Genomic DNA, 110,000 nt, shown 5'->3' on the forward strand with positions numbered 1-110,000 from the left:
GTGAGGGTCCATGGGGGTCCTGACCACTGAAGAACAGGGTAACAGAGTATCAGAGAAACAGATGGACTACAGTCTCTAACTGTAGAACTACAGAGAGCAGCTATACGGTCAGTGGAGCTGATAAAGTGGACAGTGAGGGTAGAAACAAGGAGGTGGTCATGATGTTCTGCCTGACCGGTGTGTCTGTCAACATTATACCTTGTGTGTGTAGTTTTCTCCATGTTTTTGGATCAACACAGTTACCTGTGGCAGTATTAGTCTCAGTGGTGCTCCTTCACTGCAGAACCAGCTCCGCCTCCGGCAGCGCGGCAGCAGGACTGATCACATTAGTGTAAAAGCTGAAGAAAGGAAGCCAGCAGTAAAGCAGAGGACGCGGACGCAACCGCCGAGTTCGTCCCTACAACAAGCTCGTCACAACGCCGAGCTGTAGATTTATATCCTATGATTTCATCCCATTTGCTTCAACCCAAGGACCAGATCTCTCTCGCTCGCTCTCTCTCTCTCTCTCGCTCTCTCTCTCTCGCTCGCTCTCTCTCTCTCTCGCGCTCTCTCTCGCGCGCTCTCTCTCTCGCGCTCGCTCGCTCTCTCTCTCGCTCGCTCTCGCTCGCTCTCTCGCTCTCTCTCTCGCTCTCTCAGCCCGGCCAAAAGTACAAAGACTAAGTGTTACTGAACTTCAAAGCAGCAGCTCTCCCTGGCTGCACAAGCTGGTACTGCAGCTCTGCACCCACAGCCTGATCTTCAGAAACAGCAGACAGTGGTGATGGGGTCAGCGTTGGGTGAAAAGCAAGCTGATGAGGAGAGAAAGAGAGTAAAGGAGGGAGAGTGAGACAGGTGGAATAGAGAGAGATTTCTGCTTTAGCTCTCAGGTCGGGTGCGTTTTCTCTCACACGCATGATTGTTAAACTTCAGCCACTGAGGCGACTGCTGAGAGCCGGTCTCAAGATTGTCTCAGAGAAATAAAGCTGAAGGATCACTGATTTCTGAGCCGTTCCTCCTGAACCGAGGCTGGGCTGAGACGAGTCAGACACAACAGGTAATCCACATGTTCGATAACGTTTTGATCAAAGTGAGAAATTCTCAGTTTAATTCTCAGAAGACAAATTTCAGAAACAGGAGAAAACGGCTTCAGTCTCACTCTGATTCAAAGTGGACTTGAGGAGAAGTCTAGCAGTATCTAGGAGGAGAACCCGAGATCAAGAGGAGATCTCATTTATAATATTTCTCTTCTGGGTGAGCAATAAAACTGCATTAACCAGACACTCCAGGTACTGAGCATGTTAATACAAGTGCGCCCAGAGGAAAGACATATCCTACATGAGATCTCCTCTTGATCTCAGGTTCTCCTCATAGACACGCTTAAGTCCTGCTTGAATCCTGAGAATTAAACTCAGTTTGATCAAAATGTTGTCGAACATGTGGATTAACTCGTGTCTGACTCGTCTCAGCCCAGCCTTGGCTGAGGAATATCTCCATAAGAAAAGTGTGAGATCTCAGCGCTCTCATACGGCTCTGTTCTAGATCACAGAACCCTCTCAGTAGTCCGTCAGGGCAGAAGGAGAACTCGTGCTTTTCTCCTTCATATTAAAATTGTAAGGAGTGTTTTAGCTCTGAGTGCTTTTTGAGGATTTGGGGTTTTACGTGTGGCTTACTGGGAAGGTCAGCGAGGGTGAGACAACCAACAGGGTGGGCAAGACCAAAAGTAGAGCGCAGTGCATTTACACGACACCAAAACAGGAAAACAAAAACTGTAAAAAACTGTTTTCTCTCATCTCAGGCAGGAAACTTTTCCTCGAAGTATAAACGGTTTCTTATAAAACGTCTCGACTTTTCCCGAAGCTGAAGTCAGCGTCTCATTTGCCAGCTTTTTCAAATTTTCCCGTTCCACCTTAACTGGTGCCTTAGACACCAGAACGTAGCTAACTATGTAGCCAACTGTTGCACCATTTAAGGTGGAACGTGAAAACTAACTGGCGAATGGGAAGCGGCTTTCATTGACTTCTTAGTGTTTGTCAGTTTCACGTTGCAGATTAATTCTATCAGGAAACCAGCTGGACTGATTATAAACACTAATCAGTCCATTCGTCTCCAAATTATCAACGTCCGTCTTAAATCTCTCTCTTTGCCGTTTCGTAGCTACTAGCTGGGCGAGACTGTCGTCTGTGTTGCTATGGTGACCAGCCGTCTAGGCTGATCTTCAGGGTTAAAGGGTGAATCAGCAGTTCTACATTAACTCCAGCGTTTAAGACCATTTACTGTTAAACTGTGTTGAAGGATCAGCAGAGCTTTATTTTACTGTAGAGGAGGATTATTTTATTATTACCTACTGATCTGATTCAGCTGTGGAGCCACGACAGGGCAGGAAAAGAGCCGCATGCAGCCCTGGAGTGGCGTGTTGCCGACCCCTGGGTTAGAGGGCCAGTAATAACAGTGTTAAACCGATAGTCAGATGCTTCCTCCTTGATTTATATTGATCATGTTCTGTTATTATGATAGGAATGAACCTCAAGGCTCAGATTATCCTGCACCATTTCTATTCTACACCACTCCTGTAATTATCGTTCATCAAAGCCACATCTGATCATACTGAAGCCACTGCGGTCTCTTGACCTCAGGACTAGCGAAGACTAATCTTTAAGCAGGGGAGAGGCTGCAGAGAGCCAGTGAGGAGGCTTTGGGTTAAGCCTGAAGCTGGAGGCTGTTGCGAGTCGAGTCTGGTGAAGTGGTTCAGAGAATACATGTATAGATCACGGAGGTCAGAATCGATGGGAGTCTTCTGCAGTGCAGAGGGAGAAATGCGGTTCTGTGTGAGTATAAAGGGCTCAAAGAAGTCTGTGGTGCAGCATCTTTTAAAGCATATTAAAGACTAGATCTGCCAAATACTGCTCAGATGACCACATTATACCTAATACTGCTCAACAGCACACAGCTGTGGCTGTTTGGGCAACACTCCTTATAAGTGTCTGTGCATGAAAGCAAAGCACAATTAAGAGTAAGGCTGGGCAATAAAATTACAACAATAATTATCACAATATAACTTTCGTTTTCCTTCTACATTATAGCAACAGCCCTGGTAACTGCCAGAAAAGCCACACTACTCCGCTGTCGCTATGAGAGGGCGCACTTCAGAGTTTTTGATTAGACAGGGATTTTTATACTTTATACTTCAGCAATGTCCAAAACGGCGGCTGTGCTTTTCCAGCTGATGAAAACAGCCAACCAGAAGCTTTCTCTGGGTCCGTGACAGATCTGTGAGATGTTCCGCTGGTTGGGGAGTGTTTGTCGTGCTCTGACTATAACGGATAGTTTAAAACTGTGATTAACCACCAAGGAGCAAATATCAGCCTTCAAACTTAAAATAATGACTCATCACGATATGTAGTGACATCCATGAAATACGAAATTTATCGTGATAACATTTTTGACCATATCGCCCAGCCCTAATTAAGAGAGAGAAAAATAGCACAGCAGTTAATGAAAAGACGGCTGAGAGGAAAATTCAGCAATATGAACTAATGGAAGTGCTGAATATGTGATAAATGAGTATTTACTATAAAACAGACAGCAATAAGTCAGGAAAGGGTTCTAGATGTACAGAAAAACTATAAGAAGGCAGTGGAGCTCTGAGGTTTATATTAATGCGGTGGTGGTTGGTTAGTGTAGTGGGTCACACCTCTGCCTTCTACACTGTAGACTGGGGTTCAATCCCCCACCTGGGTAAACACCCTACACTATACCAATAAGAGTCCCTGGGCAAGACTCCTAACACCACCTTGGCCTCCCTGTGTAAAATGATCAAATTGTAAGTCGCTCTGGATCAGAGCGTCAGCCAGATGCCGTAAATGTAATGCGAGTCATTTTGTGCTCAGCGATGTACCGAGTGAGGACACGGCGTTTTGTCTATAGGAAGAAACGTTTAATAAAAACTTGCCCCCAACGTGTGGCAAATAAAAATGTTCCAAAGTTGAAATCTTTAGTCCTCTGTGCTTTCCGCCAAAGGTACTCTAGTACTGCTACACGTGAGACAACACTCCTCCAACACTCGGCTATAAATACTCTACTGTATTAACACTATTATATAACACCAGCTAGTCAAACTGTAGGGGCTGAGCTGTCGGAGCCACTTCACTACCACACTTAAAGCTCCTGGGTTTGGAAAGAGTATTTCATTATTAATCTTACATCAATTAACCCTGGGATCTGCCGCAGCGCACCCTGTAAACCCTGAAATAAGACTCATATTTCATATTAACATCACACGCAGTGTCAAAAGAAGGTTGTTTATGTTTTAAACACAACATTCTGATGAAAATACGATGATAATACACTCACATCCTCAGAAGCCACGTCCCTCACCGAGCTTTGTCTGAACACCTAATGAGCTCACAATCATCAGATTCATTTACATTTACAGCGTTTAGCAGACGCTCTCATCCAGAGCCACTTACACTAGTGCTCTGTTCACTGTAACGAGTGTCTCGTCAGATCTACTTAAAAAACGACGAGTTTTATTCAACTTAATAAACTTCACTGATGAAAGAATCGATCATTCAAAGGACTTATTCAGGTTGAATGAAACTAGTTAACTTACTCGTTAAGACCTGAAGTCATTTTTTAAGCAGATCTGACGAGGCACTTTTTACAGTGTTGTCTGTCTAGAGAAAGTCTCTCTGCTAGTTATCAGTAGGTTAGAGAGAGAGAAGCTCAGATACGGCTAGAAACAAAAGCCACTGTAGATACAGAGAGAGAAAGGAACAGAGTGGAACACAGAACAGTGCAATACACACACACACACACACACACACACACACTTTCTCAGTGCACTACACTACAATATAATACAATACAATACATTACAACACACTACAAAACAATTGTTACAGGTCGAGTTTTGACCATCGCCGTCAGAGAGGGTCTGGCCTGTTTTTGGCTCTGTAGCCATCAGGGTTTTAAATCTGATGCCTGCAGCTACAGGAACCCAGTGGAGGCAGCGCAGCAGTGGGGTGACGTGACGTGATGAGCCGAGCTGCTGAATTCTGGATCATTCTGGATGAGCTGCAGAGGCTTGATGGCCTGCATAGGAAGACCAGCCATGAGCGAGTCACAGTAGTCAAGCCTTGAGATGACCAGAGACTGAAGGAGCACCTGGGCACGACCGAGTCCGGTTCGCGATATGAGCTGAGAACGATAACTGACCACCCAGAGCCGCACCAAGACGTCTCGCACCTTCAGACAGAACGATCAGCTGAATGAGATGGCAAGATTCAAACACCTGGGGGTGTCCAATTAAGCACGTCCACCAGATCCCCAAATCGCATGAACCGTCACTGCCACACTATATAATATATAATAAATGACCGTGAGATTCTAAAGAAACATCTCGCATATCACACCTCAGAGTGAGATATGGGCCATCATTCATTTTTCTCCATAGACAAAAATGGCTTGGACCAAGTCCTGTCCAGATGATGAACTACAGGCAAAAGTAACTGCATCCTTATCCTAATCTGTCTGGCCTTAAAGTCAACTCAAAAAATGAAAATCAACCCTTGTTACTTCATCGTCCCGGTCATATTTTAATTAAGACTTTTTAAAATTAATTTAGTTACCTTTTTGATCTTATCCTCCTTTTCTTTTCATTTTATTAAATTTTACATCTACGTTTTAATCATTGCTTTATATTTTCTACTGTATTTTCATTATTAAGGTTTCATTTTTTTATGCTTACCCAAGATTTTTTAATTAAATTTACTTTTATTATTTGATATGTTGTACGCATCATAAATCCCTTGTTCTGGCTCGTAAACATTGTGAATGAGGGTCACACTCAATGTTCTCCAATGTTAAATAAACTGGTTGATATTAAGTTTGATTCATCACATTATTTAAATAAACGACTACATTCCTGTACTCCTGTAATTTTACATCAAAATATATTGTCCTCTAAATGTTTTCTGAGTTTATCACATCAGCAGGTGGGGAAAAACAATATTACCCCATACTTTCCCCGCTGGACTCAGACGCCCTCCCGACACTGCACTTCGCTCTGAAACGTGTCACAATGTGAAAGAACAATGCGACATGATTTCCAAATGAAGCTGACTTCAAGAGAACCACAGAAAGAGCAGCAGTCTGGTTGCTATGGCGATGCACTTCTTCCATCACTACAATTTACGACCAAAAACGGACATGAAGGTCTCTAAACTTGACCTTCTGAATTTATAACGAGGCTTTTTTATTGGAAGCCTATTAGTGTTTGACTGGTACCTGCAAAGACAGTGTGATGTAATCAAGCTGAAAGAGGAGGCCTCAAAAAAACGTATCTAAAACTGAAATAAACGTAGTTTAGTCAGCAAATTCTGACACGTGCATCCCCCCAAATGATGCGCTGTTCAGGTCCTCTCCCGTGCGCCATAACAACGCACGGTCAGCTTTCCTGTTTGCCCAATAACATCATGCACAACTCATGAGAAGGCGTCCAAAAACCCACCATCCAGCAAACCTTCATCAGATTTAAAATGAATCGCACCTTCGGCGTCTTCCCTAAGGTAAACGTGTGTCCAGGTGACTGAGAGGGGCGCGGAAGGCAGGAGGTAGAAAGTGAAGGTGACATTAAGGAGGTGCAGTAGGCCAATTGTCTCTTAATTGCTTCTTTCCCCCAGGCTCCATCACGGCCATCGGGGAGCAGAGTTTAACCCCTGGAACGGAAGACCTGCTCCCAGCTACACCACAATGCCCTTCATGCACTGCGACACCAGGGGCATCGAGGCAGGGGAAACTCTCTGAGGACACTCCGAGAAGCTGCCGCTGGAATACAACAACAACCCTAACAACGGCAGACACGGTCAAAACATCATCGCTGCCGTGACAAAACCACCAAAATAATAACTGGAACAAGAATCTGGAGAATCTCCGACTTCAGCTTCATATCACTGAAGAATTAGGGGGGTGGTAATAATTAACTGCCCCCCTCTTTGAAGGCATCTGATCCCTAAATGTAACTAAAGCCCAGCAGTGAGGAGCTGAACTTTCCCCTCCTCTGCTGTCCCTGCAGACGGGCAGGGTCGCCTACAGAGCGGCGCTAGTAGCTGTTAATGAAGTGATGCTCTTTTATTAGAGGGGCTCATTTCAGAGGAAGATCTCAACCCCTGCCCTGTAGCTCAGTAACAAGGGGTGAGGGTAAAAAGAAGAAATGGGACTGGGCCTGAATGTTGATAATGGTGTAAAATCATTTTAATCATTTTAAAAACATTTTATTTTGATATTTTATTTATATTACTTTTCTGAGATGTGTTGCTGCCATCAAGCTCTACGTGAGTTATGCTTTTCATGATATGGTAAAATGTCTCACTTTCAACATGTGATGTGTTCTGTGTTCTACTGTGAATAAAAAAATGGTTCTTACGAGATCAAATCATTGCATCCGGGTTTTATTTCCATTTTATTCACATTTTACACAGCGTCACAACTTTTTGGGAATTGGGATTGTACATCAGAAGACTAAAACCATTCTAAACCATGTGTGGGAGGTTTTCGGACCATGTCATACGCCTCTTCATATTAAGGTCATGTTACTGACCAGTACTAAATTAAAGTGTCCAGATGTGCGATAAGGTGTGCGGAAGTGCAACATGAAATTTGGGACTTTGATTTATATATTTTTTTATAAATGAGGCGCCAGACACGACAGGACTATGTAGATCACATTCAGCTATAAGAGCTGGAAAAGGCTGTAGACTGAGGTTAAAATGCTCTGAATTCTGCCTCAGACGTCTGCAAAACGCAAAAGGAAACGGTGACCTACTGGTGACCTTCAGTTCAGGCCACGCCTCATTATATTACATCAGGTCCGTATTTTCCTCCTCACAAGGCATTCTGTCTGTCCAGCGGACGTCCTGCTGGGCTGAACGATTTAGACAGTGTCGCCTCTCTGCTTCTTTGTTCTCTTGACGGCAGTGGACCGTGGCTTCGGTGGAGTGGTAGCTGGGGTACAGGCAGGTTGCGGCTGCAGAGATGATTAGGCAGGCCAGAGAGAATGACCACAAAGGCCAGTCACCTTAGCTCAACTGTGTTTCCATGCATGCGTGTGCACAAAAACAGCCTCACAAGTTTACAGCAAAACTAATTTGCTGAGTCAAACAAAACTGTGGAGCTACTGTGGTATGTACTCATTAACGAAGTAGGCTGGAGAGACGAAGAACAAAAGCCTACTGTACAGCCTGCTCAGTGATGGGGCACAGAAGGAAGAACAGAACAATTCCCCACTAACGAGTTTAACGAACCTGCTGTAGAGATCCAACGTTAGTCAAGTACAACGGCCCAATGCACAGTAACCGATAATCAAGAGCACCGTCCCTTTTTCAGTGGCCCTAATTAGCCAGTGGCTGAGTGTCCCAGTAACCTGCACATCGTTCTGGGACACACCTTCATCCAAATAATGACTGACTGGTAGAGAATCTCAAACAAGCTGTCATACTGATGGTGAAAATCCAACCTGTGAGTCGACATGAAAGAGAATAGGACACTGAGTCCTAGAGCAGGGGGTCACCAACATGCGGCTCCTTTCCTGCCCTGTCGTGGCTCCACAGCTGAATCAGATCAGCAGGTAATAATAAAATAATCCTCCTCTACAGTAAAATAAAGCTCTGCTGATCCTTCAACACAGTTTAACAGTAAATGGTCTGAAACGCTGGAGTTAATGTAGAACTGCTGATTCACCCTTTAACCCTGAAGATCAGCGCAGACGGCTGGTCACCATAGCAACACAGACGACAGTCTTGCACAGGTAGCATAATCTGGAGATGAACTGACTTCTCTGCATTTATAATCACTCCAGCAGTTTCCTGGTACGTTTAATCTGCACCGAGAAACTCACAAAAACTACAAAAGTTGTGAGGCTGAAGTCAGATTCTCATTTGAATCTTTCCGTTCCACCTTAAATGGTGCACCACTTACATTTAAGGTGGAACAGGAAAATTCGAGCAAGAATCTGAATGAGAAGCGACTTCAGCCTTGTGGAGAATCAAACATTCTGCAAGAAAAGCAGCTACAGCTGAGCTAAAGCTCAAAGCTGAGCGAAGCAAGTCTGCATTTTCATAATATTATAATTTTAGCATATTCTGAGACATATTCACAGCCAAGATGGCAAAACGTTGGGGCTCCCAAGGTGGTTTGATTTTTATTAAAGGGACAAATTGGCCCTTAACTTTTGGGTGGCGGCCCCTGAGCTAGAGCGAGGAGAAAGAGGAGGATGACAGACAAAAAAAACAAAAACAAAGGAAGAACAAGGAAGAGCGGCAGCGCTACAATGAATCAGCGCTGATTTTCCTTAATATTTGATTTTCCACAATATTTCCAAAAGTTTTCACTCACCCATCCAAATCACTGAATTCAGGTGTTCCAGTCACTTCCATGTCCACAGGTGTATAAAGCCGAGCCCCTAGGCCTGCAGACTGCTTCTACAGACATTAGTGAAAGAATGGGTCGCTCTCAGGAGCTCAGTGAATTCCAGCGTGGTGCCGTGATCGGACGCCACCTGTGCAGCAAGTCCAGTCGTGAAATTTCCTCACTACTAAATATTCCACAGTCCACTGTCAGTGGGATTATAACACAGTGGAAGCGATTGGGAACGACAGCAGCTCAGCCACGAAGTGGTCGGCCACATAAAACGACAGAGCGGTCATTGTGCTGAGTGTAAAGTTTGGTGGAGGGGGGATCATGGTGTGGGGTTGTTTTTCAGGAGTTGGGCTCGGCCCCTTAGTTCCAGTGAAAGGAACTCTTAAAGCTTCAGCACCAAGAGACTTTGGACAATTTCCTCCTCCCAACTTTGTGGGAACAGTTTGGGGACGGCCCCTTCCTGCTCCAACATGATTGACCACCAGTGCACAAAGCAGGTCCATAAAGACACGGATGAGCCAGTTTGGTGTGGAAGAACTCGACTGGCCTGCACAGAGTCCTGACCTCAACCCCATAGAACACCTTTGGGATGAATTAGAGCGGAGACTGTGAGCCAGGCCTTCTCGTCCAACATCAGCGTCTGACCTCACAAATGTGCTTCTGGAAGAACGGTCAGAAATTCCCATAAACACTCCTAACCCTTGTGGAAAGCCTTCCCAGAAGAGTTGAAGCTGTTATAGCTGCAAAGGGTGAGCCGACATCATATTAAAACCTATGGATTAAGAATGAGATGTCGCTCAAGTTCATATGTGTGTGAAGCCAGACGACCGAATACTTTTGGAAGCATAGTGTGCATTTCAATACTTACTTTTTAATATCAGCATCAGAAATCATAACCATTTACCTTCAGATTCCAGGTGATGCAGTGCCAGGGAGGGTCACTGAGCCAGCCGAGTATTTTTGGGTAAGGTTGGTGGTAGATTGTGGATCAGAGGTCACTAATACACAGACTGCCGTCTGAGTCCAGACCCAGACCTGTAACTGATAAACTATAGAGAGTTATTTAAATTTGATGGGGTGGTCCTGTTTTAATCAGCGTAGCCTTTACGGTTCTGCTTTAGCAGCCAGAGACTCACAGACCAATCACATGCATTGTAAATATCACACGTGACGCTACTCAACCAATCAGATCTGTTTACGATGAGCTCTGAGACTCGAGTGAGTGACGCCACACAGCTGAGGGACGAGGAGAGAAACAGCAGTCAGAGAAGAAAGTGAGTCAGAGGGAAGTTATTCCACATGACGTGATCTAAAAAGAGGAAACTGAATGTATAAGATGTTGAAGTTCTGGACTTTCGCTTGAGGAAGTTTCCTCTAACTGGACCTTAATGAACAGTTTTTTTAGGCTTGAAAACTAAATGTTGTCAGGTAATAATTATTTTGAGGGAAAACAGTGAGAGCAGGTTGACAAAAGCAGGTTAAAGAGTATTAAAACAACAGCTCTCTGTCCACCGTGGGACGTGTTAGTGAGGTTGCTATGTAAGGAAAGAAATGAAGGATTTAATAGCAACTGCATTCTCAACCACTCATGATGGAGAGCACACGCCGCTGAACCAGCTGAGTATTCCTGTAAAACTCCCACAGCGTGAGCGTTAACTTTACTTCCCAAAGAGGTGCAGTAACGACCGTAAAGTGAACAGCCTGGCCTGATACCGACGGCCAGATACCCAGCTGAGATCACCAGCTGCCCCTCTGTCCCTGGATTATGCATCTCCCTCTCGCTCCTTAATGACCATGGCCAAATCCCCCTGGACCTCAGCACAGTCAGTGCAGAGACAGTGAGTGTGACAGAGGGGGATGGTTGATAGAGGGGAGGGGTGGTGCACAGCTTGCGTTGTTATAAAGGCTTATTTTCACATCTTGGGTTAAAACTACAGCCCGTTTTCCTTCACGGCTGCTGCCTGAGCCGCTTTGTGCCGTCTGCTGCAAAAACAAACTTGAATTAAATCTACTCATTTCCTCCTCCTCATCCTCTCAGTGAGAGCTCGGAAATATACGTCTATAGCTTCACATCTGTACGCTCTCATTTTTAATGATTAGCCTCCTCAACCTTCCTACAACCACCCCAGCCCCCCACACCTCACCCCCACCCCGCCTGACCTCTGTCCTGGGGTGCGTCGCGGGTTTTATACATACTGAACCAAAAGAGCAGCAGTCATTACACGTGCATATGCTCACGTAGGTCAAATGCCAAAGACAGCTGGGCCAACACACACACACACACACGCTCAGGGGCCCCCAGGGCTGTCCTGCAGTCTGCCTGCCATCAGGCACACAGCTTCAGCAGGAGGACCAACAGAGGAGGAGAAGAAGCTTCATAACCAACAGCAGCGCAAGTGTGTACAGGAGCACAGTGTGACCACTGATGTCTGACGGCTACTCTGTTATCACACTATACTAAGGAGCCCCGCTGGTCACATCCTGCACAAATACAAACATCGCATGGCCACAACTTAGTAAGGTGTGGGAACAAAACAATTAAAGTTGTGTCCTTTAACATGTGGGAACGAGATCCTAATGTGTGGCCACAACTTAGTAAGGCACGGGAAAAGAGATCCTAATACATAGCCATGACTTAGTAAGGCACAATCTCATTCCCACAGATTAGGGTCTCATTACCGTGCCTTACTAAGTTGTGGCCACACATTAGGATGTCATTCCCACGCCTTACCAAGTGGTGGCCACTATGTTTATTTATGTGGGTGTCCCCAGCTGGGCTCCATACTCCACTCCTTATTAAAAGGCAATGCTGCCAATTTTTCAACATTTCTGCATAATTCAGTGGTTCAAACATAAACATTCGGATTTTATTCATATAAAATGGTTCACTGTCCCGTTAAATCACCATACTGCTTCCTCTGTGCGATGAAGGTTCTAGATCCACCGTTTACTGTAACTCTCAGGTACCAATACCACCTGAATCCAGTGGTTTGCAGTCTAGCCTGCAGAGCTTTCTGGGTACTGTAGTTCTTACAATGATACAGCTGGACTGCTCTTCAACAAGCAGGGAACTCCCATCAGCACCACTGTGAACAGTTCGGACTCGGCAAGTTCCTCTAGATGGATCGTTTCACTCCAAACCGCTCTGAATCGCTCTGTTAACTAGAATTAGGCTGAATTATGCTCGTTATAAAAGTCCACAGAGAACGGAGTCAGTTATGGAACAACTCGGCGAAACCCGGCACTCGATCTGTGAGGCTTATAGTAACCAATCAGCATCATACAAATCAGCTGATGACCAGTTGATTAAACACGTAGATTCAGGTCCAGCTCGTTTGGAATGTAAACCTGCAGCCACACCTGCCCTTTGCAGGTAAGAGCGGACCCCCCTGGTCTAAATCATCCCACACTTGGCCTAATCTACACCACGTTATTGTGAAAATCTCAAAAAGCCTTGGATTCCAACACGGCATCACACACTTCATCTGTAAAACTGCCTGGCAACGTCCAGCACAGCTGAGCAGCAGTGGCCACTCTGAAAACTGAGCTTTGTCAGTACAGTCTGCGTTCGTCACGGCAACAAGCGCGCTTTGGTTGATTGACTATATTCTGGTGTAAAACTGAGCAAACTCCATTTTCTGCCCCCCATTGATCCAAACTCTTTTTACTGAGTCAAAACACAAATAAAAAACATCTAAAACACAAAACAAGCCATTAATAATTCACAACTCCCAAACGGAACGATCTCAGCCTGGCTCACTGTGTGTGTCCGTGTCCACACGCTCCAGGCCTGAAGGCTGCATGAATGATTCCTGCATTCCTGGCAAAGCTCAGTGCTGCCTCTTCACGGCCTCTGACTCCGTTACCACGTCTCCTCCTCAGAGCTACAGCAAAACAAACATCAATACCAACTGGAAACCAGAAAGGGGAATACGGAATAAACCAGAGGGAGAGGAGTATGTGGAAAAACACACACACACAGAGAGAGAGAGAGACAGAGAGAGAGAGACACAGACGAGAGAGAGACACAGACGAGAGAGAGACACAGACGAGAGAGAGACACAGACGAGAGAGAGAGAGACAGACGAGAGAGAGAGACAGACGAGAGAGAGAGACAGACGAGAGAGAGACACAGACGAGAGAGAGACACAGACGAGAGAGAGAGAGACAGACGAGAGAGAGAGACAGACGAGAGAGACAGACGAGAGAGACAGACGAGAGAGACAGACGAGAGAGAGAGAGAGAGAGAGAGAGAGACACAGACAGACAGACAGACAGACAGACAGACAGACAGAGAGAGAGAGAGAGAGAGAGAGAGAGAGAGAGAGAGAGAGAGAGAGAGAAATAACAAGCAGAGAAACATGACAAAGAAAACGGAGGTAAAGAGAGAAAGTTTAATGCAACTGAAGGTAGAGAGAACTCCACACCCTGACAAATACAGAGCAGGTGCTGTTTGGGTGGTGGGTCATTCTCAGCACTCGGGTAACGCTGACGTGGTGGTGGTGTGTTAGTGTGTGTTGTGTGAAAACATCTTAAAGAGCGAGAGAGAATGACCGAACACCTCAGGCTGTTCAGCTTGTACCAACAGCCCTCTGGGTACACATGCCAGGCAAAGGTACTGAGAACATGCAGCCCCAGCTCCCTCCAGTCCAGCCTGCCCATCCACCTGCTCGGCTTCAGAGCAGGAACCGCAAGCACCTCTCCCTTTCCACCTGCCTCGCTGATTAACGAGGACCGGAGATGATTGCTCTACGTCTCCTGCTCGACGGGGACAGGCATGCGGAGCGGAAAGATAACGGTCCTTATGTCCGTCTCCCTCACACACAGACGGCCACAGCCCGGGACTCAGCTGCAGACCACAAACCGAGCATCTCGGCATGAATCATTCAGACACCGGCCACGTGGCAGATGGTCAATTCATGTTAGAAGGGCTTGATGGAAAAGACTGAACTCCAAAAACAAACAATGAACTCCAGGGTTAATTAAATGCACATATAGGCTGTATAAGAAGGGTTTTGGCAGAGGGAGGAAGAAAAGCCTCTGAACAGCAAGACTTCACCATTCCAGGTTCTTCCTACTTAAAGCCAGCTCCCCACTGTGTTATGTGCAGCACGCGGTTCAACGTCAGCGCAGCAGCGTAAAACTTTGGGAGAGTCTGTTCAACATAAATGATGAACTAACCTAACTTTGTGTAAATAGAGCTCAATATAGAAATATGTCCACATATGCAGTCGAGACTGACGCGGCTTTTTTCTGAATTTCTACAAACACCATTTCATTTTATAGTAAATGAGTTTGGGCTGGTTTATGTTTATGAACAGACGCCTACAGATCAACATAGTAAAGGAGCTCATCTGTGATCCTGAGTTTAAAGCCAGTTTTTATTCAACTTAAACTTGGAACTAAGTTGTAAATAAATCTGAAACTGAAACTTTGCTTGTGTGTAAAAAGTGATTTCAGAGCCACTCGGTTCTCCCTGATGGAAACTGTTTACCTTCAGTGTTTTGTGCTTCTGATCATTTTAATAGACGTCAGCGTCACTAATTAATGACCTTCTATTAAAAGACTGGTTTACCAAGAGAGACGCTGGAGGACTTTCACCTGAAATGAGTTCATGAAGCCAGTCTGGTTATAAAAATGATAACAGGACATCAGAGCCAGAATTACTCTTTTAGTACTTTTACTTTATACTTAAGTACATTTGAAGGGAAATACTTTAGTACTTTTACTCCAGTGGAGGTCTAAAGGGAGGAACTTCTACTGTTACTGGAGGAAGATTGTACCCTGGTACGTGGTTTGTGCTTGAACTATTCTCCTAAACTTGAACACTGACCTCCACCAGCTGGGCTCCTCCAGTCCGGGCTGTCTCCTGCAGCTTCTCCCTCTTTCTGTGTGTAGAAACAAACAGACCTTCATTAAACTCTAATTTAGAAGAACTCTGGGAGAAGATGAGACACCAATCAATTCAGAGAGCAGTACAGATTTCATCTGACTGGCCTGTTAACCACCATGTCCAGGTGGAGGAACTGAGGGGTGTACATTGCGTTTGTATCACTTCCACGACCTTTTCACGACCCCGGCTCCCTGGTGTCCCTGACTCCGAGCACTGTGACGTCATGTCTGTCGCTGGGGCTTCTTCTGCATCAAACAATGGAGTGAATCCCGACAGCTGGACTGACCACAGCTCGCCACTGGTCCCCTGCGCAGGCGGGAATCTTCGCTCTGCAGGTTCCTCGTTTTGGACCGGGTCTGATGTTTACGGTCAGAATTATAATCAGACCCGGGACTAAAGCTTTTAGCCGAAATCCCGTCTTCAGCTTCAGCGGCGCTCGATTTGAGAAAGTTTTCTCACCCGGACCCTCCCCCAGGTCTCATATGATTGGCTTACAGCTTATAAGGTCTGATATGATTGGCTAACAACTTATAAGATCTGATACGATTGGCCAACAACTTATAAGGTCTGATACGATTGGCCAACAACTTATAAGGTCTGATATGATTGGCCAACAACTTATAAGGTCTGATACGATTGGCCAACAACTTATAAGGTCTGATACGATTGGCTAACAACTTATAAGATCTGATACGATTGGCCAACAACTTATAAGGTCTGATACGATTGGCCAACAACTTATAAGGTCTGATATGATTGGCTAACAACTTATAAGGTCTGATACGATTGGCCAACAACTTATAAGGTCTGATACGATTGGCCAACAACTTATAAGGTCTGATATGATTGGCTAACAACTTATAAGGTCTGATACGATTGGCTAACAACTTATAAGATCTGATACGATTGGCCAACAACTTATAAGGTCTGATACGATTGGCCAACAACTTATAAGATCTGATACGATTGGCCAACAACTTATAAGGTCTGATATGATTGGCTAACAACTTATAAGGTCTGATACGATTGGCCAACAACTTATAAGGTCTGATACGATTGGCCAACAACTTATAAGGTCTGATATGATTGGCTAACAACTTATAAGGTCTGATACGATTGGCTAACAACTTATAAGATCTGATACGATTGGCCAACAACTTATAAGGTCTGATACGATTGGCCAACAACTTATAAGGTCTGATATGATTGGCTAACAACTTATAAGGTCTGATACGATTGGCTAACAACTTATAAGATCTGATACGATTGGCCAACAACTTATAAGGTCTGATACGATTGGCCAACAACTTATAAGGTCTGATACGATTGGCCAACAACTTATAAGGTCTGATATGATTGGCTAACAACTTATAAGGTCTGATACGATTGGCCAACAACTTACAAGGTCTGATACGATTGGCCAACAACTTATAAGATCTGATACGATTGGCCAACAACTTATAAGGTCTGATATGTTTGGCCAACAACTTACAAGGTCTGATATGATTGGCTAATAACTTATAAGGTCTGATACGATTGGCCAACAACTTATAAGGTCTGATACGTTTGGCCAACAACTTATAAGATCTGATATGATTGGCCAACAACTTATAAGATCTGATATGATTGGCCAACAACTTATAAGGTCTGATACGATTGGCCAACAACTTATAAGATCTGATACGATTGGCTAACAACTTATAAGATCTGATACGATTGGCCAACAACTTATAAGGTCTGATATGTTTGGCCAACAACTTACAAGGTCTGATATGATTGGCTAATAACTTATAAGGTCTGATACGATTGGCCAACAACTTATAAGATCTGATACGATTGGCCAACAACTTACAAGGTCTGATACGATTGGCCAACAACTTACAAGGTCTGATACGATTGGCCAACAACTTACAAGGTCTGATACGATTGGCCAACAACTTACAAGGTCTGATACGATTGGCCAACAACTTATAAGGTCTGATACGATTGGCCAACAACTTATAAGATCTGATATGATTGGCTAACAACTTATAAGGTCTGATACGATTGGCCAACAACTTATAAGGTCTGATATGATTGGCCGAGTGAATTAGGTCCTTCTGTGAAGCTAGATATAGGATAATCTATGTTTTGGTGCTTGGTGCTGGTCAGTGCTGCTGAATAGTAGAATCAATACATCACTTTTAGGAGATATTCATGGTTTATTTAACAAATCACAGTGAAAGTTTAGCGTGTCCATCTTTGTTTATTGACACGCCTCTTTTTTATTGACCAATCAGGACGTCGTCTGGGTAAGCAGAATGCAGAGGCCCTCATGAATCTCTGGAAGCACAGCAGAGGCAGCGCCTCCCCCAGGTCGTCCCCTGCTATCACAGAAGACGCGATGGTGCAGTTGAATGGGAATAAATTACAGATGATTTGACCCGGAGCCATGTAGAGAGTCAGAGAGTTGCCTCACCTCCATTCACTCCCATGGCGGGTCATGGAGCCCAAAGATTTACATACAGGCACGTGGACAGCACCGCCATCTGGGGGAGGTCAACATCACTGCTGCACTGCATTCAGTACCAAAACAGAGCGGCAGGTTATTGTCCAACAGTCCGCTGTTTCAACATATATACACTGCTCAAAAAATAAAGGGAACACTCCAATAACTCATCCTAGATCTGAATGAATGAAATTTTCTCATTGAAGACTTTGTTCTGTACAAAGTTAAATGTGCTGACAGCAAAATCACACAAAAAATCATCAATGGAAATCAAACTTATTAACCAGTGGAGGCCTGGATTTGGAGTCACACACACAATTAAAGTGGAAAAACACACGACAGGCTGATCCAACTTTGATGTGACGTCCTTAAAACAAGTCAGAATGAGGCTCAGTATTGTGTGTGGCCTCCACGTACCTGTATGACCTCCCTACAACGCCTGGGCAGCTCCTGATGAGGTGACGGCTGGTCTCCTGAGGGATCTCCTCCCAGACCTGGACTAAAGCATCCGCCAACTCCTGGACAGTCTGTGGTGCGATGTGCCATTGGTGGATGGAGCGAGACATGATGTCCCAGATGTGCTGAATCGGATTCAGGTCTGGGGAACGGGCGGGCCGGTCCATAGCTTCAATGCCTTCATCTTGCAGGAACTGCTGACACACTCCAGCCACATGAGGTCTAGCATTGTCCTGCATTAGGAGGAACCCAGGGCCAACCGCACCAGCATATGGTCTCACAAGGGGTCTGAGGATCTCATCTCGGTACCTAATGGCAGTCAGGCTACCTCTGGCGAGCACATGGAGGGCTGTGCGGCCCTCCAAAGAAATGCCCCCCCACACCGTTACTGACCCACTGCCAAACCGGTCATGCTGAAGGATGTTGCAGGCAGCAGATCGCTCTCCACGGCGTCTCCAGACTCTGTCACGTCTGTCACATGTGCTCAGTGTCAACCTGCTTTCATCTGTGAAGATCACAGGGCGCCAGTGGAGAATTTGCCAATCCTGGTGTTCTCTGGCAAATGCCAAGTGTCCTGCACGGTGTTGGGCTGTGAGCACAACCCCCATCTGTGGACGTCGGGCCCTCATACCGTCCTCATGGAGTCGGTTTCTAACCGTTTGTGCAGACACATGCACATTTGTGGCCTGCTGGAGGTCATTCTGCAGGGCTCTGGCAGCTCCTCCTGTTCCTCCTTGCACAAAGGCAGAGGTAGTGGTCCTGCTGCTGGGTTGTTGCCCTCCTACAGCCTCCTCCACGTCTCCTGGTGTACTGGCCTGTCTCCTGGTAGCGCCTCCAGCCTCTGGACACGACGCTGACAGACACAGCAAACCTTCTTGCCACAGCTCGCATTGATGTGCCATCCTGGATGAGCTGCACTACCTGAGCCACTTGTGTGGGTTGTAGAGTCCGTCTCCTGCTACCACGAGTGTGAAAGACCACCAACATTCAAAAGTGACCAAAACATCAGCCAGAAAGCAGAAAGGTGCTGAGAAGTGGTCTGTGGTCCCACCTGCAGGACCACTCCTTTATTGAGTGTGTCTTGCTAATCGCCAGTAATTTCCACCTGTTGTCTGTTCCATTTACACAACAGCTGTGAAACTGATGGTCAGTGTTGCTTCCTAAGTGGACAGTTTGATTTCACAGAAGTTTGATTTCCCTTTATTTTTTTGAGCAGTGTGCGTATATTTTATATATATATATATATATATATATATATATATATATATATATATATAGAGTATTTAATATATCACCAAACAGGACATCAAGAACTTTCAGTGCTAGTATCATTTAACCATTAACCCCTTCATGTGGAAAGAGAAATATTACCGTTCAGCTTTAGGTGTTTGTGTTGTGTAACAGCTCCCTCTGCTGGAGTGGCTGGTGTCTCACCGCACTCGTTTTGTAGTTTAACTACATAAATATTTCTAAACTGCGTCTTCTAAATGAAATTGTTTAAATATAGATTTGTGTTGAAGCAACAAGGACCACAGGAAACAGAAATAGCTGACTGAACTAAAAGTATAAATTTGATTTCAATGGTTTGTTTGAGAGTTCAAACAAAGCCAGAGAGAAGCTGAAGGAGATCGCCGGGGCTGACCGGACAGGTTGCTCCTTTAAATAAACGGGTATAGAGGACATACACACACCGGCTGCCCAGTGAAAGATGGGAAAGACAAAAGAAAACCACCTTCAGAACAGAATCAGGTTGGTTTATTTCAGCCACACGTGAGAAATTAATTCATCATTCAATAACCTGTCAAAATAAGCTGATTACAATAAATGATCAGAAACTGAAAAGGGCGTTAAAGAATAAACAAAAAAAAAACCCTGAAAATTATATTTCAGAGAGATCCCAATCCTCATGGCAGGGAAACGTGCAGACAACTCAAACAATAAGAGAAACGGCAACAAAAATGCCGGAAGACAAAACAAGCGATGGAATAATTATGACACAAGAAAATAAAAGATTCCTGAAACCAATAAGGAGAAACGAATCTTACACGGGGTGTCCAAGCAAATCTGAACTCGCATCTTATTGCCTGAACTTTTCCTGAAGTGCATCTGAACAAACCACAGTCATTTATAAAACTCAGAAATTCCTGAATAACTGTGTCCATAAACATCACAGTACCTTCCTTCAGATGTAACAGGGCAATTCTACGACGACCAGGTGGTCTGAAGAGGAATGGGACTCTATTGCTTGAAGCACGTGAATTTTCCAATGATCCAGTAGCTACACTGAGAAGTGAAAGTGGTGGAGCATAACACAGCGTAACGTCAAGACACAGTAAAAATGGTCTTCATGCAATCGGAAGGACTCACGCCCAGTCCAGCTGTCCTGCCCACTTCAAGCTGTGGTTCTTGAGACATGGTACAATCACAATGACGCAGCATCTGCAGTCCGAGACGTGGACCCAGTCCCATTCCTCCTTTCTACCCCACCCCTTGTTTTGGAGTGTCGCCCTTGTTGCTGAGCTACAGGGCAGTGGTTGAGATCTTCCTCTGAAATGAGACCCTCTTCTGTGTCTCTTTGGCTGCTCGTGCAGTTATCTTGCCGTTTGAAGTGTCTCTGAAAAACCTCAGTTTGGAGGGTCATGTAGCCCCAACACGTCACCCCACCCCTCTATCTCAGCAAGAACCGGGACGCCCTGCACCTAAACGAGAGGTCGCAAAACAGAGGGCTAAGGGCTCAGAGGTAGGGCGAGGGGTGAAATGGGACTGGGCCTTACGCCGGTCTTGAAATTAGACAGTTGGTGGGTTATAATGTTAACATATCACTATCGGGTACAAAAAGGAGCAAATATATTCTCTATAAGGAGTGAACACTGTCTGCAACCCATCCCTGGGTTAAAGTTGGCACATGAATTTAAGTTCAGTCATATAAAAACTTTATCTACAATCAACTAGTTAAAAAAAGAAAAAACACTCAAGCTCTGCATTATCCAGAAAGTACAGTCAAGGACGCCCCCCCAAACGGTAATGCATACGGAGGTGTATCAGCACAGTAGTCTTCTGCAAAGTAGAGAGCGAAATCGACAACGATCAGCCGACACGTCCTAATTACAGAAGCCCTGAAGGGAAAAATCCGTTCCAATTTATTTATTTATTTGCTGCCTGTAAGAAAAACCAAAAGCTGCCAAAGTATTTCTAGCACCACTTGTACAAATTAGCCATAAAAAACCCAAATTTTTTTCCCCTCATGTTTTTTCCAATACTGTATGCAAAAAAACATTGGCTGCTTTAACTCTTCATGGACCAGCTAAAAAAATGACTGGGAGCTCACCAGCTAACGGCTAGTATGCTGTACCAGCATCAACCACAATTCAGTTCAATAGACAATCAATTTATTATTTTAAGAAACGCTGCTTATCAGGGCTGTGAGAAATGGGCAGCTCATTCACTGAGAGTAGGAGATCATGTATGATAGTTACATGCTATCCCAGCCATGGCCATTACTCTAACTGCCCCCTGCTGGTCAAAGCTGGCGTAACATGCCAAGTGTTGGCCAAGGTGCGTCATGCTAGAAATACTTTTGGGCTGGTTTTGGTATAACGTACATCTGTCTGCTCTGGACTGGACTGGACTGGACTGGACACCTGTCCACGGTGTTTCTTGCCTTCCACCCAAAGACAACCGAGATAGGCTCCAGCCACCCCCCCAGGACCCAGAAGAATAAGCGGTTTAGAACGTGTGTGTCTGTGTGTGTTTGGTATGTTATAAAAGCAGAACATATAAATGATAAAGTGGAACTTTACCCTTCAGGTCTTCCTAATGTATAACATGATGCAACTCAAATTTGATGTAAAACAAAAAAAAAAAACAAACAAGAAAAAAAAGACGCACAGAGCGACACTAACAAAAATAAACTTTTTGTTAAAACCAAAATATTAAATATACAAGTGGGTCCAGTAAAAACTAATTTCCCTCCAAACCTTTTCAGTTTCCAGAGATTCTGAACAATTTTGAAAATGCAGTGATTTATACATTTTTTCAGCGCCCCCCCCCAAAGCTTCGCTCTGCACTCTACTTCCATGAGCCTTCTTGAGGTGCAGTTCCTACTAGGCCAGAGTGAGGCGGTTTAATCAGCTCCCCCTTGTGGTCACAGAGCAGTACAACAGCGGTTCTCAAACAGCTGCTCGATGACCGTACTGTCCGCCAGTGTGGACACGTCTCCCAAGTCCTGCTGGTTAGAGGCTATTTTGCGTAGCAAACGCCGCATGATTTTACCTGCGGAGAACATTTTGACAGAAAGTCATTTCCTCAGAAATACACACGAGGCTGAGAACAGCATATAAACATAAACACATGTCAAAGGTGTTATGCTGGTACCTGATCTAGTTTTGGGAAGCCCAGGTGCATTCTGTATATAGTCCGGAGTGGCTATGGCACCAATCTTCTCCCTGACTGCTCAACACAATAAAACACAACAGCAGTGGTCAGAGATCCTGAGTCTGCACTTTGCCATATTTTGAGGGAGATCCTTTTTAAAATGTAGCCGAGCAATACAAACATCAGGGACTGAGAAGTTGGGTAGTACAAAGAAATCAAAATGTTTTAGTAAGATAATAATCATAACAGTAAAATTTAACAATAAACCGTTAAATCAATAAACCATTAAAATTACAATACAGTAGCTTAACAAGTAACAGATCAGATAAGGATAAAATAAATAAAAACACGAATGAATGAAATAAAAAGAACAAGGTGCAAGACGATAAACTGACAATAATATAAAAAGTAAAAGAATAGCTAAAACATACCAAAATCATATTAAAAGTCAAGTAAAAACAAATAAACTGGGTTTCTCTCTCTTTTGAAAAGGATCCATTTCCTTCATTCTTCTTTTTTGCCACGTATGGTGTTTGTGTAGCTTTAAGTACCAGAGGCGTCACTTTTATACAAACATTTTCCAACCTCTTTTTATCCTTTACAGTTGAACAGGCTGATTTGTTATTGTTTCTTTAAGTGTGTTATATGCAAATTGTCTCGGCTGTGATTGGCTAACCCTGTGTTGTGCAGTATTCAGTAAGCAGGCTGTCTGGCTGCGTTCACACAGCAGGTAAAAGTGGCCCAAATCTGATTTTGTGGTTTGGATGTTCAGATGATCGTTTAAATGTGGTCTGTATGCGACAGTCTGACCAGATCAGCTCCTAAACTGACCCACATGAAAAGACCTGAGCGTCACGCTGCGTCACGCGGCTCATCCAGAGGTAAACAATCACAAACGCCAACGAACGCCGGTCGCTCCCGGAGGATCAGCTTCATCTTCACCAGCATCACAGGAGCATCATGAGGCTTCACTGACTGACAGCTGGGCTCATCACCCACAACGTGTTCGAGCTGTAAAAAGGGCGCGGCCACTTCTTCGGTTCACGTCCTCGGATTCTTTAAACTTTTAAACTTTTAAACGCTTTAAGAGTTTTAGAGTTCTTTAGAAATCTCTTTAAACACGGAGGGTTCTCTTCTCCTTTTTTGATACAGCAAGATCAGCCAAAATGTTTGAGTCTTGACAGCACAGAACGTCGAGACGAATGTCGAGTTGGATTGATGGAAAAAAAGGCACAGGAATTCTGATCTGGTTCCTGCAGCACTGCTGTGTCTGATCCACTCACACCAGCGCAACACACACTAACATACCACCACCACGTCAGTGTTACTGCAGTGCTGAGAATGATCCACCACCCAAATAGTACCTGCTCTGTGAGGGTCCATGGGGGTCCTGACCACTGAAGAACAGGGTAACAGAGTATCAGAGAAACAGATGGACTACAGTCTGTAACTGTAGAACTACAGAGTGCAGCTATACAGTAAGTGGAGCTGATAAAGTGGACAGTGAGGGTACAAATGAGGAGGTGGTCATGATGTTACGCCTGATTGGTGTATTTTCCAGCTCTAGGCTTAAGCTGCATTTGTGCTGTCCGACAGGTGGCGCCATTTACAAATATCAGGTGAACGCTGGTCTCAACCAGAGGAGTCACATGATATAAAACAGAAACGGCTCATTTTTAGACAAATTTCCTTTTCACTTGAATTCTGATACCAAAAATCTCTCAAGCTGCCAAAAAGCACAGCCTTGACATAAACAAGCACTGTAAAAATCAAAACACTGTCGGTGAATAAGATTAACTGAGAATCTCCATGTGCCACGTTAGAGAGCAAGCCCAGCGTCACTGAAATGGAACCTGATCGTATTTGTGAATACAGAGATGCACAAAAGCCACAAACCTTGCTTTCTGAGCTCAGCTTCCAGGGTGGTAGTGTAGTCGATGCCATCTGTGAGAGTGACAAAGCAGTAGAGGCTCTCTCCTTTCACAGGGTGTGGGGTCCCCACCACTGCAGCCTCCGCTACAGCCTCATGCTCCACCAGAGCGGACTCTACCTCGGCCGTGCTCAGCAAGTGACCTAAGAGAGATTCACAAACTATCACTACAATTTCCAAGAGAAAGCACAGCAAGAGCAGCAGGACAGACGTCAGTTCTCACCAGAAACATTCAGCATGTCATCAATCCTGCCAGTGATCCAGTAGTATCCATCCTTATCTCTACGGCAACCTGAACACATAGTTAAGCATGAGTATACAAATAAACACATTTCTTAAAAATATATCAAATAAAAATGTCCTGTATTTCCACTTATGATATTACTGTGGATGACTATTTTCTGACCTCTCTATATTCCCTGGAATCAAGCGGGAGGTTTTTGGTACTTTAGCTTTAAGACGAATGTTTGTGAATACAGCAGAGATGACGAATGTCCTGTATTTTGCTTCAAAAAAGCAGTTTGGACTGAAACACCCCTTTTAGCTTTAGTACAAATGGGCAGCACTAAACTGCTGTAGGCTGAAACGATGAATTCACAATGGGCTGAAATGGTTTTCAGCTTAGTTTCCATATATGGACTGTGTGGGACTGAACAGCATGGATTTGAAACTTTATGACTGTTTATACACATCAAAGTCTTTTATTTTAAAAATGTGAGGGAATTAAGGTTTTTCCCATTATATTGGCCCTCTAAGAGTACAGCGTGCACAGCCCAATCAACCAACTGCAAACAGACATTACCATCACCAGTCACGTAGAATCCAGGGAATTTCTTGAAGTAGGTGGTCTCAAATCTCTGATGGTTCCCAAACACAGTCCTCATCACCCCGGGCCAGGGCTGCTTAAATACCTGAAGAAGAAGATGCATCACATTTCACATGCTGTGCTAAGGTATGGCCATGTTAATCTATTTTGTTCAATTTCTGCATGAAGATAAATAAGGAAAAAGATGTGGATTTTAAAAAAGCCACGGCACAAGTAAGAAGTTTAATGTTTAAAAAACTGCTGCACAAAGACAAACTGGTTATAAATTTGCAACTAGGGCAATTTCTCATTCTGACCCAAATATAAAAAAATACTACACTACACAGAACTAGAACTTATGACCATGATTCACAAGCAAAATCTGCCAAGCACTTCTATGAACTGTTATGTAAACCCTTGGCCATGCGGGCCCAAAGAGCAGAACTGGGCAAAATACTTTGAAAATGTACTGATGACTGAATACACCATCCTAAACATATTCAGTAACACATTCTGTTAGAATACATAAAAACTAAGAAATATTCTGAAAGTATTGTTTTAAAAATGAAAATGCAGTTGTACTCTGAACACCGTCTCCACAAGGCAAAAGGCAGATTGTGGACAGTGCACAGTGTGTAGTCAGCATCATTAATAGAGAAGACCCAGACCAAGGCTCAGTCCTATTTCTTATTTCTACCCCAACCCTTGTTTTGGAGCGCTGCCCCTTGTTCCTGAGCTACAGGGCAGTGGTTGAGATCTTCCTCTGAAATGAGCCCCTCTAATAAAAGAGCATCACTTCATTAACAGCTACTAGCGCCGCCCTGTAGGCGACCCTGCCCGTCTGCAGGGACAGCAGAGGAGGGGAAAGTTCAGCTCCTCACTGCTGGGCTTTAGTTACATTTAGGGATCAGACGCCTTCAAAGAGGGGGGCAGTTATTTATTTAAAATTTATTTTAAAGCCTCTTACCAGGTAGCCCTCGTTTGGTCCCTCCAGCTCCTCACCCGACTCGTTCAGAATGGCAGGCACCACCCCAAAAAACGGAAATGTCTACAGACACAAACACAAGCTCGTGTCATGAGCTTCAAAGTCATCTAAACACAACACTAACACACACAAGAGCCACTCTGAGACGGTAAACTGGTCATAGCAAAAACATTGTTTACCTTAAGTTTCCCAGAACCGCCCGTTTTATATGACTGCGCTAAACTGCTTGACTATCACAAACAAACAAACCTGCGAGAGACACTTAAAGCACTTACTGCAGATCCTGGTTTGAGAGGCGTGGCAGCTGGTAGAGGTGTTAGAACATGTCCTCCCTGAATAATACAAAGGAGAAGTCTGTTTAAACATCATCGCCACACACAAATCTAACAATAAAAGATTAACTAAATTCATATTAAACAGTTTAAAGAAGCAGAAATAGCTTCCTACTGTCTCTGTTTGCCAGAAGGTGTCGACCACAGGGCATCTACCATCTCCAACTACATTATAGTACCACTGCCAGGCCTCGGGGTTAATAGGCTCACCTACTGTACCCAAGATCTTCAGAGAACTTCGCTTATACCTGGGAGCACAAACACAGATTCTAACAAAACTTTCTTCCAGTTTCAACATTTCAAATATTTTTAATCTTTGTACTATTTTCAATTAAATATAGGCTTTACATGATTTGCATATCATCCTATCTATACTATTCTATTACATTTCTATATTCTATTTTCATTTTGCACAGCGTACCAACTTTTTTTTTTTTTGGAAACAGGGTTGTACAAGTTTGAGAATTTTTCATCCATAGACATCCCAGTCAACTACACCCTGTGGCCGAACACAGCACTGAAGCTGTATCGACATTATAACATTCATAGGGTTATGAGACCGATCAGAGGTGTGAAATCCAGGATAAAGGCTTCTGTAATGAAGAACTTACTTGTGGACTGGCTCACTGCCGTATTTCATGAGGAGTCTGATGGCTGTGGGGGCAGTGTAGAACTTGGAGACGTGGTATTTATCCACTATCTCCCACATTCTGCTAACATCAGGGTAGGTGGGCAGACCTTCAAACTAGGAGCGGGGATTGACAAAGTGAAATGAACATCGTTAATGGCACTCAGACCACTTGACCAGAATTAAGGTCAATCTGGTTCAGCATGCCAAACCAAGAGGTTATCTTTCTGGTAAGTAACCCTGATTTTGACTGCAACCATGTTTGACCTTGCTGAACAAAACAACCAAATACTGGGAACCAACTGCACAGAGCCAACAGTCCGGATCCCGTTCCACGCTTGAAAGCTCTGCATGCTTGGCCCCTTCCTCTTACAGCATGCATGCCAACTAACAGACAGCATGGCGTGCACTCACCAGGACACTGGTGGCCCCGTTGGCCAGGGGCCCATAAGTGATGTACGAGTGACCGGTGATCCAGCCAATGTCTGCTGTGCACCAGTACACGTCATCAGGGTGGTAGTCGAACACCAGTTTAAATGTTGTGGCAGTGTACAGCATGTAACCACTGACTGTGTGCAACACACCCTGAAGAAGGAAAAAAAAGGAAGTGAGACTCAACGGATCAGAGGTGTAGCCATAATGAGACAAATGGAGTTACTGAGCTGCATTGTTGTCTGTGGGTGCTGTCATTGTATTATGGCCAAGCGAATCATTACACTCTCCGTTTTAATCTTCCCAGCTCTTCAAATCACTGATAAGCTGCTGTTGCTATCCACCATTGCTTCAAGCCTTCAGTTTATTATCTACATGTCAGTGTTTCCACCTCCAGCTGTGGTTAAAATGTTTCTACAGGCCTGTGAAAGTGAGATTTTGTAAGTTTGCTGTGTTGTTTTCCCTTATTTTTTGGATATCTCAGCTGTCTGACTAAAGCCTTGGGTCAACAGACTGGGCGTGACACTATCAGACTGGTTTATGATATTCTTGGGTGACTGAAATACTGGAGATCCACACTAAACAATTAGGGATCGCACACACTACTCAGCTTTTCAGCTGCTGAACCAAACAGACTCACTGAACTCAAAGAACTCATTCTCCTATTACTAGAGACCCAAATAAACAAACGTGGAGCAGCTGCTGCCGTTTTCTCTGTTTGCGCTGATACAGTAAAGAAGCAGCACTTAAACATGTTTAAGTGGTCATGGATTTAAAAGTGTGATCCGTTTTTTTAACGTACATAATATCGATTGTGCCTTAAACTCGGCTCATTAAAAAGCTTTGCTACACACGTGACAGACTTTGCCATTTTTCTTTGTTTACTTGCTGTATTTTCTTCTTTCGTGCCCTCTGTTTTCACTGGCTCCATAAAGATGGAGCTGCTGACCAGTTTACACTAGACTACGCTCAGAGTCAGGTTGAACAAAATCAAACGTTTAATAAACTCCGACTGGTCTGAAACTCGATCAGAAGGCCACAAATCTCCAACCGCCCCACACGACTGCATTCTCTCTCCAACTGCCGACTCTGACGGAGCCAAAAATCTGCAGACTAGTGCCGACCAGAGCAAAATCAGGATAAAAGTCATGTAGTGGATCCCCAGCTTAACATAGTTATATCATCTTCACTGGGCAAAAGTGCCTACTGCCAGAGTATGCATGCTTTACCCTCATGCTTACATAACTGTGCTGCTGTGTTGGTTGTGTTTATGTGAATCCAGTACTGTAGAAGCACTGGAATAAGTGGGGTGATGACTGCACTGCTGTCAGGAATAGGCAACAGCCGGAAGTTGAGACATTGTGGAACGTAATTTCACTCCACTGTGTACTGGTACAGCGGCGGAATGACCTTGATCTTGACCTTGTGGGAGGCAGTGCATTTAGAAAACTTTATGTACCAAGTAGGCCTACTCCACAGTACGGTAAGAGGTTACCACACAATAAATACCTTAGGTTTCCCAGTGGAGCCACTGGTGTAGAGAATAAAGAGAGGATCTTCAGATTCACACCAGACCGGCTCACACTCATCAGAGGCGCCTTCCATCAGAGAGTGCCAACACACATCCACCTCTGGGTTCCAGGGTACCTGCATTAACCACAGCCCACAAAGCAGAAGGTCAGACGGTCTTCTCTGAGCCATACTGAGCAAGGACTGTTAGGAAAATATCCTTTTAATCCTCAAAATCTCTACACGTTCCAAAGGTGAACAGCCCCAATATACACCATATGGCCAAAAGTATATGGACACCTGCTCATCCAAACCTTTCCTCCAAAATCAGAGTATTACAATGGAGTTTGTCCTCGTTTGCAGTAACGGTCTCTACTCTTCTGGGAAAGCTTTACACTAGATGGAACATTGTTGTGGGGATCTGACTGCATTCAGTCACAAGAACTTTAGTGAAGCCAGGTACTGTTGTTGGATGATCAAGTTCTGGGTCACTCCAGCTCATCACAAAAATATTGGAGGAGCTCTATCATTGCAGAGAACACAGTTACAATGCTGGGGGTGGGTATAACCCCTCAAGCCCACACTTGGCATTTTACATTGTGACCTTAGGGTCACATGCATTGACTCCAGAGCATCTTGTTTAATTGCCAATGCTTTTCTAAGGAGATTATACAAGCAGTGTGTGCATTTAACCCCCGTGTTGGCACTGGGTGCACCTTGAAGCAGCTGAATTAATTAAGACGAAGGGGTGTCCACAAACTTTTGGACGTATAGTGTATTTAGATGCTTTTCACACAGACACCCACACACTTCAACTACAAGTGGTCTGGAGGTGCTGATATGGAAAAAAAAATTAAACTCATTTGATTCTGCATGGCTTTCAATCTAACCAAGGAAACTGGTTAGACCACAGTGCAAAATCACATTTTATACAACAGAAAACAAACAATAAGAAAGAGAAAAGATCAAGTAAAGTTAGTGACACACAGAGCCATCACAGAGCTACAGAACTTAGGAGTTAATAGGATACATACAGAGGAACATGACTAAAAGAGTGTATTTGATTGGATCAGTTCTAGCATGCACGTCATGGGGCTGAGAGAAGGGAACACAGGAAAAGAGAGCCAAGTGACAGGAGCGTGTAAATGGAACTAATGAGTGAGTCTGCATTTGACCGTACTCAAAGAACAGTCAAATCCATGAGACATTGGGAGAAGAGGAGAGCAGACAGATTTTGGCACTGTTTAAGGGTATAAGAGATTTTAGAGAAACTGAGGTTACATAACTGTGTTTCCAAAGCCACGTCCCCAAGCACTAATAGGTCTGATCCAAGTGTTGGTTCTAACTATATGGCCAGAAAGACACTCCATGCAAGTGCACAAATGCAAATGACTACACCTTGCCAACACAACGCAAGCACATGTTCTAGATGTACACAGGGCGACCTAAGCGTGAGTGAGACCCTTTTTGATAAATGCACCGGGATCATATCCCCAATGATAAAACTGATGATTTCCTTCTGATGATCAAGACTCTAAACAGACTGATCAGCTGTGTGTCATAATTCCCAGCGGAGGTCACAAAATTGTCTACAATTAGATCACAGATAAACTGAAGTACTGATCATTGGCACTAAAACTCAGAGACAAGCAGTTTATGAGAAACTTGGTTCTTTAGCTTCATATATCTATATAACCTCAAGTAGGAAACCTGGGTGCGATCTTAGACTCTGAGCTCTGTTTGATCTGCATGTAAACAGTCACTAAAGCAGCTTTTATCATCTGAGAGAATCACTACAGTTCAGCCTTTTCTCTCTCAGAGCGACGCAGAGAAACCTGTTCATGCGTTTGTTCCAGCAGAGTTGATCACTGTAATGGTCTTCATACTGAACCTCCTAAGAAATCAGTACATCCTTTACAGCTCGGACAAGACGCAGCAGCATCCTACCAAACAGATCCGTCTGGTTTAAAAGAGCTGCACTGGCTGTCTGTATCACTCAGGATAGAGTTTAAAGCTCTGCTACTAGTCTTTAAGCCTCTAAGGATACATTTACACAGCAGGTAAAAGTGGCCCAAACTGATTTTCTCACCAAATCAGATTTTTTTGTTCAGTTGTTCACATATTTTAAATGTGACCTGTATGCAACATCAGTCTGAACAGATTAGCTCTCAAACCGACTCGCATGAGCAAAAGAAGATGCTTCACGTGGCTCGTTCAGAGGTAAACAATCATGGCGACTAGTGAACACTAGTCGCTCTCGGTTTCGTCTTCGCCAGCATCACAGGAGCGATTATGAAGTTCCAGTGACAGCTGGGCTCATCATGCACAGTGTGGTCGAGTTGGCCGTTAAAAGGGCCCGGTATTCGGCCATGGCCATTTCTCTAGTTCATGTTCTTGAATTCTTTAAAGCGTTCTCTGACGCCGCAGTCTAGGGCTCCTCCGGCCGCGCTCAGCTCGGAGAAAACACGGAGCGGCTGCGATGAGTCTCCTCAATTTTTTGTACAGAAACGTCAGCCTTAATGTTTGAGTCTCATCAGCGCGAAACGGTGACGAATATCGAGTTGGACTGACGTAATAGTCAGATGAATTCCGATCTGGCTGCTCAGACGGAGTCGCATCGCCGTAGATCGGATACGGATGGGATTTCAGTAGCACATATGAAAATGTCTCAAATCGGAATTGAAAATGCCACTCGGTGTGTTTATCTGTTCACACTGACACACACCTGTGTCACATTTGAGGAAAAAGAGGCCTCTTTTACCTGCTGTGTAAACGGAGCCTAAACGACCTTAAAACTCCGCTTACATCAGCTACAATTACATCTGTTCATGTTCCGGCACGTAATCCAAGATCTGCAGATACTGACCTTCTACAAACACCCTCAGTAAAACACAGAAAACGTGGAGAGGCTCTTTCAGTTACTCTGCTTCTACACGGTGGAGCTCAGTTCACCTTTTATCAGGCAGTCGAGCTCAGAGCTCACTTTTAATAAACTTCTGAAAGCGCAGCTCTTGAAGTTAAACTCTACGTCTCACGGTGTTCATCTTCTGATTTGATCCGTTTCATTTTCTTCTGATTCTGAATAAATGCTTATGATTTCTTACACAACTATGTTTTATCACTTGTCTGTAAACCACTTGAAGCTGTCACTGGCAAGAAAAGTGCTATATAAATAAATATTATTATTATTATTATTATGAAAAAATGATGAATCGCCCTTTTGATGATTATTCACAATAGTTACACTTTGTGTTCTCCTGTCATGTAAAGAGAAAGGCAATGTTAGGCTTATTTGTCTCACTTGTTTCTACTGCAGTTATAAACCTCAGAATAGAAGAAATCAGAGTGCGTGTGCACCAGATATGCTCTTATTTCAATGGTCACAACAATTATAATTACTTGGTTGCCGGATTTCTGACGGTGAAAAGACCTATGAATAGGTTATGTAAGCCAAGTGGCCCTTGCTGCAACGCTCAAAATGCAGTTTGCGCTTATGTTTTAAATGTAAAAACTCACAAAACTGATTTTATGTAGTGTGAAGCAGCTGCATCTGCTTTCTAGCATGTGGCACATTTCTGGCCAAATAGTTTAGACCAATGGTTTTCAAACTAATCCTCAGGGCTCCCCAGATAATCACATTTTTGCTGTATCCCAACACGCAACACAGGAATAGAGCAAAAACTGGGGACCACCTAAAGGGGGGGCACAAAGACCGGTTTGAGAATCACTGGTTAGACCAAGAGAAACTTTCTAAAACACTACACATAACCTGAGTCAGCCTGGGTGCCATGATCTGCCACTCTGCTGTGCCTGGCCAAATGGGCTTTGCAGATGAATGTTAACCAATACCCTGTTTACACCTGGTCATTTCATGCACCAAGAGCAGCGGCCTGTAATTAAAATTCAATAAGGTTAGAGAAAATTTCTTCAAGCGAAGGTCCAGAACATCAGAATGTCTGACCTGCATCACAGCTCAGTGCCATGTACTGTTTACTGAAGTAGCAGAGTAGGAATATCAGCATCTTATACAGTCAACAGCTGAACATCAGGTCAGATAAAGTCCAGTTCGGTCAGATTTCACCAACATTTACTGAACATCAGATCAAATAAAGTCCAGTTCGGTCAGATTTCACCAACATTTACTGAACATCAGATCAAATAAAGTCCAGTTCGGTCAGATTTCACCAACATTTACTGAACATCAGATCAAATAAAGTCCAGTTCGGTCAGATTTCACCAACATTTACTGAACATCAGATCAAATAAAGTCCAGTTCGGTCAGATTTCAACAACATTTACTGAACATCAGATCAAATAAAGTCCAGTTCGGTCAGATTTCACCAACATTTATTGAACATCAGATCAAATAAAGTCCAGTTCGGTCAGATTTCAACAGCATTTACTGAACATCAGATCAAATAAAGTCCAGTTCGGTCGGATTTCACCAACATTTACTGAACATCAGATCAAATAAAGTCCAGTTCGGTCAGATTTCACCAACATTTACTGAACATCAGATCAAATAAAGTCCAGTTCGGTCAGATTTCACCAACATTTACTGAACATCAGATCAAATAAAGTCCAGTTCGGTCAGATTTCAACAGCATTTACTGAACATCAGATCAAATAAAGTCCAGTTCGGTCAGATTTCACCAACATTTACTGAACATCAGATCAAATAAAGTCCAGTTCGGTCAGATTTCACCAACATTTACTGAACATCAGATCAAATAAAGTCCAGTTCGGTCAGATTTCACCAACATTTACTGAACATCAGATCAAATAAAGTCCAGTTCGGTCAGATTTCACCAACATTTACTGAACATCAGATCAAATAAAGTCCAGTTCGGTCAGATTTCAACAGCATTTACTGAACATCAGATCAAATAAAGTCCAGTTCGGTCGGATTTCACCAACATTTACTGAACATCAGATCAAATAAAGTCCAGTTCGGTCAGATTTCACCAACATTTACTGAACATCAGATCAAATAAAGTCCAGTTCGGTCAGATTTCAGCAACATTTACTGAACATCAGATCAAATAAAGTCCAGTTCGGTCAGATTTCACCAACATTTACTGAACATCAGATCAAATAAAGTCCAGTTCGGTCAGATTTCAACAGCATTTACTGAACATCAGATCAAATAAAGTCCAGTTCGGTCGGATTTCACCAACATTTACTGAACATCAGATCAAATAAAGTCCAGTTCGGTCAGATTTCACCAACATTTACTGAACATCAGATCAAATAAAGTCCAGTTCGGTCAGATTTCAGCAACATTTACTGAACATCAGATCAAATAAAGTCCAGTTTGGTCAGATTTCAACAACATTTACTGTCAGTTTCCTCTTTTTAGATCACGTCATGTGGAATAACTTCCCTCTGACTCACTTTCTTCTCTGACTGCTGTTTCTCTCCTCGTCCCTCCCCTGTGTGGCGTCACTCACTCGAGTCTCAGAGCTCATCGTAAACAGATCTGATTGGCTGAGTAGCGTCACGTGTGATATTCACAACGCATGTGATTGGTCTGTGAGCCTCTGGCCGCTAAAGTGGTACTGTAAAAGCTAGAAAAGCAGCGCCGATTAAAACAGGACCACCCTGTCAAAATTAAATAATTCTCCAGTTTACTGGTTATAGGTCCAGGTCCGCATGGGACAGCGTCTGGGTCCGGACTCGGACCACGGTCTGCCTATTAGTGACCTTTGACCTAGAGTATCAAGAATTGGGTGAGTGCTACGGCAAAAATATCACACTACAAAACTTTGATACTCATCATGCAATGCACCACACTTAAAAACTGGCATCAAAATCATTTGGCGAAATGATTTTCTTTCAACATTTTACATACTTTCCAGTGTTCTTTAGTACTAACGATACCCATAATGCGCTAAGCGAAGAAAAAGAAAATGCCCATCTCTTAGGATTATAGATTATGGAGATAATCTACATCAAAACAGGTGCAAATGCACCCAAGTCGCATTTAAATAGGTGTAAAGCCCAACACTATGACAGGGCCCTTCCTAGCCTCTTCTGCATATGAGGAAAAACAGCCCACTGCATTGCCAGCAGTAAAGAGATGAATTTCTTCTCCTTAAGTTCAGCTCTTGATGCAAGTTTCTCCTCTGAATTTAATTCAGCAGCGTTTGGGCCTGAGCTAGATAAAGTCACTAGATTTAGATTAGACTTAGTTCTAGTCACTAGAACTAGATTAGTTCATTTTCAACTGTTATTCACTGTCGGCTACAATACTACTTAACAAACGTGATACATGACGGCAGTGAATAATACAAGAGGAGGCTAATCAGCAAAATCAAGCAATAGCTTCATTTTATAATTTGACAAACTAATTATACAATAAAAAAAATTACATTTAAAATGCATCACTTTAACCTGAACTAAAAGTGCAGAGAGCATGTACGGTCACAGACGCTCAGGCGGTCAGGCGCTCAGTCTCAGCATTTTGTAAGACTATATGACGTCTTTATAAGCATTTGTATATTTAATGCAGCTGTTCTTTTAGCTACTGAGGCGATATGGAGAAGAGACTCTGCAGGACCGCCACCATTTGACACGCTGCCCAATAACGAATACGGTACGGTCATGTCGTCAGATATAAACGTATAGCAGCTGTATTACAGCTCCAGACTTAATAATTAAAGCTGTGCACTCCTGTGTTCATACTGCTCTTATAATAAAACTGAAAGCCATTCATTACACAGTACATTAAACTAAACTCACTGAGAGACTCTGCGTTGGCCTTTAGGTCCTGTTGTGTTGTTTGTTGTGAAGGAAAAGTCTGGATAAACCGTTATTTACACACAGACCTAATCTGAAGTGTCCATATGTATGCGAGATGCACGTGCACATAAAGGGGAGTTAGGATTCTGCACAACACAGACATCCGAGCTTCTGAGACCACGCGTGCTCTCTGCATGTCCATTTCCAGCAATTAATTTTATTTATTTTTGGATAAACAAAATAAGACCCTTTATTCAACTGTTGTTTGTCTGTTATTTGACTTTATGATTAGTTTGTGAAACTGTAAAACAAAAGCTATTTCTTGATTTCTGCACTGAAGATAACAACCAAAAACGAGAACAGACCCATTTTCCTGTTTTTCAATCCTGGTTTTGAAATAAAAATTGAATGAGCAAAATATCCACAGACCCACGTGACACAGAGCTATCAGATTTCAATCTGACTACTAAGCGTTAGTGCATGGTAGTCAGATGCGTCTTAGTGCACATTACAAGTTACCCAAAACGACCAGGTGCAAATGAGGTCCGTATCTTAAGTGTGACTGAGAGTGTTAGGTAGAAAAAAATCCCTAATCTCTTTATATTGACCATCAACTGGTGAAGCCAGATGAACCAGAACACACAGAGTGGCTACAGCTAACCAGCATTGGTCCCAGACTACTGTTGGGTGATTTGTGACTGTCAGTATTTCTGTTATGATCTGAGATTTGCCCTTTCAGAATTGGCATCAAACACAAAGCAGTCATTAATCCAGCAGCTAAAAGGAAAGGACTGACATCGGGTTTTTATTTTGTTTCCTTTCCACGTTTAAACAGCAGAAAACTGCCAAGTCTGAAAAGGCTGCAGATGTACGGTGAGATGCACTTGCACACACACTGTGTTAGAGTGTGAAAACTGATACAGGCCTCGAACCTTCCCAAAGAAAGACAGGAGCCGAGGAGTGGACAAAAGTGTTAAAGAAAGACCAGATAGGAAAAAGAGGCAAGAGTTAAGCAGAGGGAGGGCTTGAAATACCTTAGGGATGGGACGGACCCTCCTTACATTTTCTTTCCGTTTCTCCTGCTAAAGGGGGGTTAATGGAGAGATTATGCACATATAAAAGATAATGAGGAAAGGATAAATATGGCAACACCTCACTGTAAATCAGAAGACCTTTATCTCGATTACAGAACGTTTAATGACCCCTGACGTTCAGAGCACAGCAGAGACAATGAAGACTCCGCACTAATCACCCTCAGCTCTCACAGTTTTTATATGATTCAAAGGTCTTCAGCACAATATCTTGTGGGTGTTGCCAGATTTCAATGGCTTTAGAATGGTCATAAAAACCATACTGACCCAAAAACAGCAACTTAAATAACACAGATAGGACAACACGTGACTGAGCTTGGGTAAAAGTAAACAAACACAGGATAGGGCTTAACATTACAAGAATACAGCAGGCAGTATTATCCATTAGTAGACAGTTGGTTAATGAATGAGACTGACAAATTACTGATGAAGATGAGAGGTCAAGGTTTACCTGGAGGTCAGGGCAGGAACGTTTTGCAGGGGGTGACAGGGAGCCAGGTGATGAGGCTTCCTGTTCCTCCTTGGATAAGTGTTTCAGCATAATACACCGCTCCACAGGGAAAGATCTGTGGGAAATGCACGGTACCCAATAAACAAGCTTGGCTTACAACCCAACCCCTAAATCTGTACTATGTAACAGTGCTGGGCGATTTGGCTTCAAATCAGTATCACGATATACTGACCATTACCTTGATTATGATTAAGGAACGATTATTTTGTTTTTAGTTTTTTGTTTGTTTCTTTTTTGCCCTCATAGTTCACTGACAAGGTCGGTACTGTAAATATGTTCTGCATATCTTAATGCAATTTTTAAAAAAAATTTTTAATGCAAATTTGGGGTGATATTTCTGTATAAAAATTACTAGAGACTCATCCGAAGCCCTCCGTGTTTAAAGAGATTTCTAAAGAACGCGGCCGCAGCGGAACGAGGCTGCAGCGGAACGAGGCCGCAGGGGAACGAGGCCGCAGGGGAACGCGGCCGCAGGGGAACGCGGCCGCAGGGGAAAGCGGCCGCTGGGGAACGCGGCCGCTGGGGAACGACGCCGCAGGGGAATGACGCCGCAGCATCAAAGAACAGTTAAAACTCTGAAAGCGAAGTTTAAAGAATCCGAGGACGTGAACCGAAGAAGTGGCCGCGCCCTTTTTACAGCTCGAACACGTTGTGGGTGATGAGCCCAGCTGGCAGTCAGTGAAGTCTCATGATGCTCCTGTGATGCTGGTGAAGATGAAGCTGATCCTCCGGGAGCGACCGGCGTTCGTTGGCGGTTGTGGTTGTTTACCTCTGGATGAGCCGCGTGACGCAGCATGACGCTCAGGTCTTTTCATGTGGGTCAGTTTAGGAGCTGATCTGGTCAGACTGTCGCATACAGACCACATTTAAACGATCATCTGAACATCCAAACCACAAAATCAGATTTGGGCCACTTTTACCTGCTGTGTGAACGCAGCCTCAGCTTCCACGTCACAGACGCAAGATTACGCTGGTTAGAGGTTCCAAATGTCCATTTCGATTAATCGCCCAGTTCTAGCGTGTAATAAATTAAAATGCTAAATATAGTTTGTGCCACATCGATTTTTTTTATTTCTTTTAAAGTGCAGCTGAAAGATTGAGATTTATCATGAACTTAACGTTTAACTACAAAACTTCAAAAAATGCCATTCCACGTCTTAATGTCACTCTGCAAACACAAGGTCCATAGGCAGAGCTTTATTTTAGTAAACGTGTCCCGAAGTCTGAAAATCAGTGTGTAACCTTGAGAAGTGTTACTAGTGAAATGCATATTTTCTGCACCTAAAAAACCTTTTTGTATTTTAGTGAAAAATACTACTTTTAAAAATACTTTTATGTTTAAAACTGTTGCTACCAAAACATCTGGTAAAGCTTTTTAATAAAGGAACGTTCAATCATTTATTTTAATAAAAATCATAATTGAGGTATGGGGTCATTCAAATCAAAAGGGTTTTAGTCTAAACTCCAAAGTGGTTTCAACATTGAGCCAATTCAGTAAAATGATCCCTATAAAAATAAAGTGGCATTCAATTCCACACATACTTCCAGCCTCATTTTACACCCTGGAATTAAAAAGGCAGTTTTTTGTTACTGTGCCTTTAAAACGAAAAATAAATAGTTTTTCATGATTTGAGTCCTTCAGGAATTTAGTCAACAATTAGAATGAATGAGATGAATCAGCAAGTCCTGCACATGTGTCTTTAATCAAGACTTGTGCATTAGGCTGCCAGAAAGTGGGTGTGTACGTGTGTCTTACTTGTCCCTGCATTTCTCCAGCGCCTCGTCAGCGATCACTTTAAGATTGATCAGCTTATCTCCCCTGTAAAAGCCATCTGGGAGGGGAACATGGACAGAGAGAAAAGAGAAGCGTTGTCTAAATCGAATTAATGAGCTAAATGTAAACATGTGATAAGGGCTTGAAAGGGCATACAGTACTGCCCTAGTCAAAGCTGGGATGTGGGCGTACAGTGCGTAGTCACACCAGGAGTAAGCTGATAAACCTGGCATTAGCCTCAATACACATACACAAGGGGATTTTCATTCACAGACTATGAAGGGTCCAGAAATTAAACTGCCCGTTTGTCTCCATCTTTATATGGACAGTTATATAGATTCCCCAAAACCCAAACAGAACTTTTACGGGGTTATTCGATTATCTGACAGCACTGTGTGCACTAAAAAACAGACTTGTCAGTCTATAATAACCAATGCAGCACAGAAGTCAATGTAGACATTCACAAGATCACTAAATTCAGGCTCTCTGGTTCAGAACGTGGGTGTGACATCCAAGGTATGGTAGCAAAGAGCTTTTGAAAGCAATGCAATGAGCTCCATTTCTAATGCTGCAAATCAAAACAATGATCAAAGGCAGCTCTCCCTAACAGCAAGAAAGCTTACAGCCAACACTGATTATCATGGGTTAAAGATGATCCAGATTAATATTCCCAAAAACACAAAGCAAAAATAATAAACTTTTCTTACCAGCCGTAACGAGCAGAGAACACTGAGAATCTATGATTCTTTCACAGAGGGACTCGGCAGAGAAGCCTGCAAACTGAAATACGACACAAACACAGCCATGTTCATGAACCCTTCGGGATATTTCACTGTAAACTTTGAGAATAGCTTGTCTTCTAATAAAACCCCATTTCCAAAAAAGTTGGGATGTGTTTAAGGGAAACTACAAAGACAACATATAAAATTTTGAAACTGGGGAATTTTATTGTTTTCTGGAAAAAATATGCCTGTTTTGAATTTAACAAAATGACACAGTCCAAAAAAGTCAGGACGGGTCTGTTTACCCCCCAGTTTCATCTCCTCTTCTTTACCAGCTCTCTGAGTGTTTGGGAACTGAGGAGATGCTGCTGTAGCCCTGAAAGTGAAATGTTTTCTGTTCTTGTCTGATTCAGGATTTCAGCTGCTCATCAGTTTCAGGAGCTCCTTTGTCATATTATTCATTACATAATGTGCCAAATGTTATCAGTGGTGACCGGTCTGGACTGCAGGCAGGTCAGTTTAGTACAGTGCTGCTGTAATACACGCAGAATGTGGTTTTACATCGTCTTGTTGAAATAATCAAGGCCCTCCTATGAGCACTAATGCCCCCCTAAACCATCATGAATACTGGCTTTAGAACTGAGCACTGATAAGCTGAGTGGCCTTCAGCCCGGAGGACACAGTGTCCATGATTTCCTAAAGAATTTCAGATGTTGATTCGTCGGACCGCTGGACACTTTTCCACCTCCCCTCAGTCCATTTTAAATGAGCTCAGGCCCAGAGAAGGTGGCAGCGTTTCTGGCTCCTGTTTATATTTGGGTTCTTCTTTGTGTTTTAGAGTTAGGCTTACTACAAGTGAAAAACGACAGAAGAGTGACCAGGAGAACACACCACAATTGAATGCACAGCTCCAATTCGGGCACAAGCCAGCATAGCCACCACCAGTTCAACTACCATGGGCATGTAAATGGACACACGATCCCCCTTTTTCACACCTGTAAGGACAGAGACAATAAGAGAGACAGTACAACTTCAAAATGCTGTAATCTGATTTGCTTAACCTGCGCTATATTCCAACAAAAGGGTATGTAAAATTTAAAAACTGATATACCTTGTAACTTGAGGACGTTGGCAAACTTGCACACTTCCTGTAATAGTTCTCTGTAGGTCACAGTCTTCTCATCTCCTGGCTCGTTCCCCTCCCTGCGAGATGCCAAAGAGCCATGAAGGAAAAGCACATTTATCAGACAAGATCAGAGCATTAACATTTATTTAAATATGTATGAAGTGATCAATGCTCAAACGGGTCGGGTTTTTCAGTGGGATCTGCATTAGGTCAAACCCGTCCAACAGGTCTGTCAGAAAAGCAGCGTCTGGCAATTTATAAACAATGTACTGTTGGCCCTTCAAACGGTTTTCTCTCCTACCCCAACAGCAGTCTAGTGTGTCACCAAACACACCATCCTGACTGAAATGCAGTTAAACGCTTGACGTCAGCTCAGCTGCTCAGAAACTGAGCCCAAGAATTAATGAGCTTGCAGCACAGAAAACATGCCAGGTGTCTAGCTCAAGGAAATAAGTAGATTTAAAAGACCTGTGGACACATCAACATTTTAAATATTCCAAGTATTAATTTAATATTTCAAGGTCTGAGGTTTTTGCGTATTTTAAATAAACAATGGCCAGTTCGGTTCATGGCAGTTCAGCACATGCATGTGCACTACTGAGTGCTCCAGAAATGGAAAACAAGCCCAAGCAACCACTTAAAACATTAACTTCCTTATCTTTCCAATGCCCTTCTCGGATAACACACAGGCACGTTCACTGAAGCCACAGCATGTGAAAAGAACCATTTCCTGTAACTACCATTATAATGCCTACATGACACACAGTTTCTCATACGGCGTAACAGATAACTGCCCTTCCTTCACTCCGCCGTCTCCCCTTGCCTGCCTCATAAGAGCTGGCACTGGGCACATCCAACGGGCCTCGAGTGTTTTCTAAGTAGAAAAGTTTGAATCATTTTCATGGCTGTACAGGCTGGGCTGCACAAGCCTTTACATAGCTGGTTCTTGCACAATCGCATACTAGTGAAGGGAGTCCTACAAGCACGGACGGAAGGAAACATATATTATGTCAGAGATTCACAAATGCCAAGTGTAGCATTTCAGGCTAAAATCCCGTGTTGTAATCTGCGCTCCTCCAGAATTGCAAAATCAAAGATGCACAAGTAGCTCGGCGTGAACATCTCCCGAGGCTTTAATGCATAACAGGTATAAATCTAAGTGCCTTGTTTAGTGTTTAGTGTGAAGGCCTTCAACTGGCTAAAGAAATCCATAGCATCTGTGAAGACGGAGTGCTGCTGACCACCTGAAAGAGGGGGGACAAATGAATTGGAGCGATAAGGCCAGTGATAACACTGAGCAAAGAAGAAGGCATCTGAGGCCTCGTTAGTGCAGTAGGTAGCAAGTCAGTCTTATAATCTGAAGGTTATAAGTTCAATCCTCACACGGGGCAGGGAAGATTTTGGGGGCAGTCATGGGCTGGATGTTGGGGAACCAGCCGGTTCGATCCCCTGAGCCGACAGTACGTGACTGAAGTGCCCTTGAGCAAGACACCTGACACCCAACTGCTCCCCGGGCGCTGTGGATAAGGCTGCCCACCACTCTGGGCAAGTGCGCTCACTGCCCCCTAGTGTGTGTGTGGTCACTAGTGTGCACTGCACGAATGGGTTAAATGCGGAGGTGAATTTCCTGTGTGGGACTAATGAGGGTCTCTTAATCTTAAATTCAGCAGAAGGCGCTCTCAGAACTAACCCTACTACCAAACCGGTACTGCTATATTTGAAACTCTAACCGGACCTGAACCTGCTCACTCTTTTATGGTCCTGATGCATCAGAGCTCCGTGTGTCTCTCTGTCGTAATGACCAGGTCATAACGTTTCCACGATGAACAAATCTCGGACTCGTAATTGGAAAAAAAAGGCATTTCCAAAACTTCAACCAAAAGTCAATGTGACTAACAAGCATGCAAGACTGGGTAGACCAAAAACTGCTACCATCAGATAAACAGTACTCAACACCGCTCATCTCTGGGTGAAGAAGATCAAACACCATCCAATCTTGCTTCTGCTCTGAAAAAAATCCTTCTGCCATTCTGCCACCTCAATGCAATGGAACTGAAAGGATGCGTAACTGTCAACGTGCTGTTACTGAGAAAATTAATAAACCAATAAAAACACAAACAAGAAAATTTGCAAAGCAGACAAAGAAGCAGCCGGCGTGTTCAGGAGAACGGCCAGGCAGCCCAGAGTCCAGACCTCAACATCACTGAGCTTTAATCATGAGAAATGCAACCAACCTCTAGAACTGAACTCTGGAGTTGTGGAAAAACATTTGGAAAATCTGAAAGAAAGTCTCCTGAAAGTGGAAGCTGTAATAAAGGCCTCATCAAGTAAACATGCTTTCAAATATCAATTAAAACTGTATTTGCTGAGACTTGAGTTTATTACATATGTTTAATATATTTTCTCTGCTGCTGAAAAATGAAAAACTTGTACTTAATTACTTAATGGCTGTTATGCACTGCATTATTTATATATATATATATATATATATATATATATATATATATGTGTGTGTGTGTGTGTGTTTATATATACACATACACACACACTAATTTCACCAGTCTCCTCCAGGCCTGGGTAGCATGGGTAGTCAGACCTCTGGCTGAAGCTTGTCTGTCAGCGTTTTATCTACAATTAACCGCGATTACATTGCGTACTATTGTGCTATCCGGGCGGCTGTCCTGCACAAATCCCATTCTAAGGAGCATCATGCGGCTTTAGTGAGACAACAGTCTTTTCATTTGAACTCACAACGTGTCCGTTTAACTCCTCTTTTCAGCATCGCTTTCATCTGCACACCAATATTTTCCTCCTAGTCACCAATTCTGATGCCAGCTTTAAACTCTCCTACCACCAGATGTAGGACGTCACTGCACAGGTACTTTGAGAGTTTAATACTCTTTTGGCTTCGGCCCAGTTTGGTGTCAATTCTGCTGAATATGAGAGAAGCATCACTTCCTCCTGCGCTGAATTCACCTCATTACGCTGTACACGAAGAAACATTTTCAGGGTGGATCCGTCAGTCGTATCCATCTGCCTCTGCCTCAGAAGTGTTTTAAGAAAACAACTATAAAACTTATGAACAGCCAAAGCTCTGAAGATGATTATATGATTATGGGAAAGAAGGGAATGAATGGATCCACGCCTGCACGAGCTAAATGTCATCGCAGCTCTAACCGAAGTCTAAAACCCTTTTTCAATACACAACAATAAAAAGCTCACCTTTCTAATCAAGTCTTCATTAAATTTTACATACTGCTGTTGTCGGAAGAAAACCTCATATCTTCAAAACGGTAACTTTACAGGAGAAGGAAAAAACCTACTGTATTTTTAATGTAAGTCAATGGAACCAGACGTTTTGGGTCGTTTATTTTAGTCCATTTTCTATGAAAGCGTAAAAAGAGCAACAGGCATTTTTAATTATGCCAAAAAGTGAAACATGGAGATACGAGGATTTGCTCTGACAGCAGCGATATCCTGATCTTCATGTTTTACATGGCGAGGAGTTTGTGAGTCACAAATGCTCATCTAAACTTCCCCGTCTGTGTGTCTGTCCTGGCTGTCGAATTCAGTGACCTCACACTACTACACTACTCTCTCCTTCGTGGCCCTGACCATTCTTATACAAACGCCACTGATACTGACCAGTAGAAGGCCACTTTATCCCCCAGCTTCTTCTCATGGACGTTGCGGTCCAGAACATTGTAGCAGATGTTCGTGGTGGCTCCTTCCATGCACTTGACAAAGATTTCGCCCTTGGTGACGTCAAAGTTGTAGTCCAGGAACTGTCCGGTATGCTTCGTCTTCCAGAAGAACTCCTTGGCAATGTCTACCCAAAACTCTGAAAGAATGAGATGAAGTCTTAACAGGTCATGCAAGTGCAACTTGGACATGTTCTGCAGAGAATATATAAAAATAATCAAACTGCGTTCAAACAAGGGGACGCGTTTGTTTTTAACGGAGTGGTGTAATATGGTGTATTTATGGACATCTTACTGTACATATTGTACTTCTGGACACTTCACACCTAGTCACTTTATTTCAGCACCAATATGCGCACATATTTATTCAGTAAAGTCATTACCTGCGTCTCCTTGTACATTCATTATTGCACTGCATCGCATTTTTATCTCAGGATAGATCTACTGCATATTTTTGGTTGTGTGTGTATATATATATATATATATATATATATATATATATATATATATATATACACACACACACACACACAACTATACTGTGTAGAGGTCACTAACAGGCGTCCAGACCCAGACCTATAACCGATAAACTGTAGAGAATTATTTAATTTTGGTGTAGCTTTTCTAGTCTTTACGGTTCTGCTTTAGCGGCCCGGGAGACTCGCAGACCAAATCACTTGCGCTGTTCAGCCAATCAGATCTGTTTACGATGAGCTCTGAGACTGGAGTCAGTGACGCCACACAGGGGAGGGACGAGGAGAGAAACAGCAGTCAGAGAAGAAAGTGAGTCAGAGGGAAGTTATTCCACATGACGTGATCTAAAAAGAGGAAACTGACAGTAAATGTTGAAATCTGACCGAACTGGACTTTATTTGATCTGATGTTCAGTAAATGTTGGTGAAATCTGACCAAACTGGACTTTATTTGATCTGATGTTCAGTAAATGTTGGTGAAATCTGACCGAACTGGACTTTATTTGATCTGATGTTCAGTAAATGTTGGTGAAATCTGACCGAACTGGACTTTATTTGATCTGATGTTCAGCTGTCGACTGTGTAAGATGCTGATATTCCTACTCGGCTACTTCAGTAAACAGTACCGGTACATGGCTCTGAGTCGTGATGCAGGTCAGACGCTATGATGTTCTGGACCTTCGCTTGAGGAACTTCTCTAACTGGACCTTACTGAATTTTAATTCAGCCTGGTCTGTAGGTACTTTATTTCTATATATAAATATTATGCGCACACACGTCGCTGCTGTTGGAACAAAACCTCGTATCTCCAAAAGGGCAACTTTACAGGAGAAGGTAAAAACACACTTCACTTTTAATTTAAGTCAATGGAACCAGACGTCTTTACAGTTAATTCTAAGCCATGTCTTTTGGTCCATTCACCATGAAATTCACACACAATGTAAAGAACAACGGTCAAATTGTCTAAAAGGGAAAAATGACAAAAATGGAGATACAAGGTTTTGTTACGACAACAGCGATATACATTTTATTTATATATTTATTTACATACACACATTCTTTATTGTATCACCCTAATATTATATATATTACTATAACTGTACTGTGTTGTGTGACTTTCCTTCGGGATCCATAAGATATCTATCTATATGCTATTGGGGTGTTATTTACATTTCTAAAATATATTTATTTACACACACACACACACACACACACACACACACACACACACACCTCAAAATAATATCTGCTAATATTCCGAGCTGTATTGCTAAAGTGCTTATTTTGCATAAAACTACTGCAACAACCCAAAACAGCGCAGCTAAACTGCTGTGTACTTCCCGGCGGACAGAACCGCCGACAGAACCGAGCTGAAAACTTCCATTACAGTATTAATCACTAACACCGCAGCCCGGCTGAATAACGCTGGGTCAGAAATCTGAACCGTTTCGACCGGGGAAAGCAGTCGGTCAGGGATCTGCTCTCATCGCTGAGCGTCTTCTGGCGCCTCTGCGCTGCTTCAGCCTGGAAAGCAGTCCGGCGTGTGAGAAAACAGGCAGTGGAGTTAAAGATCTCACCCTCCGGAGACTCCACCGACTTCTCATACAGCTCCTTAAAGCGCTCGAAGCTGGGAACGTGCGACTCCTTCTTCAGGTGCTCGGCGGCGGTCAGCACGTCCTCCTTCGGAGCCTTTTCGGGGATCATTGTGGGCCGGGGGTCAGTTCGCTGTCCGGGCAGAGCTCCTCGGCTGCAGAGCCGGGCCGCTGGGAAAGCTACGCGGCTTTTGCGGAGGCTGGTTCGCTCCCCTTCCCCGGGTCACCCGCGACTCCGGCGTCCACAGCTAAAGCAAGCGAGGAGGAGACAGCGGGATGAATGAACTTCCTTGACCGCCCTAAATTGATTAGTTTAGTCGACTGGCGGTCCAACCACGGCCGCAAACCCCGCAGATATGCGGATAATGTGGAGAATTTGTGAGGCGAGCTAACGCGGCTAACGCAGCTCGCGCGGCTCTGAGGAACCAGTTAGGCTAGGCTAGGCTAGGCTAGGCTAAGCTAAGCTACCGTAGCACAGCCCGAGGCGCGCTGAGCCCACTGGCTGCGGTTCCGCGTCTGTCTGAAGGCTGAATCCGCGCCGGTCAGCCAGCCACGGCATCTGTCTGATAACCGCCTCCCCTGAAAACCGTGGCTGTGCTTTAAGGCGCTTCCCGGAGAGACTTCCACTGGGCGCTGGAGGCCGATTGGTGCGGTAGCCGCTCCGGCGGTGTGGCCGCTCCTCTCCGCCCAGCAACGCTCGGCTCGGTAAACACAGCCCGCCGCCCTCCCCGCTCACAGAGGCTGTTAGCAGGACTAATGCGAGGCAGCATGTATCCGAACCGCGTCCAGGTTGTCCCGTTTAAAGGTCGCGAAACCGCCCGGAGCCGCAGGAGGACAAGGCGAGACACACAGCGCGCAGGGCGGATACGCTGAACACGCAGCGCGGTCTCTGAGAGGAGGAGAATCAGCCAATCAGCGTCCGCGACGTCGATGACGCGTCCCTGTTCCTGTTGTGTAAATGCAGTCTCCGCTTGATGGGCGTGGGGCCCGTCAGCGCCCATCTAACCAGGTGAGCAGTGAAAAGCTCTTAATAACCAGCCGGGGGGCCTGAACACGTTGGCCCCAAGCTGAGAGCAGCGAATAAAAAAATAAGTTATATCCGTCTGGACGTTTAGTAAGAGTCATTTACAGTATGCAGCTAGCCACTGTCCCTCATCAGCTGTGGTAGCTACTCCTGATATCAAGACAATATGAAGATGAGTCGAAAAGGTACTAAAACTTCAATTTTGCTTCCAACCATTAGAGCAAAAATTAGAGATAAAACGTTTGAGACACACCAGCTGGAGGATTTCAACACCATTCAGCCTGGAAAGGACAAGAACCGCTCCTTTGGTGCAGTGAGGCTCAAGAGAAAAACATGGCTAACTGTGAGTGTAGATAAAAACACTCTCCTGCTTTCCTTCCTGCCCTCGCTAGGCTATCGCTGGAATTCATACATGAACTCTGAAAGAAAAGTTTTTGACGAATTTGCCCAGATGAAATATCATCGTGCATCTTTTAAAACAGTAAACCTGACTGAGTCATTCTGCTTTATTCTAAGGCGTGTTGTTCCTAAAGCCCGGAAAGCCCGTTTCTCTGCTCTGATGTGGTGTTTGGACGTGTGTTTGCAGACCACAGTGATCCTTTACTTTTAGATAACTTTGTATTTGTAATGGGATGCTGTATAACCAGGTCTTGTGAGCTCTAACATCACTCATATTCCCAGCTCCACCTCCTCTCCTACACCATGTTACATTTGTGAATGTGTGATTTCGTTGATGGAGTGCGATGGTTTGATCAGGTTTGTGTGGAGTTTGCAGGTCGGTCTACATCCCGACCCTCACCTGTGGTCATGAGCTGTGGGTAATGACTGAAAGAATGAGATCGCGAATACAAGCGGCGGAAATGAGCCTCTTCGTCGGGTGGCGGGCTACACTCTATTTGATAGGGTGAGGAGCTCAGCCATCCGGGAGGAGCTCGGAGTACAGCGGCTAGTCCTCCGCACTGAGAGGAGCCAGCTGAGGTGGTTCAGGCATCTGATCCAGATGCCCCCTGGACACCTCCTGATGGAGGTGTACCAGGCACGGCCTACTGGGATAAAACCCTGGGGTCGTGCTAGGACCCGCTGGACAGATTACATCTCCAAGTTGGCCTGGGAGCGGCTTGGGGTCCCTGGGAATGAGCTGGAGGAAGTTGTGGGGAACAGGGTCATCTGGGATTCTCTGCTCTCCCAACTGCTACTGCGACCCTATCTGGACTAGCGGTTAACGATGATGATGATGATGATGATGACCAACAAGGACACACAATAAGGCTAAACGCTGTTCTAATGAAGCTCAGAAGCTGCTGGCCTGCTAATGGCGCCTCCTTGTGGAGAATTTTTAGCCTGCTTAACATGAATGAGTTACAAGCCAGTTCTTAGAATTCACATCTAATAAAAAGTGCCTATGAACTAAAGCAGGACTCAAGGGGTCACAGATAAACAACTGCAAATGTTTGTGGAGTTGTATGTTGTGGTCATCAATTGGCCAGACCTATGACCATACACTGATGAGGCATAACATCATGACCACCTCCTTGTTCCTACGCTCATTGTCCACTTTATCAGCTGCACTTACTGTATAGCTACAGACTGTAGTCCATCTGTTTCTCTGATACTCTGTTACCCTGTTCTTCAGTGGTCAGGACCCCCATGGACCCTCACAGAGCAGGTACTGTTTGGGTGGTGGGTCATTCTCAGTACTGCAGTAACACTGACGCGGTGGAGGTGTGTTGGTGTGTGTTGCGCTGGTCTGAGTGGATCAGACACAGCAGTGCTGCTGGAGTTTTTAAAGACGTCAGTGTCACTGCTGGACTGAGAATAGTCCACCAACCAAAAATATCCAGTCAGCAGTGTCCTGTGGGCAGCGTCCTGTGACCACTGATGAAGGACTAGAGGATGACCAGCACACAATGTTATGCCTGATCAGTGTATAATGCATCCCCACAAAGCTGCACATACCGAAAAGCCAAGCACCTGAGCACAAGATGCTCTGGTTCTATATGTAGTAATTGAACTATGTTTATTCCATAGATCAGTGGTGGTCAATGCTTGTCCTGGACGTCTATCTTCCTGCAGAGTCCAGTTCGAACCACAATCTGCTACACCTGCTCCAGCTAATTAACTTCCCCAGAAGTCCTGGATCAGCTGGATCAGATGTAATAGTGTTATGTAAGGAGGAGGCAGCATTTTCATGCAGGTTGTAACTAAACTGCAGGATGGTAGAGCTCAAGGAGGATTAGTGACCACTGCCATACATGTTGAGATGCTCTTATTAAGGGGACAATGACTCCAGTGACCTAGCATAATTTCTACAATGGGACCTAAACATGACCGAATTTTATCTAATGAAATTCATTTGTTAATCATTCTTTACTTTATGTTAATCTGGAGCAGGCGAGCCCAGTCCTGGTCCTGCAGATCTAACCCCCTTCAAAGTTTAGCTCCAACCCTGAACTGAAACACCTGATCCAAGTAATGAAGGCTTTCAGGGGGCATCTGAACATCAGAGACCGGTCTGTTAGAACTGAATTTTCCAGGGTTGTAGATCCACAGGACCAGGATTGAGCTCCTGATCTAGAGCAATTTAGAACTGCAGGTGAACAAAACATTACGAGTGTTACTCCAAGTAATGAAATAAATGTAATTGGTTTCTGTACTTTAGTATTTTTGGTGTATCTGTACTGAAGTTTCTCCGTTCTGGGCGTCTTTCTCCTTTCACTCCACTACATTTCAGAGTCTAATATCCAACTTTTTCCTCCTACATTTTGAGAAATCTGTCGTTCCTTTTGGTTTCTGTGTGTATAAAAACGTAACATGTCAAAACGAAAGAAGCGCAAAGCCAGAGCACCAATCAGGGCCCAGCGGTCACTTTGTTTAGAGCTGGTTTTGACCTGTTGGTCATACCGACCCAGTGCAGCACGCGGTTCAACGTCAGCGCAGCAGCGTAAAACTTTGGGAGAGTCTGTTCAACATAAATGATGAACTAACCTAACTTTGTGTAAATAGAGCTCAATATAGAAATATGTCCACATATGCAGTCGAGACTGACGCGGCTTTTTTCTGAATTTCTACAAACACCATTTCATTTTATAGTAAATGAGTTTGGGCTGGTTTATGTTTATGAACAGACGCCTACAGATCAACATAGTAAAGGAGCTCATCTGTGATCCTGAGTTTAAAGCCAGTTTTTATTCAACTTAAACTTGGAACTAAGTTGTAAATAAATCTGAAACTGAAACTTTGCTTGTGTGTAAAAAGTGATTTCAGAGCCACTCGGTTCTCCCTGATGGAAACTGTTTACCTTCAGTGTTTTGTGCTTCTGATCATTTTAATAGACGTCAGCGTCACTAATTAATGACGTTCTATTAAAAGACTGGTTTACCAAGAGAGACGCTGGAGGACTTTCACCTGAAATGAGTTCATGAAGCCAGTCTGGTTATAAAAATGATAACAGGACATCAGAGCCAGAATTACTCTTTTAGTACTTTTACTTTATACTTAAGTACATTTGAAGGGAAATACTTTAGTACTTTTACTCCAGTGGAGGTCTAAAGGGAGGAACTTCTACTTTTACTGGAGGAATATTTTAACTCGAGTAAAGGGTTTGTGTACTTTGTCCACCACTGGGTGTTCTTGACTCCTCTCCGGATGGAGGGATAAGTTCCAGGGTGTAAAACGAGTGAATCTCAACTGTTCATATCAATGACGCCACTCATTTAAGCCTCACTCTCACCAGAAAGGAGCAAACGACTTTAGTGCCATCTGGTGGACTAAGGTAGTTATAACAAATGCTAGTGTAATTAGTGTAACTACTGAAGGCCCTGAGTTCAGAACACCCCAACCAATCAAATGCACACCAGCAAACCCAGAAACAGGACGGCATCATCCCAAAAGGACAGGAGAGGGTCGGGAATCTCATCAGAGCAACTGTAGTAAGGAGCAGTGCCACTCAGGAATGTCTCCTGGGTAGTCAGACAGTTCTAGAGGGACCATAACGTAGATGTAGAATAGACTACAATGTTCCTCATGTGGGTTTGTTCTTAGGTAAGAACAGAATCTAGACGCACTCAAGAGCACAAAGGTGAGAGCAGTTCTGTGCTTTAAGAACTCGTCATGAAGCTGACCGAGACTTCACTTAGGAAGAAATTGGAGAATGAAGCCCACTGTCTGGTTTCTTTAAATCTAATGACATCACTCTTACACAGGGGCAAGGTGAGCGAAAACCTTAGGTGCACAGTCCCCATGGACCCTCACAGAGCAGGTACAACACTGGAACGAGTGGATCAGACACAGCAGCGTCCTGTGACCACTGAAGGACTAGAGGATGACCAGCACAAACTGTGCAGCAGTAGATGAGCTGTCGTCTCTGACTTTACATCTACAAGGGTTTAAAACCTCCAGCAGCACTGCTGTCTGATCCACTCACACCACCACATCAGTGTTACTGCAGGGCTGAGAATGACCCACCACCCAAACAGTACCTGCTCTGTGAGGGTCCATGGGGGTCCTGACCTCTGAAGAACAGGGTAACAGAGTATCAGAGAAACGGATGGACTACAGTCTGTAACTGTAGAACTACAGAGAGCAGCTATACAGTAAGTGGAGCTGATAACGAGGGTAGAAATTAGGTGGTCAGATTGTTATGCCTGACCGGTGGGTGTAGGGATGCGGACAGGTTCAGGCTTTCTACGGGACGCCTTGTGAATCTGGTGGCACCACCAGGCCCCATTATAAAGGGCACACACAGCCTCATTGAGGAAGACATAAGAACACATTTATTAAGTCAGCACTTTGGCTCCACCGCAGCCTTCTCTCTCTCTCTTTAAAGAGATGATCCTGTAAGACACTTGCCGTTTCAAATCCAACCCAATTAAAGTACTGAGGTGCCCCTATAGAGCTTCATAAAATCTAAAAAAAGCCTGTTGGTTAATCTTCACATTTCATCAAAGACTGAGTGGATTCACAGGTAGGTGGTATATATTCACGTCCACTTGCCACTGTAACCGTCTCAGGTTCTTTAAGTGCATCCCCTTTACTTCATCCATCCATCCATCCAGCCATCCATCATCTTCCGCTTCTCCGGGGTTTGGGTGGTGGGGGCAGCATCCTAAGCAATGAGGCCCAGACCTCCCTTTCCCCAGCTACTTCCACTAGCTCTCCGGGGGGATTCCGAGGCGCTCCCAGGCCAGCTGGGCGATATAGTCACGCCAGCGTGTCCTGGGTCTTCCCCGGGGTCTCCTCCCGGGTGGACTTGCCTGTGACACCTCCCGAGGGAGGCGTCCAGGAGGCATCCTAACCAGATGCCTGAACCACCTCAGCCGCCTCCTCTCGACGTGGAGAAGCAGCGGCTCTACCTTGAGTCCCTCCTGGATGCCCGAACTTCTCACCCTATCTCTAAGGGAGAGTCCAGACACCCTGCGGAGGAAACTCATTTCGGCCGCTTGTATTCGCGATCTCGTTCTTTCGGTCATTACCCAAAGCTCATGACCATAGGTGAGGGTGGGAACGTAGATCGACCGGTAAATCGAGAGCCTTGCCTTATGTCTCAGCTTTCTTTACCACAACAGACCGGTAAAGAGCCCGCATCACTGCTGACCCAGCACCAATCCGCCTGTCAATCTCCCGCTCCCTTGTACCATCACTCCTGAACAAGACCCCGAGATACTTAAACTCCTCCACTTGAGGCAAGAGCCTATCCCCGACCCAGAGAGGGCTCTCCACCCTTTTCCGCCTGAGAACCATGGCCTCGGATTTGGAGGTACTGATCCTCATCCCAGCCGCTTCACACTAATCCGTTTGCAACAGAGACACGGGTCCATCAAAATAAAACTGATCAACTAATTCCATGTATTCACTGCTGTAACTACCTCTATAGTCCGCACTCAAGAAAAACACACAACTGACGTTCGTTTTTTAAATTTTATTGTACACAGAAACTCCAGACGTCCATCTCTGAGCTTAGATGTTCCTGTCAGAAGAAGAGAAAGTAATTAGAGACTATAAGCGACACTCAAGTGGCTGTAAGACTGGATTCAACGCGCTGTCAAACTACGAGCCCGAGTGACCTCCCCAAATATCACAGGCTTTCAGTTTATTAGGGCTGCAACAAATATTCAAATGACGAGACGGGATCATTAAATCATTCATGTAGAAAACAGTCTTTCCAGCGACAAAACCTTGAGCATGGTCACTCATCGGTCAGTAAAACAAACTGTTTCCATTTGGTAAAGATGTCGTTTCCTGTCCAGGAATGAACCGATTATGAAAACAGCCGTTCTCTCATCATCTTTTACTTTTTCATTTCATACGAAAACAAATGACCAGCAAAATAAATGACATTTATTCAACGGAATGACAAACATTTAATCCCGTCAGTGTTTCACAGCCAGGTGATAAAGCAGTTCTACAAGAAATAATAAGTATTGATTTAGAATCATAAGAAAATGACACGATAAACACCACGAGAGTGAAAGAGCTGCGTTTTCAGGTGTTTATTAAAAGTGAGCTCTGAGCTCGACTGGCTAATAAAAGCTGAGCTGAGCTCCAGTTTAGAAGCAGAGTAACTGAACGAGTTTCTGTTTTCTGTGTTTTACTGAAGGTGTTTGTAGGTCAGAATCTGCAGATCTAAGATCATAGACAGACACTCTGATGTAAACAGAGCTTTAAGGCCATTTAGAGCTTTAAAAACTAGTAGCAGAGCTTTAAACTCTATCCTGAGTGATAGACAGCCAGTGCAGCTCTTTTAAACCAGACGGATCTATTTGGTAGGATGCTGCTGCGTTTTGTCCGAGCTGTAAAGGATGTACTGATTTCTTAGGAGGTTCAGTATGAAGACCATTACAGTGATCAACTCTGCTGGAACAAACGCATGAACAGGTTTCTCTGCGTCGCTCTGAGAGAGAAAAGGCTGAACTGTAGTGATTCTCTCAGATGATAAAAGCTGCTTTAGTGACTGTTTACATGCAGATCAAACAGAGCTCAGAGCTTTGATCTGTCAAATAGTACCTGACTGAATGTTTTAAAATAAACACAGAACGGCTGCAGCCCTAGAAAGCTGTTTTGGAAGGTGAGAATGGCTCGGTGGGCTCCCGTCATACTAACACAAGCCCATCACACACAGCGGTTATAATAAAGAAGACACTTACTTTGACACAATGGCATCGTTCTTCGCCAGCCTCAGGAGAGAGTCATCAGCCTCGCCCTGCAGACGGCAAAAATGAATGTTTACTGCTGGACTGCTATTCCCGGCTGTATTACACGCAAAATGTTATCAGAATAAAGTTTTAAAGATTTTAAATCCAGTGATTGATTTTCATAATCAGTACTAACAGCAAACGACACGAACAAAAGCTACCTGAATTTATTGGAAATTAGACTTTTGTTTTATTATTACTATTAATTCATGATTCCAGCTGTTTTGCTTAATTAGAGGTCATCTTACAATCCAGACCATCAAAAGATTCAAAGGGGGGTGCAGTAAGTCTCCATGTGTAGAACTAAAGCTAATTATTTCCCTGTCTAATCATATTCAGGACCTTATTAAGGACTGCAGCTACACGAATGCCTGCACACCTTTTGGGAGGAGAGTTTTTCTACCCTAATATCTTCATCTACTACCTCTTACAGCAACAGTGACCCTGTGCTGTGGGATCTGTTCACCACTGAGGCGTCAACTCAGCAAATTTAAAACATTTTCTGATTTGTTGCCATTTTTAAAAAAATACTACAACTGACTACTTCATATTACACTCTTCCACCAAGCTAAACGAGCGTTTCCATAATCTGCATCCTTACTGTTTATACACTCACCGGCCACTTTATTAGGTTCAACTGCTTGTTAACACAAATAGCTGATCAGCCAATCACACGGCCGCAGCTCACTGCATTTAGGCCTGTAGAGGTGGTCAAGACGACCTGCTGAAGTGCAGACCGAGCATCAGAACGGGGAAGAAAGGGGATTTAAGGGACTTTGAACGTGGCGTGGTTGTTGGTGCCAGACGGGCTGGTCTGAGTATTTCAGAAACTGCTGATCTGCTGGGATTTTCACGCTCAACCATCTCTAGGGTTCACAGAGAACGGTCCGAAAAAGAGGAAATATCCAGTGAGCGGTCAGTTGTGTGGACGAAAATGCCTTGTTGATGTGAGAGGTCAGAGGAGAATGGGCAGACTGGTTCCAGATGATAGAAAGGCAGCAGGAACTCAAATAACCAACCAGAATCTCTGAGGAACGTTTCCAACACCTTGTTGAAAGTGTGGCATGAAGAATTAAAGCAGTTCTGAAGGAAAAAGGGGGTCCAGCCTTTTACTAGCGTACCTAATAAAGTGGCCGGTGTGTGAGTATCAGTGCATTGTCATCAGCCCAGAACCCACAGTGTCAGAGCTCCCTACTGAGCGACTTCGGAGAACCACAGCGTCTCGACCGAATGCTCAATTACTGCTACAGATCTTTAAAAACACAAAACTTACCATTTTGCGAATGGCGCCACAGATGGCGTAGGTCTTGAACTGTCCGTTGAACCTGCCAGTGACCTTGTCAACCTGAGAACATTAAAGCAAACATTCAGAACTGGTCACTTTCTGACATGCAAGCGAACTGGAACAGCTACCAACTGAGTAGAACACCAAAGTAGCAGAACCCACTCGTTTACTGAGCAGGATGAAGTAGAGGCGCGCATGTACTGAACACGTCCGCTTTACTAAGGCAGCTCTTTAGAGCAGGAGCGACAAACTCAACGACTAAAGTTGAGTTGAAAAGTTGAAAATCCCAAATTTGTTTCCAGAGAAAACCAAAAAGGTCTCATTTCCTTTTTATTTAATGTTGTGCTTTAAACTGGACCAGCCCTCATTTACTCAAAATATACAGAAGCTTCAACAGTAAAACAAAGGCAATAGTAATAGACTGTAAAATATTAAATATTACATTAATAGTTGATGTATTCTAACTTTAAAAGCTCCCAGGAGCTCAGTCTTTTAGACCTACCTACCTGCCTGAATTAGGCACCTGGCACCTTCTCTATGCTGCAAGTTCGTTAAGACTTGGGCTCAGTTTCTGACTGTATACGTGTAGAGTTGTGTATCCGCTGTTGTTGGGGTGGGAGAGTCGGAATGCACGCAGCACCGCAGTGCATGCTGGGGACTGTAGTGCAGCGCATTGTAAAACAGGCTAATATTAATACAAAATAAAAGCCTTACGTTTGACACATGGGCTTTAAGGGGTAATAATGAAGTGTCTACTTCAATAAAGCCTTAACTGTTAGCTCTATATCTACATGTGCCATGCCTCAACGAACCTCGTTATTATTCTCGCATAATTATAATTATCATGATGCCAACTGTCCCAAACGCGGGCTGACGGGTCAGCTACTCCCTTACCTCAGCAATGTTAATCTGGATAGAGGCATGGTCCTTCGCACCGATGATTCTGTTGCTGGCGGAGCTGCAAAGCAAAGAAAGCAAGCTTTGAGTTTTGAACTCAACTACAAACACGAGGCACTCAAAACCCAAACTCCTGACTCAACGACTACCACAGAACAGCTTCGACAGCATATAAGGAAAGAAACAGAGCCAATTAAAACAAAAACGGCACAAAACGGGTCAATCATCTTACCATTTGCGGGGCACGTACAGGTCCACGAATTCTCCAGCGTCGTTCTGCATGTTGAGGTTCTCTGGTGGTCGTTAAGGGCTTCTAAGAGCTGAACACGGACAAGATGACAAAGGGTTACTGTACAGTTAAAACCTATGGAGGCCCTTAGGGGCCGTGGTTAAACTCATTAATGACCTGAGCTGGTCAGACAGCAAGCACACGTAGGACCAGAGGTGCCCGACAGCACTGTCTACATTAGAGCTTCGTTAACCGTTTTCCCAGTTTTCCCAGTCTGAGTTTATCCAGCCATTGTTCTGTGCAGGTCTCTGTAAGCGCAGCCTTTACTGTACGAGGACCCTCAGTCTCAGCTCAACGTTCAGAGCACAATCACGTTCGACTTGGAGAAGCGGCACCATGTGCTTATATTTCAACCCTGTAAAATTCAATGAGCTGCTTCATCTCTGAGCACAGCTTTCACAGGCGAACGCAAACCACTGCATCGTAAAGCAGAGTAAACGACTGCCCACCTGTCCGGCCGGACACTGACTGTCAAGCCCTCCTGCTGCCCACGCCCCAGATACCACCACCTACCCTGGACGAGCTGCCCACCCTACACTGATGTTTCCATAGACTCCCAGCTATTCCTACTACTAATACTACTGCTATTAATATTAGTAGTCTAATAACTCTGTAGGTAGTTTGACCAGAGGAGGACGGGTCCCCCTGGTGAGGCTGGTTCCTCCCAAGGCTTCTTCCTCAGCTCTGAGGGAGGTTCTCCTGGTCACTGCCACCCGGGGGTTTTACATTCATGTTAAACTCTGTCTTTACTGGAATTCTGTAAAGCTGCTTTGTGACTACATCAGTTGTAAAAAGTGCCACAAATAAATTTGACTTGATTTTGACTAAAGCAAAAATCTGAGGGAACATCTCACCGCGGCCCCTTGGGGTCTCCCAGGGTAGCAGTAAAAAGCCAGACATCCTCTCTGCATTTACACAGACAAAAGCTAAAGCTGTAAAAATTTACTTTTTAACCTCCTAAACTCCTCGGGACCACCGGTGGGTCCAAACCTCCCTTCATCATGTTCTCCATAACTTTCATACTCCATAAGCTCCATTCAGAAGCTGGGCGTCGTGTGAGGCTGTAGCTCTTCTCTCCAGTCTAATAGACGGTGACGTCATTTTAAACCCTTATAATAAAAGAAGCTGAACTCAGTTTGTTTTTCTACTGAAAGTCGACCCGTTTTTCCCCAAATCTGGGCTCTAAACTATAAACAGACGGCGTCTCTTCAGTGATCTGCTCTGGAAACATCACTTTTAGAGAACAACACAAAGAGCGGCGCAGATTTTTGGACTTTAGCAGTGAATTATAAGCATATAGTGATGTGTGGAGATCAGAAATCACAGGTTCTGATAATCTGAGGAGCTTTTAAAGTTACTGGATAACTCGATTTGGTCCCGAACTCAATGGACGAACCCAAACAGCGCGGAGAATCAGAGCCGGGGCCGGATTAACTTTCCAGCCTCGGTATTAAATAACGCGTCCCCGCTTCCACTCGGTTTAACCGCCTTAACGGCCGTAACTAACCCGACGAACCGCGGTTCCGACCCGCCTGACGAGCGGAGGACCGGAGCTAAGCTAACCGGCTAACGGCCGCATGAGGCGGCGCGGTCCACTAAACACGGCCTGGGTCACATTAGCGACCCTTAATCCGCTCTAAACCCCCCCACTTCGACCCAGACACGCCACACACACGCGCGCCGGGCCGGGCCGAGCGCGGCCGACGGGTCCAGACCCCGGTACCGCGGGATTCAGCGCGGAGCGCGCGCAGCCCTCACCTCGCTCCACAGCTGCCTCGCGAGGAAAGGAAGAGGCCCGCAGCGGGAGGAAGTGACATAGCGGGGCCAGGATGGAGGGAGCGTCAGCTAATAATTAATATATTAACAACAGCGATTAATACATCACTGACACTATTAAATATTAACACCATAACTGAAACATATCTGCTGGGCGGCCTGCTGGGTATTGCTGAGAGGCTTGTGAGGGAAACAGGTGAAATTTTAGCGCAGCTAAAGTTCATAAAAGTCCCATAGCGGTTACCGCGGGCGCGGCGGCGTGTCATAAAAATAAAGACAAGACCTCGAGAATATTTCCAGAATAAAGCGGTAATATTTCCAGAATAAAGCGGTAACATTTCGAGAATAAAGTGGTAATATTTTGAGAAAAAAGTGGTAATATTTTGAGAATAAAGTGGCAATATTTCGAGGAAAAAATGGCAGTTTTCCAGAAAAAAGGTAATATTTTGAGAATAAAGTCGTAAAATTTTGAGGAAAATTTTTTTAATATTTTGAGAAAAAAGTGGTAATATTTCCAGAAAAAAAGGTGTAATATTTTGAGAAAAAAATATAATATTTCGAGAATAAAGTCGTAATATTTCGAGGAAAAAATTTTAATATTTTGAGAAAAAAGTGGTAATATTTTGAGGAAAGAATTATATTTCGAGGGAAAAAAAATTAATATTTCAAGAAAAAAGTGGTAATATTTCGAGAATAAAGTGGTAATATTTTGAGAAAAAAGTGGTAATATTTCGAGAAAAAAGTGGTAATATTTCGAGAAAAAAGTGGTAATGTTTTGAGGAAAAAGTGGTAATATTTTGAGAAAAAAGTGCTAATATTTCAAGAATAAAGTGGTAATATTTCGAGAAACAAGTGGTAATATTTCGAGAAAAAAATGGTACAATTCTGAGAATAAAGTGGTTATATTTTGAGAAAAAAATATTTCGAGAAAAAAGTGGTGATATTTCGAGAATAAAGTGGCAATAATTCGAGAAAAAAATGGTACAATTCCGAGAATAAAGCGGTAATATTTCGAGAAAAAAGTGGTAATATTTTGAGAAAAAAGTGGTAATATTTTGAGAATAAAGTGGTAATATTCCGAGAATAAAGTGGTAATATTTTGAAAAAAAATGGCAATATTTAGAGAAAAAAATGGTACAATTCTGAGAATAAAGTGGTAATATTTAGAGAATAAAGTGGTAATATTTTGAGTTCAGTTTCAGTATACTGTATGTCCCTTTCATATTGACTTATTGACTTATTGACTGTGGCCTTAAACATTCAAGTAGGTAGCATTCTCCTGGCATCCGCCAGACCCAGATTCATCCGTCAGACTGCTAGATAGTGAAGCGTAATCCATCACTTCAGGGAAAACCTTTCCACTGCTCTCGAGTGCAGGCGGGATGCTTTACATCACTCCAGCTGAGGTTTGACATTAGTGATCTTAGGCTTGTGTGCAGTTGCTCAGCCATGGAAACCCATTGATTAAGCTCGCAATGCAGTTACGTGACCATGCTCTGCGAGTTTGCATGGTCTCCCACTGCTGTTGCTCCTAGATACTTCCATTTTACAGGAATAGCACTTACAGGTGGGTTCAGTGTCACTTGATTTAAGGCAGAAGAACAAAATAAAATTTTTGTTCAGAATTAATGAATTAAGCACGGTCACATATTTGCTCTTAAGGTCAAATCGTAAGTCTTTTAAGCTGTTTGGAATTTTGGAGTCCAAAAAGCATCAAATAATAAATATGAACTTCATCTAAAATCAGATTTTCAGTTCCAGTGTTGCCACAGAGTGCCAAGGCCCACGCCTTCGGCCAATGCCCGATCCACAAAGCACCACCCTCACCTGTGGTCATGAGCTTTGGGTAATGACCGAAAGAACGAGATCGCGAATACAAGCGGCCAAAATGAGTTTCCTCCGCAGGGTGTCTGGACTCTCCCTTAGAGAGAGGGTGAGAAGTTCGGTCATCCGGGAGGGACTCGGAGTAGAGCCGCTGCTTCTCCACGTCGAGAGGAGCCAGCTGAGGTGGTTCGGGCATCTGGTTAGGATGCCTCCTGGACGCCTCCCTCGGGAGGTGTCACAGGCGAGTCCACCTGGGAGGAGACCCCGGGGAAGACCCAGGACACGCTGGTGCGACTATATCGCCCAGCTGGCCTGGAAGCGCCTCGGAATCCCTCCCAGGGAGCTAGTGGAAGTGGCTGGGGAAAGGGAGGTCTGGGCCTCATTGCTTAGGATGCTGCCCCCGCGACCCGAACCCCAGAGAAGTGGAAGATGATGGATGGATGGATGGATGGATGGATGGATGGATGGATGGTGTCGCCACAGAGGACATCAAAAACGCAAACTGTTAGGTGATTAAAATTTTAGGCACATCAATAAAAATATTGCCCTGAAATTTAGTAGAAAAACATTTTTCTGCCTAAAATAGATCGACTTCAGGCTTCAGAGGCATCATAAATGCTTATATTTCAACTACTTACTTCTCTTGCACCCATAACCTGTTTTTGCTGAGATGGCAGCCAATCTGGAAAGGCAGAGCTCCTGTTGCGAATGACACACTGAACAAATCAGATGTCGCTGGAAAACCAGGACGTCTCTACGTGGTGCCCCAGGTTTCAGCTCTGTAGCTTTGGGATCCTTTGGGGACGAAGATGAATTGTCAGGTCTCTCGAGGCTAAAGCGGGTGGCCTTGGTGGACTCCACAGCATGCTGTTGTCAGATGAATCACAGTGCAGGCTTCTCTCAGAATAGAAGTGAAAGTGACGTCAGTCGTCAAACATGTCTTCACTCATCAGCCAGTCTAGACCCATTACGTAGTAGTCAGAGACCCGTCACGGGGGCAGGTGGCAATGCTCGGCCTAAAACAACGGCCTTAGGCTCATGGGAGGCGCGCAGCCCAGTTGATAAAGGGATTATTAATGTTGTTTATTGTTGTTAATGCTGCTGTTGCTTGGTTAAGGTGTACGTGTGAGCTACATGTGCTATTCCCAGTAGTGTAACGTGTGAGGTTGGTGGTGACCTCCCCAAGGATTGGATGGACTTTATGTGTCTTCCTGCCTGCCGGAAGTTCAATACAAGAGCTTTTCTCAGAGCTCAGACTTACAGCTCCACTCTACTCTTCATTTGACTGCCATTAAAATACAACAAACGGTCTCTTCAACAGGTCTTCATCAAATGTCAATCACAAAAACGAAGGCTTTACTAGTGCAAACAGAACCCACAGTCGTAGTCAGGCCACAGGCAATGGTCAAATCCAGAAAAGACAACATACACAAAAACACAAACATAAACAGGAGAAAAGATCAGGCGGGAACAGCCCAGGCGGGAACAGCCCAGGCGGGAACAGCCCAGGCGGGAACAGCCCAGGCGGGAACAGCCAGGAGCTCTGTGGAAAGAAGCCTCACAATGAGACTGTCTACAAACCGGGGCTTTAAACTAAACTAATTAAAGAAGAACAGGTGTTACTGATTAGTTCTCTGGGGAACTGGAGCGCTGTAAGGAGTCGTGACCAGCGGGAAACGCCCTTGACAGGTCATATTAATGGCTAACTAGATTATATCGCTTATTATTTCCTTGAATTTGTTATGCAAATTGTGCAAATCTATTATGGAAATATTGCTTGGAACTAAGTTGGCAGAAGTTGAGCCCACACAAGATAGTCAGAAAATTAAATAAATAAATAAAAAGGTTTTGCATTCAGATGGATAACATTCACCTACGATAGTTTCACTCTCCTTCCTTCACAATAGTTTGGGCTTTCCACATTTTTCTTTACCAGAACATAAGATCGATGATTTCCTTTTAGCAGACAGATGATGTGTATCATTCATAGCTTTTGTTCTAAATGCACCGTAAAGCACGGGACATCAATGTTTAATACAAGATTATGTGTTTAGCTATGAATATAAATATGTTTTAAAACATGGCCAGGACCAATTCTCAGGGATACTCAGGTCTTTTAAAGAAGCAACAACATTTAAAAAGTCTATTCTTCAGTTTAATTTCATATAATTATTGTGATTGTTTTATAACAGCTGTGAGGACTGTAATATTTCTCTTACTTCATTGTCAAGATTTGGAAACAAAAGGGTTATAAACACCCAATGGAAAATGATCCGATCTGGATTTCCCCCCTGATGTGTAGGTAGGTACAGTCAAGCTTTCTGTCCTGTCAGTTAAGACTTTAGGAGGTGACCTGAAGTCCTAACGTCATATTTACCACTAACATTATTAGGAACTGATTGTTAATCAACCAATCATATTGATATACTAACCAATGCATTTCCATCTAACTGAAACACGGGCAGCTCTATGTTGGCACTGAAGATAAAATATATGTTAGTATATATTTGGGTCATTCTACAGAAACGGTCACTTCTCTGTCTGTCCATAGGAGTCACTGGTGTTACTGACCGTCTCTGGTGTTCCACATAATAAAGGAAACACCAGAAACGTTTTTAATGATCAATGCGTTTTACAGAACATCAAATCAACGTGACTTTTATTTCAAAATAAGTGTTTTTGTGTTAAGCAGTAACACCAGTGACACGACTACTGGGGAAGTTTCATTATATATTTTATAATATTTATTAGGCTTTTGTTTTTTTTATGTCATTTATTTTTTATATTCCATAGTCATGTGTAGATTATTGCAGTTAAAATTGCAGAAAAACATTTTTTTTCCTCAATATATGGCCTCGGTCTTCACACACGACTGTGGGGATGAGCTCTTCTGTGATGACTGCAATTCTATATGATTGATGTAATAATAATAATAATAATAATAATAATAATGATAATAATAATAAATTTTACTTGTAATGCACTTTACATTTTAAGCAAATCTCAAAGTGCTATACAGTAGAAGCATTTCAATGAAATCAAAGAACTACTACAAAACATCTTAACACTCCATAGGAAGATCACGGGTTGTAAGTTCTGCTGAAGAGAAAGGTTTTAACTCTCACTTGACCGTGGTCCCCTCAGATGGTCAGGGAGAGCATTCCATAAGCGAGGAGCAGCAGAACAGAAGGCCTGGTCCCCCATGGTGTGGAGTTTAGTTCTGGGGGAGGAGGAGATTTGTGTTTGTAGAACGAAGGGATCGTGATGAGGTCTGTGGGGTGAGGAGTTCTTTCAGATACGTAGGCGCATTGCCATAAATGCACTGGTGGGTGAGGAGGGAAACCGTGTATTCGATCCTGGCAGAGATGCCAGTGAAGAGAACAGAGGACGGGTGTGATGTGTTCATATTTACACACTCTCATCAGGATCCTGGCAGCGCTGGTCTGAATGTGTTGTAGCCTCTGGAGACTCTTGCCAGGAATCCCAATGAGAAGTGCATTGCAGTGGTCGAGTCTGGAGGAGATCAAAGCATGAGGTGGTGAAAGGAGATCTTGCAGAGGTGTTTTATATGGGTCTCGAAAGTGAGTTGAGGGTCAAACCTCACACCAAGATTGGAGACTGATGAGGAGAGGGGAATGTTGTGGCCGGAGAATATAATACTGGTTATGGAGGTTGACTGAGTCTGATGTGGGGTGCCAATCATGATTGCCTCTGTTTTGGCACTGTTCAACTGGAGGAAGTTGTGTTCCATCCACACTGAATATCTTCTAGACAGGCAGCAATTTGTGATGATGACGTTGACGATGAAGAGGCTACACAGGAGTTTGCGTCAATACGAAGGTAAAGTTGTACATCATCAGCATAGCAGTGGAATGAAATTCCATGGTGACTAATGACATGACCAAGGGGAAGCATGTATATAGTAAACAGGATGGGGCCCAGGACTGACCCATGGGGGACTCCACAGGTCACAGTGTGTGTCTGGGATCTTGCCTTTCCATATGTTAAGTGTTCTGTTCTCTCAGTCAGATAAGACTGAGACCAGTTTATGGCGGTGTCCGTGAGACCAATGGTGTGATGAAGCCGATTGAGGAGTATGCCATGGTCAACAGTGCCAAATGCAGCAGACAAATCCAGGAGGATGAGGAGGGAAGGTGAGCCAGTGTCTGCTGCCATCAGAAGGTCATTTGTGACCTTAACCAAAGCTGTTTCTGTGCTGTGAGCAGAGCGGAAGCCAGACTGAAATTTTTCAAGGTTTTTGCATTTACGATGGTCCTGAAGATGGGCGGCGACTACCTTTTCCAGCACTTTAGAGAGAAAGGGAAGATTGGAGATGGGCCTATAATTTGCAAAGACTTCCGGATCAAGAGTAGGTTTTTTGAGCAGTGGTCTGATTATGGCTGCCTTTAGAGAAGATGGAACAAACCCAGCCTGGAGAGAGTGGTTTATTACAGTGGTGATCAGAGGACTTATGGCAGAGAAGTTTGCTTTCACCAGAGAGGTAGGAAAGGGATCCAGGGCACAGGTGGAAGGTTTCATCTTCCTGACAATGCCTTCAACCTCTTGCTGTGAGACTTCTGGAAAACAGTTTAGGGGCTGGGAGACCTCACACTGTGAGTACATACCCTGCACGTGTAGAGTGGAGAAGGTTGAAATAGCAGAAGTCATGAAGTTGTTGCAGTGCTCTTCTGTACTTTCAGTGAGTAAGGAGGCTTGTGGTTTCAGGAGATGGTTGATAGTGGTGAATAACTGCTTGGAATTCCCCTGACTGTTTTTGATGATGTTTCCATAAAACTGTGACCATCCTTTCATAATGGATCTTGAGTAGGCTTGATGTTCCCGATATGCTAACTTGTGAACAGTGAGGCCAGAGGCTTTGTAACAACGCTCAAGGGCACGCCTGGCTTAGCTCATCAGTGAACCAGGGGGCTGAACGAGAGAAGGTGACTGTTCTGGTTTTAACAGGAGCGTGAAGATCCAAGATTCTGCTCAGACTTTTATTGTAGAAATCCACTACGTCATTGACTGATGGGAGGTCTGTATGTAGAAGATTCTTCAAGTCGGCTGTCATGATTTCAGGATTGATTTTTTTCAAATATAGCTCGGCTTTATACACCTGTGGCCATGGAAGTGACTGGAACACCTGAATTCAATTATTTGGATGGGGGAGTGAAAACTTTTGGCAATATAGTGTAAGATTAAAGTCCTTTATTCCCCACAACAGGGAATTCTCAGTGTTACAGCAGCAAAGGGACAGCAAGACACTCAAGAAACGAGAAGTAACAAGCAGAGAAATGAACAAACAAGTAATGAACTTTGTTAAGTACTTAACTTAATCTGTACTTTTTACAGATTGCTACTTGTTACTATACAGACAACATATATAATACTAAACATAAAAAATAAGATAAAAATACAAACTCTGTCCTTCACAGAAAATGAACAATATGAAGAATTATAAATAAATATAAAGCTATTTACACTGTGAGGATATTTTCCTGAAGTTCATGTGGAGTTTTGCGCATGAGCTACTGGTTTATGTTACACATGTGATGGTGAGGAGTTACAATATAATCCATTATAAACAGAAAGCTCAGTATTTACACTACAGAGATCTTTAGCCCTGCACTGCACTGGACTGTTGATTACACTGCACAGGGGAAAAGGTGATAAGATCCCAGTATGTTCTGTAGGTGTGTGGGGTCCAGTGGGGATGGAGGGGGTTCTTTAATTACATATTTCTGTCTGAAAACAAGACGTTATGAAAAGGTACAAATATGTCACTTTTTTCTGGGACTGTACACAGTCGGGGTAGCTCTGGTTGGGTTTATTTTATTTGTTTGGTTTATTTTGCATACTTTGTTAACTGAGACACTGAAAGTGAGAACCTGGATATTTCAGGTCAAATGATCACCAGACTCATCCCTGTACATCAGGGGTGTCCAATCCAATCTTTTGTGGCATCAGGTTTCCATTCCAAGCAGGCAGCAGCACCTTATTCCTTCAAATATATTCCTTCAGTATTTCCCTTCAAATGTACTTAAGTATAAAGTAAAAGTACTAAAAGAGGAATTCTGGCTCTGATGTCCTGTTATCATTTTTATAACCAGACTGGCTTCATGAACTCATTTCAGGTGAAAGTCCTCCAGCGTCTCTCTTGGTAAACCAGTCTTTTAATAGAACGTCATTAATTAGTGACGCTGACGTCTATTAAAATGATCAGAAGCACAAAACACTGAAGGTAAACAGTTTCCATCAGGGAGAACCGAGTGGCTCTGAAATCACTTTTTACACACAAGCAAAGTTTCAGTTTCAGATTTATTTACAACTTAGTTCCAAGTTTAAGTTGAATAAAAACTGGCTTTAAACTCAGGATCACAGATGAGCTCCTTTACTATGTTGATCTGTAGGCGTCTGTTCATAAACATAAACCAGCCCAAACTCATTTACTATAAAATGAAATGGTGTTTGTAGAAATTCAGAAAAAAGCCGCGTCAGTCTCGACTGCATATGTGGACATATTTCTATATTGAGCTCTATTTACACAAAGTTAGGTTAGTTCATCATTTATGTTGAACAGACTCTCCCAAAGTTTTACGCTGCTGCGCTGACGTTGAACCGCGTGCTGCACTGGGTCGGTATGACCAACAGGTCAAAACCAGCTCTAAACAAAGTGACCGTGATCAGTTACTGTCCAGCACTGATGGCCACCAACAACACAGCCAAAGAACTTTCCTGGCCCAAGGCCATCTCATCATTAATGCAATGAATCATTTATTAATTTTAAAACGTATCATTCTGTATCTGAAGTGTGAACCTGCATATGGACCTTGTGTTTTAGAGGATTTAAAATAAGCCGGCGGCTTCATTCCGTCCCAGCTCCTGACCTTTCTTTCCAAACTCAACTGGGTCCACATTCATCTATATACCCTGTATTTCCACCTCCTGTAAATGTCTGTCTGGCTTCTTTTGCTTTAAAATGTATAATAATAAAAGAAAAACAAGCTTTATTTACATGGTTTTGTACAAACCCATTTTATTTGCATTTTTCATGGAAAATTAAACATTTCTACTTTGTATACAGGTTCCTGTTTCATGTTTATACACAGTATACATCCTTACAGTATACACGTCAGACAATGACAACAGATTATGCCATATTTGATAAGTAATCTCAGAGAAAGAAAAGCAAATTACACAATGTAACACATGAGAAATGCACATGCAATTGCATGGAAAAAAAACCAGATGAGCAAATACTCAACCAAAAATCAATCATGAATCAAAATAAACAGTTGCTTAAAGAAACAAAGTAACTCTGGGCCACAAAGCAGCTTTGCCTTTTTCTCACTACACTACAGAGTTTTTAACGTGTTCTTCATGGAAGTTAGAGATTGTGCTTTCACTCTCTTACACACAAAACACAGTTTTGCCTTCTCAGTGGTTTCGTAGGTTTCTGCATTATAAAAAATGCCAGTGTAACATTGACAATAACAGCCTGACATTGTCAAACATTCTAGAAGCTGTGAAATGAAGTGTGGTCAAAGTCACCTCCAATCCAAGACCCAAACGATAATGAAGTAGGTTCAATGATAATGACACCCACCATCCCACTGTACAAGGCAAGAAAGGCTTCGGTAAAAGGATGAAAGTCTCACACTGAGATCACGATTTGGAGCACGTGGCTTTGATGGCTTTAGAACATTTTAATACATGTGCATCCAACCGCGATGGTGTGAGGCACCAGTGTGAGTCTGTAGACTGCTGTGTTGCTCTTAGAGTGTTGTCCGCATTTCACTCGCATGAAGACAGGAATTTCAATGGTAATAGCTTCAGATGTGGCATTCAGTCCAGAACATCCAAGAGGGTCACATTTGGCAACCCTGATGATCCTGGGATACCTGTTGTCATTGACGTCATCTCTAAAAGAGAAACGATCGACGAGAACGTGAGTGAAATGTCACCAAACACACATATTCAATTGGGATCTTTCTTGCCAAGCTGTGTGAGAAAAGCCTACTTACTCGTATGTCCAGGGAGAGAGGGAATCATTTTCATAGCCAGGGTTTAATGTCTTGAACATGAAATTTGTCAAGTTTTCGTTGTCACATCGTTGTAGCTTGTCGTGATGAACACAGGTGAAGCAATCCCTCATATGGAACCTGCTCTGTACCGTCACGAGCCAAAGTATCACCTACACACAAAACCAAACACAGAAATTAGCTCAAGCAACCCGATTCGTAGATGTTCCATCTCGATACAACATCTTTCCAGAAAGCTGAAAATACACACATTTGGGATTTTATGTTGCATTTATAGGATTAAAACCATTCACAGGTTGTAGGCTCTGCAAACTTCCAAATTTTATAACCACCTCAGGACGAATGGCATCATTTCGCTGCGATATTCCAAGCAATGTTTTTGGTACAAAGATCTAAACAATGGTTGGTATAGTGTAGCCTTCTATGCTGTAGACTGGGGTTCAGTGCCCCGCCTGGGTAACCGCCCTACACTATACCAATAAGAGTCCTTGGGCAAGACTCCTAACACCACCTACACCTGCCTGTGTAAAATGATCAGATTTTAAGTCGCTCTGGATAAGAGCGTCAGCCAAATGCCGTAAATGTGAATAAGAGCAAATAAGCAAGTCATTGACTTACCAGTACAGCAGTGGACGTCTTTGTGTATGGCTGCATGATTCTGTTGTTTCTGTCGTTCCTGAGAGTCAGTAGCTGATACAAGTTGTCCTCAAGGTTCAGTAGCAGATATAGAGAATTTTGCTCGCTCGCTTATATATAAATCAGTTAGTGGAGTTGGATTGACGTAACTGACCAGCCTCTTTCCCAAACAATTTTGCATACAACAAAGCACTGGCAGCATGAGTCCACGCTTTGATATTTCCATAATGGAACCCGAAGCGGCGGTGGCTCCACTGCAGCATGACATTTACACACTATCAGCAGCAAAACAAAAAGAAAACAAACACCGTGCGGTCGTCCCACTCTCCAGTTATTCTGTCCAGAGAAGATGAATGAGTCCACACGTAGGCCATTGGAATTTTTAATACAACCAAGTGAGGAAATGGCCGGGTTTACTAGAAGGGCTTCGCTCGCGTTTTTGTTTTTGTTCTATTCTCTCAAACCCGTGACTTAAATTCCTCTATCTGGTCAATTTTTGCATGGAAATATCGATAACCAGCAGAGGCTTGACTCTAGTGCATTTCTTGCATTAAAAATAAAAATTTCAAGAATTGTTTTATTTTTTTAAATAAATTTTTTTCTATTAAAGTTACAAGCTCTCTGACCATTTTCTACCAGGAAAGTTATTAATTTTGCACAATGTGAGCTACTCCTATTCTGCAAACAACTGACTGTCCTACACAACGTCACAAACACACGTTACTTTTCTACTTTACTTTCTTTCCCATCACTTCACCTACTCACGTATTTCATGAGCAAGATGCACCTCACATCAGGTGCCTCTTACATATATATATATGGTGGGTAGCACAGTCGCCTCACAGCGAGGAGGGCCTGGGTTCGATTCCCCGGCCGGGCATGCAGGGTCTGTGTGGAGTTTGCATGTTCTCCCCATGTTTGCGGGGGTTCCTCCGGGTTCTCCGGTTTCCACCCACAGTCCAAAGACATGCAGTGAGGCCAACTGGACATGCTAAATTACCCCTAGGTGTTAGTGTGTCTGTCTGACCAACAGCCCCCCGCGAACTGGCGACCTTCCGGTCACAAGGCTGGATCCCTAACCTCCAGCCCACGACTTATATGCTTATAGCATATGCCGTAAAGTGTTTGCAGTTATCACCTTCAGTATGTTTTTCTTATTTAGATGCATTGCATCGCATAGATAAATTGTGTTAACCGCAGTTACAGGCATACACAATAAAAGAGGTAGAATATTTTCAACAAACTAGAAAGTTTTCTACTTTTTATGTACAGGCGTATAAAAAGGCTACAAAGAGAGAAACAGAACTGCAGAATCATTGTGATGCTACTAAAATGTTTTATTAGCATAACAATGTGGTATCTACTGGGAATGTTCCATTATTTCGTGTAGGCGTAGGAGATCCTCTGTGTGGGAGAAGAAACTCTCCCTCTCCCACACACTTAGTCATCATGGCTAGGATCTCCCAGGCATAGGGAATCCCGGCGATGACCCATATCCTTCTCCACTAGACTCTCGTCATGGTGTGCCGGCACCGCGGGCTATGTTAACACAAACACAGTCGCTGCTTTGCATATGCTGCCTGAAAACAACAGGTACAACAGCCTCCAAATGGCCTGCAGTAGTTTGCCTATTATCCCATTGATACCATTGGTGCATGTACGGTAGATCCCCGAAAAGGGAGTCTTTTTGGTCAATTATAATGAGACTTTCTGACATCATTACTCAAAGAAAACAGTGATGACCTTAAACGCCACTCAGCTGTGGGCTACAATACAGCCTGCAAGTGGACCTTTAAGTGCAAAGTGGCACAAAAGAGCCTAGAGATTAAGTGACCCTTATTAGTCCCACATTGGGGAAATTCTACCTCTGCATTTAACCCAGTGCAGTGAAACACACACACTTGGGGGCAGTGAGCACACTTGCCTAGAGTGGTGGGCAGCCCTATCCACAGCATCCGGGGAGCAGTTGGGGGTCAGGTGTCTTGCTCAAGGGCACCTCAGTCACGTACTGTTGGCTCTGGGGATCGAACCGGCGACCTTCTGGGTACAGGGTCCAGCCCATGGCTGAACCCAGTCATGAGATCAATCCAAAGTAACTGGTCTGTGCAGCTATTGTGAATTAAATGAACTTACTGTCCTATGAATACAGCTCTGGATAGCTCAGTCACGTAGTAACTGTTTGCATAAAGAGGACCGTCGTTTTTTTGTTTATTTTAGCTCATGCATTATGGGAAAGTCACTGAAGCTCAAAAATGCATTTTAATGATATCAACATGTTTAGTAACTTTAAGATCTAAAATGCACTTACATTAGTCACTGTAGATTTGCATGATTCAAATGCACCCACTGTGTCCATGGAGTTTCTGTCTCCCTGTCTTTCTCAGCAGTGTGGGAAAGCCTCTAGGAGTAGGTGGAACAGTGCGGCACTGATGATGACAACTTGCTATCTTCCTTTTTATTGTTCCATAGAGGTGAGATCACAATTGTGTATCCAGGGCCCTCCAGAAATGGCTGGAACCTTTAAGGAAAGTTTAAGCAGCAGATACACTGAAGAGCCAAAGCGTTCATCACTCACAGGTGAAGCAAATAATGTTATAATCTCATAGAAACTGTGCATGTCTGAGATAAATAAAACAGTAAGGGAACAGTTGGTTCTCGTAGTTGGCATTTTGGAGTAATGGGCAGGCATGAACAAGCACCAAGTCTGACCACTTGGTCGGAGAATCTCCAAAACAGGGAGGCTTGTGGGTGCTACTGGTCAGCAGTGCCCACTGACAGTGATCAGAGGAGGCAGAAAACATAAACTGGCAACAGGATGATGGCCAAGGCCTGCCACACTGCACTGGTTGTTTGGAAATGGTTTGAGGAGCATGGCGAAGAGTTCAAGGTGTTGCCCTGGCCAGCAATTTCCCCAGAGCTCAAGCGGCTGACAATCTTGATGCCAGATACCACGGAGCCCCTTCAAGGGTCTTGTAGAGTCCATGCCTCAGCGGGTTAGAACTGTTTTGGAGGTATGTGGAGGAACAGCAATTTAGGCAGGTGGTCACTATGTTTTGGTGTATGCACTATATATATATATATATATATATAGGGTCATTGAAAAAGAATATTCTGTCAAGAGCAGATAAGTGAGTCCACACGTAGGCCATTATGATTTTGAAAACAACCAAGTGAGGAAATGGTCGGGTTTACTAGAAGGTCATCCCTCGCATTTTTGTTTTTGTTTTACTTGTAAATTTTTGCATAGAAACATAGATAAACAACAGAGGCTTGACTCTAGTGCATTTCTTACATTAAAAATAAAAATTTCAAGAATTTTTCTATTAAATGTTTTTCTGTTGTTTTTCTATGAAAGTTATGAGATGGGCACTTTGCTGACTTTTCTCAAAAGCTTGAGTTCACCTTAAATCAGAGGTCTTTGAGCTCTTTCTACCACTAAAACTATTAATTTGGAACAATGTGAGCTTCTATTATTCTTCAAACAACTGTCCTACACAATTTCAGAGGAATACAGTACTTTTCTACCTTATGCTAGCTTATACATACATACATATACATATATATATATATATATATACACACTGCTCAAAAAAATAAAGGGAGCACTTAAACAACACAATATAACTCCAAGTAAATCAAACTGCTGTGAAATCAAACTGTCCACTTAGGAAGCAACACTGACAATCAGTTTCACAGCTGTTGTGCAAATGGAACAGACAACAGGTGGAAATTACTGGCAATTAGCAAGACACACTCAATAAAGCAGTGGTCCTGCAGGTGGGACCACAGACCACTTCTCAGCACCTTTCTGCTTTCTGGCTGATGTTTTGGTCACTTTTGAATGTTGGTGGTCTTTCACACTCGTGGTAGCAGGAGACGGACTCTACAACCCACACAAGTGGCTCAGGTAGTGCAGCTCATCCAGGATGGCACATCAATGCGAGCTGTGTCAAGAAGGTTTGCTGTGTCTGTCAGCGTCGTGTCCAGAGGCTGGAGGCGCTACCAGGAGACAGGCCAGTACACCAGGAGACGTGGAGGAGGCCGTAGGAGGGCAACAACCCAGCAGCAGGACCGCTACCTCCGCCTTTGTGCAAGGAGGAACAGGAGGAGCCAGAGCCCTGCAGAATGACCTCCAGCAGGCCACAAATGTGCATGTGTCTGCACAAACGGTTAGAAACCGACTCCATGAGGACGGTATGAGGGCCCGACGTCCACAGATGGGGGTTGTGCTCACAGCCCAACACCGTGCAGGACACTTGGCATTTGCCAGAGAACACCAGGATTGGCAAATTGGCCACTGGTGCCCTGTGATCTTCACAGATGACAGCAGGTTCACACTGAGCACATGTGACAGACGTGACAGAGTCTGGAGACGCCGTGGAGAGCGATCTGCTGCCTGCAACATCCTTCAGCATGACCGGTCTGGCAGTGGGTCAGTAATGGTGTGGGGTGGCAGTTCTTTGGAGGGCCGCACAGCCCTCCATGTGCTCGCCAGAGGTAGCCTGACTGCCATTAGGTACCGAGATGAGATCCTCAGACCCCTTGTGAGACCATATGCTGGTGCGGTTGGCCCTGGGTTCCTCCTAATGCAGGACAATGCTAGACCTCATGTGGCTGGAGTGTGTCAGCAGTTCCTGCAAGATGAAGGCATTGAAGCTATGGACCGGCCCGCCCGTTCCCCAGACCTGAATCCGATTGAGCACATCTGGGACATCATGTCTCGCTCCATCCACCAACGCCACGTTGCACCACAGACTGTCCAGGAGTTGGCGGATGCTTTAGTCCAGGTCTGGGAGGAGATCCCTCAGGAGACCATCCACCACCTCATCAGGAGCTGCCCAGGCGTTGTAGGGAGGTCATACAGGCACGTGGAGGCCGGACACAACACTGAGCCTCATTTTGACTTGTTTTGAGGACATCACATCAAAGTTGGATCAGCCTGTCGTGTGTTTTTCCACTTTAATTTTGTGTGTGACTCCAAATCCAGGACTCCACTGGTTAATACGTTTGATTTCCATTGATGATTTTTGTGATTTTGTTGTCAGCACATTCAACTTTGTACAGAACAAAGTATTCAATGAGAATATTTCATTCATTCAGATCTAGGATGAGTTATTTGAGCGTTCCCTTTATTTTTTTGAGCAGTGTATATACACACTGACCAGCCACTTCACTAAGCACACCTCCTTGTTTCTACACTCTTTTAATCAGCTCCACTTGTCATATAGGATCCCTATATCTTCTTCTTCAGTGGTCAGGACCCCCATGGACCCTCACAGAGCAGGAACTGTTTGGGTGGTGGGTCATTCTCAGCACTGCAGTAACACTGATGTGGTGGTGGTGTGTTAGTGTGTGCTGTGCTAGTGTGAGTGGATCAGACAGCAGTGCTGCTGGAGTTTTTAAACACTGTGTCCACTCACTGTCCACTCTATTAGACACTTTGTTGGTCTGTCTTGTAGATGTAAAGTCAGAGACAATAGCTCATCTGCTGCTGCACAGTTTTTGAGAGCCATGCTCTCGTCCAGGGGTGTCCAATTTTATTGGCAAAGGACCAGTGTAGCCAAGAGTGTAAGAGGCCTGTATGTCCTTAGATGTTACTCTGGGGTTCTTTGTGATCACCCAGAACATTCTACGTCCAATCTTGGAGTCATTTTTGATGGATGAGCACTCCAGGGAAGGGAAACAATGGGACTGATTTTCCTCCATTTGTCCACTGTTTGCCTGACAGTGGATCACTGAATTCCAAACTTGACTGAAATGGTTTTGGAACATCTTCCAGCCTAATAAGCTTTGACAAACAATGTTCTGAGGTTCTCAGAAATCTCATATGACTAAAGCAAGGCATTCACTAACAAACGTGTGTGTGGTGAAGACCCAGAGTCATGTTTTTCTAAATTGGGTAGGGTCAGCCACACTCACACCTGATTATTATCCCATTGATTAAACCTCCTGACCCTAAATATCACACATACCAAACTTTTCCTGTAAAATACATCATCCATATAAAAGTCTCACACCAAACTAACCAGCTACACGATGAGTGTTGACTGTATGCGACTGAAATATTGAGAAAATATTCTTATATTAATTATTAATATTAATAATTATCTGTACCTAATCAGGAGTGCTCGGCAGTTCGGCCGCGGAACTGAACTGGATTTCCGTTGTCAGGTGATTTGATTTGCCGTGCAGTCTGGGATACACTAGACTGACTGACTGGGGCACAAATGTGTCACCTATGTTTTGAGACGAAGTCATTTTTTGAACTCTAAGCTCTAAGCTTGCTCACTGGAGCTTGGACCCAGATTTTCATCTGTTGTCAAACAAAGCTTCGGCCCTTAGTCAGTGAACTAAATGGGGAATCAACCATATCAATACACTCGTATCAGTTCACTGCACACTAACATATCCCTACCATGCTGACAGCAAAACCCTCCACCCCCAAAAAACCTTGTCAGCAGGGGTCCTATACTGATCCCGTTCCACTGCTAGATGGGTGGAAGACTGCTGACTAAAAAGTCTGTATCTGTGTATCTACAGTGTGAATACATGCTGTGCGTACAGTCAAACACAAGGCCCGCGGGCCAAATCAGGCCCGCCACACAATCCTTTCCAGCCCACAAAAGGATTTCAATTTTCTATCAATATTAGTTCTTTTCACAATGTGCTGCACTACAGTGCCCAGCATGCACTGCGAGGTAATGTGCTCGGACTCTCCTGCCCCAACAGCAGTCTGTGGGACAGCCCTTACACCTCCATGGAGCCCGCTGGTGACATCCTGTATAAATAAAAATAATATGCCTTATTAACACGTGGCAACGAGATCCTAATGAGTGGCCCCGGCTTAGTAAGGCGTGGGAACGAGATTGCGGCTTACTAAGTCGACACCATGTATTAAGATCTCATTCCCACGCCTTAGTAAGTCGTGGCCACGCATTATTTTTATTTATACAGGATGTCACCGGCGGGGCTCCGTGCACCTCAGTTCTACACAGTTCCACACCAGTCACAGCACCAAACACGTTACCTGCATTTCAGCTGCAGTTCAACCGACATACACACCAAAGTCGGCAGCCCAGAAACTGAGCCCAGGCGTTAATGAACTGCCAAGACAAGAAGCCAGGAGTCTCGTTTTTTCTTTTTTATAACGTGACTGATTATCATTAGCAGTAGTAGTAGTTGTATTATTATTATTATTATTGTTGTTGTTTATTATTATTATCATTACTACTACTACATTAATGGATGTTTGTTTGTTTGTTTATTTATTTATTTATTTATGGACCTATCTATCCTTTTCAACTCCTCGGGACCTCATGTTCTTCATAACGTTCATATTCCATAAGCTCCGTTCAGAAGCTGGGCGTCGTGTGAGGCTGTAGCTCTTCTCTCCAGTCTAATAGACGGTGACGTCATTTTAAACCCTTATAATAAAAGAAGCTGAACTCAGTTTGTTTTTCTACTGAAAGTCGAGCCGTTTTTCCCCAAATCTGGGCTCTAAACTATAAACAGACGGCGTCTCTTCAGTGATCTGCTCTGGAAACATCACTTTTAGAGAACAACACAAAGAGCGGTGGAGATTTCTGGACTTTTGCAGTAAATTGTGAGCGTGTAGTGAAATGTGGAGATCAGAAAACACACGTTCTGTTCATTTCAGGGGGACTTTTACAAAAATAAATAAAACAAAAATTTATTTCACGCAGTTACTGAAAAATTTGCCTTGTGATTTGGTCACGAAAATTCATATGGGAAAAACAAAATATGCCGTGGAGAATAAGAGGCTATTTATTTGTTTATGTGTGTATTTATTTATTTATTCATGTGTTTAAAGTGACCACCCACTGATTTCTTTGTGGAATAGGAAAGGACCCTTATTTTGAAATCAGGTCGTTGGAGTACGCGCTGTTTCTGAGTTCTCGTTACTTGCTTCCCTGAGCGGAACCGGGTCGGGTGCTGTGAGCGTCGGTCAGGTGGGTCAGAGCCTTTTCTGCTTTAACTGGCTTGGTCATCGCAGCCGGACGCAGTGGAGTCCGGCAGCCGCATTAAACTGAAAGCGTTACAGGAACGAGGGCGTTTATCAGAGCGCCGAGGGACGAGCAGCAGACAGACAGACAGGCAGGCAGGCAGGCAGGCAGGCAGGCAGACAGACAGACAGACAGACAGACAGGTACAGACGACTTAACTAACACCCCGCCAGGCTGTGGTCAGACATCGGTCAGACAGTTAATTAGACAGTTAATTAGGCACCAGAGGGGTTAAATGTCAGCCGTGCTTTCCTGACAGTGACGTCCATTCCCGAACGTCATTTGACTGGAGGTGAGAAACTGCAGAGTCATGATGACCGCACCTGTCCGCGGCTGAGGGGCAGATGAGACCGGGCATTACGGTGATATTAAGCTCAGCCGTGACACTTGTAACTGTACATCGTTTAAACGCCAGAACGCATGTTATTAAGATTAAGTGACCCTCATCAGTCATACACCTCCACATCTCCCTCTCACACACACACACACACACACACTAGGGGGCAGTCCTATCCGCAGCGCCCAGGGAGCAGTCAGGTGTCAGGTGCCTTGCTCTAGGGCTCAAGGGATCAAACCAGCAGCCTTCCAGTCACAGGGCTGGTTCCCTGACCAGATATACACATACTAGGGGGCAGTGGGCAGCCCTATCCGCAGCGGTCAGATAGTTAGGTGTCTTGCTCCAGGACACCTCAGTCACATACCGTCGGTGCTGGGGATCGAACCGGCGACCTTCTGGTTACAGGGCTGGTTGGCCTGACCTCCAGCCCACGACTGCCCCGACCTCAGCACCACTTTCTCATGAACCTCACTGAACTCCTCTTTCGTTCATTCCAAGGTTTCCCACAATGTCGGCCTGCGGGATCCCAGAGGAAGTGCTGAGGGATGAGGATCTGATAAAAAGGCTGGAGGAAGTGGCCAAAGACGCTGCGCTGATGCGTGGAGTCTTAATGCGGACCAAAGACAGACCGAACTCTCCCGAGGTGAAGAAAACCTCTGTTTTATGTGGAAGATGTTTTTCCTGAGATCATAAGTCTTCATTCCATATAATGTCACTCTGTATTAGAGGCGGCCGATATGGCAGGAATATTGTGATGCCGCCAGAAATTTTCTCAATACACGAAATTTATTTTTTCAGACATCTCATCAGTTGGAATGGAGAAAATGATACAACAACAGTTAAACATAACATCCTGACCACCTCCTCGTTTCTACGCTCACTGTCCACTTTATCAGCTCCACTGACCGTATAGCTGCACTCTGTAGTTCTACAGTTACAGACTGTAGTCCATCTGTTTCTCTGATACTCTGTTACCCTGTTCTTCAGTGGTCAGGACCCCCATGGACCCTCACAGAGCAGGTACTGTTTGGGTGGTGGGTCATTCTCAGCACTGCAGTAACACTGACGTGGTGGTGGTGTGTTAGTGTGTTGTGCTGGTCTGAGTGGATCAGACACAGCAGTGCTGCTGGACTGAGAATAGTCCACCAACCAAAAATATCCAGCCAGCAGCGTCCTGTGGGCGGCATCCTGTGGGCAGCGTCTTGTGGGCGGCATCCTGTGGGCAGCGTCTTGTGGGCAGCGTCCTGTGACCACTGATGAAGGACTAGAGGATGACCAACACAAACTGTGCAGCAGCAGATGAGCTGTCGCCTCTTACTTTACATCTACAAGGTGGACCGACGAGGTAGGAGCGTCTAATAGAGTGGACAGTGAGTGGACAGCAAGCTCTACAGTGCAGCTATACAGTAAGTGGAGCTGATAAAGTGGACAGTGAGCGTAGAAACGAGGAGGTGGTCAGAGTGATACGCCTGACCGGTGTATCTGTATGTTCAGAAAAGCATATTGTGTTGTGTTGTGACATCATTTATCACGATAGCGATATACACTGGCGTATTGCCCAGCCCTTCTCTACGTTACAGGATGTGTGACTAGCAGTTGTCATTTTTATGATCTTTGGTCTCCAACAAGCTTCTCCTCTTAGTTTAGGCCAAAACCTAAACCAAGTCAAACTGATCTCAGATCAGCATAAAAGGGCTTCGTTTTTCTAGCACCCAGTCAAACAGGCGGAATTAATTCAGAGTCCCGTCTGGAATCCCGTCTCTCGTATGGCAGCGTTTTGTCTCTGGATTACAGAAAGTTAATTCTGCCCTGGTGCTTTAGAACACTGACCGCAGACTGACCATCACTAAATGAGATATGACGCAGTGTGGGCATGCATGTGTGTAAGCTGTGTGTTTGTTTGTAGGTAGTGAGCTATGCACCGTTCAGCCTCTTCCCCTCCCCAGTGCCCAGAACTCTCTTCCACCAGGCCCTTGAAGTCCAAACCCACTTTAACCGGCTGGTGGACAGAATCAGCCAGAATCCAGTCTTCCTGGAGGAGGCTCTCGCCAGGTACGGAAATCCAGAATCCGGAGTGTTTCTGAACCCTTGACTTTATCAAATCATTCTACAGAAGAAGTCCACTTCTCTGTCTGTCCATAGGGAGTCACTGGTGATCCACATAATAAAGGAAACACCAGAGACGTTTTTAATGATCAATGCATTTTACAGAACATCAAACCACACGCTGTCCATCAGGGAACGTCCACTAAACTACCGAATTTAATCCATTTGTGTTTCTGTTTTTTCACACTGACCTCAGAATAAAGTCGGTCACACCAGTGACGTCAGCTAGAAGCTTCATATGAGATCATGAGCTGAATGAGAAGATCTCTGAGAACTGAGAGACACAGTGGACTCACCATGAGCTTTTCTCCATAGATCCTCAGACAACAGGTCAAAGGAGGTCGAGTGACGTCATCGGTGTGACTTTTATTACAAAATAAGAGATGCAGTAACACCAGAGACACGACTCCTGGGGATCTTTCATTATATAGTTTATAATATTTATTTGGCTTCTGTTTTCTTTGTCATTTAAATCACGTATTTCATAGTTATGTTCAGATTATTGTAGTTAAAATTGCAGAAAGATGTTTTTTTTACCTCAAATATGGCCTCGGCCTTCTCACACGACTGGGGGACGAGCTCTTCTGTGGTGACTGGATTTCTAGATGATTGATTTAAAAACCAAATCATATTTATATTTTACAATAAAACACTAAATCGTAATCCTAACATGTTTTTTAAGTGTAATATATTTGTAAACATAAAAAGTGGACGTTTCTGTAGAATGACCCATATCTTTTTGTTGATTGTGCAGAATTATGACATTGGAGCCAAACCAAAAGCATAAAAACTGTTATGATCGTTTAGAATGACATCACAAATAAGTTCTTGAGTGCTCTTCCAAATTTCACGATGAGTCAAGTGTTACACGTTCCTCAACAGCACCATCAAAGTCGATGACTTCACAGCAAAACTCTTCGAGGTTTACAGAGCAGTACGACAGGAACCACAGACTCTGGTAATTCTGCCTCACTAACGCTGCCGTGACTAACGGAACCTACTGTGTTTACAGACTCTTACTGACATTATTATAGATCTGTGTGATCCGGAGCTGGACTGCATCAGCTCTCATACGGAGTTCTGTTTGTTTCTAAGCCCGTAGTGCTCGGCCTGAACCGCTCGGATTACATGCTGGACCAGAGCGCTGGCGGAAAAGCGTCCCTAAAGCAGATTGAAATCAACACCATCGCCGCCAGTTTTGGGGGTCTTTCCTCACGCACACCGGATGTCCATCGGTATGTGTCTTCAGTTCCACTTAGAACTTCCCAGAGGAAAGAAATATTCTAAATGAGATCTCCTCTTGATCTCAGGATCTTCTTCAATTTGAATCAGAGCAAAAAAAAAAAAAGCTAAATCTGAAAAATAAAGCTCAGATTTTCTCACTTTGATCAAAATATCGTCGAACATGCGGATTAACTGTTGTATCTGACTCGTCTCCATAAAGAGTGAGATCTCATCGTTCTCTTCTACAGCTCTGTTCTAGATCACAGAACCCTCTCAGCAGTCCGTCAGGGCAGAAGGAGAACTCGCGCTTTTCTCCTTCGTCACCAGAACGTCTCGCAGTGAGACGCTGATGTTAGTCTCCTCTTTTCTCCTGAGGAGGTTCAGGAGGAACGGCTCAGAAATCAGTGATCTTCCATTAATTTTATAATACGGAGATCTGCTTTATTTCTCTGAGACGATCTTGAGACAGAATTTCTTTCCTCTGGGTTGCCCTGATGTAACTAAGCCAGGGGTGTCCAGACTTATCCACAAAGGGCCAGTGTGGTTACAGGTTTTTATTCCAGCAATGCAGGAGCTCCCATGGTCAATTGCTATAGACGGGATTCGCTGATTAAACAAGTAGAATCAGGTGAGCTCCAGCTCGTTTGGCCTGGAAACCTGCAGGAACACCAGAACTAAGCGCTTCATCTGAAATGCTAGTTTGACTAGAAGTTTTGAGCTGCTCACCACAAGCTAAAACGTTCTCTTCCCAGGCACGTCCTCAGGGTCGCTAACCGGGTGAAGGAAAGCCAGCAGATCTTAGACAACAACCCAGCAGCAGGTCTGGCCAGAGGACTGGCAAAGGCTTGGGAGCTTTACGGTTCAGAGAGGTTAGTTTAACATTTATGGTTAAATTTCTACCTGGCTAGCCTGTGACCATGTGAGCTTTGACCATCAGATGCAGATCCAGCTGCTGTAAAAAGTGCATAATCTGTGCCAGAGGTGTGTTGAGTAGCACAAACCTGTCCTAAAGTAAAAGTTACAGTTACAGTAGCGACAGTTGAACAATTTAGGCTGTTTTCACACCTGATTCATTCGCTCAAGTCTGCACCTGACTCTGGCTTTTTGTTGTATTTTTCCATTTGGTTGGATTCGCACTGCACCAGCTAAAGTGCACCAGGTTACACACAGTAGAGTGTTCCGTGATCCATGCGCAGAAGTCAAAGACATTGCTTTGCAGTTATTGGCAAAACAGACCAAACAAAAGCTGTGACCGCCCCCCCTGTGAGCGGTCATGCTTACCTGGTCTGGTGCAGGCCAGTCGGTCTGGTTTGACCGGTGTGAAAACTCCGCCTGTACTGTTTCACACTAAACAGTGGAACTGTGGTGGAGTGTAGCTCTAGTTGGTGGGCCGAGCCTCAGAAACACCCATTTCATAGATTCCTGATGAACTATGTTCTTTATTTTTTGTCCACATCCAAAATAGTTTCACTCAACACGGTTTAAAAGAAGTTTTCTAAACAAAGTTTATCTCAGTCTGTACAGGCAATACGCCAGGACAGCTATTTACAGAGATCCAATCAGAGCTCGTTTATAAAACATCAGGAGAAAGCAAGCCAATCAGATCACTCGTAGGGGCAGGACCCAAACCCAGAGCAGAAACCCGCTAATACAAGGAGCATCACGCCTCCGGCCTTCTTTCCCATATTACCGTCTCCGTCTGCCGCAGCGGCAGCAGCAGTGACCGATAATGACAGTTCAGGAAACGGCATCTCTTCATGTGCCTCATTCATTTTTCCTGTTTATATACACAAAGAAAGACGTCATCATACATTACCTGCCTGTGATCTTAATGTCCAGTTATCTCTCCCCAGAGTGTCCAGGCCTTTGTAATTGTAACCCCTCAGTTTCAGACGTAGTGCTGAGTTTTTTAGCTGACTAACGCAAGAACGAGGCGTTGGGGTCATGAAAAGGCATAAAAGCGTCTGCTAAATGTAAATGTAATGTAAATGTAATGTAATGTAATTGTAATGTAATGTAATTGTAATGTAATGTAATGATTGGTTTAACTGTCAGTTTGAATTAAACCATCGATCATTAAAGAGAAGAGATGAAGTAAGGTTTACTCTACGAAGTAGCCTCATAATGTTTATAGTCATGTTTATCAGGAATGTAAGAAGATTTAATACCATGATCGGGTAATTAGGAACATCTGTCCAGTCAAAGAACACAAAACACCCGTTTATCGTTTGGTGCACTTTATCTGTAGCATCTGTGCGGAGTCAACTGGACCGTATGCAAAAGGAGCAATGCCACTAAACCCGAACACTGGTGTGAACTTTAGCAACAGTCTAGGGGTGAAAACGGTCTTCGTACATCCAGCACCTGTCAGCATAGGAACTGAAGCTTGTTAGACTGGATTCTTCTCTTTTTGGAATCAATTTGATCCGCAATAAAATTACAAACCACAAAGTGGAGACGTGACCTGTGACAGCTGCTGTATGACATCAAACACGTGAGAAAATATACGTAAGTCGTGACTACATATCTCTAATCTGTGCGTATACGTCCTCAATAATCTGATCATAATCCAGTTTCTGCAGTTAAACGATTATTCAAATGGTCAAACTCCATAATCTGATCTAGAAATCCGATATCGAGGCTGAAGATCAGCTCAGTGATCAGATTTCTCAGTGCTGTGAGCTCTTCCTCTGATTTCTGTCTGATTTCTCAGTCTGCGTGAGATCAGACGGTGGATGTCGTGAGACGCAGCAAAACACTTTCGCAGTGATGATGAAACCAAACACGAAATAAAGGGTTTAAATTTGGATCTTCCAGATGATGCGTGTTCATATTTTCAGGGTAAAGCGGCGCGATGTTAAAATAAGCCGCGGTATGAAGTTTGAGTTTTACGTTACGTTTGCGTCGCGTCGTCTTCTGGGAGTTTATCGGCTGGTTGTACAGCAGAAATCTGATGACTGTCTGACTCGTGTGGAGCTGGAGTTTCCCCGTTATCTGACCACGCCAGTGCATGTAAACGTGTTGATCTGATTACTGACTAAATCTGACTTTCTGCAGTTACTGGATTATTGAGTGCATGGAAACGGAGTGTCACATGTTTTTGCAGGTAACGTTGCTAAAAACCAATAAAAAAGCCGCTGATTCTCTTTTGATACTAAAGGCTTTACATGTTTATCACAGGGCAGTCGTGATGTTTCTCGTTGAGGATGTTCAGAGGAACATATACGACCAGCGATACGTGGAGAACGAGCTGTGGGTGAGGTAAGCTGCTCCCTTCAGCCGCACATGCCGAACAGGGCTTATAGCAGTGCGGATGTGAGCCGCTCCATCACTGATTAACTCGATCAGGCTTGATAATTGCGCATGTTTACAGCGTGGAGACTGGATTTCAGGAGTAGCTGAAGGTGCTTGACAGCCGTCTGTGCTGTAAATGAAGGAATGGGAGACCCTGGAGTGAAACGATGGTGGAAACACATTGGCGATGACCAGCATGGATCCCTAAATGCACTTTAGCACACTGTTGAGTAGGTTATGCGTCTGAATCGTGACACGGCGTGATTGTGGGGCTCTGCAGTCTAACAGTGTTGAGACATTACACTGTTTACTCATCACTGTATATAATATAGAATGTATAGCGAAGTGCACCGAGCCTCCTGTTTTCTTGTTGAGCTGGACGGAGGATTGGCTGCTGAACATTAATAACGAAACACATCAGACTTTTTCCACTCTCTGGAAAAACACGGTAAAAAATCAGCTGCCCAGTATAATTAAAACGAAGACCTTAACGACGCTCATCATTCAGCAAAAGCACTAACTGGTAACTGAAGGTTACGGCATCATGGGCCAAGAATTCCGCGTGCACTCTGGCTTTGTGATGTTATCGGTCCTTTTTTCAAAACATTGCGAAACTGCAATTAAATTTTTAGTGTAGACTAAAAAATTATAGTTCTTAAAAATGTTTTTTAGTAAAGATGGTCATTCTTTACAGAACCACGAACACTCGGACCCATATGCATGCTTAAAAACTTCCTGGTCTGGTTCTTCAGATAGAAGAACGTGTTGTATGAGGTTCTGCATAGCATCATAAAGGGTTCTCGTATTGTTACTTTGTTGCTTGTTGATGTCAGTTTTATACCAATAGAAGAACATTTCGGTTGTTTATGCATGCAGATGGGTTGCTGAGTCCTTATGGTTCTACATAGGATCATTGTCTTCACTACAGAACCCTTGAAGAACCGACTTTATTAAGTGTGTACATTAGCAGAAACATTGTTTTAAGTTTTCAGAGGCGAAACTGAACCTAGTAAGAGTTTGTGAACTGCCTGTAGAGGAGTTGGACCAGTCGGAGGCAACCAAACCTCCATGTGCTGCAACATCACAACCACCACTCACTGGCAGTTTGACCCACTACGTTCAGGGGTTGAGCCTCAAAATCTCAATTAAAAACAAGTCAATAAAAAATCCCAATTTAAATCGCAGTCAGAAAGATCGTAATTACAAGTTTTCCTCAAATCGTTCAGCCCCGTGTCTGAGGCTACAAACGAAGCCAACTTTGGCCCCGCGGTGGTTTGTTTATACACCTGGTGAACATTGACGCATTGCTCATAATGAGTGTCCAATTGTTTATTGATTCATGCGATTTTTAGTCTTATTTATTAAACAAAATGAGAAGGAATCTATGAAGGAGTGCTGGTGAGGCAGGAGGGATCCATTTGGGTCACTGAAGACATTTGCATGTTCTGTATCGCAGAGACATTCCTGTGATCAGAAGACAGTTTGAGGATGTCTGGAGAGGTGGATCGTTGGACCATGACAAGAGGCTGTTTGTGTAAGTGACTGTTCTTTCTGAGCGCCGTCAATCAAGAAAGCATTTCTGAGTGAAAGAGTTAACTCTGTGCTTTCAGGGATGGACAGGAAGTTGCCATTGTTTACTTCCGTAATGGATACATGCCTCAAAACTACAAGTCAGAGAAGGTCAGTGCGCCGCTCCTGAGGGCGTCTCGCCTTCCGCCTGTAATGTTGGACCCCTGACTTTCATAATCAGGCTGATTAGTTTAGTGTAGCTGGTCTGTTGCTGTATCACAGAGTTGGGAGGCTCGGCTGATGATCGAGCGCTCACGCGCTGTCAAGTGTCCGGACATCAGCACTCACCTCGCTGGCACAAAGAAGGTCCAGCAGGAGTTGGCGCGGCCGGGGGTCCTGGAGCGCTTCTTTCCCGACGAGCCGGAAACGGTGGCCCAGATCCGCGCCACTTTCGCTGGCTTGTACACGCTGGACATGGTACGTACGCTCCATCGTTCTCGGTGTGAAAAGGATTCTGATGATTTTAAATAATTAATAAAATTAAAAAAGGAAGGAATTTCATCTCCATCCAGAATAACGAGTAGAGCTGTAGATGACTGAATAATAGAATTAGGTATTTAGAGCAATGAGATGAGAGACCACGTAAAATAATTGTTCTGCATGATTTTATCGCATTATTGGATATTACGTTTAGAAATGTAAATATGCTATAGATCCACTTTTATTCCTACACGTTCAGTTTGTCTGTTTATTCCTATTTATGTATATCTAAGTTTATGTGCAATTATACATCGATCAGGCGTTTGGGTGGTGGGTCATTCTCAGCACTGCAGTAACACTGACCTGGTGGTGGTGTGTTAGTGTGTGTTGCGCTGGTGCGAGTGGATCAGACACAGCAGTGCTGCTGGAATTTTTTTAAAACAATACCTGCTCTGTGAGGGTCCATGGGGGTCCTGACCACTGAAGAACAGGCGAGTATCAGAGAAACAGATGGACTACAGTCTGTAACTGTAGAACTACAGAGTGCAGCTATACGGTCAGTGGAGCTGATGAAGTGGACAGAGAGCGTAGAAACAAGGAGGTGGTCAGAGTTATCTCTGACCGGTGCATGTCTTGCTACTGTAACATTGCCATTTCCCTTCAGGATCAATCAAGTTCTATCTATCTAAAATAGTGACAAAACACAGTGACACCAGTGTTCATCAGGTAATTCATGAATTTGAATGGCCGGACTGCAGTGGACGGTTATCTGCACCAGGCTGTGTAATTTGTTCCAGGAGGGATTCAGGCTTTTTGTGGCTGGTTCAGATTTTCTTTTTCAGCCGTTTAATGGGTGATGGGTTGTTTTGGCCACTGTTTTATCTATAAATAACATTATTTGTTCTTTAATAGGCCAAACTAGCATTTTACCTTCTCATTTAAATACCTTAAATAAAACGCTGCATTGTGTGTAAGAGGCTTTTAGGCACCGTGACTTAAGCATAATTGTTCTGCAACATTTGCATAATGTATTGCGCTGTAGGTGTAATAGCAGCGTTCAGATACAGCCTGTGACCTCACCGGCCGCACATATTTCAGCTCTTAATGTTCCTAAATAAACAAACTTCTGATTATAAATCTACATTTTATCTGTAATATAAGCTTCTTGATATCATGAGTGATTCAGAACCTTTGCCTTACGTTTCTATTCACGTGACGATTTTTCAGATGTTTAATTTTCACTGCTCTTAGGGGGAGGATGGAGACAGGACAGTAGCCATGGCTTTATCAAACCCAGACCAGTATGTGCTGAAGCCCCAGAGAGAAGGAGGCGGTGAGGAGCCTGTACCTCCAACACCCTCCAACACATGCCCACCCAAACCCTTTACCTTTGATCTCTGCCACTCACACGTCTCTCCGCACAGGGAACAACATTTACGGGGAGGAGATCTGCCGAGTGCTGGAGAGCATGAAGAACAGCACGGAGAGGACCGCCTACATCCTGATGGACAAAGTTCAGCCCCGCCCGGGTCATAACTACCTGCTCCGACCGGACGCTCCTCTGAGGCTGTGCACGTGCCTGAGTGAGCTGGGTGTTTTTGGAGCCTACGTTAGGTACGCTGAAGAACAGGGGATCTTCTTCTTCACACAGAATACATTTCCCTTACACTCACTTTTACAGACATACACGACACAAACCTGATCGTCCTGATCAGGGCTGGGTTTCCGAGAGATTAAGATTAGACTAAGAGACCCTTATTAGTCCCACAACGGGGAAATTTCACCTCCACATTTAACCCGTCCGTGAAGTGAAACACCACACACACTCTAGTGAACACACACACACTAGGGGGCAGTGAGCACACTTGCCTGGAGCGGTGGGCAGCCCTATCCGCAGCGCTCGGGGAGCAGTTGGGGGTCAGGTGTCTTTCCCAAGGGCATTTCACTCACGTGCTGTCGGCTCAGGGGTTCGAACCGGTTGCAAGGCTGGTTCCTTGACCTCCAGCCCAAAGCAGCTTAGCTCAAAGATCTCTGTTGAATGGTAGGAGCACCACGACGAACACTTTCTCCACCAGTTAAGATGATTTTAATACAAGCTTTTGGGAAACTGGGACCAGCGAGCCCTTCCTGAGTGTGTGGGTCAAAGGTGGAAAAACCCAAAATGTGTCGGGATCACTGCTGTGCTGAGAATGATAACCACTCAAGTAATGTCTGGCCAGTGGCGGTCCTGTGGTGGTCCCTTTGCATTGTCAAATGGGATAAAGAGTGGCTGGCAAATTGTGCAGCAAATGTCTAGTAGCAGGGCTTTTATAGTTAATGGAACTATTACTAAATCAAAAAACTGCCATGAGAAAATGGCTCGTAAAACCAATCAAACACCAACTTGGACAGTATTATAGAGAAAAACACTTAAAGTTATGATATTTGCAGTGCGTGACAGATGGTTCTGTATTCAGTATCTATATTAAGCCTTAAGTACTCAGATGTGCCGTTGTGCCACTGACCTGAGTACAGTCTGCTGCTGCGCTCATTGTTTACTACTAGCTTTTACTTTTACTGCTAGTCTAAAACCTAAAACTCCACCTTTTCAGACAATAAAACTAAAACAATTGAGATACAACAAACCAAAAGTTTAACGACAATTTGAGGGGAAAAAACGGGTAAATAACGATAAAAATTAATTTCAAAACTATAATAATGCAGCAAGTGGACCTAATGCACCTTATGCGTCTTGGAGGAGCTTGATGGGATCCTGTGATGGGGAGACCTAAACAACTGGTGGAACTGGCAATGACTAAATGGGGAAAGGGGGGGGGGGGCTACTACTAATAATAATACTAATAATGCTAATAAACTAATCAGATGATTGTGAAACCCACTGATACTTTGTGCTCACACACAGGAAGGGAGCGGAGATGGTGATGAACGAGTGTGTGGGCCACCTGCTCAGGACCAAAAGCTCTGAACACGCTGATGGAGGCGTGGCTGCAGGAGTGGCAGTGCTGGACAATCCTCTTCTGGTTTAAGCCACGTCGCCCTCTGTGGACCAAGACAGGAACTGCACACCACAAAACAGATTAGGGGTTCCATTTCAAGCAGAACTTCGTTGCTTCATTGCTCCGTCAACACTGCGGTCTCGGTAGGAGACATGATGCTGGATCCAGTAGTGATTAATACATGCTCACTTTAACAGGAAGCCCCTGAACTGAACTACTGAAGCCACAAGTGTACTTGTTTACCTCATTTAGCACCGCTGTGCTGAAACTAGTACTTCATCGTGGATTTTAATAGGACGGTTTATTGTAGAGACTTTTGTGCTTTTTAATTCGAGGCTGTTGACTTAGACTTACAAATCCCTGTGAGCCGACTGAGAAAACTAATATCTTTCAGTGTATCTGAAATCTGTCTGTTTGGAATTGGGCTTAAAGGAGAATCCCACAGATTTCTATATAATTACATGGTTAAAATGCAACAAATTCAGTCAGAGTGGTTTGATGTGAAACGTGCTGTTCTGGAGAAACTGAGTCAGAATCGCTTGTAGTGTTGGTGATGGGAACCAGACATCTAAAGCGGTTAATGCCTCTGAAAGATCCCTCAATCCCCACTGCCCGATGCCCGGGCTGTTACTTTACCACGGCTTTGAGAGGAGATATCGGCTTAAACCTCGGTGGAGAGATACATGCACATAATATTAACTTTCATAATATTAACAGAATGGTAAGCGATTAATAATTTGGTTTACACTTGCCAACTTCACCTGGTTACTTGCTTTTTTACATTTGAAAGCTGCGTAATCTTTTAGAGTGTAGGGCAAAGTAGTCACTAGCGAAGTCATTCATCACTACCATTAATATTGCACACAAATACTCGTGTAGGTTCTCTGGTGGGTCTGGATAGTAAATAAAACGGCTATATCTGTGTTGTAGTCATGGCGACGCCTGGTTCCCATCACCACCACTGTAAAGAAAATCTGAGCCTTTAAGTTAATGAACCATTTCACATCAGACTGCTCTGAATGTCTTTGAGTCATCAAAGCATTTTTAAAATTACTGGAATTCCTCCATATATAATACACACACTCTCTCTCACACACACACACACACACTCACACACACTTGTACAGGTCTGGGAAAGTGATGGACAGTGCATCCTTGCATTATAAACCTTCTCTGTGACCGTAGGTCATTCAAAACATGATGAATGTTCCTATAACTCTGTGATACTGAGCTCAGTTCCCATTTATGTGCAACAACAAATCTGAGAGATGCGTTTGTAAAGTGACCGGACTTTTCAGGAGCGGTCCTTTTGGAGAGCATACTGTACTTTACACAGACGATTTTTCCTAATATGCAATAAAGAGATGTTTAATTATACATGGTGATTATATGTGACCGGTGTAGTTGAATAAAAATACACTGAGATGCAGGTCCTTCTGAAATCCACATTTAATGTCCATCCATCGCTCTACATCCATATAAATCACATTTTCCTCACAGAGCTAATCAGACATTAGCTACAAATCCAGCCACTCGGTCACTCATCCCACCCTCCTCTCGCCCCAGTGAACTTCTGAGGCGTCGCAATAAAGGTTTCCGATAAAGTGAGACGTACAGAGGCGCAACTGCGCATGCAGAAAACTTCAACCCAAGCAGGTCAAATAAAACGTCAAAGAACAGTCATTTGTTGGAAAGGCAAGCCGGGCCCTGACCAGACAACGGCAGGGCCGAGACGGAGAAAGACGGACTGAAAGGTGTTGGAAACGAGTTCAGGAGTCTTGTGCTCAGTAAAACGGTCATTTAAATTGATACACATTTGCTGTTTTTTTGTTTTTTTTAACCATAAAAGTCTTTTACGCTTCACACGGCAACATATAAACGTTAAAAAGAGAAGCGAAAGAGATGAGAAACGAAACTGCACATTTATTGGGTGTTTAGCTTAATTTCCTGGGTAAGGACTGAAAGGCAGTCAGTGATGCTGAAAGACAGACAGACAAAAAAAAAGAAAGGCAAAGAAAACACATAAGTAGTCTGTCGGAATGTGCGAGGCAGGACCGACTCAAAAACGCAGGAAATCAATCATCAGAAATTTAATCTTCTCCTGCTCGACAAGGATACACAAACATACACACGGGCACACAGACCTGCGCGCTCAGGAAAATACCATCAGCATTTGGAGAGAAAAAAACAGGTTGGAGCAAAATTAAAGCATCTCAACTGACCAGGAGGAAGAGAAACACTGTGATCGGTACGAAAGGACGCTCAAACGCAGTAACGCAGACAGAGGCTGAACAGATGGGCTGCATTCTGTGAGATTTAAACACTGCTGCCTCCTACCGGCACTAAACTGAAGGGGAATTCCACCCGATTTTCTGAATTTCTGCATGTGTACACTGTAAAAATGAGAAGAGTCACTCAGTGTTTTTATGTGGAACGTGCTATTCCAGAGAAACAGTGGTGATAGGAACCAGACGCCTGCTTATAAAAGCCACCTCACAGAAGGACATGACACGCTTAGGAACGTGCTGCCCGATTCCTGAGACAGTCAGTGAGTGCCTTTACATTCCATCCATAATGCAATCATAACTGGATTCCTGCAGTTATCTGATTATCCAATGATAAAGAGGCTGGATTTCAGCTCAATAATCGGATTTCTCAGTCCGTATATGTGTGAAAACTGGACAAAATGAGGAGTTAAATTATTCTTCATCTTCTAGATGACGCATGTTCATATTTTCAGGTAAAGCATGACGTTTGAGTTTTACGTTGACGTCGCGTCTTCTGTGAGTCGACTGGCTGGTTTCAAAGCAGAAATCTGATTAGTGTCTGACTCGTGACGTTTCTCCATTATCTGATTAATAAAGCATGTAAACATCAAGGGGTTACTGACAAAATCTGATTTTCTGCACTTACTGGATTATTGAGTGCATGTAAACAATGTTTTCCAACAGCTCCGAGAGCTTTACGTCTAAAACAGTTTCAGAGTTGTAAAATTCCAGAAAGTAAAATTCCGTCCCAGGATTTTGTTCCAACTGCCGGGACTGCTCTGCCGGTGCTTCGATCTAACTAGAGAAGCCAGGCTGTAGGAACAAAATCCTGGGAAGGATTTTTACTTTCTGGACCTGAATTTTACTCGTCTGTATTTTTTAAAATCTCATTCATGGTGGAGGTGAACACAAATCACTGTAGGGCAAAATAGTCCCCAAAGAAAACTTAATCATTTATCATTATATAAACAAACTCAGAAGACACGAAGATTCTCCGGTTATTTCTGACTGTAAATAAAACGTGTGTAGACATTGCGACCCCTGGCTCCCATCACCACCACCGTAAAGACATCTGTCTGCAAGTTTCTCCATAATGTCTCATTTCACATCAAATGACTCTGAATGACTTTTCCATCTCCACAGCTCAATTCCTCGGAAAATCAGCAAAATCCGTGAAGTTCACCTGTGATATAATCATCTTTCCACTGGTGTCTGTTAAAGTATATAGGGATGGTCTAGAAGTCTAAAGCAGGGGAATCTGTGGTTCGATCTGACAGAATGCAGCTTTTATCATCAATGACAAATTACAGGCGTTTCGTTATGTAGATTTTACATTCATCACTGCTTCCCCCCCACCCCCCCACCCCGACTCCCACCGAACCCAACACAGATGTTGAATATTTACATGTTATCTTCACTATAGCTTCTCAATTGAAACAAAAAAAAATAGAAAAAGTTATTTTACAACTGTCTCTTGTAAATTTTCCATTTTACATTATAAAACAAAGCCACGGCGAAGGAGCCCGAATATAAAACAGATGAACGTGTCGTTTGTGGATGACTGACGAGTTCAGGTTCCAAACCTGAAAGACCTGCCTGCATCTATTAAAGCGTCACTGCCTTGTGCTTCGTTCTCTCCCTTTTCCCTGAGAGACCCCGTCCCCAGTAGCTGCATCCATAATCTCCCTCAAAGCCTTCGATTCTGGATCTCGCACATGGATGGAGAGATCTGAAGGAATACGGCTGTATGCAAAAGCTTCTGCACCCCTGATCCAAAGAGAACAGTACACCCCCCCCCCCCCACCCCCACCCCCCCCTCCATGTTCATATAGAGGATCTATTAACTTATTTCACTTAGACAATCAACAGAACAGGTGAGCTGACTTTTGCGTACGGCTGTATGGGTTAGCCTCTTTATCCTGGTGAGCTCTGGACAGTGAGGAGGTATAATCTGCTCCTCCTCTAACGCGTGACAGAAGAGGACCTACTGCCCACTGGTCCTTCCTGGGTGTGACATGTAGTGCATTCGGATGGTCCTCAAAAACTTGGAAAATGATCATAACTACCAGTTATTTGTTCAGGTGGTCTTCGGCACCTGGGATCTCTCTCTTCTGGAACGATGCAGCTGCAGAAACTCTTCACCTCACAGTTCAGCACCGATTGCTCAGCCTACTGTATTCATGTGGCATCACAGACCAAATTGACTAGTGATCTATCAGAACTTGGGTCTACATATACAGAGTGATTCAAAAAGATTCAGACTTTAAAATGATTCAAACTCATCCCAGACTTGACTGAGCGAGTCGGGCGTCGCTGCCCTCACGGCTCTTTCAGTGGGATTTCGGAGATCATCCAGTGCTGTGGAACCAGCGCCGAACGCTCTGAGCTGCTGGAGCTTCACTGCTGATGAAAATCCCGCTGCTCAGTTCTGACGGATTCACTCTGATTGACGTGGAGAACGCAGAACGTTCTGCTCAGGGGTCTCAGCTCCTCTCAGACTGAAGGAGCCAGTCAGAAACTCTATGACCCCCTCTTACAGTTGGAGTGTGATTGGTTCCTCGGCACCTCACGGATGTAAAAATATGGGGCTTTGAAGTTGTACAAATCTTTTTGAATCACCCTGAATATACACACACACACACACACACACATATATAGGTTTGTTTCTTTTCCCTTTTTAAACATTTATCAAACAAAATATTAGAGATGCCAGTTTTTTTTCTGACTGTATTGTTTCTAACAACACTCTCTTAAAGACTTAGGCCACCGGCGCATTACATTATGCACTAAAAATGATTTTAATGTATTTTAAAGTAAACAGCAGCCTAGAATATGTTAACTAAATAAGATTAGTTTTAATTTTAACATGCTTGCAGTGTGAACTGTGTGGCTGTTTTATATATAACATTACAAATATCAGATCAAATTCAGCCTCAGCAGATACTCGATATTACAGAATTGAGGGGTGCTGAGGTCTTGACCCTGTGTCGTCTGAGGCCTGCTAGTGAATGTACTACTAAAGGTGCTGTACCTGTTTGTATTAAGATTAAGTGACATTTTTTTAGTCCCACAAACGGGTAAATTCCACCTCCGCGAAGTGAAACACCACATACACACTAGTGAATACACAAACACACTAGAGGGCAGTGAGCACACTTGCCCGGAGCGGTGGGCAGCCCTATGCACGGTGCCCAGGGAGCAGTTGGGGGTTAGGTGTCTTGCTCAAGGACACCTCATTCATGGATTGTTGGCACCGGGGATCGAACCGGCGACCTTCCGGTCACAGGGCCAGTTCCCTGACCTCCAGCCCCGACTGTCCACAAATGAGGAACGCTTCACGACTTTGCGTGTCATACAACACCGTGTCAGTGTGAATGTATGAGACGTCATCTGCACTCGTGTGGCCCGTCGCAATCACACAAATTCACAAGTTCAAGGGGACCTTCCGAATGCACCTTTAGTGTGCAATAGCAGCAAGACTGGGCACTTTGTGTGGAGATGGATGACATCACAGGTCCCTGATAACAACTGGCTACTGCGATTGGCAAGTCAGCAGTCAATTCACCTGAATATTAGCGTCTGATTAGTTGATGGGGAAACTGAAACTGGGGTATGGTTCTCACGGAGAGGTAACGTAAAACACACAGAAGACAATGCTGTCTCAAGAGGTTGGGAGTATCAACTAGAGCAGGTCTTCCCAAAGACCAGAAGTGAAGGCAGTGACTCTCCAGATACGAGTAGTCTGGACGATAAGAGATCGGGGCCAATCTAATAACTCAGTGGACCTGTGCTGTGAGGCCCGACTAAGCACGATGTCGTAAGTACCGCCAAGAAAGCTTATTGTTGGGGAGCCTGTGTAAAGGCCCCATCCCTGACCCTATAGTTTGAAACCAAGACAGTTACTGTACGACCATAAAACCTTGTATCTTTTAAAAAAAAAACTTCAATTTATGCATATAAAAACGCCCCATAAAAATACACGCTTTGTGCAGTACAAGTTAGTGCAATTCTTTTAGTTTTATCTTTCCCTCTTGTTGTTCTTCTTATTGGCACTTAGTGAAGTTTACGACCACTAGAGGGATCCGCTCTCTTTCTTTTCTGACCACAGAGAGACGGGTCGACGCTGCCATGAGCTCTGATTGGACAGGACGCCTGACAAACAAGAGAAGCGGCCAATGGCAGGACGCCTGGGTTTTCCTACACAAGTTAAGCCCTGATTGTTCCGTGCATTCATGATTCATAGCTGAGGGAGGACTGTGTTCCTCCCTATATGCACTGCGATTTAATGATTGTTCAGCATTTTCTGTACTTACATCATCAAAAGAGCGAGAACATCATCAGATTACAGAAAAGCTCTGGTTCAAGTCGAGGCGTTGTCATAGAGACAGCTCAGAGATGGCTTTGCCCGTGCTCAGTGGGGTCAGATGACATGGCAACCCTGCTTGTGTATGTGTGTGTGTGTGTGTGTGTGTGTATGTACACAGGTGAACAGTCATTGTTTGCAGCCATGCTGGTTGACCACCAGCACAAAGAGAGGCGAGGTGCATGAAAGAAAGAAAGAAAGAGAGAGAAGAGAAGAGAAGAGAAATGCTCGCACAGTGGAACATATGCCAGAGTCTACATTCAGAGCGGCACCTCCAGTCAGTTTTTGCCATCACAAACACCACCTTCCTTTCATGACTGTGGTCATTACTCGCAAGTGCCGCAAGCTGATGCAGATGATGCATCACTATTATTGACTCTGCACTGTTATGATGCTGTAGGGGAAGAGGATGAGGATTGAGGATGCCTTGATTCATATCAGCCAAATTATTTTTCTGCAATGCTCTGTCAACAGAGTCCGTCTGACCTGCTCTCTCAGACAGATGCCCTCTCAGCCCCAGTGACGGCACGTCCACATGCACTCCCTGCCACGGCGGCAGAAGCCGCCCAACGACACGGGAACTTTGGCTGCGTCTGCTTAGCGGCATCATCACTTCATCCGTTATTCATCCATAACACGACTAGAGGGTTACAATTTACCTCCTTGTTAAAAAGTCCTAGGACCTTTTAAAGGGGTCTGTTGGTTCCTGGTGGTGCTCAGTAGTTCAGGAGACTAACGGTCTTCTGTGTTTTCCTGATGGGTTGATGTCACAGTTAAAGAACTGAATAATTTAATCAGGTTTTTTGGGACCAATTTCAGGTACAATCGATTTCAAATGGTCTCTAATAGCAATTCCGGTTAGGAATATTATATAACTGTTCTAATCCTGTTCAGCACGGCTTTCATAAGTTTGCTATTTCCGCGAATACACCTGGATATTTGTGTCTTATCGTCGTGGTAGGTTTTTTTGAAAATTCCCAAATTTAATTACTTTATTATCAGTATGACAATGTTAATATCGCTGCTTTTGGGACAAAACCTCGTATGTCCATTTTTGTCTTATCTTGGTTTTTGACAGCTTTTGAAAATGCCTGTTGTCTCTTACACTGTGTGTAAATTTCAAGAAGAAACGACTAAAATAAACAGCCCAAAATGACAAAAGATTCTTGTCCTATTGACTTACCATAAAAACAAAGAAGGTTTTTCCTTCTCCTGTAAAGTCACCAGTTTGGAGATACGAGGTTTCGTTGTGATGGCAGTGATGTGTGTTCAGTACGCGGTTCGCCGTTTTTCCCCATAAAACCAACAGAAACACGGTCAAGTCAGAGCGGCACTGACGTCACTAATAGGCTGGCGGCGCACGTCAGGCTGAGAGCGCACGTCTGCAGACGGACCTTCTCCGTTCTGAGGAAAAATGCATATATGAACAGGACTAATGCCACGATCCGGTATTCCACACACAGAATGCGCTTAACCTTGGACTAAACAGTGGACACTGACCAGTCGAAGGAATACTCTGTGTGTGGACACCCAGTCCATGAGATCAGCCCCTCTGGAACTCTTACCAGCACAGCTCCACTGTGGAAATCAACAGTCTGATATGAACATTCTCTCGAAATCACATTCTACAGTGAGCCGTACCTGAAAGCGCTCAACTCCAGTGAAACGCAACGGGCAATCAAAGCGCTCACCCTCAAGGTAATACTGCAGATCTGTACAAAAATATCGGTCTATCAAACGAATCGCGGAGACATCGGCCTTCGCTTCGTATGACAAGGCTAGAACGGCTGGTGCGAAATAGATCAGGACACGAACCGTGAAAAAATAGAGTTAAACTTTCTCACCAAAACAAACGATGTAGTGAGGAGACTCAAAAAAGGTGCATATGTATTTGGAAGGGCCAAGAGAGGTGGAGAAAGCGCAGGTGAGCGCATTTGTTTTGCTGCTCACTGAAGCAACGTTAAGCTCTCTTGGTGCCACAGCCATTTCCTTTTCATGTTTAAAGCTACAAAGCATAAAGCATGTATGTAAGCATGCATTACCTGCTCCCCAACACATCATAAACATGATCTTGGTTGATTTACTGTAAGTCACTGAGTCTAATCTGTAATCAGGTAAAATAATGCTTAAAAGGTAAAAGCCCAGAAAGACAAGGTTTCAAAGTAGGCTGTCCAAACAAACCTGCCACTGATCTGGAGCACACCCACCCCCCCACCTCGCCCCGACCAAACCAACGGCGAAACGGTCAAACAGCTCAATAAAAAAGAGTAGCTTACATGGTTTGACCAGGAGTATCGTATAAAGACGGCCACACTCAAAAGTCATGAGAAATCTTCAACCACTGTCTTCCGATGAACACATGCATGTGAAGAAAAGTACGTTAAGCTTCTGAATCAGCTTTTCAGATTTTTTTCTTGATTCATAGAGAAGAAAGTTTCTGCTGTAGAATAGAGCTGCAAAAGCCAATATATCTTGTTTTTTTCTCCAACTTTTAGCATTTTTTTCCTTTTTTTGTGTTTTTTTTTTTTGCATGTTTCGTAAGAGTGAAATACGTTCCACTGCTGGCTGTGGTGTTCAGGACAAGGAGCACCTCCTGAAATGGCCACATCCTAGAAACGCCCCCCTTACCTCGCCCCATCTGTGGCTCAGCCCAGAAGGAAAAGTCCATTTTGGGGCTCTGGACAGGGAGGAGTTAGTGAAAGTCAGTGAAACACTGCTGATGGAAGAGTCCATTTGGTTGGAAGGGACAGATGAGGGTCAGTCAGTGAAGCGCTGGCAGGCTTTCTTCCAGCGGCAGGCCGTGCACCACAGATCCTTCTTCTCCATCCCGTACACCTTGCGGCATTTCTTCGCTTCTCCGCGGGGTTTTCTGGATAACAGGAGGTTGAGCAATTTAACGTGAGGATGAACGAACTGGACGAAAACTGTGAACATGCACATCTTAATTCATCAGATAAATGTTTTGCAGGGCAGCGATTTCATAAGTCAAACATGACAAAAATCATTTCGATCATTGCCGGGGAAAACAGAGCACTTCAGCTTCTTCTAAATCACCTGGGAACAAGATTACTAATATTTTTATACACTCACCGGCCACTTTATTAGGTACTCAGTTGCTTCTTAACCCAAATATCTAATCAGCCAATCACGCGGCCGCAGCTCACTGCATTTAGGCCTGTAGAGGTGGTCAAGACGACTTGCTGAAGTGCAGACCGAGCATCAGAACGGGGAAGAAAGGGGATTTAAGGGGCTTTGAACGTGGCGTGGTTGTTGGAGCCAGACGGGCTGGTCTGAGTATTTCAGAAACTGCTGATCTGCTGGGATTTTCACACACAACCATCTCTAGGGTTTACAGAGAACGGTCCGAAAAAGAGGAAATGTCCAGTGAGCGGTCAGTTGTGTGGACGAAAATGCCTTGTTGATGTGAGAGGTCAGAGGAGAATGGGCAGACTGGTTCCAGATGATAGAAAGGCAGCAGGAACTCAAATAACCAACCAGAATCTCTGAGGAACGTTTCCAACACCTTGTTGAAAGTCTGCCATGAAGAATTAAAGCAGTTCTGAAGGCAAAAGGGGGTCCAGCCTGTACCTAATAAAGTGGCCAGTGAGTGTATATGCAGCCAACAAATTTCTGCTACAACTGAAAATCATTTTTCACCACCTTGAATTCAGTTGAAAGTGACATGAACCCAAATGCAAATATCATAACTAACTAACAAACGACAGAAAATCTAGAACATTCATCAATACAGAGCCACGTTTCTCGGGTCAGGAAAAGTGTTGCAGCTAAAACTTTTGAAACACAATAAAAGATCTGCATAAACAGAAATATAATTAGTGAATAAAGGGTTTGTCAAACACTGGCAGATTGATTTTTGTACGACAAAGTAAATCAGCAAACAGCAGCACAATAAAACTGAAATATCTTTTATTTAAATGACACCTGCAGTACATGTTTCATGAATCTGTGAATAAAATTTATTCATTGTTTACATTTGGCCCTGTGTGCTGGGGTTCAGCTCTCGCTGTGTCACAGTGGTTTATTACAATCATCAATACGCTGATTCAGATAATACAGGTGTGAATGCTGTGATTTATATCATTTCTTTTCAAATTGACTGACATATAATATATCTGTCTGACTGCTGTGAAGAACGGCAGGTGACGTTGCTATGGAAACGCGAGACAGACACCAAAACCAGGCTTCCAGTTGCGTTAGGTGGTGCCTCACCGCCCCTTACCTTCACCACCTTCCTCAAACTAGAGTGAACGTACGGATGACGTCCCAACTAATATATGCCTCATTACTATTTTCAACCTTCATTCCAAAGCATAAATAAAATCCTATTTAATGGGGCAAAAAAAGCTAATTAATAATACAAAACGTGGTTAATTGCTTTTATTCAGCCACTGAAATCAAACACGTCTAGCACAGTAAAGCTTTTCAATATCTGAAAATATTTAGTAGCCGCAGCCCATATGTGTAGTTTTACACTCACTCACTCACTCACTCACTCACTCACTCACTCACTCACTCACTCACTCACTCACTCACTCACTCCCGCACTCACTCACTCACTCACTCACTCACTCACTCACTCACTCACTCACTCACTCACTCACACACTCAAACTTTCACTCACTCACTCACTCACTCACTCACTCACTCACTCACTCCCGCACTCACTCACTCACTCACTCACTCAAACACTCACTCCCGCACTCACTCACTCACTCACTCACTCACTCAAACACTCACTCCCGCACTCACTCACTCACTCACTCACTCACTCACACACTCACACACTCAAACTCTCACTCACTCACTCACTCACTCAAACACTCAAACACTGACTCACTGACTCAAACACTCACTCACTCACTCACTCACTCACTCAAACACTCACTCACTCACTCACTCACTCACTCACTCACTCACTCAAACACTCACTCAAACACTCAAACACTGACTCACTCACTCAAACACTCACTCACTCACTCAAACACTCACTCACTCACTCACTCCCTCACACACTCAAACTCTCACTCACTCCCTCACACACTCAAACTCTCACTCACTCCCTCACACACTCAAACACTCCCTCACTCCCTCCCTCACTCACTCACTCCCTCCCTCCCTCCCTCCCTCCCTCCCTCCCTCCCTCCCTCCCTCCCTCCCTCCCTCCCTCACTCACTCACTCACTCACTCACTCACTCACTCACTCACTCACTCACTCACTCACTCACTCACTCAGCCTGTACCTGGTTCCAGCAGTGGGTTTGGGTGTAGACAGGTTGATGGTGTGTGTCTTGCTGACGGTGGTGTGTGTGACGGGCTGCCTCTTCTCCCCGATGCTCACAGTGCGGACGTGGTTCAATGCGCCCTGCAGGAAGAGCCCAGGTTAGATATGACTGAGCTGAGAACCCAGATAACAACACACAGTGGGGAGGGAACCACTACAGGCACCACAACACAATATTCTCATAATCCCTGAGCCGCTGGGATTCTACTGCGAGATATTACAGTATGTATTGTGATTTACAGACTTCAGATGTTTCCTCGAAAATGAAACTGTGTTTAACTTATTAAGGTAATAATTTTCATCACAATTCACAAAATCTCATTTCAATCATTTTACTGCAGCAAATGAATCATCACTGAAAACAGGAATTATCCTAAAAAGTGTAACAGATCAAATCCATGTCGTGTGCAGGGCGAGCATGTTCTCCACTGCGCTGTCCAACCCATCCCAACAGTTAACCGAGAGAAACATCGTGTGGATTCAGAAGGAAATGAATGTTGGTGATCTGGTCCAACAATGGGCTTAACAATTTTGGGCAAATTGTAAAACTGTCTGTATCTCACTAAGAACATTCCCCAGGTTTTATATGCCAATGTCTTAAAGAAGAACTAAACCTTTCTATGTCAGAAATGAAGGTTCTGTTCAGGTCCGTTTCTCCTTCATCAGGGTACCAACAGGGTAAATGTTCCTCAAAGCTCCAGCCGTGGTTCTATGGTCTTATTGTGGAGCTTAAATCAGGTCCTCCAGGTGAAAAGTTGGTATTTGTTCCTTTTCATAACCGAATGTTTTAAAACAGAGCAGTAGAGTAAAAGCCTGGAGGCGAGGCGAGGCGGGGCGTGTGGAGTCAGTCCAGCTTAGAACAGATCATTTCAGTGGATTATGGTTCAGTTATGCTCCCTGACTGAAGGTGCTGAGATGGAGCACTGATGGAAGCACCCCAGAGACAGGAGGGGAACCGACCCAGAGACCGTCTAGAACCTTTATTTCTGAGAGTGAAACGAGCAGACGTGTGCTCTCTGCAGAGGATTTGTATATATGTGCCCACCCAGGCAAGACCACTTAGTATTTAGGTTCCTGGGGCTAAAGCTATGAGTGTCCATTGATTTTTCCCCACCCTCAGAAACAGACCTTATAGGACAGGGATAGTTTTTCCCATTACTTTCTAATGAAGCGGACTGAGTCCTGAAGATCCTTCAGTCACTAGCAGTAAGTGAACGCCTGCTGCGGTCACAGTGCAGCTCTGCCTCCTCGTACGGTTCTGCTCATTAAACACAATCACCATCACTCTCAGGCTTTCATACGGAAAGCATCGGCATACGAAGAGCTGCTCTCCAATTACCAGAGAATAACACGCGCTCTCCCAGAGATGATCCTGATATCATTACTATTTCCATTATATCATCTTTAATACAACGAAACGCAGCACAATGCGCTTCAAACAGCGCGGAAATAGAACAAGCTTAAAAGAAACAACACAAGGGAAAATAACAAAAGGTAAAACTACTTGACAGCTGGAGGGAATAAATACGCCGGCTGTAAACTGTCTGCAGGAGTTGTCGGACAGATCTAAGCAGGCGAGGAGTTTCAAATCTTTGGAGTATAAACAGAAAGTTTCATCGTCTCTCGTGTTTTGCTCCTGAAATATTCAGCTAGGCAGCGTTTAGTGACCTGAAGATCCAGTTTAGAATATCCAGTTCGTCAGACACGCTGCAGTACATGAGGGTGGCAAACCGTTTCTAGCTTTAAAAGCAGGAAAATCAGAGACACTCGAGCTCTTCAGTCAGAAGTCGAGCGACAGACTGAAGGCGACCCTGTGATGCTGGTTCGACTGCAGTGTGTCTATGGTACAGCGGTGCGGCGCGTAACGGAGACGAGTAATTCGGCTCAGAGTATCCGGACTGCCATCTCTATTTAGCTCATAGAGTTCAAAGAGGTCAGATCACCGCTGACGCATGTGTCATGTTGAAGCTGACCAGAGCCCGAATCGTCGGTTCTGCGCGAGACGCTACACGTCCTGCGTTATTTGATGTGCTTTTTCAGTTTGCTCTTTGATTTACTCGCACTAGTACTGATCCAGGGAGGATGAGCCCAATGTGGAGCAGTTATGAGCCCTGAAACGCAGCTGTCGTTCGTCACAGCGCGCTGTAGCGGCTCTCTGCTGTGTATTTTTGCAAAAGCATGTGAGACAGGAAACAGGAAGCTATGCAAAAAGCCCCCCACAGACGCAGGAGACACAGGGCAACACTAGGACTTTTGCAAAATCTTGCACCAGAACAAAAGCGCAGAAATGCAGACGGAGAGCGATTAGGATGCTTTAAGACTTTCTTTAACTTTTAAACACGAAAGAAAGAAAGAAAAACAACACAAATAATGAAAAAGTGCGATTTCAAGGTTTTACATTTGCGCTGTTGTGCATTAACGAGTTCGTTTACCGGCACTCAATAATCCGATCCTAATCTGACGGTCGTGTAAACAGCACGCTCCCATTTCTCAGAACACAGTAAGCTTTAGCTCAGTGCACGAGCTCTTACTCTGATTTCTTTCTCTCAGTCTGCGCATGAGCGTAAACAGACGGTACTGTGGGGGTCCCGTGGGGGTCCTGACCACTGAAGAACAGGGTAACAAAGAACAAAGTATGCAGAGAAATGGATGGACTACAGTCTGTAATTGTAGAACTAGAGTGGATAACATTATATATATATATATATATATATATAACATATAGACCACTCGGTGATAACTGTCAGAAATTTGAATCATATAAAGTTATTAATTATACTGTGATATGTGTTTTTTTGCCATACTATAAAACTAATACACAGTATTTAATTCTGGAAACTGAACATTGATCAGCTTCGCCTGTCATTGATCAGTTTCAGCTCTATGTGGCCTCGTCTGATTGCACTGATAAGCCCACCTTCATAATACAAGGGCTGTAGTTGAAATGGTCAAGCGTGCTGTTCCTTTTGACCGTTTCGGGTCCTGGAGAGATAAAATAAGACTTGCAATAAAATCTCTGCTTTAATCTTTCGTTGTTCCAGATGTTTTTAAACTTTAGAGAAAGCATGTGAGGGGCTTAAAGTTCACGTAAATTTGGATGGGGTGACATGAATGAATGAATATTTTTTGTAAAATGGATTACTTCATTTCATTAAAAAGGTTTTAACAAAGAAGGAAAAAACATTCGTTTTCTCACAGGTGGGCCTTTAAAGATGACGGGAGGCGACTGCCAGGAGACGCTGATGGTGCTCTGGGTGTGGGGCAGCTCGGAGGACACGCTGGGAATGTTGACGGGAGCAGTGGCCTGAAAACAGAACACACTCTTAGAGACCACGCTGACCGCAGCAGATAAAGAGGTTCACTGCAGGTCTGCAGGAGATCTCACAGACACGCCTCTCTGCTATCTGGCCTGGCATCTTGTTTCTCTGATATCCGTCCTGGCGCCTCACCACTGAAAACACCACGCGCCCACACTATGAGCCGAACTGCAGGAGTAATCATGCCAAGTAAAGGTTGCCATAGGAACAGCCTCTAGCAAAATAACCATCCCCTGAGAGCTTCATTTCATTAGCCCGTCTCTGTTTGTCAACACCTGAAAACCGGCCAACACAAACAAACCCGTAACGTAAATAATGCCCAGAGAAACTTTAAAGCAGTTATAGCCAATATTGCTACTACCTTCAAACACTAGATCACAAATATGAACTGGATTTATTTTGGAATCCCCACTCAAACATTTTAGTGGTATGAAAGTGCAGATATACGTATTAAGGAGAGGCGGCATAATCTGCATAGGCACAAAAAAACAATGGAAGTCAATCTAATCCTGTAAAAAACAAATCACCTTTTTAATGAACACAGATCAGCTGATGGTTAAGGCTCTCATACTCATCAGTATCAGAAAAAAGCATATAAATGGCATATATGATTCTAATATGTGAGCAGTGTGCAAAACTAAGCTATATTTCAAAGCCATGCTGGTGATGAGTGCAGCCATCAACGACTTTAAAATGACCCAGGAACAAAATAACACAATTAGAAGAACTGCAGTATATTTATCCGTCGTTTTACCACCAGCTGCTCTTCACATGTGAACATTTCATTATGAATTGTCCAATAGAAAAAACACCAACACGAGCTGCAATAAGATCTCTGCATTAACGTACATCAACAGTTAAAAACACTGTGCCTTCTCGACGATGTTGCCAATCTGGAGATGTGCTCTTTTTTTCATTAAAGCTGCATTATGTATGATTTTTTGTTAAAACTGAAGAAGCAGCATTATTCAGTAAGGGGGGAAAACAGGCATGCACTGCTGCACGTCACCCTGTAAACGCTGAAACACTAATGTCACAGTGAGATGTGCTGCGTTTCACTCCGCAGGGCCCGAAGCACAACTGCTGTTACGAAGTGAGTGCATTTACCCATTTTCTACCAGAGAAGCGCCCGAATCAGGTCAGGGAACCAAGCCTCGTGACCAGAAGGTCATCGGTCTGATCCTCCGAGGCGACAGTACATGACTGAGGTGTCCTTGAGCGAGACACCTGACCAGGGCGCTCCGGGCAAGTGTGCACACTGCCCCCTAGTGTGTGTGTGTTCACTAGAGTGTATGTGGTGTTTCACTGCAGAGATGGGTTAAACGTGGAGGTGAAATTTCCCCGTTGTGGGACTAATAAGGGTCATTTAATCTTAACAATCTTACATAGTGCAGCTTTAAATAACTTCTAATGCCCAAAATTGTAAATTGTAAATAAATGATCTACAGATATCTTTTGGTGTCTATAATATTTCAATCTACACTGTATAACTGAATAAAACAACAACAAATATTAAGATAACGTGATTCTGGGCTGTCGATTGGCAGAGCCTGAGCAAGAAGGCGGGAGGTACCTGGTAGGCGTGGTCAGTGCGGATGTGGCACAGTGTAGATGGAGCTGATTGGCTGAGTGGACTGTGAATCATATACGACTCTGACTGTGCCATGTCGCTGGCCAGGGGGAAGACAGGGGGCGGTCCGGCAGTGGTGGGCGATGTGGGCGTGAGGTTGGAGAGCCCTTCAGACAGAGTGTCCATGTTCACCTCAATCTCTGAGTAGTAGAAATCCTCCTCACCATCACTGTAGTCGGAATCTCCGTTCCGCCTGCGCAGGTGATACAGAGGTCAGTTCTAGGGCTGTACAACAGTTAGTTAACTATATCATTATTATCATCATGATACCGGCCTTGGCAACAGTGACATCACAAAGACTTGCATAATAAGCCCTTTAATTAATCAGACAGATTAAATCTAGTCCTGCACTACACGACATTCTCAATGGAGATTCTCCGAAAGGGAATGTAGGGAAGGCCAGGACTTAATCCTTGTCCGGGAAGCTGACCCTAAATATTTTATTGAGTGCTGTGACCAATTCTCACACATCCCTGCTGAGTTTCTGTGGGTGTCTGGATGAATCACGGCATTTGCGTCATCTGACAGATGCAGATGATTTTGTTCAAATAATGCAGATCAGTCTTTAACCACAGCATATTTAACCCTGAATGGGTAATACACAGTACGGTTTACGTCTCAGGCAGCGATCACATCAGTTTCAGACTATGGCTAAAATAAGGCTCCACCTAAGAACCAACACTTGCGTTTTGGTAGTGGCCTGAAAACGTGGGACAGCAGTTTTCATCATCGAATGATAAATGATGAGAAATCTAAATCTTTCAAAAAAAAAAAACCATGGAAAAAGAAGTTGAAATTTTGGGGTCAGGGTTTGGGCCAAAATCTCCCAGCAGAAAGTTAATAAATGATGCTGCGTATATTTAGCTTACATCTCCACTAATGCACTGGGTTTAAATAGATCATAACATAATCCTCCACTACACCTCAGATCTGAATATGGATTTGGTTTCTGTGAGGCTGCAGATTAAACTACAGTAGAATGGCCTAAATTTCATGAAGCATTTACATGATATGCTGGGAAATGCTTGGCCTGCATCCTGGATTTGACACACATAACTCATCTGAACGGAGCTGTGGCAGCAGATACGCCTGCATTTCCTCCGAGAGGACGACGTGCACGAGAGAGACTCCTCACCACGGCCTGCAAACGAACTGAGCACATGTGCAGCACATGTGCGGCACTTTAACTGAGAAGGCTTCCCGCAACCGGGCCGCGTGTGTTTTTAATAAAGTGTTTATAATGCAGCTCAATATCACTGCAGACAATTAAAGAGCAGAACAAAACGTCAAAAAAGGCTCAAATTCAGCTTCGTGTTCTCCTCCGTAAGAGTTAGAAGACTTTTACTGATTTACCTCGAAGGTCTTTAAGCTCAACATTCAGATCACATTGATCATATTGATCATTCTGTCTCTATGATGGGAAAAGGCACTGCAATTTCTAGGAAATGCTCTGCACATGTTCCATCTTCTGTTACGGTCACTATAGTTCTGCCCAGTGGTTTGGTCAAGCGCCACTAAGCTTGGCTCTGCATTGTTCTTTCTGAGCTAATGTGTGTGAAATGCATAAACGATTATCACGGCTGGCTGCGGAGGCCAAACTGGAGTTCAGTCTTCTGCTATTCATGCATGAGGTTATTAGGAATAACACACAAAATAAGTATCTTCAGGTTTTTGTCATGAGTGAAATGCACGTCAAATGAGTTCTGGTCAGCTGGTGTTGCCAAGTCCACAATAAAATAGGCCATTTTTAGCTTGGAATGACCTCCCAACTGACATCAAACAGATTGGAAGTAGATTTTCTCTTTCCTCTTAAAAAGCTATTAAAACAATATTTGATCAGCTCACAGAGACTTTTGGCTTAAGTGGAGGTTATTACCGGTGATCTCTTCAGTGTTAGATTTAAATCCTGAGTTCTGTTTGTTTCGGTCTGGTTTATGATGCAGGATGACCGTAAAGATGTGATGTGTGCTTTATTTTTATTGTGACTGCTCTTATGGAAGACTAGCGACCACTTTGTGGCTAATGGGGATCCGAATAAAGAATAAAGAATGAAACCATCACTGAACTGGCCCAGAAAAACAGGCTGCTCAGTCTGTCAACATCCGGCCTCCTGTCACTAACCAGTCGGTCACCGGGGGGCAGTGGTGATCGCACTGTAACTACATGTGCAGAGGGAGGAGGGAGGGCCAGGGTAGCAACAAGAGGCTATAAAAACACACTGGCTGCCACCATCAGAATGTTTTCTTATGCTTATCTAGCCTCTGCTTCCCTTAATAGAGATGTGTAAGCGGATAGCTCACTTAAGCTGCGTTACAACGTGACAAAGACAAACCGGGCCCAAAGGACTGCTCTGAGTCCACTTCCTCCCACCAGCCGAGTGCAGCTATATTTTCACCCATGCGTGATGCGTCTCGCTCATAATTACAGTGCTGCTGTAACAGTAACAGAAGAAGCCCCCATGGCTCTGTAAGATAATGGGTTATATTTAAACTGCAGTGTTTTTAACAACGCAAAACCCTCATTAACAGCTCCCTGGACCTGTTTTATTAGCTCACCACCGGATACCTACCCCAGGTGCACGGTGCGGATGTGCCGCTGGATCCCTGAGGATGTGCTGAGGACCTTTTCACAGTTCTTCCACAAACACTTAAACATCACCTTCACAGAGTTCTGCAACACAGCCGAAGGAAAAGCCAAAGAAAGGTGTGAAAACGTGGACCGTAAACGGGAATTCCGCTCTCTGTGATGCTCACCCTGTGATTTATAGACATAATATTCATGACCAGCATGGCAGAAGCTGCTCAGCGTCGTACGCGCTTCTTACCGGCCTGTCCTTTACGTAAAACCTGTCATTACCATTTTCCTGCTGTCTGGCTATAACAGACATACTGTGCTGGAAATAATAATCAAATGATCACAGAAATACACGGATTACCTTTTACTATAAACTTTAGTTTACACTGTGGCATCTGCACGTTACGTCTTATTTTACCCTGCTATGTTTAAGCCTGCACATTAATTCAAATTGTGCTTGATGAAGTGCAGAAAAACACCTGCAGGCAGTTTGACCAGGTTTATCCAAACTTCATATGAAATAAAGGGATGGTGCGTACGGAGAAGAAAGCAACTGATCCACCCTTGTGTAGACTTGACGGGCAGCGTTAAATCATCAAAACGGGCCTAATCATTTCAGATCCGTCCTCATCCTCAACACAGATCTCCTTCCAGACTC

At 44.0% G+C, this 110,000-nt stretch overlaps 5 protein-coding genes and 1 long non-coding RNA gene across 9 annotated transcripts in view; 1 reads left to right on the forward strand and 5 right to left on the reverse strand.

The window, feature by feature from the left end:
* Positions 1 to 19,963: 19,963 nt before the first annotated feature.
* acss2 (acyl-CoA synthetase short chain family member 2) lies at positions 19,964 to 47,845 on the reverse strand. Of its 2 annotated transcripts, XM_017715685.2 has the most exons (19): positions 46,942 to 47,845; positions 44,836 to 45,031; positions 41,176 to 41,267; positions 40,956 to 41,059; positions 40,050 to 40,122; positions 39,325 to 39,400; positions 37,509 to 37,623; positions 37,001 to 37,048; positions 29,226 to 29,363; positions 27,699 to 27,869; positions 27,268 to 27,401; positions 26,772 to 26,904; positions 26,600 to 26,656; positions 26,307 to 26,387; positions 25,337 to 25,445; positions 24,758 to 24,826; positions 24,501 to 24,677; positions 22,605 to 22,679; positions 19,964 to 22,502 (listed from the first exon to the last, which is right to left on the reverse strand). In XM_017715685.2, the coding sequence occupies exons 1-19, from the start codon at positions 47,066 to 47,068 to the stop codon at positions 22,375 to 22,377; spliced, it is 2,103 nt and encodes a 700-aa protein (XP_017571174.1). In that variant the 5' UTR covers positions 47,069 to 47,845; the 3' UTR covers positions 19,964 to 22,374. The 2 variants fall into 2 exon arrangements, with proteins under 2 accessions (XP_017571174.1, XP_017571176.1); XM_017715687.2 differs by lacking the exon at positions 37,001 to 37,048.
* A 6,037-nt stretch (positions 47,846 to 53,882) lies between these two features.
* rps21 (ribosomal protein S21) lies at positions 53,883 to 59,534 on the reverse strand. The gene is made up of 6 exons (XM_017715688.2): positions 59,400 to 59,534; positions 57,585 to 57,672; positions 57,350 to 57,413; positions 56,444 to 56,515; positions 55,123 to 55,178; positions 53,883 to 53,945 (listed from the first exon to the last, which is right to left on the reverse strand). The coding sequence occupies exons 2-6, from the start codon at positions 57,632 to 57,634 to the stop codon at positions 53,936 to 53,938; spliced, it is 252 nt and encodes an 83-aa protein (XP_017571177.1). The 5' UTR covers positions 57,635 to 57,672; positions 59,400 to 59,534; the 3' UTR covers positions 53,883 to 53,935.
* Positions 59,535 to 68,247: 8,713 nt separating this feature from the next.
* On the reverse strand, positions 68,248 to 70,787 carry LOC108438112 (interleukin-17A-like). Its single transcript, XM_017715689.2, has 3 exons — positions 69,902 to 70,787; positions 69,266 to 69,435; positions 68,248 to 69,163 (listed from the first exon to the last, which is right to left on the reverse strand). The coding sequence occupies exons 1-3, from the start codon at positions 69,935 to 69,937 to the stop codon at positions 68,938 to 68,940; spliced, it is 432 nt and encodes a 143-aa protein (XP_017571178.1). The 5' UTR covers positions 69,938 to 70,787; the 3' UTR covers positions 68,248 to 68,937.
* A 1,103-nt stretch (positions 70,788 to 71,890) lies between these two features.
* LOC119264053 lies at positions 71,891 to 82,425 on the reverse strand. The gene is made up of 3 exons (XR_005130740.1): positions 82,337 to 82,425; positions 80,924 to 80,987; positions 71,891 to 72,437 (listed from the first exon to the last, which is right to left on the reverse strand). It is a non-coding gene; the product is annotated as an uncharacterized LOC119264053 (long non-coding RNA).
* gss (glutathione synthetase) lies at positions 77,803 to 90,882 on the forward strand. 3 transcript variants are annotated; one of them, XM_017686533.2, is made up of 13 exons: positions 77,803 to 77,889; positions 78,779 to 78,923; positions 80,187 to 80,332; positions 81,269 to 81,344; positions 81,482 to 81,621; positions 82,363 to 82,479; positions 84,791 to 84,871; positions 86,361 to 86,438; positions 86,515 to 86,584; positions 86,696 to 86,890; positions 88,145 to 88,226; positions 88,318 to 88,507; positions 89,796 to 90,882. In XM_017686533.2, the coding sequence occupies exons 2-13, from the start codon at positions 78,789 to 78,791 to the stop codon at positions 89,917 to 89,919; spliced, it is 1,434 nt and encodes a 477-aa protein (XP_017542022.1). In that variant the 5' UTR covers positions 77,803 to 77,889; positions 78,779 to 78,788; the 3' UTR covers positions 89,920 to 90,882. The 3 variants fall into 3 exon arrangements, with proteins under 3 accessions (XP_017542022.1, XP_017542023.1, XP_037397152.1); XM_017686534.2 differs by lacking the exon at positions 77,803 to 77,889 and adding an exon at positions 77,942 to 78,235; XM_037541255.1 differs by lacking the exon at positions 77,803 to 77,889 and having other exon boundaries at positions 78,763 to 78,923.
* Positions 90,883 to 98,953: 8,071 nt separating this feature from the next.
* si:rp71-79p20.2 (zinc finger protein 704) overlaps positions 98,954 to 110,000 on the reverse strand; it is an 81,479-nt gene continuing 70,432 nt past the window's right edge. Inside the window, exons 5-9 of the mRNA XM_017686532.2 lie at positions 109,338 to 109,438; positions 106,712 to 106,961; positions 105,018 to 105,125; positions 101,781 to 101,902; positions 98,954 to 99,388 (exon numbers count right to left, since the gene is read on the reverse strand). Coding sequence (XP_017542021.1) covers positions 99,277 to 99,388; positions 101,781 to 101,902; positions 105,018 to 105,125; positions 106,712 to 106,961; positions 109,338 to 109,438 — 693 coding nt within the window. The 3' untranslated portion in view covers positions 98,954 to 99,276. The remainder of the gene's footprint in view (positions 99,389 to 101,780; positions 101,903 to 105,017; positions 105,126 to 106,711; positions 106,962 to 109,337; positions 109,439 to 110,000) is intronic.

The sequence above is a fragment of the Pygocentrus nattereri genome, chromosome 9 (genome assembly GCF_015220715.1).
Source record: "Pygocentrus nattereri isolate fPygNat1 chromosome 9, fPygNat1.pri, whole genome shotgun sequence".
NCBI classification, from domain to species: Eukaryota; Metazoa; Chordata; class Actinopteri; order Characiformes; family Serrasalmidae; genus Pygocentrus; species Pygocentrus nattereri.

Bases quoted from the DNA above. Each gene is read 5' to 3' on its own strand.
- acss2 (XM_017715685.2), bottom strand. From the start codon at position 47,068: ATGATCCCCGAAAAGGCTCCGAAGGAGGACGTGCTGACCGCCGCCGAG. The intron at 37,624-39,324 runs GTAAGACACACG...CATTTCCCACAG, and splicing joins CTGGAGAAATGCAGGGACAA to ATCTTTCCCTGTGGAGCGGT. The intron at 37,049-37,508 runs GTAAACCTTGAC...ACCCCCCTTTAG, and splicing joins GTTCCTGCCCTGACCTCCAG to CAGGAGAAACGGAAAGAAAA.
- gss (XM_017686533.2), top strand. From the start codon at position 78,789: ATGTCGGCCTGCGGGATCCCAGAGGAAGTGCTGAGGGATGAGGATCTG. The intron at 81,345-81,481 runs GTAATTCTGCCT...TTTGTTTCTAAG, and splicing joins GACAGGAACCACAGACTCTG to CCCGTAGTGCTCGGCCTGAA. The intron at 82,480-84,790 runs GTTAGTTTAACA...TGTTTATCACAG, and splicing joins GAGCTTTACGGTTCAGAGAG to GGCAGTCGTGATGTTTCTCG.
- LOC108438112 (XM_017715689.2), bottom strand. From the start codon at position 69,937: ATGCAGCCATACACAAAGACGTCCACTGCTGTACTG. The intron at 69,436-69,901 runs GTAAGTCAATGA...TTTTGTGTGTAG, and splicing joins AGACGTCCACTGCTGTACTG to GTGATACTTTGGCTCGTGAC. The intron at 69,164-69,265 runs GTAAGTAGGCTT...TTTCTCTTTTAG, and splicing joins CTCTCTCCCTGGACATACGA to AGATGACGTCAATGACAACA.
- rps21 (XM_017715688.2), bottom strand. From the start codon at position 57,634: ATGCAGAACGACGCTGGAGAATTCGTGGACCTGTACGTGCCCCGCAAA. The intron at 57,414-57,584 runs GTAAGATGATTG...TTTGCTTTGCAG, and splicing joins CTGTACGTGCCCCGCAAATG to CTCCGCCAGCAACAGAATCA. The intron at 56,516-57,349 runs GTAAGGGAGTAG...TAATGTTCTCAG, and splicing joins TCCAGATTAACATTGCTGAG to GTTGACAAGGTCACTGGCAG.